At 41.6% G+C, this 144,179-nt stretch overlaps 2 long non-coding RNA genes and 1 pseudogene across 2 annotated transcripts; 2 read left to right on the top strand and 1 right to left on the bottom strand.

Annotated features, from left to right (window-relative positions):
• Positions 1-63,527: 63,527 nt before the first annotated feature.
• Positions 63,528-71,113, bottom strand: LOC143269651 (uncharacterized). Its single transcript, XR_013046229.1, has 4 exons — positions 70,852-71,113; positions 67,478-67,789; positions 63,940-64,047; positions 63,528-63,609 (listed from the first exon to the last, which is right to left on the bottom strand). It is a non-coding gene; the product is annotated as an uncharacterized LOC143269651 (long non-coding RNA).
• On the top strand, positions 71,096-73,957 carry LOC143269652 (uncharacterized). Its single transcript, XR_013046230.1, has 3 exons — positions 71,096-71,277; positions 71,864-72,071; positions 73,076-73,957. It is a non-coding gene; the product is annotated as an uncharacterized LOC143269652 (long non-coding RNA).
• A 27,102-nt stretch (positions 73,958-101,059) lies between these two features.
• On the top strand, positions 101,060-102,236 carry LOC102915710 (protein MIS12 homolog; annotated as a pseudogene).
• Positions 102,237-144,179: the final 41,943 nt, after the last annotated feature.

The following is a 144,179-nucleotide window of genomic DNA, read 5'->3' as shown; positions in this document are numbered from 1 at the left end:
ATCAATTTTAAAAAATTACTGTTCTTTAACAGTTTTCACAGTTCAGTTCCCCATCCCCCAAATCATCAAAAAGTGAAGAGCAACTTCTTCAAGCTGTAATTTAGTCTCATTGCCAACAGTGTGATTCTGGATAAGCCTATCAGATTCCCTGCCCTCTTTTTCAAAAGTGGAAGAGACAAGAGAAAATAAAAAGAGCTACCTCAAAGAGATATGGTGCTGACTTGATGAGTGAATATTTGTTGAGTTATTTGAGTTATATCTGGCACATACAAGAAATCTTGTAGACATAGCAGACCTTATCATCACTGCAGTTCTATTTGAATCACATCGGTTACATTGTGAAATAGTTCTAGAATCTACCACTGGGATGGGACATCATCAGCACTACAGTGAGGGTGTTGGAATGCAAGCAGGCAAATGAAACCAACTGTCTCACAACCAAGTGATAATGAGACTGGTCCATGGAAGGAACGCTGTAATCAAAGGTGAACTGGAGGATTTACAATGAAGTACAGAAAGAGAATTGAACAGTGTTCAATAGTTGTTTAAAATATTAGAGGCAAGAGTCCTAGACAATGTGAGAGTCAGACCTAGCCAATTACAGTAACAGTGATAAGTTAGTAGGACATGAAAGGCCTAACTGTTGTTACTATATTGCTCACAGCCAAGACCCTGCCACAAGGAACTTGGGATTCAAGCAGGGAAAAGAAGAAATGACAAAAATCAACAGCAGTGTTCAGTGTTGCTCTAAAAATATAACCTGAGGAGTGGGGGCAGGGAGGGTTGCACACACAAGAGTCCTCCATTCATATAGAGGTCTAGAAGCATCATAGAAAAAGTGGCAGCCTCCCACTCATTAATGTATGCCTTGCAGTATGCCCTGAAATGCTGTGACAACTCTTGTGCACCACCATGCTCTGCCTCATGGATTTTCCATCTCTTTCCAGTGCCTCCCTTTAAAGATTCTAATTTGAGACAGCATCCAATATTTGATATGCCTTTCTCTTTCTCCTCAGTCAGCCAGCCAGGAAGATATTGTTGGCCCCTTATAAACATCCTTAGTCCTTAAGGGAAAAAAAAGTGTCTGTTTCTATAGTAATAGCTCTCCACCATTCTTTTTGTTAATGGAAAATATGTTCTTCTATGCTATAAAGACAAAGAGATTTTGTGAGGAACCTTTTGCCCTTTACTTATCCTCTCACATGTAAGCATCTCATAGTAGATGAAAAAGAAATACAGAGACCCTAGGAGCACAGTGGGAGGACCACCATAAATACTTATAGGTAAAAAAGAAATTTATGGTACAGCAATAATGAGACCAGGTACCTTAAGAACGCCATTTCCCACTTCAGAACTGCTAATCACTACCAATCCTAATAAGCATTTGCTCTTGAATCAGACATTTGTCACTGTGATATCTCCTGCATGAAATCAGCCAGTCATAAAACTGCTCTCATGTTAAACCCAAGTGAATCAAGAGGAGGACATGTTCTAGAGAGGACTTTGGGAAAGTGTGGACCCAGACCTTGAGCTTAAATATTGATGTAAGGGGGTAGGAACTGTACTCTCTAGAAATATCAATTATTTTATCAAACAAGCCTTAACTTAACAAACTAGTATCTTTATCATTTCAGATTATTAGAGGACATGAAAATCCACTGTGGATAACAGGTTAAGATGCCATCTGCAGCCATGAGACACCATGAATGATTAAGACATTGTTGGGAAAAGACACGAAAAGCCAAAACATTCAGAATTCCTTGAAAGGCCCTTAATTTCAGAAATCTTTATAAGCGCATAGCTGGAAAAGAAGCACTCTTTGGGTGTTGAATTATTAGAGCACCATGAAGACCCACTTAATATAAAGAATCTGCTCTTGAAGGCTGCTGGTGCTTATAGTCAGTTCAGTGATTCTTTGCTGTAAGAAATGACTATATTCACAGGGTATTGAGTTGTATCCTTGGACTGTTTGAATGAGACACCACTGGCATTCTCATTGCTGTGACGAATCAGAAACCTCTCAGACACTATCAGAAGTACTCAGCGCCAAAGCTCTCCTTTTCAAAAGGAGATGATTCAAAAGAGTGAATGATGAGCTGAGTCTCAGAGAGATGGGTGACCTTCAGCTCTGTGTTGGGAGATTCTTTCTATACATTCATCTACTTATCTTACAGATGCTGAGCTTGCAAGAGGCCAGGGCTGACCAGGGGCTCTTGAAATCCTGTTGATGATAAACAAAGGGCTTCTCTTGAAAGTAGAAGTGGAGATATAGGAAGAGATGTGGAAAATACTTTAATGAGGAAATAGGCAAGATTTGGGACTGATTGAACTATGGAGAGAAAAAGACTCTAGAACATCCAGTATAAATTATAATTAACAACTTCAGCCTCTTTGACAAATCATCTAAATATCTTAGCAACTTGAAGTTTGATTCCTTACCCATGTCAGTCGAATCCGGTGTTTGGCTAGAGGATTTCAATAGGATGGGTGACTTGGGTGGTTGTGGTATCCCCATGCTTTACATAAGGGCTCAGTAAAATACTGCCTATGAGTCAAACCCAGACACAATCTGCTTTTGCAAATATATATATTTTTGGATGTGCTATGTGTTGGATTATTGTCACATCATCTTGGTGGTGTTTAACTACAATAGAGACTGCATCATCCACAAGACCTGAAACACTCCTGAATGAGTTCCTAAAGGAGTTTGGTGCCAATGCTCCATAGTCTCTGTTTTTCCTTGCAGCCTCATGCTGGGTTCTGTTTCTAGCAACCAATGAGTTGTAAGAAAAACTGTGAATACTCACACACACACAAAAAGGTTCTAATAGCCAAAGAAAGAAATGTTACATATCTTCCCTGTGGCCATTTCTTTTTCTCTGGCTAGAATTCAAGTAACATGGCCAGCTTTGCTTCAGAAAGGCCGGCAAACATGAAGAAACTGGTGGTCAACGGAAATACCTACCTCCATCCCATGTCCATGACTCCAGGCAGACTTACTTCCCTTTGATGATTATCATCCTGTGATTCTCTTAGAATAGAAAGTCCACACGTTCCTGCAAAATGCTGTAAACAACCATATGTCACTGAGCTGCATTGATGACCAATATAAACCCCTGAGCCCTGAGTTTAAACAAAGGCATTATGTAGTTGGTAATCACAGAATAAACATGATCCCAGTTAATAAATTTTCTCAGAGCTATATGCTCTTTATTCATTGAAGTGAGAGGAGTTAAGGTTTTTTTAAGACTGCAAGTGGAAATTCAGTTAAAGTTGATAAAACAGACTGTGTTCCTTACACTCAGTGTCACACCAAGCAGAAAGGAAAATAAAGACATACCGGATACCTGCAGGGGCTTCATGCTATGTATAAGATACATAAATACTGAGATAACAAAAGAAGCATTATGTCTAAGTTCAAAAAAGATGAAGTTTTATCTTTCTGTCAGTTCAAAGGGAAAAAAAATATCCCAAAAGGACTACACTAGTTGGAATCTGGAAGGGAGAGGGGAAGCCATTACAATTTATAACTCTTTTAAACAAAAATTAAACAGTGAAAGTTGAACAAATCCAAAAAAAACACTTTGCTACCTAGAAGTTTTCTTATTATCTGATCCTTTAATATTCAACAAAATCCTGTGAATCTGGGGTCATCAGGAATAAGCCATTTTCACAAGACCCACCATGAGACGTTGTGACCTGGGACACTGCAGGAGAGGAACAATGAGTCTGAGACAAAGGTCGGGCCTTTCTTTCCTCTTTCTTCCTCTCTCCCTTCCCTTTCCTGATTTCTAACCCAAGGCTCTTGATTCTCCCACAGTGTCACTGAAAATGAAAGTGCCCTTCAGGAGACACCCTGAAATTGCCACAGAGAGCTCCTGGTGTATTCCAAAAGCAAACAGCAGACAGGAAAACCCTTTCTTCACACAGACACTGAAATTTCCACCAGCTTGGTGATGGCTCCTCCAGGGCTGTGGGAAAACAAGGAAGACGCACATTGAACAATCTTCCTGAGGTTACTCCATCAGCTCTCAGGTGAAAAGCCGCTTTGGAGTTACAACACAGCCACACCAACAGGTAGAGGAAGCAGTCTTGGGAACACTGTTGGCTCCAACAAGCTTAAGAAATGAATTAGACACAGAAGAGCTGATCAAGAAAACAACAGTTCTTTGTGGGCAGCCCTGGAGAATGCTAGCTCCTCTCTGGGGTCACGTTCCCTGATACCTACAGTTTATGTCATTAGTCATTCTGACTCTTGGACAGATGGAACAGCCAGCCAGCTCCTGAAGGACAGACAACACTGGGACATACGATACACATATGGACACAGTATTCTGCCTACTCCAGCAGTAGGCTCCTGCAGGAGCTAGGACGTATGGTGGAGTACACATTTGCTATGCTTCATATGAGCCAAACATTTCTAAAAGGTGAAGGAAGGACAGCTGTCACAGCACGTTTGGCAAGGGGATTTCCTTTCAGGTGACAAGGCCCCTAATGGAAGTGGGGAAGCAAATGAGGTCCAATTTGCCTTGGCTCTAATGGATTATGTCCACACCCCTAACATGACATATCTGTGCCTGGTTTCTAGCCACTGAAACAAACTTTCCATATCCACCCCTCTTCTTTATATCCCACTAATAGGAGACTGTCAGTCTGCCTTTCACCGTGTGTCTGGGCTTGTTCATGATTCCAGCTTCTGCCTTTTGGTGGGCCTCACCCCCCCGCCCCAGTTCCACCCGACACTCTCCCATCCATCCATCTTCATGTTCAATTACTAATGCCATTCTGTGACAATTTCCCCCCATGTCAGGAGGCTGCATCCATTCCTTTGCAGCTGCAATACTCTGTATATGTTATTGTTGAGTACACATCACATTCTGTTGAAGTAATCTGTTTTTGTTACCCCAACTGGTCTTGGAAGTTGAGCGGACAGGAAACACACCTAATTCTTCTCCTTCCTTTGCAGGCAACTATTCCAGTGACTGAAAAGGGGGCAGACATTTAACAGATGCTTTTGGAGTTGCTAAATCTCAGCTGTAAATCTGAATTACAAGGAAAGAGGAAATAGAAGAAACCTAGAATGGCAGACCAAGTATCTTCAAGCCATTACTGTGTGCCCTTTGGACCCTAGACATCTTAAAACCATTGGGATGTTTTTGCTTTCTTATTTAGAAAGTGGACACACTTAGATACACATAAATAAAGTCATGATTAAATAATAGAAAATTTGGAGCTTAGAATATTTTTCAGTTACAGAATATTCGCATAGTACATGTGGGACCATAAATTTATTTCCCAACCACTAGCCTCCCCAAGACCCCTAATTTTTGTAACTATGTCAATAGTGAACCAATGAGAGCCTGAAAGAAATTTGTACTATATACTGATCCAATGCTGCATAGTGATAAGTCAAGAAAAAGAAAAGGCACTAGTAACTAATGGATGAGAGGAGGACCTTGGGTTCTCAGTCAGTGCACTAAGCAAGCATTAAACTCGGACTTATTGCCAAACCGTCGTCTGTTCCCAGAATGATAAAGACCATAAAAGCAGAAGGGCAGAAATCACTGAATGAAATGGCAATCTCTCTAGCTTGCTTTAAGGGTCCTGGTGGTGGTGTTTGTATTGATGAAAGTTTGCATTCATTCAAAGGTTCCCATCGCTTACTCTAAAGTCCAGCACCTCTACAGGAACTGCCCTGTGGTAGGTTTTCTCTTCTCAAACTAGCATTGCCCACGTGGCGTGAGTAAGCGCTCTGTCTGCCTTAGTTAATACCGGTAACTGTGGTGGTGATGGTGTGGGAAATGTGGGCAGCCATGTTATGGAAATGTACATTTACTGAAAGAGAAATGGACGCTTTATCCTGGCCAGAGATTTAACCGGTGGCCCATTAATCTTCAAAACCCACCTGCAAGTGACGTGCTACCTTTAATCCAAAAATATTTGATGAGCTCTTCTGTGTACTGCGATGGGGCAATAAAATCATGAGCATGATCACCAATCTCATGCCAATCACGACAGTTGGTGGGATAAGACAGAAAAAGATGCACATAAATAAGTAACAACTGTTTTTGATGGTAAATTTTCTAAGGGTGTATATCCAAAAAGCGACTGAAAGGCAACTTTATGAGCAGAGAAGTTATTCTTAATCTAAGTCTTCCAATGAGGCAATAGAGGCTCAGGGAAGTTAAGTAGCTTCAGATCATGGAGCCACACACTGAGAGGGCCAGGCTTAGACAGAAGTCTGCTTAAACAGAAAGCGTGAAACAGCCACATAGTAGAACAGAGCCAAAAATAAGCACATTGTACCCTAAGCCTTTGTTTATTAGCTTCTTAAGAATAGGACAAAAGCCAGCATTTGGTTGAAAAGGTTATAGAAATTTTCACATGGCTAGAAAAACTTGAGCTGATCTAGTGCTGTGATTAAGACCCAGAGAGGTAGGGAGGAAGAAGAGAGATGCAAGTAGGAAAAAAAACTGTAGTTTCAGTGGGCTTAAGTGGCAAGGATTAGGGAAGACATTTTCAGTGTCGTATTTGAGGAAATTCTTAACATTTTAAAATGAACAGATATAAAAGTAAATGTTCAAAGTTTTATTTTAAATGAGAAAACCGAGATTCAGGGTGATTAAGTGTGCACTTGAGGTGACACAGTTGGTAACCGATGACAAAGAACATTAGGCATGGCTACAAAGCTATTAGGCTACATGCAATAAAGTCTAACAAGGCTAGCCATTGATAGTGGAGAGTAGTGAGAAGTGCGATTGAATGGGGTAGAAAATGCATGAAAGATTTTTAAAAAACTACCAAAGAAGATGCAGAGAGTATCAGAATTGTTGTCGGAGACAATGAGGCTACAGAAGGTTCATAAGCAGGAAAACAAAACTCAGAGCCAAAACTGAAGCCATCTCTGTCCTTATTCTTCTCGTCTTCAACTCGTCTTCCCAAGTCTGACTCCCCAAGCACGTGCTCTATGCAACAGAAGAACAGCTGGCATCTCTTCTCTGCCACGCTGGCTGTTCAATAACACAAACTATGTCATTTGAATCTCTCTATCCTCTAGCCACTTGTCACAAGACCAGGCACAGAGGGCTCAGTTATAGCTGGAAGAAAATGACAATCATCAGACAGATTCTGACCCACCTAGAAGCAGGTGGATCTATTGAGCTCACTGGTCATCCAGTGTCACCTAATCAGCAAGTTCCAGGTCAATAAGAGATACGATCTCATAAAACAAGCTGGACAGCACCTGAGGAATGATATGTGAAGGTATCCTGTGATGTCCACATGCATGTATACATACATTATGCACACACAGAAAAGGTAAGGAGAGAGAAAGAACATAGGCTAGAATGTCAGGAAAGAAATTAAGAATAATGTAGAATACAGCATGAAAATAGATTTGGGGCAATGGTCTCAAAATTAAGAATAATCAATAATGAGATTCCAATGGATTTCTCTCTCTCTTTCTGTCTCTCTCTGTCTCTGTCTCTGTCTCTGTCTCTGTCTCTCTCTCTCTCTCTCTCTCTCTGTATGTGTGTGTGTGTGTGTGTGTGTGTGTGTGTGTGTGTGTATACATGTTTGTATGTGTTCGTGTAGAGGTCAGAAGTCAATAGTAGATGTCTTTCTCTATCATGTTCTACTTCCTTTTTTGAGACAGGTCTCTTTCTGAACCTAGAGTTCACCAATGTGGCTAAGATGGCTCGTCAGAATTTGCCAGGGACATTCCTGTCTCTGCATCTCCAGCTCTGAGATCACAGGCACACAGTGGTCTGAGGGAGCAAACTCAGGTCCTCACTCTTGAGCATCCACCACTTTCCTGCCTTGGCTGTCTCCCTGGGCCCTGCATTCAATTTTATATATTGCACAGAACCAGCAATATCAAGACATCTTGACTTAAGAATAGCCTGCAGGACTAGATACAGGCTGAGCATAATCAAAGGATAAGAAAGTAGCAAGGAAAGAAAATATAATGGAGGAACATGGAAGAGGGGAAGAATCTGAAGAACGAGGAGGAATAAGATAATGTCTACTGCCTTTATGCTTTCTCTACAACAGGTGGTCAAATTGTGATACTTGAATTAAATCCAAATCTCACATGTTTTTAAAATAAAGTAGTTTTCTTTTATAATTTCTTTTGACACTATAATATAATTACATCATTTCCCCTCCCATTTCTCCCCTCCAACCCCTCCTATATACCCCTCCTTTCTCTCTTCAAATTGATGGCTGTGTTTTTCATTAATTGTTACTGCATTATATAGGCATGTATATACACATATACTCCTAAAGGCATAAATATAACCACCTCAATATGTATAGAGTTACTTGTACATATATTTCCTGAACTGACCATTTGGTATTGGACAACCAGTTGGTGTACTCTTCCCTGGAGAAGACTGTTTACCCTGATCTTTGGATTCTTTAGTTGCCTATAGTTATTTGTATAGGGTTGAGGCCTTCTGGGAGTTCCCCATTCACTTTAGAAGTCTACTGTTATTGTTCCACTCATGTTTAGACAGTGTGTTGCTGGGACTTTAAGGATATATCTGCAGATATCACACAAGTTTCCAAAGGAAGGCAACAAACCACAGTCCTGCTCTACAATGACACCTATGAACTACATCTGCTCACAGCATGGCATGTTAATGTCTAAGAGTGCAGTATTGACACACATATATGGGTAGTAACCAACAGCTCTTTAATTGAACTTCAAGAAGCACTCAGGAGGCAGAGCCAGGTGGATCTTTGTGAGTTCAAGGCCAGCCTGATCTACAGAGCCAGATCCAGGACAGGCAAAAAGCTACACAGAGAAACCCTGTCTCGAAAAACCAAAAAAATAAGAAGAATGCAATCATGTCCAGTACAGGAAACCTAACCAAATTACCCAGGGCCAGTGAAGTAGTGAGTCTTGGAGAAGAGCCTATACCTGACACTCTTCTAAACTAGATAATCCCTAACTAGATACTAAATATTTGTCCTTATACCCACAGATAAGTATAATCTTTATCCCTCATTGAAGAAACTTTTTGCAACATACCAAGATCATTACAGAAAACCACAACCAATCAAAATGCACAGTTGTAGAGCTCAGACCTAACAGATACAAACTACTCAAGCAGCTAAGGCTTGGGAACATTTTGGAAGAGTGAGCAAGATTTGAAGAGCCAGATGAATAGGGAGTTTGCTGTGAGTATGTGTCTCCTAAGAAAATAATATGTTATTGAAACATGGCCACTCTGGACATTTAAGGGATGTCTTTGGCTGTCATCACATGATTATAGCAAGATTAAATGGAGCAAATTTTGCCTGGCATATAAAATTCAAATTATCAACAACCTAGCCCTTAACAGAAAAATGTTTTCCAGCAAAGGATATAGTGCTGCGGCCCCCAGCAGAGTACCTAGTGACAAACCTGGACCTCTAGACTGGGAACAAAGGCTTGAATTCCTTGATGTGGGGATTGAACTTTCTTCTACAGGCAATGAAGACTCACTCTAATATCCTCATGATAAAACCATTCTCTGTATACGTATAAAGGTAAAGACCCAAAGAATTCCTATCAACACAGCCCTTAAATAATATGATAAATATTTAATCAGCTATGTTCCATTCTGACTTCCACTCAGTATGAATAAGGAACCATACCCATGAGTCTACCTACCTGGAGTGTTGAGTCACCACTCTAGATGTTGGTGCTCTCATGTCCAAAGAAAAGGAACACAGCCTACCTATAGGTTTGTTTGTGAGCACAAAACAATCTGCTAAAAGACACAACACACCTCACAAATGCTAGAGCATCTGTTTATTCACATAGAAACACAAACAAAATTGGCCTGGGTGACAAGTATGTAGAAGGGAACTCAGAGATGAGTGAAACTGAGACATGTAATGTGGAAGCAAAGTTGGTAGCAAACAATGGCACCATGTCCACAGAGAAAACCAAGTAGAGAAACACTCATTCTGCTTGGAAATTATTGGAGGCATGAAGAAAACTTACACAGAAAACGGGGGTCTCCTACAAGAAGAAAAAATAAATAACCAGACTCAGATTATCAAGCTTTCCACACAGCATGTGAAAAGGCCCCAGTTTAGCTTGAGACCTCTATGGATGCAAACATCAATAGATAAATCAGGAGGGAAAATGAGCAGCCACTGAAACTGTTGGCTTCTAAGGAAAAGGCTACTGTGTGGCATAAATACTTCAGTCAAGCAGGCTGCTAACTGAGTTTCCAGGTTTTCTTCTTTCCATGACGGAGGGGATCGTGATGTGTAGTGGTGGGAGAACTTACCCTCATCTTCCCTTTCTAGGGCAGGGACGATTGTCCTTCAATCATCATCCTTCAGACCTCTGGGAAAAAAGAGCTGGACCAGAGACAAGAATGATAGCACATGAAAGACTCTGGGCTAATTCCCTAACTTGACCCTAACTCTGAGACACCTGTCAGAAAAGGGGCAGCACCTATGTCTGTGCCAAGTGTCACATTCCTCAAGCCTGGAGCTTCTCCAGGAATGATTTGGGCAGCTGATGTCTACACACCAGAACAAAGTAGACGAGTGATCCGCCAGAGGATGAAGAGAGATAGCTTCCTGGTTTGCACTGCAGCACAGCTTTCGTTGTTCTCTCATCTACACTTTTCAATGACATCGCCTCCCTTTTACAGATTAAATCACTATATATATATATATATATATATATATATATATTTAAATACATATATTTTAAAAAAAGATGTCACTGAGAGGATGGTCACATGACCTACTGTCAATGCTAATGGTGCCCCTTGACCAAAAGGAACAGTTTCTAACTTTTGCTCCTGAAATCTGGGATTGTCATAGGAAAAAAGAATAAATCCAGATTGAAGCTTGATCTGAATAGAAGTCCAAGATAGACACAATACCAATTGAAAGTGTTATTAGCTTAATAGAACAGTATGGCCCTCATAGACAGATAAAATACGGGTCTAAAACTAGACTCTAATTCCTACCTCCTCTGTGACCTTAGGTCATGTACTAAAACTTTCTGAGTCTCCTTTGCTCACCTACAAGAGGAATGACACATTCTAATTAAGAGGTAAAACATTTTGCTGATAATTGCAGTATTTACAACAAAATTTCTATTGATAAAGTTATGCATAGATTAAATTCACAAAATGAACTAACAGATAATTTATTTAACCAATTGAATTTCTTTAAAAAAAAAAAAAACAATCTTTAAGACCCACCCTGAGAAAATCCTAATATACTAAAAGAAATGCTTAGGAAAATGTCTATTTATATTATAATAAAATATTTATTAAAGATTTCCAAAACCTTTTTGATTGATACAGTAGTTTTTGGAAAATTTTGTTAAACATGGATATTAAGTATTTAATTGATTTGTTAATCAGGATGTGCAGGTCTAAAACTATAAATCTGCCTAAAACAAGGTCATTTCAATATCTGGGTCATTTATGCAGACCACAAGTGATGAGTGACATCATCAAAGGACTAGAAAACACCTCCTACAAAAGTATTTTGTCAAAGTTAACGTCTGTTTTAAAGATTATGCATGGGCACGTATGAGTCATTACAGGAAGCTGGGGGGAACAGTCAATGAAAACTAAACTGTTTTTCAGTTCTTACATGAGCCTTAATTGATTACAAAATGAAATTTAAAAAAAAAAAAAAAAAAGACGGACAAGCATCCCATTTTCTATCTGCCATCTCACCTACCATGAGCTTAAGGCAAAATCAACACCAGTTCATGGACTACCTAAGATACATAGCAAGATCCTCTGATAAAAGAATAAACAATGAAGTGGGAGGGAGTGAAGAAGGAAGGAAGGAAGGAAGGAAGGAAGGAAGGAAGGAAGGAAGGAAGGAAGGAAGGAAGGAAGGAAGGAAGGGAGGAAAGAAGGAAGGAAGGAAGGAAGGAAGGAAGGAAAGACTTACTTGATATTCCTTATGATTATCTGAACAAAGCAATATTGAAGCAATCTATAACTGTATAAACAAATAAGACTAAGTATAGATTAAATCACTAATTAGCAGAAAGTTGGAAAATACTTTTAAGCTAATATTATCTATGATCACATGAGTGTGGTAAAATGAAGCAATTCACAATTCTGCTCAAAATGTGCAGCTATTACCTTTCTGGAAAGCCTTCAAAGGTGCTGGAGATCCCTGGCCAGCATAAGGCTTGGGGTGGTAGCTCCTGTTACAGACACACACACACACACACACACACACACACACACACACACACACACACACACACACACACATTAAAAACACAAAACAATGAAAGTAACTATATATTTTAATATGTAATTCTTCCCCTATAGTTCAGAATCTTCAGAGCAGTGGACAAAGATTTCTCTGTAAGAAAAGAGGACTGTTTAACGATAGCAAAAAAAAAAAAAAAAGAAGAAGAAGGTAAAAGAACATGAGTATTTGATTTGATATTAAATTAAAGCATTGCAAGTGCATTAAGTATAGCTACTTAGCAATCACAGTTAAGTGTATATCTATTGGACAGGCATTGAAAAGCAAAAGAGCAAACCCAGATCCAAATTTTAAAAAGGAACAGAAATTCACCAATATTTTTCTGCAGAATCATTGTTACAAATTAATGAGAGTACTTACAAGACAATGGAAATTATTTTCCTGTTTAACTTCCAAGTATCTAAAAATTAGGAAAGCCAAGATTCAGCAAAACAATGCCATTAATATGTTAAGAGCCAACTGTGGTCACTCAGCCATCACTGGCACAGAAAGGTTAACTTTGGGGGAACCAGACATAGGAACAACATGGTTAAGATTCAGGGTATCAATAACAAAAAGAAAAGAAAGAAAGAAATGAAATAGTGAATGTCTGGGCAGACAGACACATTGCCTCTGACTCAATCGCTATCCAATATGTACCTAACTGTACTAAACATGCCACTAAACTGTTGCATGGCATCTGGGATGGCTAATCTTCATTGTCAGTTTGGTCACTACTGTATTTCAAACCACCATAAAAACATGCCTCTATGTAGGCCTGCGAGAGTCTTGAAAGTGGGTTTAACTGAAGTGGAAAGACCACAGCCCTGAATGTGGCTGTGCCGTTACATGGCCTGGGGTTGACAGATAAAGCTTTAAATAGAGACTGGAGCAGTAGCCTCACCATTCTCTGCTTTCAGACTGTAGGTGCAGCCTGACTAGGTACTTGATGTGGCAGCTGTGCCTTCCTCCCCACCCCCAGAATGTGCTGTGTCCCCTTGAGCTGTAAAACAATAAGCCTTTTTTTTTTTCCTTCAAGTTTCTTCCTGTGAGATGCTTGACCACAGCTGTAAGAGTGGCACTGAATTTAGCATGCCATAATAAAAATGAAAATGTTCATGTTTTACTGCATCAGCTAAAAATAAATATTGATTTGAAATATTAATCCCAAATATTCTTCTTGACCATCAAAAATATTGATAATAACAATGCAAGTATACTTGGATTCTAATGAAGACTTCCGTCCCGGCTGACAAGAGCTCTCCTGTTGACAGAGAGAACACATGGCCTTTCCTGGATCTGTGCACTGAGGTGCGCAGAAAGATAGGTGGTACTGAACAACAACAAAAAAGAATAACAATGAACCTGTGTTTGGAGTTTGGGGAGTGTTGCAGAGATATTCACTCCTGTCTCAATCTTATCATGTCTACAGTGCAAATGTGTCTTGTTTCGCTGAAGAAAAGCAGACATTGTAAGAGTAAAGACTTAATGTGTTTTTATTAGGGTTCTCTAAAGGAACAGAATTGATTGTGTGTGTGTGTGTGTGTGTGTGTGTGTGTGTGCGCGCGCGCGCGCGCGCGCGCGCTACAGGCTACAGGTCCACATAGTACAACAATGGTTGTCTCACAATGGATAGGCCAAGAATCCAGTAGTTGTTCAGTCTGTGATCCTGGATGTTTTAGCAGTCCAAATCTGTTCCTAGAATCCTGGAGGATTACTAGAGAGCTGCTTGTCATCAGACTACATTGGAATTCTGAAGGAATAGGTTCTGATATCAATGAAAGAATACTTATCAATAGGATAGATGAATTTGCCATTGGGAGTAAAATCAAGCAGACAAAAAACAAAAGCTTCCTTCTTCCTGGCCTTTTTCGTTTTTTTTTTGAGATTAATGTAATTACATTTCTCTCTCCCTTTCCTCCAGCCAAACCCTCCCATATACCCTCCCCACTCTCATTCAAATTCATGACCCCTTTTTCATTAATTGTTATTGGATGCATATATGAATATGTATATATATAAAACACTAAATATAAGCTGTTCAGTCTGTATAATGTTACTTGTATATATGTTTTCAGGGCTGACCATTTGACACTGGACAGTCAATTAGTATGTCCTTCCCTGGAAAGGACCACCTGTACCCTCCCAGTATTCATTTATGTACAATTTTTTTTATAGAGTTGAGGCTGCCAGAAGGTGTGGCCCAGATTTAGGGTGCATCTTCTTACCTCCCATAGTACAGTTAGGAAAACCCCTCCTCATGGTGCCATTTAGTTGACTCCAGATGTAGTCAAGTTAGCAACCAAGACTAGCCATCACAATGTTTGTAAAAATAGAATCTATCCCTTACATTTTTGTTACAATAATGGCATATCATGTCCCAGTTAGTCTGTTGGTCTAGGAAAGATGAAAGACATGAGCAATTGACATACATTTAATTTATAACTTGGGAAAAAATGAGAGTGGAAGCCAGCTTAGATCATCTAATCCCAGACAGCCCACTGTGTGGATCAGAAGGAGCCATGGGGTAGCAGCTCTCTCACAGCATGTCTAGTTATAGCTGATCTGTAGAGGATAGTTTTGTGTGCTCCTGTGTGCCAATCCTCAAAATACAAATATATGACTAAATCACTGAGAGATGAAGCATTAGATGATAGCTAAGTGATACTATAAATTAACTTCACTATGTTAAAAGCAGAAAAATAATATATTTACAAAAACTACAAAATAACATTCAAAAACAGAAAAATGGCAAAATGAGAACATAGGTAAATAGAAGAGATACTATGGTAATAAGATTAATCAAAAACAAAAATGAAGAAAGAAAAACTTTTAAGAACATAAGTGTAAATACAGACTGCAAATTGAAAAAAAAACAGGAAGAGAGAGATGCATAATTTTAAAAGAGCAAAGGTATGGGGTTGGGGAGAATGGTGTAATTGTGTTATTGTCTCAAAGGGATTTCTTTTAAAGAAAAATTAATGTTCCTAAAAAATCTCAGCAAATATGTAAAAAGTATAAGAGGAGAGGAGATTTAAGGTTCATATATGGCAAAATATCTAAGCTAATAAAGTCAAACCAATAGTAATGTAAACTCTCCTAACTAGACAAGAACCATTAGTTAAAACAAAAAACTGTAACTGCATTAAATTTTGAGAGAGGGTGTTGGAATCATTCATTTTGAGATAAAACAAGATAAAGGTAAAGACACCTCATAAAATTTCTGTTAAAACAAGACATAGTATAAATAAATATTTTAGATCTATTTACAACATATTGTGTATATTATATAGTATACACAACAGTTAATAAGTAAAAATACATAAATCACCCATGGGTGGCATAAAACTCAATAGAAATGTTAAAGAAAATCTGAATAAATGGCAAGCTCTATAGAATTCTAAGTCCAATCAATATCTGAAATATACTAATTTCCCCAACTACTCTATGCACTTAATGTAACAGCAATAAACATTTAACAGCACTCTTCCTAAAATGTCACCAACTGAATCTAAAATTCATGTAAGAACAAAAATCTAAGAATAACCAAGACCTGCCTCAGTTCATGTTTATGAAACATTCCCTGCTAGATGTCAAGACTTGTCCTAGAGTGCAGAAAGTTCATGCAGTGCTAGAGCAGAGGCAAATGGGGGGAAATAGAAATCCATAAACACACAGGGACCCAAAAACTAAAGGCTTTATTCTTACAGAGTGAGGATAAGCTAGTTGACAAACTGCACTGGAATAATGCTTATTTACCAGTTCTAAAATGATATGTGATCCAAACAAGACATCAGTTCAGAGGGAATCAAGATGTAAATTTAAAAGGCCTAGCTATAAAGTATGGTGATATTTTATTTGTACTGAAATGTGATTTTATTTGTATGTTAATAAATAAAGTTGCCTGGGGGTCAGAGCTAATAGTAAGCCATCGCAGAAGCTGGGCAGTAGTGGTGCACACCTTTAATCCCAGCTGTTGGGAGGCAGAGCTAGGCAATCTCTGTGTGTTTAAGGATACAGCCAACATGGAGATACGCGCCTTTAATCTCAATACCAACCATAGAAGACCTGGAGGTCTGTACAGACAGGCAGTGATGAGGCAGTCATGTGGTTGGGTTTACAACCAATGAGAAGGCAGAATAGAAAGTCTTTATAAAGACAAACACACAGAAAGTAGTTCTTTTGGCTGAAGAAAATAGTTGCAGAGTGAAGGGTAAGGCTCTTAGCTCTGACCTCTTGGGTTTTCATCTTTGCATTAGTTCTGTGTTTCTTATTGAATAAGATGGTTACTTCTATAATAAAGCCTCTAGAAGCCATTTAAGAGAGTATATTTATGGCTTTAGAATTTTTAAAAAAGCATAAAAAGCACATATCTTAAAAGAAAAGATTGACCTTTTCACTACATTCAACTTAAGACTTGTATTCATTTGAAGATACAACAAAGAATCAAAAAGATAAGCTAAATGAAGACTTTCAAAGCAGAATCGAGGATCTTATAAATTTATGACTATTTTTCACCAAGCTAATTTTTTACCAAGACAGTCTTGATAGAAACAGAAAAATGTATAGATAGGGACAAAGATGAGAACATAAAAATGGTCCAAACCCATGAGATGTTTGGACTGTTTAGTAATGAGAAATATGAAACCTAAAGATGTGAATATGAAAATATGCAACTCCCTGATGAGTTACCCTTTCAATCATAAAAGAGTGGCACAAATGTATCAATGAAACTATAAAGCAGTTAGAACTCTCATTCAGAGCTGTGGAGTCCACGGAGGATTCCTACAGATATATCACACAAGCGGATGAACTACCGTGGAGAAAATTGAAGTTCTTCCTAGATAGTGCATGATTCATCAGCAACCAGCCTGAGAGCCATCTGAGTGCTCATCATTAGTGAGTTGAGTTAGCATCATCTCCATCCTCTGGAATACACCAGTACAGTGACAAGGAATCAATACTGCTGTGTGTGTGCATTAATATAGAGAGGACCCTGACACCCAAAAATGAAAAAAAAAAAAGTCACAAAAAAATATGGGCAATGTGATCCTGTTCATTTAAAGATTCAACTAGACAAAACTGAGCATTTCACCAGGGAACTTCCATGTAGGTGGAAAAATGATAAAATTTATACCATGAAATGATTATGTTGAAAGGGAGCCGGGTGTATGGTCAGGAAGACATGTAAGTAGCCCCCTGAGGAAGAACTGATAATTCCCAAAGATCAATGTCAAGTAGCTAAATAGTGTTTGTTATTTAATTTTGTGTGAAATTAATTATACAATTCAATAAGCAATGAAATCAAAATGGGCTTTTATGTTTCCATGAAGTTGGTTGAGTCACAATGTGGCAAAAAAAGGTAAGAGAGGGTAGCATGGAGGAAACAACAGAGAGAGAGAGAGAGAGAGAGAGAGAGAGAGAGAGAGAGAGAGAGAGAGAGAGAGAGAGAGGAGAATGGATGGGCAGACTGAAGTCACTTATTTTTAGAATAAATTCCTTAATGTCTTCTTTACTGAGTTCTACATAAGCTCTAATCACCTTTGCCCTGGATTCTGGGAATTTCAATTTGCATGTTGATAAGAACTCCTCAAAGCTCACAGTTCTAAAGGGAAAATGCTAATCCAGAGGAATAAGCCTGTTACTAAAACCCACTCTATACCAAGCCATGTAAACACTCCCCTGTGTGAAGGATGGCTTTCAAATGGAACAGCCCTTAAAAGGTGAATTGGGTGAAGAAAAGAACCTCCAGGTGAGTGGAGAAAAGGCATTGTAATGTATAATTTACTCCACTCATGCTGGTGTACTTATCTACCTCTTTCCATTGCTCTGAATCTCCATGATGTCTACAGTCATAGCACCTTAGATGGCAGATATTAGATTGGAAGAAAGCTGTTAAATAAATGGGGCTTCAGTGAGTCTAATGAAATGTACTTTCCACACACAACAGGCCCTCGGAGGGAAGAACAGGCAATTTACAGGATGATTTATGTTCACCCTGAAGTTGGACCTATGCCAGATTTTTCAACACTGAGTAAATTCATTTAATATTATATTTATTAAGTGGAGGTTAATAATTTCCAACAGTTTTACATGACAGCTCTAGCATATGGCAGGAAAAAACAGAAGAAATTTGTGCTTAGAATAGCAAAACTATAGTGTTCCTTTGGACAACACTGGTCTTAGCTACTCCAGACATAATACAAACAATGCATGTCCCACTGGTTTAGGCTTTTGTATGCATGTCAGTTGTTTATTATAATATATGAGAACATGAATAAGTAGCAATAAAATCCATGATTAAATGAGCAATTGCATGCATGAATTCTGAAACTTCTAAGGCAGAGTTCTTTCCCTAAACAATACCCAAAGAGTAAGAATTAAAACTTTCGATAAACATTTTCTGTCATAATACAATAATATTCATATTCAGGCCAATCAATATTTTGAATTCTAATGAGGCCATATGCTTATCTTATAGAAAGAAAGGTGGTTACACTGAGGTAGATAGATAGATGACCCTCTAGATCCAAGACAAGACTGGGTAAAACCCGAAATACAGGATGAAATCATCTACTCATAGCTGCATTCCCTGCAGCATGATTTATAATGCAGTCAAGAGAAGTGAAAGCAAGTCCAATGTTGTGTGATGTGTGAGCAGAATACTTATTTTCCTAGACAGTTAAACACACACACACAGAAAGAGAGGGGAGAGAGAGAGAGATGTTTAAGAGATTAAATTCAGTACCAAATGCACGTTAGACAACCACTGAGCCGTACCTCTTGTCCCCTTGCATATTATTATACAATCTTTAGTTCTTCCTGAACCTATAAGATACTTGTGTCCATGCCCATTGTGTAGATAAGAAACTGGGGCCCTAAGCTAGTAACTCCCAAGCAGCTTATCTAAGAATGTAAGCCTAGACTGACCCCACAATGAATCCTTGCTATTATTTTCTGGATTGCAAACTCTGTGAAAGGCTGATAGGTGGGGTCACATGAAGTTACACAATATGTCGAGTGTGTTCTATATGCCCATTTACCTCCACTCTTGTCTTCTTCTCCGCCTGCTTGCAGGAGATTTTTTTTTTCACCCTTTACTTCCCCCAAACCATGAGGTGGTAATAAATGCTGTGAAAGATGGAGATAGTGGAGTTGGGATGTTTGGTTAGAGGCTCAACCCCAGATCTGACCTCCTGTGTGTTTATGTTCTCTCTCTAACATTCTGAGAGCATTCCTTCCCCCATTAAGGCCAAGGTATGGCACAGAACACGATGAAGCTCAGAATACTGCACTATCGATGTGCCTTCCCCTCATAGTTTCACATAATTAAATAGATACTCCTTTGCTGCAACTCTATTCAGTTGCAGAATTGGCATGTGTTATGTGACTGGTACTTGTTCAGACTCTGAGCATGACACGAAGAATGGGAAAATCCAAACATTAGGAGAGCAGAGCTCAGAATGAAGCCAGATCTGGGTGAAACTGCAGTTGGGTGAAGTCTTAAATAAGACCAATTAAGCCTTATGTCAGTCTTGCTCCACTAAGGCCATGTCATACAGATTTATTGCTCCTCTGTGTTCTGGTCTAAATAACTGTCACATATATTACCTTCATTCTAATACTTCACAGAGCAATAGACACACACTAGCAGGATTGAGATAGACATGATGATATCCATAAGTATCTATAGGAGAGGTAGAACCCAGCCTTGCATGCAACACCTTTCAATAAGAGATGACAATTGAGGCAGGAGTAGAATTCTATAGGCAGAGAGTGAAAAAATATCCAGCTAGTAGGCAACAACAAGAATCAATGTCACCTACGGGACTCTGTGCGTGTGTGCATGCGTAGTGCTGCATGGGTGCATGCGGGTGAGTTGGTGGGTACATACACCCATGCATGTACTTGTGGAGGTGAGAGCAGGTATTTTCCTACCCACCTTAATGTCTTGAAACAGCCTCTCACTAGACCAGAAGCTCATTATTTTCAGCTAAGCCATCTGACTAACATGTTCTGCATATCCTCCTGTTTCTGCACCCCAGTGCTGAGGTTACAGACACAAAAGCCATGTCTAAATATTTCTATGGGTACCAAAGGATAGAATCCAGGTTCTCTTGCTGGCAGACCAAATACTCTTACCCATCTCCCCCATCATCTAAAGTGTCCGTTTTAATCTCTCCTTCTCGTGGTCAATTGTGAGGTTGATTTCTCATCACCATGAGATTCGTACCCAGCTGGTGAGAATATCTCAGCAAATAGGCTTAATACAGTTTCATGCCTTGAAGATAAGTCCTGGGACTAAATCTCTATAGAATTCTCCCCGAATTAACAAGTGAACCCACTAATTGGTGTTCACACAAACTAAATACTCTGTCCAGTGAATGAGAAATGCCAGGTCAGTTCACTTTTCCAACACACTGAAATATCTTCCCACCTGACTTTTTCTTCACATAATGGCAGGCAGCTCACTGCACTTTAGAAGCACAAGATAAGCCAAAGGCAAGATGGTATAAGATTTCTTAAATAAATAAGAAGTTGAAATTCACTGGTGGATGAACATAGCCACATAGTGTGGCTTGTCTTGGTGTGATTTCGTTCCCAGGGTCTCTATTCCAGAAGCTTAATTAAAACTCTAGTCTTCTGACCTAGTTCCCAGAGAGACCATAACCTTTCCCTCACACTTATACAGATGCTATGATTTGAATGGACTTAATCCCTTAATTTTTACCTAGGAAATGGTAATATTGGTCTAATGAATGAGGCTGGCGTTTTGGACCAAGAACAGAATTGTGATGCAAGAGGTTGTAGTCTCAGGTCCCTGATTCACCAGCAGACCTGGGGCAAGCCACTTAACAAATCCGTTCCTCAGTTTCCCCAGCCATAAAACAGTGATAATCATAGTTCTCACCGGAGATACTCTTTGTCAGGACCTTTGATGTAAGTTTCCACAGACAAAGGGCTATTTTAATTATTCCGAGTGTAGTAATGAGGAAGGCACAGTGCCAGAATGACTTTTATAAGTCTTCTCAGGTACCAGTTTCCGGCTGCTGCCAATGAGTCATATTGGACCACAGACTTGCCTTGCTCACAAAGCACAGTGCAGGTCAATGGCAGGGAGCAGAGGGAGGCCAGTGGGGTAAATGTTATTAGTTGACAGACGTCACTATTGAGTGGAGATGAGCACAGATTTTAGTGCATGATCAGAGAGGACCCATGTCTCTATCTACTGACTTTTCTCTGTAACCTTGAAAGTGTTTCTTCAGCTTCCAGGGCTTGAGTGTTTCAATTAGCCACTAAAGAAACCAGATTTGAAGAAATGGGTAACCACACAAGTGAAATGCCTACCCAGCCCCAACCTCCTTTCTCTCTTTTTGAAATGGACTTTATACTTTGTGCAGGTTATTTTCACAGCAATACTAAACAGAAACTACCAGGTTTTCTATAACCCTGAAGCCTCCGCTACTATCTGTGTCTGGCCAGAGTGCTTCATTTGCTATAATTAAATCTACATTGACTTGTGGTTAGCACATTAAATCTATACAGTAAGATTCACCTAAAGCTGTCCATTCTCTGAGCTTGGGGAAGTTTATACAATCATGCATCCAGAATTATAATGTCATGAGTAGTTTCACTCTTCTAGAACAATCCTGTGTGTGTCAGGTATGTTCTTGATTATCCCCTTAGCCCCTGGAAACTTTTGATTTTTGTACTGTCTCTCCATTTTCCTTTGCCAGGGTGTCATTCAGGTGAAATTGTACAGGTTAGCTTCTCCACTTAATGATACATGTGGAAGGTGCTTCCATGTGTTTTTATGGCTTGATAGCTCATTTTATTTTAATATCAAATAGTTTTCCTTTGTCTGCAAGAACCATTATTGACACACTTACCAAGGGAAGGATATCTTGCTTTTAAATTATGAAAATTATAAGTAAGGATTCCTATGCATCCAAGGGTAAGTTTTCAAGTTGACATGCAACTCTAACTTATTTGAATAAATATTAAACAAAGAATGTGTGGTAACAATCTAGTTAGCTTTGGAAGAAACTGCAAAATGACCTTCTAAAGTATTCACACTGTTTTGCATTCCCACAGCCAATATATGAGAGTCCTTCTCATTCCATATCCTTATCAACATGTAATGATTTAAGAGTTTTAGATTACTGCAATTATAACAGAAGTTATACTTTGTGTATGAATTATAATCCTGAAACGTCCACCTGGCTAAATTCAAGCATGCTATGGCCTGAAATCGAAATGTAGGGTAGCAGTCACTCCAAACAGTAAAGCCCCAAATCCTACAGTTTGCAGAATATTTCTATCCATTATCTGCCATATTATCTGCTCCCAGCTCATATTCATCACATCTTCTGTCCAAGTAATTGTAATGTCATTATAAAGTAATGCTAACTAAATAATCTCTGTCCAAAATGGTGGACAGTCCCCAGAGACAAAAACCAAAAGTGAACAAGAATTTACAATAACAGTCATTTATTTTCCATCCATCCCAGCAACAAATATTTAACGTATATTCCATTAGATTCTCAACGGCTTTTCAAAAAGACAGTTCTACAGACAAGAGATCAGAGACCTTCAGAGTAAGATCTAGGTTGCGATTGGAAGCGAGTGGGAGAGCTTCTACTTTAAGAAACCCACATATGTCAAAATTCTAAGAAATGGCCTCTCTTGGGGGCAGAATGATGAGGATGGAGAGTGTCAGAAACTCTATCATGTCTAGACTAGATTTAGATCATAACTGGCACCACTGGCTGGTGATGGTAGGGTCCAAATGTATGAGTAAATGTGATGACAGAAGAGGACACCTGTCCTGTGGTCAATATACTGTGCATAAGGACACCTGCTGATGTCTCCAGAAGCGTACTTCAGTCTCTTTTGTTATGGTGCAACTGCCATTGTTGGCCTGTGACAAATCCATTTTGAAGTTCAATTAAATAAATCTATGCCATTTAGCCATATATCAAGTGGACTTACTTGGCATTCATGCTGGTGTTTTATTCTTTGTGTTATTTTTAATGTGTTCTTTGTGTCTCAAAATGGGGCTATTCAACAGACTAAGTTCTTAAGTCTTTGATACTCTGTGACATATGGAGTTTTTTTGGCCTATGACGAGGATAAAATAATTGTACTTTATTTCATTGCTCAGTATTTTAGGTGTCGTATGTCAGTTAAGATCAATATGCTCCTCAAGACCACAAAGACATATCTAGGACAAAAATCACAGGTCTCATGCTTCCTTGCTCTGTAGAATACCCCAGGCAAAAATGAACAGTAAATTATAATAGAAAAGGTAACTACTGATTTCTACTGACATGGAGGGAGGATGCAGGAAAGAAGAAGGGAGAGAGAGAGAGAGAGAGAGAGAGAGAGAGAGAGAGAGAGAGAGAACTGAAATCTATTTTACCCAGACCATGAGAGTAATTTGCCATGTTTTATTAATGGGTATTTTCACATCCTGAGCTAGCTTAATTGCTAATTAATTAAAAGATGATTGGATAAACAATGGATTGTACTATAGAATGAAGATAGCAAAATTTTCCTGTCATGGTGTGTAATGAACACTCTTTATCCTATTGCCCTACCAATCATTCAGTTCCTTAATTCCTGAAGAACCCCAGGAGCCATTTCTTGAAGATGAGAGTTAAATTGGATCAACATTAGAGGACTTTGGGGTCAAACTATATTAAAGGCCATAGGCAATTATAATTAATTAAATCAGAATAGAAGAAAAAACAGTCCATGTGAAAGAGTCTAAAATAGCAACAATAGCATTGGTATTAAATTCAAAATACTTACGTCTGAAGCATTTACAATTGTGGGCATGATTGACAGACACATCCCCTTTCTTCAGCCCTTTTCATCTTCTGTGAATGGAAATGACTGGTTTTGCTGCTATTAACAGAATCCCAAAAATAATAGTAGCCTAAGCAAGATAGATGATAAGTTTTCTAACTTGTAAAACATTTAAATGTAGCTATCCAAGAAGTTGTGGGAGCTCTACTTGGCAGAGATTTCAGAAACTGGGACATTTATATCTCACTTTTCTTTTATGCTATAGGCTTCTGTTCCCTAAAGATCATCTCATAATTAATCTAAGAGGACTGCACTGATATCTGCTTTCACATACCCATCTAAACCAACAGAACTAAATACATTTTCTTAAGAAAGAAAACAAAGTTTCAGTACAAAATTTATATCACATAAAGCATCTAAGAGCTTTTATGTAACACATCATCCTACATCTCAGTAGCCAGAATTTAGTCATATAGTCAAATACAGCTGCAAAGGAGGCTGGGAATTCTAGTACTGTTGTAGACTGCAAGGAGTCCAACATGCAAAATTCTATCAGTATTCAGGAAATAGGAGAGGGGGTAGAAATTTGAGGTACCTTTGATCCAAGATATAACACAAAAGTTTGTTATAAGAACACAAGGAAATCATCACGGGTGTGAAATAGATTGAAAGGCAGTTAGTTCATAAGTGGTGTTGAATAACTCTTGGCCAAGTCTGATATATAAAAAGAAGACTTTTTTTCTGAAAATTCAGAATCCTCTTCAACATAATGGCAGCATCCTCCCTCAGAATATTAATCTAGTCCAGGGTTCAAATGCTCCTAGGTACAAAGGCCAGAAAATGGCTGCAGTTCGAGCTTCTGTTTAAGATGGGCGTGAGTCTTAGTTAACCTTGCTAGGTCTGTGATAAAACACCACAGGCAAAAGCAATGTGAGGAGAAAGGGCTTTATTTTGCTTATTCTTCCCTATCACAGTTCACCACCAAAGGCAGTCAGAGCAGGAACCAGGAGGCACTAGCTGATACGGAGGTCATGGAAGAGAACTAGTTACTAACTTGCTCCTTTTGACTTCTCAGTCTGTTTTCTTTCCTACTTCAGGAGTAGCAGCCTACTTCTGAGTAGGCTCCACTCAGAATAAGCTGGGACCTCCCACATCAATAACTAATTAAGAAAATGTCATACAGGTTTGCCTATAGCTTGATCTTACAGAGGCCTTTTTTTTTCAAGTAAGGGTCTCCCTTCTCAGATGCCTCCAGCTTGCATCAAGTTGACATAAAAATGAGCCAGCATTGCATGTAATTGTCTTCAACATTCAATTCCTTGAGGGCTTTCATAAAATATGTCTCTGTCCCCCAGTATCTTGATCATTGTTTTTTCATTTTTCTCAGACTTAGTACAGATATCACTACTTTCTAGAATCTTCCCAGGCACTTGCAGCTTAATCAGATGCTTGTCTGCTGAGTTATGACAAAGCTGATGCTCACAGCCTTCATGTAAACTTATTATTGTTTTGAAGTTTGTCTATGTGTCTCCATCATTGCATTGTGAGCTCCTCAAGAGAAAAGATGCCCAGCATCATAAGCCCAAAGCAAAGCAAAGTCTCAGGCCTCACCCCCTTAATCCACAGAGAAGATTAGAATATTTGTTGAATAACATTTTATATATAACAATCTTGTTGATAAACGGCATAAAATTTTCTGTAGGACCCAGCAATAAAATACATATTTAATGGATATGGGCCAGCAAGATGTCTAAGCAGGTAAACATACTTGCTGTCAGGCTTGACAACTTAGGTTTGATCCCTGGACCCCCATGATAAAAGGAAATAATCTACTCCTATAAACTGTCCTCTGGCCTCCACACATACACACCACAGCAAGCACATGCCTCCATGCACAAATAAATGAATAAATAAATAAGCTTTTTCTAAAAAAAAAAAAATAGAGAGTCTGTGAACAGTATTTGGCATGTATTGATTGGGTCCTTAGCGAATGCTTATTCAACTAAATAACCAAAAGTCAATATTCATCAAGAAGCCTGTATTGGTGTCAAGTATGGGAATGATTATGTTCATATGCATTCATTTAAAGGGAAAATGGTAGCAGAGATTAAAAACAAAGGATAAATGATTTTCTTTTACCTCCTTGAACCATGAAGTAGCAACTCCTGTGACATAACACTAGAAAGACGACAAAAAGGTCGAAGTTGAGAGGCAGAGCGTTCTGTTGCCAGCAATGACAACTACGTCACCTGAGACGTTTGTGTAATTCCTACTGAGCATTTTGAAGTGCTGAGTGGCAGATGTTAACTCCTAAACACGATTCTTAACTTTGACGCTATTGACAGTTTGAGCCAGATGGCTTTGAGGTTTGAGGCATTCCTGTGTTCTCTACAGTGTGTAGCAACATCCATGGCCTCTACCCACAAATTGCTAATAGGAACCCCAATATAAATATAAATATTAGGAAACAAAATTCTCAGCATGCATCTCCAATAGTCTTCTAGAGACTAAGATTACTTACTACTGAGGAATAGAGTTGGGGGACAAAAAGAAGGAGAAACAAGAGGAGAAGGAATCAGTACCATAAAATTGCTGAAGACCATTCTATAGAGACTGATGATAGTGTAGTAAGTTACAGCCTCCTTTCAATGTAACATGTTTTATATCTCATTATCAATTTTCTCCCACCAAAAAAAGGAGAAAGAAAACAAAAGACATTATAATGACATCTAGAAACTACTCAAAAATTCTTACAGATTAATTAAGCACAAAACAGAGAGGGGCCAATAGCAAAGTACATGAAAAAAAAAGTCCTTAACTTTTTTAACTTGAGATATTGTCAATTAAAAATACCACATGATCAATCTAATATAAACGTTAATTTGACCTTAGGTTGGTTTAATTAAAGTGAACAATTCAGGAAGGAGGGGATGATCCTGCTACTTGGCTCTCTATTAACACATCACAATACAGTAGAAGTAACTGAATCCAGTTCTGGGACACTTCTTTCAAAAGTAACAGGAGGGGAAATGATCAGTCAAAGTTGAAGAGGGTCATCAAGGTTAGGTTGACCATTCTCCAATGATACAAGACATGTTATGGAATACTGCCTACAGTGAGCTATGGAGGCAGCTGGAAAGAATGCCCCTTGGAACTCATAGCCCAGGGGATAAAACAATGTCATGAAATATAATGAGAAGTAAAAGATGGAATGGAACAAGAGCACCATGTTGCACATCAAACTTTAAGCAATGACGGTGTGATGGTTAGAATAAGAATGGCCTCTATAGGCTAAAAAGTTTGAATGCTTAGTCGTCAGGGACTGGTACTACTTAGGAGAGATTAGGAGGTGTGGCCTTGTTGGAGGAAGTGTGTTGCTGGGGGTTGAGCTTTGAGAGTTCAAATGCCAAAGCCAGGCCCTCTACCTCTCTCTTTTCCTGCTGCCTGTGCACCCAGATGCAGAACTCTTAGCTGCTTCTCTAGCACCATAGCTGCCTGTGTGCTGCCATGTTCCCTGTCATGATGAAAACAGAAAACATCTGAAACTGCAAGCAAGCCCCAATTAAATGCTCTCTTTTATAAGAGTTGTCATGGTCATAGTGTCAATAAAACACTGACTAAGACAGGTTGTGTCCGAATTGGGGGTACCATCCCTCCACAGAGTTATTCTGAGAAAATAACTCAGAAGGCAAATTCAGTAAGACCAGAAACTGGTAGGGTAGGAATGGGGGTGGGTGGCAGAATCAGTGGGAACCTCTTGCAGTGGCCCCTGTGAAGAATATAAGGACAATGATCTCAAGCATTTACAATGGAAGCAGAATAAGAAATTTTCCAAGAGGTAGGAGAAGGCAAAATCATAAGAACTCCGGCATTGGATAAATATGGCTGATGGTAAGTTTGAAAGCTGTCCCAGATATCTCTAGCTTAAAAGATATGAAGTGACTTTTGAAAAACAGCTTCCAGAACACAAGGTGCTGCTCAGTGTTTGGGGAAATGGATGCTGAGCTTAGTTTGTGTGGTCTCAAGGGTTAAAATTAAAATAAGGTGACAGCAGCTCAGAAAAGTTTTACCCAAATAGCAAGAATAATTTTCTGAGACTCATTGCGTTCCAAAACCTGAACCAAACATTCTATGGGCTTAGTGGATGGTGAGCTCAAGAGGGTACCTAGTGAGAAAACAGAAACCTGCTGTGAAAGGTGTCTAGATTTTTACTGTTACCCCATCCCCTGAAACACACATACTTGTATACACACACACACACACACACACACACACACATACACACACACACACACACTACTGGCTTCTCCTAGTAATGGTGAAATTGTTGATAGAACCCACTTTCAAGGAACCAAACTGTCTCCTACTCAGTCTATCGATATGAGAGATCGGGCTCTATTCATCTGCACCAAGGGTTAGTCCTATAACTCCAGCCTTCACAACTCAGATACTTAGAAAATAACCTCAAGGGAGATATGTGGTCTGAGCTAAGGAAATAGTGTTCTCCATTAAAACTTTTATGGAATCATTAGAGAACTCAATCTCTATCTATCTATCTATCTATCTATCTATCTATCTATCTATCTATCTATCTATCTATCTATCATCTATCTATCATCTATCTATCTCTATCTATCAAGTGAAGGACTGAAAATCAAGAAAATCAAGAGGAGAGAAAGCACAAGAGAGCAAGAGAACAAGAGAGAGACTCCTTCAGGGGATATGACCAAGAAAGTCTTTGGAAAAGCTACCTCCACTGGTTGTCTCCAAAATCTCACTATCATACAAGAACTTTTAATTTTTTCTTTAGTCACTCAGGTTGAAAAGTTTATTGCCGCTTGCCTCAAAATAAATCCTTATCATGGATACTGTAAGGGAAATTCCAATGTAGCATGAAAAGTGACTCCCAGACAATATATCATTGCCAAAGACAGTTCAGATCAATGTTTTGAAAACAACTGGACATCTTTAAATTTAAGAGAGGACAATATAACATATCGGTAAATTTCCAACCCTGATATAGATAAATTGGGGAAAAACATTCAAAAACCACAAAGTTTAAACTTTAAATGCATTGACCATCACAAGAACCATGCTAGTGTGCATGCTGCATACCTAAGGTGCCTTTTAATACCTTCTTCTAAGATCAACAGCTTAGTAAAGTAGTAAAAAAGTAGTCCTTTATTGCAACACTGGATCATTCCTGTGATAGGGGGATATAATCTCATTACAAGCTCTGGTAGTCACCCAGATTACAATCTTAATTGCCAGCATAGGTAGAAGTGGTAATAATATATGCTTATCCTTTTTTGTAATTGCATAATTAAAGAAGAGCAGGAGTTCTATTTTTCAGTAAGCAAGCTTTCTTGCCTCCGGGCTACGCAGATTTTCACTCTTCTAAATGTGATATTTATGAAATGTCCATTTTGCATATTACTTTTTGCATTTTGGGTAATATATTAAATTATTTTCCCTTTAGCCTTTCAAAATATCTCCTTCCCTTCAGTTGTGTCCATGCAATCAGTATTTAAAGAAGGAGCTTTGGAAAGGAAACACCTGGATCCACGTGCTAAAAAGCACTGTGACTATCTAGTACTATTGACTTTGTGAAAACTAGCTAAGGTCTAAGGACTCTGTCTTTCTCTTCTAGGACATGGGACTGCAAATACTTAACATATATGAGAAACAAAACATTTTAAAGGTGTTCTACAACTGGAGAAATGCAAATTTATTAAGCGCTTGCTTTGACCAATGCTGTGAGGCTTTACTTACAATTTGTCCTTTGCTGTTTTCATGTAGAAGCCCAGAGGTGAACGGATCTTAAAGGCTAGAGTATCAGGCACTTCCCTTTGTTTTAAACTACCATCATCTTCTAGTTTTCAGAAGCCTGGATTTTAGATTTAGTTTTTGTTTTGAGGTAGGGTCTCATGTAACCAAGGTTGGCCTCAAGTCACTCACTTCCTGAATTGACCCTGAACTTCTGATGCACCTTCCTCAAGCCTCCCAATGCTAGATTACAGATGTAGAACACCATGACAGGTTTTGTGCAATGCTTGGGAATAAACCCAGAACTTTGTGCGTGCTGGACAAGCATTCTGTTCACTGAGTTACATCCCCAGGTAGGTAGCCAGGAGAAGAATGTGTCTAAGAATTGACTTTCCCCCATAGTGTGTCATACAGGCAAGTTTGGTAGGCATAGATGAAGCTGATAAGTGGAACCATGCACGCATGCTGATAACGACAGCTGCTACTCCAGGAGGAAGTAGAGGCTCATTTTGAAGTACTCATATTTATAACCATAGATCTATGCTGATCTCACATTGGTCACAGAATCTTCTTTCTGCAGTGAGCAGCAGTTACGACAGAGACACATAACTGGACACAGTACTGAGAAAACTGACTACGAGTGGTCAGCCCTAAATAGGACATCTATATGAGCCCCATACCCATGCCCAGGCTCAAGGAAGATCCAGGAAAAAGGAATAGAAGGAATCTAAGAGTTGAAGGCTGGGAGGATTCCTGTGAACTGCTGTCTTCTGAAAATGACCTAGCTCTGGCACCGATGGACTCTCAGCATCTGGGTACCCCACGAGATTAAGTCGGCCAAAATTCCAGTGAGTGCACTAGACTCCACCTTTAGCTAAAGAACTATCAGTGATTGATCTAGGCTGGGGGAGGGAGAATCAGCTTTCCTCCCTGATGTGGAGGAAAATAGCTTATCCATGCTACAGTGGGAGGCTCTGCACCCATGTGTCATGCACATACAGAGAGCAATAAGTATGTTCAATGGGATGAATGGAAGGTTGGACAGATGAATGGATAGATAGAGAACAGGACATGAAGCTGGGAGGGGAAGCTGGAAGGGAAAATAGAGGATGGATTTGATCAAAATACACTGTGTATATGATTATATTCTTTAAAAATAATTTTTTAATAATTTTGAAAAGATCTCGAGGGCTAAAATCATGGGTCAGGTTTTCTTTTCGAACTTGTGTGGGTTTTTGAGAGAGAGAGAATTTAAAATGTATGTAGGGAGCTGGGGAGGATCTGGAAGAAGTTGAGGGAGGGAAAAGAATATGATCAAATACTGTACGATTTTTTTAAATTATTTTCTTAAAAGAGGACATACTGCCCTTTCAAATGACCCAAATTCAATTCCTAGCACCCATGCTAGGCTGCTTAAAACTCCCAGTACCTTCTGCTATAGAGAATTCAATGCCTCTGGCCTGCACCGACACTCATACTCAATAAATGCATGTACCCACATACAGACACAGGCACACACAATTAAAATAATAAAAATCATCTTAAAAAATTAAAATCTCCATTCCAAAGAAACTAGTGTTTATTTTGTGGAGTGGATGAGTATGTGTGTTTTATATGTGTGTGCATATATGTGTGTAGGCATGCTTACCTGTATGTGAATGTGTTGGGGTCAGAGGTGTATATAGGCATCTTTTATCATTCTCCGTTGTTGACAGTTTAATAGATATATAATGAATTTTGCTCATTTTTACACCCATTGCTTTCTTTCATCCTTGTCTCTTTCCCACAAAAATGCTCTTCTTTCCCCAAAGTCCCCTCTGATTTTGATGTCTTTGGGGTTTTGCTGGGGTTTTTGTTTTGTTTGTAACTCTCTGTGTTATGGTTGCTTATATGAGCATTATCAGAGGGTTAATTGAGTGGAACACAGGCAACCTATTGGTGGCAACCCCACTGATAATAAGTGACACCCTTTCAACAACCTTGAATTGTTCATAGTTCCTCAGTGAGTGATATGGCTTCATGAGATCCTCCCTACTGCATGAGGAAATCCCACCTTAACTTTTCTGAGGTAGTGACTGTCACTGAACCTGAAGCTTGTCTGTTTAGGTAGACTGACTGGGCAGAAACCCTGTGGGATCTGCCTGTCTCAGTCTTCCCTGTGCCTGCTCTAGGGTTACAGCTGTACTCCACTGCACCTGCCTTTTCTGTGGATGCTGAGGATCTAAACTCAGGTCCTCACACTTGTACAACAAGCCCTTTATCCACTGAGCCATGTCTCCAGCCCCAAGAAGCAAAGAAGTCAATATTGAAAGGCAGAATAGAGTAGTGATATACAGTTCCCAGTCTTGAGGGCTGACTTATTCTTGCCCTACTCCTGACTCTCATTCCTTCTTAGAGAATTTCATGTCTGTGACCTTTCATCAGCCACCACTCATCGCACAGGTTTCAATCCACAAATCCATGCTTTTTCTTCTTTGCTCTAGCCTGCATTGGTCAGCCCCAATTTTTGCCATCTTGAATGTGTGTGAAAATTTCCAAGTACTAGCCTTATTTTAGCTTTATGTAAAGAATTTGAGCAAACTAGAGGACTTCCAAAGTGACAGTTCCTGCCTTTACATATTCACTTAAATCTGTTCTCAAATCCATCATTTCACCCCATATCTCACATTTATGCTCTGAGACATTCAATCCCCTGCTCTTAATGCCTAAACCATAGCATATACCAATACTAAAATGCTAACCCTTGCAAGTGCTTATTATGTGTCAGGCTGGTGTGCCATTGAATCCTCGCTACAACCCTTCAGGGAGATACTATTAGCATTTCTTTTTTCATGGATACAGAAATACAGATACAGAAAAATGAATAACTTGCCCACTTTTATACGGATACTGGTAGAACTAGAGTCAAAACAAATGTGTAAGTAAATAAATATAAAAAATGGGAGGGGGATGCTTAGGGAGAGCATATTTATCAATGGAGGGAAATATTCTCTGAGCAACATGAATTGTGCAGTTTTTAAACATAACATCTTACCAATCTTTCCAAGTTTTGTAAAGAAATTCTACCTGAGATATTAGCTATGAAAGAACCCAGGGTCACAAGACTAACCAGTGTCTGAATCAGAAATTAAAGTCTCTGGGGACATGAAGAACAAGAAAGGTCATTACTATTTTCTGTAGATTCTCAGCAAGGATTCAAGGAGCAGAACCAGGATGATTATGTGAACTTGGACATGAAATTTCTCTAATTTTAACTACTTTTCTCATCCTTTCTTCCTCTTATCTGTATTGGTCAGATTCATCATCTAGGTAGGAATGTGGATAGCCAGGACTAGCCCCAGCCCCCATTAATATGTTCAGATAATATAAAAATATGAATGAAATGTTTTATATTTCAGGCACTACAGGTGAATTCAGATCTAAAAAGGCATGTCTACCCTCAGGGATCTTAGAGTCTGTCCATAGAGACAGTTACCCTCAAATAATTCTTCAGAGTATTTCAACTGTCATTGGAAAGAAAGGACAATGAATAGAGATGTGGAGAACAATTTGCTGAAATCTGGCTCATAGACACAGATGCTTAAACTGAACAAAGTGCATGGTTAGAGCCCCATCCCTGAAGATTTGACCACATGGTGACCAGATTCCAATTTAGCCAGCAGATCTAGAAAGGGTCCTCTCAGGAAACATTATAACTCCAACTTCCAAAGAGTACAGAAGTGCCATGAATAGCTAGCTACACTGGTGTACAATGTAAAGCCCCAGTGTTCTCTATTCACCTAGATTCCACAAACTGTGACCAAGATATCAGGAGCTGCAGGTGAGAGTCAGGCTACCCAGGAGAAATTTTCTAAGGTGGGTTGTGGAGAGGACAACAGGATTCAGGTCCATCAAAGGTATAAGGGCATGGGTGTTGGATAGTTGTATACAAGAATCAGCAATGCTGCATGAATAATGTTTTCAAGACTCCTAGAATGTGCTCATATATATGTATTCATATGCATTATGTATATATACATCTTAGTGTAGTTATATATGATCTCAGTGTAGTTGACATATGTATGTGTGTTTAGAAAGAAATTTTTATAGCAGTACTATGAAATAGATGTTACTTTATTTGCACCTGGATAGGAAGAAAACTGAGAAGTGAGTTACCAAAGATCAAATAGGTAGAAAGAGGCTGGGCCACACATGAGGCAGTCTTTCTCAAAAGCCCATGAAAGCCTATGCAATGAGACAGTGGAGATGTATAATTACCAAGAACCTTCATGTTCTGGAAAAAGAGGCAAATGGAAGGATCTCCTTCCTAACAGGACCAGCACCTTTGGGAGCAGTTGTGGTCCCTACACGAGTAGCCACACCCTCAAAAGCTATGCAACAAAATATCTTACTCTAAATCCAGTAGGGCCATGCAGTTGTGGGTCTGCAGAATGAGAGAGCTCAGATAAACTTCATCTCAAGAGTTGTGAGGAATATAACTCATGAGATGAAGAAGTGCAGCAGGAATAAAGGCAGCTAGGAACTGACAAGGGTTCCAGTTATAATTCACATAAACAAGACTCCCCAGTAGAAAGCTATGTGAATCTAGCACTTGCTGGCTGTCTCAGAAACCAAATTTGGGACAAATTTTTCTAGCTTTTGAGCATTGCTTTTTGTGTTTCTAGATTGTAGACAACCTCTTTCCATCAGAGAATTAGTAATTGTACTAATGATTCCACAAACAACCATCATTATATTTCCTGGAGGTTCTCAGGCAGACAGATCTTTTGTGAGCTAGCTGATGGGGTGGTTGCTGTTACTTAAGTAGCAAAAAGGAAAATATCTTTCTTTCTACTATGTTCTTAGCATTTATGATACTCTTGTACTCTCTACTTTGAAGATACATCAGGATTTACAGCATGTAAGAGACAAATAAAAAACTAACTTTATCAACGCATTATTGCTTGTGTAAGTTTCTCATTTGTTCATTCATTTATCCAGTAAGTAATCCTTGAGCACTTACTATATGCCAGAGACTGTGCTGGGCTTTGAACACTTTGGAACAAAGCAAAGCCCCTGACCTCAAGCAGCTGATGTCAGGTCTTTAGAGGAGGGGTTATCCATCCTGGCTTCATATCTCAATAGATATTACTTCCTATCTCCATAGATGTTGCTTTATTTGCATCTAGATAGGAAGAAAACTGAGAAGTGAGTTATCAAAGATCACATAGGTAGAGAGAACTTGGGGGATGGGAAGATTTTAAATATGATGTTCATCAATCTAAATGCTTTTTAACACATGAATGGATAAAGAGAACATGGTATATTATATAATGTAATGTTATTTGGCCTTAGAAATGATTAAAATAATAAAATTTATAAGAAGATAAAATTGAAGTCCACTATGATAAGTGAAACAAACCACACTCAGAAGGAAAAATGGTATAAGTTTTCCTTAATATGAACCCAGAGGAAAAAATACATCACAAAAATAGAAGAGGGAAAGAGCTATTAGAAAAAAGACAGAGACATGGGGCGGCGGGGGGGGGGGGCGGTTTGGAGGCAGAGCTGGGAAAGTGGGGTCGTGAATATGATCACAGTACGTCATATGAATTACGAAAATGTCATAACAAATCCCATTATTTGGTAAATTAGTATGTCCCAAGATTACCATTCCCAGTTACCCCAAGCCAGAGTAAATCAACCTGTGAACCCTAAAGCTGATTTCACTTCTCCAAGAAGATCCTGATACCTAGAGAGGATTGAGAACCTCTGATCTAGGAAGAACACATGATCCCGCTTCTCTGCTCTTCATTCAGCCTTAGTAGGAATGGATCATTATAACTATAGGAAACCATTGTTACCTGCAGGAAAGACCCTCATCATTTTGTCTTTATAAGCCGGAGTTACTCATAGCTTCTTTGGCATGAATTGGAAGACTAGATGGAGAGCTGATCATGTGGTACCTGGATCTGGGTGGATATTTGGTGTCCATAACTACTCTTTTTTCTTTCAAGAGGGGACTAACATCAACATCTTCACTGTGTGTATATCAAGACATGAATAATGAACACGTGATTGATTTTGTAGTGCACCGCTCTTACTTCATTGACTTGGATTCCTTCTCTTGATCATCCCTTCATATCATTTACTGAATCACTCTTCTCTCTTCTCTCTACATACTTGTAGTCTGAGAAGAAGCACCCCAAAGATCTTAGTGTTCTAAGACGGCACCGAGCCAATGCAATGCCTCACCCATCTTGCCTGTGGCTTTGGACTGTCCAATCCATGCCCAGCTTCAGCATTTGCCTAATCAGACAGCCATCATTCTTGTCTGGCAATAGACTAGTTATTGCTCATCTTCTTAGCCACCGTCTGCTCAGAGCCTGAACCAACCCAGGTTTCTGAAGATTGAGTTTAAATGCATGGAGGCAGTAAACTGAAAATCTACCTTCAATCTTTTCAATACTTAGGCCTGCAGTTCCTCATTTGGGGTTCCAGCCACTTAAATCAGATTGCCTCTCTTAAAGTTACAGAACTGCCCACTAATACAGTGAATGAATGGGTAACTTGCTCTTCCCTTCTCTTCTCCCTTTAAGTTACTGGAAGTACTGAAAGAGATTAATAAGAATTTGGCAAGGAATTGTAAGTCCTGATTGTCTAATGCAACTTTTCCCAAAATGTGCTCCACAGAACACTGCATTTTCCCAGGCTGTTAAAAAGTGTCTCTAGTGCAAACTTTCTCAGGCTCTTCAATATCGGTGAGAACCACAAATCTCTCACAGAAACTGAGGTACACTACATTTTCCCAACTTATTTCAGTACAGAACGTTTTTGTCCTGTATCTCTTGGGACTAGAGATTTGGAAGAAATGTCATTCTAGATGAAACCTAAAGAATGTTCTTCCCTCTGCTTGGAGTACTGTTCCCACACCCTCATTCCCAAGCCTGACCAACTTCCATCCAATTGTCATACCCCAGCTCAAACATTGCTTTCTCCAAAAAGTCTTTTAAAGTGGCATTTTTGTCACCCTTATTCGTACTGTTGTTTATTCCTTAAACTCTCCACTTCTCTTCTTATGGATCATATTATTCAGAGTTACAATTCTCCTTATATTTTCCACTTAGAAAACAGAGAGGTCAGGCCCACAATGTAGTCTCCAGTAATCCTCACCACTGGTACTTAACTCTTTGTGTAGTTGCTTCCTGTCTGGATTTCTGGATGGTGCTAAGCAATAAAATATTACACCTGGGATGAGGATGTAGTTTAGTTAGTAGAGTAATTGCATAACATGCACAAAGCCTTGATTTCTATGTCCAGAGTGATATAAACCATGCCTTTAACTGCAGCACTAAGAAGAAGGAAACAGGATGATAAGTTTTAGGTCTTTCATAGATACAGAGAGAGTTCAAAGATAGTCTGGGATACATGAGACCCTGTATAAAAAAAAACACAGAAAACAAAAATAAAATGTGGAATGAGCAAGGAGACAAGACTCCCAAGATTGTATCTTAAAAGACATTGTAGCTCTGTCTTTAATTCGTGAATTGCTCATCCCAGGAAGTCAGTCAGCATTCTAGGATAATATCCAAATACTCTTACAGAGGAGAACCAATGATCTTGGCATACAGCCAGCATTGATTTGACAGCCCTGGGAAGCACACAACTTGGAAGTGGATCCTCCAGCTCCCATTCAATCTTCCAGAGAAGACAGATCTAGAAAACCACTGACTACTGTCCCAGGAGAGACTACAGATGAAATTTGTCCAGCTCAGTCCTTTCTGTGTTTCAGATACAAGAAGCTATGGGACTGTCAATTTCTTGAGAACTAAAGCTACAAAATTATTACTATTATGTTATATACCCTCTACACACACAGATAAATGTGTGTGCACATGCATATATGAACACAAAGCATATGCATCCTAATTACAGTACTTAAAATATATTATACTCTGTACGTATGAAATCGATAAACAATAACAAATAAAGTAAATTTATATAAATGTGTGTATCTATGTATATATGTAAACATTTATGCCTATATAAAAGTACATGTAAATTATAGAGGTATACATATTTTACAAAGCTTCCTGCAAATTTGAGTTATGAAATGAGAGGAGAAGCATTCCCTCTAAAATACTCAATATTTAATACTCCTTGTAAACTCTCATAACAAATTCAAATATTACCCCAAAAGAGGAAATATTGAACTGTCTTTAGCTTCAGAAGTGCATGAGTTTAAGGAAAATAAAATCTCCTCGCCAAACGAAAGGGTAAGGAGCAAGGTGTGCTCAAAGCCGGTTGCAGATCTACCTTCTAATGGCTCCAAGAAAGCTTGGTGAGGGTCTAGTCCCAGCATAACTGGGTGGAAATAAAACTTAGTGTGTCTAACACAGTGTCCTTTGGAATAGTCAAGGCAGAGAGGCCAAAGCCACCTGCTGCAATCCTAGTCTTGAACATTGAGCCCAGTTTATAGCTTTGGACTGGGCAGAGCTAAAGTGCCCCAGTCTGCCGGAAATGGCAAACACTCTGTCAGGTTCATCTCTGAAGCACGCTGTCTGGGCTTTGCACATGGAGAAGGTGTTGGTGTTGTCATCCCCTGTCTGCAGCCTGGAGGCTCAAGGTCGGTCCTCGAAGAACAGAGTCTGCCAATGATCTCACGTAGTCAACGCTTACCAGATGCCACAGCTGCTTTCTAAGAACACAGTGCAGCTTTTAGGCAGTCTGCCTAGAAATTCTTTTCTACTGAATTTCTGGAGGAGGATGCCTGATTTTCTGCACCCGAGACTTGGAGGCCAGGAAGATGAGAGCAGCCAGACACTGCACATGAGAAAATTGCACCTGCATGACCCAAGCTTATGCAGCAGGAAAGGCTGTCCACGAAGGGCTTTGTGGAGGTAGCAAGGGAAGAAGATGCTATGTAGGCAGGGATCAGAGTTGGGGACAGATCTACTACGTACCACCTGTCAGACAATTTACATAGACATTTCTTACAATATCAACAACAGTCCTGGAAGCTGAATGCATATTCTTCACTCATTTTATAATTCTTGGAACATTAGGTAAAGTATGTACAAAAGTGTAATGTTAGTTCAAACCCTTCTTAACCACTCTCTTACTTTCTAAAATCACAGTTCCTAAAGAATGCTAGTGTATATTTCTAAATGTATGACACAAAGGGTAGAAAAATACATTCTATTGCTAATCACTTTATTTTATAAGAAAAGCTTTATTGACACACTGTTATACTTATTTATCTACATATTGTTTATGGCTGCTTTCATACCATTGTACCATAGTTCAATAGTACTATCAAAGTAATGCAATCCAGAAGCATAAACTATTTACCATTTTGCCTTCAGAAAAAAAAAAGGTTTATCCACTTCCTTCTATAAGGCTAAATATATTATTATTTAACTCCAGATTATTGTAACTTCAGATCTGAAACTAAAAAGAGTTTTCTGGCTAGTCATGTTGAAAATAAATTTGAAAATGACCAAATTTATACTCAAATTATGCAACCATTTACAGGACAAATTAAATCAACACTGTTCTTTAATTCTAGAAGTTACTAATAAAACTAAAGCCGTTGTCAAAATGAAATCAGACATTGTGACTAAAACCATCTGAGAAAGTTTGCTGTCTGAGGGGTTTATCCCACATAATCCCCTAAACAATTCTGTGGCATACAGGTCTAAAAGAGCTGCCACTTGTGCATATTCATCAAGCATAACTGAACCAGTTCTGAATAAGAATGACCAGGACTCGGGCATAGTGGCACATACCTGTAACCCCAACACTTGGAAGACAAAGCAGAAAAAGGATGAGTACAATGTAAGTGTGGCATACATAGCAAGACTTTTTCAGAAGAGAAAAAGAATGCTGGTGAAGCTAAGGAAATGCTGTGCCGCCGGTTTGCATTTCCACTACAGCATGTGCAACTGGCCCTCAAGGGTTCAAGTTTGATTCCCACGTCTGGAAGTTCACAGTGGCCTCCAACTCTAGCACCAAGGTATCTGATACCACATTCTGGACTCTATACGCAATGCATACACACAAATTTAAAATAATAAAAAATAAATCTTTAAAAAAAATTGATAGGTCTCTGTTCCACACACACTGTCACTGACTTCATACATGTCACAGAATCATCTTAGATTAATTACAACACAAGAAAAACACATTACAGTGAATGGAAAAAGTATCAGTTTCCATAAATAGAAAATTCTGTGTAAATGTAGCAACTTATTAAATTCCAGGTAGAAAACACTGTTCACCCAAAGCTCTGCTCCAGTCTTCTTCTGCCTTTTTCTGACACTCTAAAGAAAGTACTGGGGAAGATTAGAGAGTAATTCCAGGCTGAGACTTTATCCCAAAGGCTAGAAGGAAAATTAAATAGATGTCTCACAACCTCAACCCATTGACATTCTGCTCCAACATTTGGAGACACTGGAATCAAATGAAGAATCTGATACCATGAAAATTCCACAACTAGTCAAAAATGTGGGGAGGGATAGAAGAATTAGTGCCTAAATTCATCCACTCTCTCTGGTTTCTTGGTTGGAATCTCATATACAATATACACTTGTTCAGTGTTTGTCTAACTCAATGGCAAGAACACAGACATCAGAGTCATGTATACATTCTGTCATTAGGCAGGTCAAAAGACCTCTCTGAGCCCATCTGTCTATTTAGAAGAATAGGCAGGTTAAGCTAATCATGTCCACTGTTAAAATTCAACAGAGGCGAATAGAAGTGTCCACGATGGGCTGGCCCCACAAGGGACAAGTTTCCCCCTCCTCCTTGGGTCCCCAACTCTAGCCAGAGCCAACTTGCCCCATTTCTAAGCTGCTTTAGTACCTCTGGTCTTTTCTTGTTCTTAGATCACTTATCAATAAGGTCTTGGTCAAATCCACAAGGCACTCTGCTTTTGTATAAGTCATGCAAAGACATTACACAATCTTCACCTCTGACAAATTCTCCCAAAATGTCCATCCATGACACTGAGCTTTTTAGTTAGGGGCTGAAAATTCCCAACTTTTGTCTGGCAGGACACAGTATACTCCTCTAACTCTGAGCCTCCCCGTTACTGGTTTCTCCAGCCTTCAGACTTTTCAGAATCCAGACCTGAAAGAATTAACCCTACTTTTTAAGCATTTTCCTTTCTTTTTCCCTCCTTTTCTCCATATTCCACCCCTCCTTCCCTCCCTCCTTCAATCTCTCCTTCCTGCCTGTCTTCCTTCTTCCCTCCCTCCCATGCTTCCTCCCTCATTCCCTTCCTTCCCTCCTTCCTTCTTTCTCATCCTGGCTTATATTACTCCCTCTTTCATTCTCTCTGTCTTGATAAGCTAAATTTTGGGATTATAGTCATGAGGCATCATGTCAGTTCACAGATAACTCTCCATGATATTTTCCATGGTAAGCTGAACCTCAACTAGATCAGAGAAGGAAAAGCTGCCACTGCTAAGTTCCCCCCTTATGATGACCTCCATGTGCATCAGAGAGCCAGGGCTTCTGGACAGAAGGATGCATGGCACCTGTCCTCTGCCGCATGCCCTGTCAAATATCTGCCTCAACCTCACCACCTGGCTGCTAAGGTCTTCTCTGTAGATCACACACCTGGCTTCTCAACTTCTTCCCAGGACTGCAGATCTGGCAAACTCACATCATCCTCAGTTTCCCCTCCTGTCAGCTGGTTCCACTTCCATTGTAGCCACTCTGAAGCATGGTACCCAGGCCAATGCATCTGTAGATCTGTAGGGACACTGAATCTCCATTAGCATTGAGCTGATTAACTACTTGGTGCATCACAAGCACATTTCTCACTGATCCTTAGGGGAGATGACAAATATTCAGACATCAAGAAGTGAAGAGAGAAACCCCCAATGAGGCCACAGTAAGAAAGCAGTGAAGTAGTCTGTCTATTCAGAGGTGTGAGAAGGTAATTCATATCTCTGAGATAAGAAGCATTGAACAATAGGGCTGAGGTGCAGCTCATACAGAGAGATTACCTCCATGTACAACGCTCTGAGTTTGAGTTTCAGAACAATAACTAATTAAATAAATAAATAAAAGCTGAACACCAATTTCGCATCTGACCCTGGGTATAAAGTATGAATGGTAGAGATGCAAATGCAATAAATATGTCTTTCCTTGAGGAAATCACTGTCCAATACTTCACTGTCCTGTGCAAGAGGCACCAATGCATGCATTCATTGAGTAATTGATATGCAATCTAGCCAAGCTGAGATATGCTGTAAGCATAAGACACACTGCATTTTAACATTTATTGTAATAAATACGTAAAATATTACTCTCTGTGTTGTCATATTGATTGCCGATTAAGCAAACTGTATTCTAATAAATTGTGAAAAATTAAACACTCTATTGAAATCAATTTCTTCTGTTTCTCTTTACATTTTTAAATAAGGCAGCTGGGAAGTCAAAGATGATGTAATGCACATTGTATTTCCATTGAATAGCACTGTCCTGTTTGGTACAGTTCACTGGGAGCCCATATACTAGACAAGTCAGAATAAAATATGTGTTTGACTAGTCCCACGAGTCTATGTTGAAGAGAAGATCTCCCAGGTAATAGAGACACTGACAAGTGCTTATTAATACAACTCACAGAATTTGCATAGCTCCCTACTGTGAACTTTTGAGAAACTCTGTTTTTATTATAGCCATTATGAGTACTGAGATCTAAGGATAAACTTTTCACATGCAAAATTAATCTCATTTTCATCTTACATCCCTTCATCTCCATAGTAAGTAAGTTACACCAGTTCTAGACCCGCTGAGAAAGGTCCTCGGAAATAAGCGCATCCAGCATACGTTTTTCTGGAGTTGTTTTCTCTATGATAAAGTATCCAGAGTAGGGAAAGGCTGCCGCTCAGCCTGTGTGAAAGAGATAAACAAAGGCACCATCAAACAGCTAAGGGGTACTTGCTGGCTGCCCACTCTGCACCAGACTCTCAGCTACGTTCTTTATCTATGACATCTGACACAAACCATCAACAACCCTATAAGAAAGCTAATCTGGTTGTATTTCACAAAGAAAGGCACTAAGGTCCCTGTGAGGTCACATGGCTGTCCTAACTTAATTATTAAATGGTGGCTCTGGGAGGAGAGGCCATGCCTATCTCCCTCTGAGGTTATAATCCCCTCAACTTCGTCTTTTAATAGCATTGCTAACTTTTTTCTTTTTTTGAGATCTGTTGATAAGGACTTGCATCCTTTGCATGGGAAGAGACTCCAGAGGGGCACAGGTGTCATGGCTGTCCCCTTCTGCTTCCAAATGTTGGGGGGAAGCCCCATATTGAACCTCCAAGTTGTGTCTCAGCCCTTAGGCTCACAGACTCCCAAACACATAACCTAAGCGTTGGAGTCATGCCAGTGAAGGAAGGAGGGAAAGAATGTTTTGCAATGGCGGCAGGAACTTTCCAAGAGCTATTCCTGGAACCGAGAGTGTTGACGTCAGGCTGTCAACGAGAGAACCAGGGAAGGGCTCTAATTTGGAAACATTTTCAACTGTGTGCTTGACAACGGTCTATGGGGTGGTAAGAGAAGTGACAGGGACTCAGATTGTACAGCAGAACGGAGGCTGGCTCACTGGTAGCTTTGTTACTAAAATAATGTCCTATAACAAAGGTGGTAGACGGTAGTAGTTGCTGGAGTTCAAGTCTCAGCTCATCCACTGAATATCGGAGGCAGTATGTATCTGAATTTCCTCATCTATAAAGTAAGTGAAATAGTAATTCCTGTCTCCTAGAATACTTAGGAAGGTTGATTCAAGTTCATACATACATCATGTGCTTTCAGCAATAGAAGTGGTAGCTATTATTATCATTATTTTAAATGGGCTACCCCACCTAATAGCTCTGTTCTAGCCACCTTAACAAAGATGGGGAAAATAAGGGTAATGTAGCTTTTCCCATTGAGGTGTCTATGCTTAACTGGAAAAGAAGTGTAACAGTTAGTAAAACACGAGAAAGACAAACTAAGGGACAAAGAGCTTTGAAATGAGAGAAATGAATGATTGTGTAAACTTTACATCATATGGGCTCTGACACTGTCTAATTTTCCTTGTCTCTACAACCTGTTAATTATGCTTCTCCATATACTATGCTTTGAAACGATACACGGAACACGTGCTTGATAAGTCACAAGTTTAAAGGCTTTAATTCCAGGTGTTATTTAGAAAAAAGGGGGGTAACTGCCAAACAGTCATGAAGCCATTTAAAGTGCCAAGCTCTCTCAAGTTGATAGAATTCTGCCTTGAAGGACAGTGTGGCAGTGTGAATTATACAAAATACTCAGTGTACTCATACACATTCTGAAGCCAATTAAATCCATCACGAATATCAAATTGAAGTCAAGTGTTAGCAACTGCCATTGAGCTATTTTTCTTCCCCTAATTTGTCAGGAACTGTTCAGACATAAAGCTCAAAGTAATAATTTCCAAGCCAGGCGACAGCATTCAGATTGCTAGTGCCTTACTTTAGGCTTTAGCTGTTTAACATGCAATATGTCCATTGAACAAGCTATTTCCCTTAGAGCCATTTTATATTATACCTCGCTTGCTTTTCTGTGCTTGGGAGAAAGGTAAACAGAGGAAGCAATAAAAGGAGGTTCTGTCTCATGGGAGTTACCTCCAAATATGTTCACATCTATCTGCATGATTAATGTTCAGGTAGGAATTCCCGAACTGAACCCCACAGATACCACGCATTGGTCTGGCCACAAGATGTTCAGTTCTACCATTCTGTACGTGGAACTAAAACCACTTATTCTTGCTGTGAGGTTTGTGGCTGAGGACTGCAGCCCCAATGGGGCTCATCCATCTCATCCCAGATGCAGACAAATACAAAATGCTACTGCAGAGGAGGGCATAGGAATTGCATTCAAACTCTGACATCTGGGTACCTTAACTCCGTGATCTCAGGAAAGGAATCTCTGAACTTCTGTTTGCTCATCTGTGAGGTAGTTCTCCTGCAAACATCTACCATGTAGAGAAGCTGTGAGAACATAGAAAACACTACCTGATAATTGACTGACACACTCTCCAACGAGCAGCCAGCCAGCTCCTGTCAGCTCCGCAATCATCTTATTTCCATGAATAAAGCCCTGACAGGGCCCATGTGTCTTTCATAGGCACCAGTGAAGAAAGGGAATTGAAGCATCACATCTTTGGTCTCCAGGAAGATGACCTAACAGGAAAGAAAACCCTTGCTATGAACTATGTTCCTGTTGGAAACCACAGGCCACAGGCTATGTGATTAAAGCACAGGAAAGCCAATGCCTTAACTTTTCTTTCTGGATTTTCCCTCACCCAGAGGAAACGGAAAAGGAAATCCTTCCTGGATCTGCCAAAGCATCTTCCTGAGCTAGTGGGAGATAGAAGGTTGCCTGACCTTGTCACTATCTCATTCCAGCCCCCTCCAGCATCATACTTCACAGTGAATTCTGCATACAACTTAGGAGGAAAGTTCATTATCTAATTAGGAAAGCCCCAAAATAGCACTGTTGAGAATTCACCACACTATCACAGAAGAACATCACTGATTTTCACAGGCCTGACACTGGGAAACCGTGGCACTCTGGTCTACTGTGAATAGGCCAAGTTTGATCCAGGTGTGAAGATGACCATGTATCTCATGCATTGTGAAGGGGAACCAGGTGAGTGTTGCTAAAGAGGCTTTGTCCACTTTTCTTGTGTCTTTTACTTCCTGATAACCCATATCCTTGCAGAGTAGAGTTAATTCAGAGAGTCCTTGACGGCTAGCTCACTACATCTCTCCATCTTATCCTTCCAGACGTAAGGAACATCAGACAATTGAATTTAAGATGCATGGACATGGAAAGCACTTCATCACATAGCTTTCTTTCCTTCATTTGCTCTATGTATATTTATTAGTTCTGTGTCAGTTTAACACATTGTAAAAGAAACCTTGATAAACTTGAGTAACCAAAAATCCTGATATTTTGTTTCCTGGTCCTGCAGATTGGTAATTTCCAAAATTACCTGTGTTTCACACACCTTTGCACCAGCAGGTAACACAGGGTACCTGTCAGCCCAAGACTGTGTCTCAAATCCAAGGTCACCTAGCTAGTTTACAGATGAAATCAAGGTCTGCATTATTCATCTAAAGTATTGTAGCCTCTGCCTCTTCCTGTTTGAAACCCTGGGAATGAGAAAACAAAGCAGAGCTGACGACGCATGCATCTTAAAGAGTGTCTATTGCACTTGGAAGATGGAGAAAAGAGTAAATAATTATAACCGAAGGTGTCGGTTACCTTCCAGAAGAGAAGCAGAAGCCATGAGCAAGAGTATTAAGAAAGGAATGTTGTGAAGAGAAGTTTATGAGCCTTAACCCTCCACAAAGAACTATAGTGAACTGAAGAAAGTTGGGACCATGAAAGGTGGTCCTCCCCAGGGAGGAGCACATCAATTGGTTGTCCAGTGACAAATGGTCAGCCCTGAAAACATACATGCAAGTGACATTGTACAGGCTGAGCAAGTTATATCCAGAAATGCATATGTATGTATGTATGTGTGTATGTGTATGTGTGTGTGTATATATATATGTGTGTGTGTGTGTGTGTGTGTGTGTGTGTGTGTGTGTGTGTGTGTATGCATTCAATAACAATGAAAGATGAAACAATGAATTTGGAAGAAGGAAAGGGAGGGAGAAATGTTGTAATTATATCATATTTTCTAAAAACATTTTAAGTAAAAGGTGGGGGCATATTAATATGCACAGGTTCCTAAAACTAGAGTCAGGGGAAAAGGCGGGAACTTTAAGAGAACACAAAAGAAAACAAAAGGCTAGGCATAAGGAACCTAAGGAACAGCATGAAACTCTCCAAGGACAAGGAGAAATGTGGAGATGGAGAACTTAAGAAAGTCCAAGGTGATGCAGCCTGCAGGTGCTCAGCCTCCCGCTGTGTGGGCCGCATTCTGTCCTGCAGGAAACCTATCAGAAGATGCTCTTGTACACAAACTCAAGGTGAGAGAACATATGTTCTGTCAAGACCAAGCTTTCAGCCCTGTGAGCTGAAATTGGAGAAGAGTCCCGGGTAAGAAGTCCTGGTCTCTGGAGCACAAAGGTAAATGTCAGGGCCTCCCATGGAAGCAGCTGTGGTGGAGGAAATCACAGCAGCACCTGACAGCCAACTGAGGAAGTACTGTTTGAAGGAGAGGGGCTTTTACTATTACACTGACTCTTGGGGGTGGGGGGTGGGGTAGCAGGGGAGACAGGAGCTGGTTTGGCAGGCAAAGAATGACTCACGAGTGAAATATTTTGGCTTTGAGCTGAACACACAGGAAATTGACATTAAACAGAGGGAATTTAGAGGGACTGGGAACAGGGCTTAATCGGGAGAGAGCTGCATAAACATGAGGACTTGAGTCTGATCCCTCAGGATGTACATGAAAAGCTGGGCATGCTGGTGTGTTTGTAATCCCAGTGCCACGGATGCAGAGACAGGTGGGGGGATTCCTGGGACTCATGGAACAGAAAGTCTTTCCAAATTCATGACCTGTAAGTTCACTGAGAGACCTTGTCTCAAAAATCAAGACAAAGGACAACGGAGAAAGCCACCCAAAATTTATCTTCTGACCTCTGTGTGCTTGAGAACATGTGTACACATACCCCCCCCACACACACACATATGTACACATACATACATAGACAAAGAGAAAATTAGAAAGACTGTGGTCACATGTAAGAAATATTGTGATTAGGCCTGGAGAGATGGCTCAGTGTTTAAGAGTACTTACTCTTGTAGAGGACACTGATTCTATTCCCAGCACCTACATGGAGCCTTACAACCTTCCATAATTTCGGTTACAAAAAAAATGTAATGCCCTCCATGGACACCAAACTGCACCTGCTGCACATACATATACATATGGGCAAAACACCTATACACATTATGCTGGCTAGTTTATGTCAATTTGATTCAAACTAGAGTCATTCTGGAAGAAGAAACTTCAATTAAGAAAAGTCCCTGCCTCCTCCACCCTCATCTTTGCTTCCCATCCCACCGCTAGATTGGCCTGTGGGCAAGCCTGTGATATGGTATACTGTCTTGATTGATGATTGAAGTGGAAGGGTCCAGCCAATTGTGGGTGGTGCAATCGCTGGGCTTGTGGTCCTGGGGACTATAATACGGCAAGTTGAATAAGCCATGAGGAGCAAGCAAAGAAGCAGCATTCCTCCATGGCCTCTCCCTCCAGGTTTCTGTCTTGAGTTCCTCCCTTGACTTTTCTCAGGGACTCAGTGATAGATTACAAGTGTAAACTGAAATAAACCCTTTCCTCTATAAGTTGCTTTTTGGGAAGTTGTTTTATCCCAACAATAGAAACTCTAAATAAGACTTATATACTATATGATATACATCTAAATAATTTTTTTAAAAGAAATATCATGATTGGGCCTCTACATTCTCAGATTGCACCTCTAAAAACTTGATCAACCATGAGTCAAAATTGGAGTTAGGACAAGTATGGTCTGTCAGTGCTGAAAACATGTAAGTCTTGTTCCCATCATTTTCTCTAGCAGTAAAGTGTAGCTACTGTTTAATGGCACTTACATTGTTGTGGGTGTTGATACCCTCCAGGGAAGACTGCAAATATGTAGGAGAAGGCCCATGGTTACGTGCAAACGCTGTACTATTCTATTCACAAATCCAAGTTTCATAGACTCGGGCATTGAGAGGGGTTCTGGAGCAAATCACTCAGATACTGAGGATTGATTCTAGCACACTTTCATGAGATGCTCTCAGTCTTCCACATACATGATTCCATCTCATTGTACTAATAACAACCCCTTGGTAAGAAGAATTGTGTCTTTCTGCCAAGTCTTCTGTACTTTCCAGGCAAGTCTTCTGTACCTTCCAGCCTTCTGCTTATCTTCTTCCTGTCCAAGATCTTATCCTGCTTCTGCCTTCTCCCCAACCTCCACCTTCCCCATATATCTACCTTCTCCACACCTCTGCCTTCCTCTTTCCTTTCTCATACACTCTCCTCTCTCTTAGGACCTAAGAAAAAAGAATCTGGGATTCAGATGTTGTATTAAGAAACGGCAGGTCCTTCTGAGTTGAGGAACACTGAGCTGATGGCACCTGCAAGTCTGATTGGATGAGTATGAACTGAAGACCTGCTTTGTGAAAGGTGTTGTTCTAGATGCTGAAGACCATTGTAGAGCAAAGAATAACTTGTTTTCATGGAATTTCCATTATTAGAAAAGGAGAAACAGAATAGAAGATGAGAAACAGAGTTAAGAAGGGAGAAGCCAACTCAGATTGAGTTTCGGGGAGCTGGTTTGAAGAGGGTAGATGAGAGGCATGGGGGAGGAGGAATCTGTGGTGTCCTGAAGTAACAGTACACACTTTGGCCCACTGGCAGGCCTCAGGAACTTTTCTTCCCAACCACTATTTCTCAAACCAGCTCTGTACTGTCACCCTCTTGGACCTGGGATAAACTCTCAAACAGTTTGCACAGGTTTCCTAGGCAATGCTGGAAAGGAAAATCTCCGTTTCTAGCCACCAAGACAGGCAGCACCTCTGTCCCCTCAATTTTATTGTGTATGAGTCAGGAAAAATGGTTCAAACTCTCCACCAGAAACTATCAAATACCTCCTCACAGGGACTATCTTTTTCCAAGGTCCATCCTAATTCCAACCCTTAGTTCTTACGCAGGTGGTCCACCTAACACAGACTTTCTGCTTGATGTCCTATTTCTCCTCCAGAAAGACCTTCTAGTCTTGGTTCCTTCCTGACAGCAAAGATGATGCTAAAATCAAAGAGGATGCTAGGACCCTTCTCAAACCCCCACGATGAGAGTTTCTTCCTTCTCAGTGTGGTCCTTACCCAGTATGGTGCAACCTAGTGAGGATGAACAATGGTGGATGTGTAGACTTCTCAGATAATTGTCCACTGGGTCTGTTAACCCCAAGAGCACATGCTCACAGGGTTTTTGTGAGTCCTATAGCCAAACAGGTGGTAGGAACAACATTGATTCAGTTCTCCAGGACCTTTGCCCATATCCTTTTTTTGTCAACTCAGCCATTTCAAATCACAAAGTAAGAGCCAGATGCTAAATAATTTAAAATACTCAGGAAAATAAAACAAACCTTTGTGAAACTCTTAACAAGGCCAGAGAAAAACATATTGGGAAAAAAGAAAAATAGAAAGAAACACCAAGGGAAAGGAGGAATAAAAGTGAATGAGATGGGAAGGAGGGAGGAGGGGGGAAGCTGGAATGGACACTACTTGTGTGAGAGAGTGGTACCTAAGCAAACCTGCAGGCTGTGAAGTCATCCAGGGGTCCTATCCTCAGTTAGGCATCTCCTCCATGCCCTAAAGACAGTGATGTTGAAGGTTATGTTTCGGCTTTGTCCACTGCCGTCATGCAAGGACGGCTCAGAACTCCCCTGGGAAACAATGGGTTTTTCCCATTCTCAATTCTTGATGAACTCAGACAGAGATGGTCACATCTTAACTTCCTATTACACACAGAAAAGGAGGGCAAGGGACAGAAACAGGCGAGACTGGAGCACGTGTTGGAAGAAAGCTTGCTTGTGTTGAGAAGGAGAGCCCCACTGGCACTTCTGAGGGCAGCATTCATGTGAGCGGGTGCACTTCTGACCATGACATGTGGAGTGCCCGGCTTCATCTGAACTACCACAGATTTCTCCTTTTTCATTGCTAAGGTCTAAAGAAACCGGTACTGCAGAGATTGCTCAACTTGCCTCCAGTCCCACGGCTAGTCAGAGAAAGAGTGGGGTTCGATTTCCCCATGAACCTCAGTATCCACATAGGTGATTGTGCTCATGTCCTATTGCTGCTGTAACAGTAACCACAAATTCAGTGTCACCAAGCCACACAGACTTACTCTCTGCCGGTTCAGGAGTCAGGAGCCCTGCTTGGCTCTACGGGGCTAAAAAGCAAAAGGTCAGGATGGTTTCACGCCTTCTCGGGGTTCTGGAAGAATACTGTTTGTGCTCTCAACAGCCAGATTTGGGGAGCCACCTGTGTCCCTGGTTTGTGACCTTTTCATCCCAATCCAAAACCAGCAGTGCAGCCATATTCTGATACCTCTTGCCTGCATATATGATCACATCATTCTCTTTGGCACTAAACCTCTTGCCTCTTTCTTATGTGAAATCTATGTGGCCTAACTAAGTAAAGCAAGACACTTTTGCTTGAAGATTCAAGAATTAGCTAAAACTTCAAAATCCTTTTACAATGTAAGTTAAAATACTCAGATTGTGGAGATTAAGATGGCGTGCTGTGAAGGGTAAAGGTGAGAAACAGTCGACATTACCTGAAGAAGGAGTAGGAAGGGTAAGACAAAAGGAGAGGGAAGAAGAGGGATAAATAACAGTGAGGATTCTGGGAAAGGGGAAGTGTAACACATATTATTTTAAAGCATACTTAAAATTTATAATATATATTATTTATATATTATATATTACACATATATGCTATATTATATTGTACATTATATATATACATATATCATATTTTATATATTATTTTATAAGCATACTTAAAATGTATAATATATATATATTTATATATATATAGTTAAGATGAAGTTACTCTATACCAGGTGATAATGTTCTTCCAAGCAGCCATAGACAATCTGACAAAGACCCCAATGCAAGGCAAGGGACAAGTTCCTTACAGTTGTTGGCCACAGGTTTCCAAGACATCCCCAAAACAACATAAGTTATTGCCATTGCCCTTGGTAGCCTCCTAAAGCTTGAATGCAAGACCGTGTTGCTGAAACACCACATACTTGGGTCATAGGACTTGAAGAATGTCTCTGGAACTCACCTGGAGCTTTCTCCCTGAGGACTGCTTCTTACAGTATGAGCAAGTGCAGTGCAGGCTTCCAAGAGTGAAAACATGCACAAAATCTGCACAATACCATACTTGTCAACATGCCAACAAAGAACGAAAGAAGATTTCACACACACACACACACACACACACACACACACACACACACACACACACACCCATAGATATGAAGCTACAGCCAGTCAATACTTGTTAAGGGAGGAAGAATCTGGTTTCTCCAGAGACAAGTCCCCTCATGGGTTTCTCAATGATAAGTAGTAACGCCCTGGAAATGTATCTAAAGGCAACACCAATAGACCCAATAGATTTTCATATATACATATGTGTGTATAATTATAGAAGTCAAAAATTTGAGGGGAACACAGGAGGGCTTGGAGGGGAAGGAGGTGGAAATGATGTAAATACAGCACCTCTATGTGTGAAATTATCAACAGGGGAAAAGGTCAAATACTCAGAATGTGGAAGAGGGTTTGAAGGGCACCATCTCAAGTGGGTGACCATTGATGACCTCAGCAAGGAGGGCATATAAGCACAGAGCAGCAGCAGTGTGACTGTGTCCCTACAGGGTCTGGCCAGACCAGGTCGTCTGTTCACAGGAACCTCTTAGCTCAACCATCCATCCATACTGCGAAGGTGGCTTCATAGACCATGAGGAATATTCAGCTGTCACTTGGATATAATTTGAAGAGTCAGGAGTATGTCTTTGGAAAAGCTGCTTCAGACAGCAAGAATATTTTAGTGCAGAGAGAAATATATCCATCTGATGAGAGGTGTGGGGAACGGGGTGGAAGGAAACTGTATTCCCCTGTAGCTCCAAGAGCCTCAGCATCCATTTTCTTTTATGTGGCATCACTGTCATTTTCTGGCACTAGCAGTGTGACTGTTCGATGAATATTTAATCATGGCGGGCTTCTCTTCACTCCTGCTCATTTAGTGCTCCTGGCTGAAGCCTTTCTGTAATAATAGCTCTAAGCATTAAATACCGGAACAGTGTCTCTTGCTCTCCATTGGGGAACTGAGGTGTAGGTTACGGTGTGGGCTCTGAGCGACAGGTGGTTGGTTAGGCAGCCTGGGACAGCTCTCAAGACACAGATTGATGGAGGCCATGACCACCGCAGGGAAGATCATTAAGCCCCAGACATTTGGCAGTTCCCATGGAGGAACCTGTACACTGAGCCTACTGCCAATATCCTCATCTCAATGAGGCTCATACACAGGGATAGTCCCTGCTGCATTCACTGATGTGCAAAAAGTATCAGAGAAGAGAAGGCATCCCCACAGTGATGGAGAAAGGAGGGGAGCAGATGATTGTTGGGGGGAATCTACCCTCCATTGCTGGAGGGGGTGGGGTGTAAAAAAGTATCAGGACTGTCCTCCCACAGAAAAGCCAGGATGATAACTAATGATACACAGCCAGCGCTGGCATAATCTTCACTGTGTATCGCTGTGACACTGAGCTACGTGGATGCCTTTTCTATGTATGTGAAAACTGAGGCTTAATTCGATTAGACGAGCCACTGAGGTTCCAGGCGTGATAAGCCGCATGGATGATGACGCCTCATCTCTCCGACTCCAGGGTCAGCAGGCATACTCCACAGAACCCGTGACTTCTTGCAGAGTAAGACAACAAGATCTTCAAGTGCAAGGACTCTGTCCTAGCCTTCTCTTCTTTTTATCTGCCCCACCTCCTGACCATCGTCCATGAGGCAAGCACAGCACCAGGCACAAGCTTATTCGCTACTGTTCAGGTACGAAGTGGGGGTGGGGGGGTCCACAACACAACTCTCTACACTCCAGTCAGCCTTCGTGAATGGGGCGTTTGTAAATTGAGCATGTACATGAACATGCTGTGTGTGCCAGGTAACAAGAAATATATAGGAGGATCAGAGGTGCTACAGGGTAGACTCAAAGCAGGAGCTGCTGACTCCTATACCATGCTCTTTCAATGCTTACCCCTGTGCCTATTGTTTTGTATGAATTAGCTCATTTAATAGGTGGGGTGGGATGCATTCGCAGCTGGCAGCAAGAGGAACCAAAGTGCTAACGTAGGAATGTGGCCTGTATGCAGAGGGGGCTGCATAAGTGCAGAACACTCTTCCAGTTGAGAGCCTCTATGTACAGGCACTGTGCTCTTGCTAGGCAGAGGAGAAACAGCGGGGAAACAGGTGAGGCCCAGGAGTGAGAGTGATGACGGGCACACATGGATACCATGCTGATGGTGGCAAAACTACAAATTAACATTCAGGTGTGCAAGATCCAAAGCTGTAAGTGCTAACCTTGACTGGGAGGAACGGAGCAGGTCTTCCATTCTAGCGTCCTTGAGAACAATGGAGAATAGAAAAGTGGAGTTACCTCTCTTGAAATCAAGGGAGATGCTAATCCAACAGAAAGTTCCTTGGGGATGTATATCTGGATATGATACTGCCAGGGCACTGGTGTGAAATTAAAATCCAGAATTAGTGTGTAGTTGCTTTGGGGGAGGGGCTGAAGATGCAGTTTTAGTGAAATGAGACTCAAAGCTAATCTGAGACTGCAGGACCTAGGTAGGTGCTGAGAACACAGGCTTGCCTGAAGAATTCCAGAAAATGGTTCTCACTGCAGCAGGTATTTAGCACAACATATACCTACCCAGCTGAGCCTCACAACAAATACATGGATGGGCGATGTCTGTAGATTCCACCTGACCCTAGAGTCTCTCTGATGTGGGACAGCCCCCTCTCAGCTACGACCCTCTGCCGGCTACCATGCAAGCACAGAGGAGACTCACCTGCGGCTGACTTCTCAGTGGTCAATGACCGTGTGAAGAACACTTGCAGAGTTTTTCCTTTCAGTCTTCAGAGCAGTTTCCGTTCTGTTAGTTCAGTGAAGCATCACAACAGCCCTGCTGAAAAGATGCAACCACACACAACAAGTGACAACACACCTCACAGTGTTCAGAGATCACTCCAGCCCAAAGCTGTGCAGGTAGAGAAGAAGAAACTGAAAGGGAGAAATGGCAGGTTCCTGTCTTTTTCCATAGAATCCCTTCTTGCCACACTGCACCATGTCCTCCAGCCAGCTATGTTCAGTGCGTGCTTGGTGGGTAACTAGCATTAGTCAGGGGCTATTTCAGGTAATGTGACTCCTTAAAAAAAATACACAATCTGGAGTGTGTATGTGTGTGATCACAGGTGCATGCACACATATGTGCCATGGTATGTCTGTGAAGTTAAGAGGACAATTTTAAAGACCTGGTTATTTCATTCCACCATGTGGCACCCAGGCATTGAACAGGTCATCAGGCTTGGCAGCAATCACCTTTACCTACTGAGCCATCTGACAGGCTCAGGAGACAGGCTTCTTCTGAGGAATTCATAAAGAACAAACAACCTGACACATTCCAGAACCTGCTGTGTGTGGTGATGGCCAGGGTGGAAGCCGAGCGCCATGGTAGGAAAACAGAGGGAGCCACGAAGGGCTCTGTGGTAGAAAATGGGCGCTCTCCCCAAGAGCTGCCCTTTGAACTGGGAAATGCTGATCGAGGAGAGATTTCCAGGCCAGTAGACCAGGGCCAATCCTAGAAAGATGGGCAGCAGCAACACAGCACAGCTATGATGGGGCCTAACTCTTTTGGAAAATATTGCTGAAGGGACACAGACGATGCGACAGATGTGGCTGCAAAGGAAAGAGGAGATTCGGCATTAGAAACCAAGGACAGCCAGAGAGGGGTCTTCAGCAAGGGGTGGGCATTTACGGTTTGGGGGAAGCAGCCACATGGCATTTTGAATAAGAAGTGGGGAAATAACTCAAGCCTGGAAAATCAGTCAGTTTTTCAAAATAAATACTGCATCTAAGAGAAATAGAAGTTCTAAGACTCACTAGATGAACACATGAGTGAAAGTAAAAGATTACAAGCCTTCTGCTTTGAAGCGCTGAGCAAATGACAGACATATACAAGGAATGTTTTTCCTTTTTTTTTTGTTTTTTTGTTTTTTTGTTTTTTTGTTTTTCGAGACAGGGTTTCTCTGTGTAGCTTTGCGCCTTTCCTGGAACTCGCTTTGGAAACCAGGCTGGCCTCGAACTCACAGAGATCCGCCTGCCTCTGCCTCCCGAGTGCTGGGATTAAAGGCGTGTGCCACCACCACCTGGAGGAATGTTTTTCTTGACACAAAGACAAACATACATGTGTATATAGGTATATGTGTATTTGTACATATGTATGTGTATATGTATATACAAGCTATTTCCCCAATATTCTGCATAAGTATTTTGTGTTGGCTCAGGAAAAGAAATTTATTATTATTATTATTATTATTATTATTATTATTATTGATTTTGAGGTAGGGTCTCAATTTGTAGCCCTGGCTAGCCTGGAACTCACTATGTAGACCAGCATGGATCTAAATAAACTCATAAAGATCCACCTGCCTCTTCCTCTCAAGTGCTTGGATTAAAAGAGAGTGCCACCATGCACAACAAGGAGATGGCATTTTTAAAATGTTTTAATTACTATTGATGATAATAACAAGATTTTTTCAAACAACAAACATATCCTTAGTTTTCTATAGGTAGAAACCCCATTATTTACATTTCCCAGAAGAGATAATGAGGGCCAGAGTAGCGAAAAGCCTTTCTCAGGAACCAACATCTATAAAGTGGAAAACTTACTAATAAAACTCAGATTTCTTTGGCTCCAGAAGCTGGGGAATGACTTAATACCTGATCCTCCATGACAGATGGGTGTAGATTTGAAGTACAGCAATTCCTTAAGCTCAGCTCCAAGTTCTAAGTCTGCAGCATTATGTATGGAGATACCTTGTGGAAGGTTACATTTTGACCTCTGTCTTAAGAGCTGCTCGTTTGAGAAATCAGCTGGGGAAAGGGGCACATTGGGAGATGGTCACTGAAGAAACAGTAATGGAGACCAGGTAGGAATGGTTATTCAACTGAGAATGGGGGACATTTCCAAGGACCAGTTGATAACTCAAGAGGAGGAGCAGGAGAGTACCCAGGAAAGGGAGAGAAGACTTCCACACCTCAGGGGATGCTCAAGTGGCCTTTTGGGAAAGTCCTATGATGTACTGACTCCACACGAGAATACCTGCCTGTTCAAGACAGAGGGAACTTGCTCAAGGTAATAATTACAAAATATCGATCCATTCAAGACTGGAGTTGCCCTAAATGGGACATCTATCCCCTTTCCTTCCGGGATCAGGGTTCTATGTGGAAAGGAAGCAGAAAGGTTTTAAGAGTCAGAGGTGGGGAAGGACTCCAAGGAAATCCCGTCTCCTAGACACAGCAGAACAGATGCACATAGGAACTCAGAGAGACTGTGACAGCGTGCACAAGACCTACACAAGCTCAAGTCAAACAAAATCTCAGCAAGAAGGAGGGGAAATGGTCATGAATTCCCATTCCTAGCCAAGAAGCTATTCACAGCTGATAGCTGCTGATAGACGAAAAGTCGATTTTCTTCAATGGAGTAGCACTAAGTTTGTCAAGCACACTGCAGGGCAGGCCCCGTGCACTGGAGTAGCTAACAAACACAAAATGGACTCCATTTTAGTTTTGTCCTTGTTTTTGCTGTATTTAAGAATAAGAAAGAACATGAAGTTAGGTGGATAGAGAGGCAGGGGACAATCTGAAAGGAGCTTGGGGAGGAAAAAGAATATGATCAAAATACATTGAAATTGTCAAAGAAAAATAAAAACGTTTTTCAAATAGAGTTGATGATTGGTGATAAGATTGGTGGTTCTCCAAAATGATGGAGAAAGGGCAAAGGATTTGTTTCCCTTAAAGAAGGCTTGGTTCTGTGTGTAAGCTGAATGGGAGTTGAAGAGAGAAGATATAAGATACAGAGAGAGAACCCAAAAATGATCATCGAGGAAGTGGGAAGGGAAGTACCACACGGTAAAAGGTGGCTTCAGATTCTCCTCAGGTATAATCACTGGATAGCCCCATTATAGATTCTAATGCTACGAAGTAGACTACCCCAACTGTAATATAAAGTACACTCTGCTTCCGTGGGTCAGACATCGGGCAGAGCACAGTGGAGATACCTTGCTTCTCTTCCACAATATCTGGGTTTTAACTCAGGAACACTTGAGTAGTGACTCAAATGGTGAGAATAGAATTGTCCAGGGGCTAGTCCACTCCTGCGGACTGATGCTGGGCTGCCCCAGGGTTGGTGTACATGGGCCTTCGCCATTCTCAAAGTAAGTTAGCATTTTAAGTGGAACAGTAACTATCTATAAGCAGTCCTGTTGTCCTGAAATGAAAATAGAATAAAGCTTAGGAATTCTGTACTACTTTCACTAGTATCCCTGGCTTCTACAAAGTGCTTTCAATTTTGTTTTTAAAAAAAAAAATCCAGCCAGGAATGATAAAGTGTACAACTGGAGACAGGAGGATAAGGATTCAAGCCCTGAATATGTAAGGCACACACACACACACACACACACACACACACACACACATACACACACACACACAAAAGCATGAGTTTGTGTGCAAACACACACACACACACACACACACACACACACACACACATGTGCATATGCACACACAAGCAAAAGTAGATAAGTCTGGGAGAAGGCACTCTAAAGCAAAGCTTACAAGTAGTTGTCTTTAAATAATACGGCCTTTTGGTAGAATGGACATCTTGATTTGAATTATTATTTCAATTATGCACTGCTCAGACAGTAAAAGGCACTTCTTTGTGTTGTGTATTGGCTGTTTGTTTATCTTCGATAAAGCATTCAAAAAGCAGCCTAGTAAGTCTTTGGACTTGCCTGCTTCCAGAGCAAGTCCAGGGTGTTTCCTACTGGGTGGAAACAGAATGCAAACACCTGCCAGGCACCTAGCAAGGGTTTGCTCTTGGCACCAGGCTGTCTGTGGGAAGGAACTCCCACACTGTGGGACTGAACCAGACATCACATCTCTCTAGCCAAAAAGAATCCCTGTGCCACAGATGGCCACATAATAGGCAGGGATGTGAAGATAGCCAGGACATTGCTGAGAATTCTACCCTGCACTTGACTGTAGCTTGATTTTTTCTGCCTAGCCCACAGTCAGGACAAATCTCTGTCACCCGCCAGTCCCACAGCCGCTCAGACCCAACCAAATAAACACAGACACTTATATTGCTTGCAAACTGTATGGCCGTGGCAGGCCTCTTGCCAACTGTCCTTATCTTGCTAACTGTGCTTTTATCTTAAATTGATCCATTTCCATACATCTATACCTTGCCATGTGGCTGGTGGCTTACTGGCGTCTTCACATGCTGCTGGTCATGGCAGCGGCTGCAGTGTCTCTGGTCATGGCGGCGGCTGCAGCCTCTCTGGTCATTGCGGCGGCTGCAGCGTCTCCTTCTGCCTTTCTGTCCTTTTATCCTGCCTAGCCACGGCCGATCAGGTTTTATTTATTAACCAATCAGAGCAACTTGACATACAGACCATCCCCCAGCACAGCCAAGTGCAGACCATCTCAAACACCTGCACTCAGGCCCATGGTCCTAATCATCCTCTATATGGACCTGCTGGGTAACGCCACAAAGAACCTGAGAATGGGCTCCCACAGGACCTACAGAACATCCCACAGCACTTCCCCTTTTTTTTTTTTTAAAAGGAAGGTTTTAACTTTTACACATCTCCAAAGTCAGCTTGGTATATTTGGGAATTTGGGCGTAGCTTCTCTTAACTACTTCCTGCTGGAGGGGGGCGCTGTATCTTATGGGGATGCAAAGAAAATTTTAGGATCATGGAGTAGTCCGTGAGACCGTATCGTCTGAGCCAGTTGCCCCGAAATGACTCTGGATGCTGGATCATCTGGGCCATGGTGTCATCGGAGACCTTTCAGGTGGTCTTGGCTGGTCAAACCTGATGTATCTTAATCTGGAACAAATCCATAGGCTCTGGATTTCTGTAGAGACAAAAGCAGAGTCTCCTTTCCAAAGTAACACATCCTTATATCCAAATTTTAAAGTCAAAATATCTTTAATATATACATATTGGTTTAACTCAACATCTCTTACGATCAAATGTTTTTCTGCAGTTAAAAATCCCAAAGACAATATAATCCAAACTCTCTGTGTGATATCCATCTTTACATGGCTTATTTTTTATATTACTTTTAACGACTTTATTTTTTTTAAACTTTCTATTTCTTTATATAACTGTCTATGTTCCTTTTCCTCTCTCTTCCAAGCCCCAGGAACCCGCCAGTAACTCAAACCGGCGGCTGCCGCTCATTTGAGAGAGAGAATTAGGAACTGTGGGGCGTTTACCGACGTCACCGTTCCTGGAGAACTTACCGACGTCACCGCTCCGTGTGTTGAGTTCTGAATCCTCTTTACCACCACGCGAGGATTCTTCTCAGATCACACTTTATTGGAGCGCCTCTTGGTTAAGGGACTTTGTCTTTAGTATTAATTTTTTTTTTCATAACACCGGCCTTTATCCCTGTTCATTTGTCCTTTTTCTTTAGTCCCTTTTTTTTTTTTTTCCTTTTTTTTCTTTAGCCCTTTTTTTCTTTAGCCCCACGTTGGGCGCCAAATGTAGCTTGATTTTTTCTGCCTAGCCCACAGTCAGGACAAATCTCTGTCACCCGCCAGTCCCACAGCCGCTCAGACCCAACCAAATAAACACAGACACTTATATTGCTTGCAAACTGTATGGCCGTGGCAGGCCTCTTGCCAACTGTCCTTATCTTGCTAACTGTGCTTTTATCTTAAATTGATCCATTTCCATACATCTATACCTTGCCATGTGGCTGGTGGCTTACTGGCGTCTTCACATGCTGCTGGTCATGGCAGCGGCTGCAGTGTCTCTGGTCATGGCGGCGGCTGCAGCCTCTCTGGTCATTGCGGCGGCTGCAGCGTCTCCTTCTGCCTTTCTGTCCTTTTATCCTGCCTAGCCACGGCCGATCAGGTTTTATTTATTAACCAATCAGAGCAACTTGACATACAGACCATCCCCCAGCACAGCCAAGTGCAGACCATCTCAAACACCTGCACTCAGGCCCATGGTCCTAATCATCCTCTATATGGACCTGCTGGGTAACGCCACAAAGAACCTGAGAATGGGCTCCCACAGGACCTACAGAACATCCCACAGCACTTGACATACAGAATTATCAGTCAGAACCCCAGGCCAAGAACCTGTGTACCTCTATCATCATAAATTTGACTCTGGACAGAGTCTTCTTGGATTTTTCTTAAACCAATCTACACTTTCAACATGTGAAAAGCATATTGAAACAGAAGGATGTCTTCTAAAGAACAAAGTAAATTGGAGTCTTTTGTTGATTTTAATGGAAATACGAGGATCTTAATATGATTTGAAACTTCTAAACCTAGAATTTGCTTCTGATTAAGCATAATCAGAATACAGGTTCTAATTAACTAGCCCTTTCTAAAGCTGTTCTTAGCACTGCACCTGAGCCTCATTCATAGGCATGGACTTCTGTCTTCTTTAAACTTCCTCTGCTGTTCCCAAGTCAGGTAGGGTCAGTGAGTGTTAACTCAACTCTGCGAAGTTCACCAGTTCACCCAGAGCTTACACGGCCTTATACTGAGGAACTTGTTGTTCCGATGAGGAATCTGGAGTCCAATTAGCTGAGTGCCTTGGATAAGTCCTCATTTAATCACTTGTCAATTGTGAAGAGGACAAAGAGTTGGCTAGACATCCTCAAGACTCTTCCAGCCCTGAAGCTTGTGTTTCTCAAGTCACAGAGGCAAAAAACGTCACCTGTTGCTTCACAGCAGTCCTTTGTCTACCATCAGACAGTCACACACCCACAAATGATCCATCAAGAGACACACAAACCCACCTCCATGCACATTCTGAGCCACACCCTGCACCAAATAGCTCCACGTCACCCTCCCGTCCCCCTCCCCAACCCCAGTTCACTACCTAAGGGAAACCATCTACAGTATCATCTGACCAGCATCCACCCCAGGCATTTACTTCCCTGGACCCTTAAAGGCAGGAAGAAAACTCATCTGTTCAAGAAAGCCCCTCTTATAAAGTGAGGGTTTAAAGTTTCTTCCGCTCTTGTCTCCCACTATCTGGAATTTAACCTTACTCAATGGAACTTCTTATTTATCTGTATGCATTTCCTCCCAGGCTGTAAATTCCACAAAGAAAAAAGCTGTGTGACATTTTATTGAGTGTTTGGGTTCAGCAACCAGCTTGCATATAGGTAGGGCTGGGTGTCTGTGCCTTTCCTCCAGGACCACTCTAGTAGTAGATTAAAGACAGTCACATGTTATCTGATACATTTCCCAATAAGAGGTGGATGACCATGTCCCCTCCTTCTAGGCAGCCAGATGCTGTTTGTATTGTTCTTAGTTTGTGTGAGAAAACCGAGGCTTAGAGATTTGGTGTTTCAAGTCACTCAGTGAACAGATGTCAAAAGAAGTCAAGTCAACCTTCAAAATTCAAGAACTCTTTCATCAAGGAGTTGTCTTTCTTCCTAAACAAAGTTACTAGAAGCATATAGATCTATGCATTTGAACCATGTAACTTCCATGTTCTTGGAATGTAAATGTTAGAAGTAAGATGGGTAACACAACTATACACTATCTATACTCTTTTTTCAGAACCATGAAACAGTATAGAATTAATGACCAACTCAAGGACCCCCAAATACCACAAACTATTGCCAAGGTTATTGGTTACCCTCTACAACCTGAAGATGAGGCACTATTGCTGAAGATGCATCTTACTTAAGCCACTGAACATGGAGCAATCAAGCTGCTGCCCAAATGGAAGTTTGCCTCCACAGTGACTTGCATTCATGGTACTGTGAGATGCTTTTCACACTACCAGAAAGAAAGAGTAATCATCAGTATCGCCCAGCTACAACCCCTGTGATCTACAACAGAGATTTGCCTGAAAGGTCTACTGGTACAATAGTTGCACAAATGTTATGGGAGTAACCACTGTTTTTTGATTGGTTTTAAGGCCCATTCCATAAAATGAAATCTATACCTGATACTGCTAAAGTGGCCAAGAACCTGAAACTAGATAGGTCATGGGTTCTAGAGGAAAATCTACTATTATTATTCTGCTGAATGAATATAGCAATAAAATGACTCCTAATAGCACATTGCTGTATCCACAGATCAGAATCCCTCATCATCATGCAATCCTTATCAGAGAAGCTTCTTCATACAGAATATGGCAATTTTCACACAGACCCACAATTGGACAATTTTCAGAGGGTTGAGAGACTTTGAGGGCATTTAGACCTAAATAAGATGTTTTTTATCAAACCCCTCTTCCCAAGGCTTGGGGATCTATGTGAAAGAGGAGGTAGAAAAATTATAAGAGACAGAGGTGGAAGATAACTCCAAGGAAAGTTTATTATCCAGACACAACAAGACTGATGCACATATGAACTCACAAAGACAGTGATGACATACACAGGACCTGCACAGATTCAAATCAGACAAAAGTCCCAATGCTGAGAAGGGTAAGTAGACATAGAGTCCCACCCCTAGCCAAGAAGTTATTTGCAATTGGCACCTGCTGGGAAAGAGATAATCAATTTTCTCCAATATAGTGTCAGTGGGTACCTCATCCACACTCTAAGGCAGACCCCATAACCAGAAGCAGTTCGCCAACACAAAACAGATGCCATGATTTTTGTGTGCCTTTTTTTTTTTTCTTGTTGGTTTATTGTTTGCTTGTTTTTTTTTTTTTTTTTTTTTTTTTGGTTTTTCGAGACAGGGTTTCTCTGTGTAGCTTTGCGCCTTTCCTGGAACTCACTTGGTAGCCCAGGTTGGCCTCGAACTCACAGAGATCCGCCTGCCTCTGCCTCCCAAGTGCTGGGATTAAAGGCGTGCGCCACCACCGCCCGGCTTGTTTGCTTGTTTTGACCTTTGTTTTTTGCTTGTTTTTTTGTTTGTTTCTTCTTTTGGGAGACACAGTGAGAAAGAGACAGATGCACCTAGAGACAGAGAGACAGAAAAAGAATATGAAGTTGGTTGGATAGGAAGGTCGGAAGGATCTGCAAGGACCTGGAGAAGGGAAAAGAATATAATCGAAATATATTGTATGAAAAAGAATTTTTAATTAAAAAAACTTAAGATATTTTAAGGGTTGTTACAGAAGAATAGAAGGACTGTGAAGGAGAGAGGAAACGAATACAGAGGGCTAGGATGGGAAAAGAGGTAAGTAACACTAAGAATGTTTGACAAAACCATAGGGTGGAGGAACAATAATCAATTCAAGAGTTCACTGCCTTAGAGATTTGTATCTCTTGATTTGCATCTCTTACCTTAGAGATTTGGGGCACTCAGTCCTCAATGGGATTTCTTAATCAAGCCCCTCTCCTCCAGGCTCAGGAATCAGTGCGGAAGAAGAGGAGGAAACATGAATAAGAGACCTACATAAATGAGATATATAAACAAGTCATTTGTTAACAACATTTCCTAAGAGGGTAACAAATAGTCTGGGTGTGAGCTGAGACTGATGGGAGGTACCACTCATGGGTACCTCTCCCTGTATCATTGGCCAACAGAGGCTGGAACTGCATGAATAGTAAAACCACCAATGCATTTAGCTCCCTTCCAGTCTCAATAAGATCTGAAGACAAGAGATTTGGAAGAGTAGATCATAATGGGAGAAAAAAACTAAAATAAGGTAAACAAGCTGCAGCCCAAGGTCAGATCTGGCCTGCTGCCCACTTTGGTAGCAACCACAAATAAGAATGATTATCATATAATCAAAGAGATGAAAAATTTAAAGAATGTGGTGTAGATGAATATATAACATTGAAATTTCAGGGCTCATCAGTCACATGTGTTTTGGAAAATGGCTGAGTTCATCTGTTTATTTTCTCTATGATTAATCTCCTTTTATACAGATAAGAAATTTAGGTTCAGAGAGATTAAATCAATCAATCATCTCAAAATGATAGTTTGGAAGGTTCAAACTCAGATCTACCTGCCAATAAGCCCTATAACTCTTCAAGGCACCACCTGGCTGGAGGCAACAGAGAGGACAGCATGGTTGTTCCACCCAGGAACTCACAGCAGCAGGGGCTACCTGCTGAGCCCATCAACAGTCCAGCCGTGGAGGCAGAGGCAGGCAGATCTCTATGAGTTCGAGACTAGCCTGGTCTACAGAGAGAGTTCCAGGACAGCCAGAACATTTACACAGAAAAACCCTGTCTGGAAGAGAGAGAGAGAGAGAGAGAGAGAGAGAGAGAGAGAGAGAGAGAGAGAGAGAGAGAGAGAGAGAGAGAGAGAACAATCCATGTGCCTAGAGAAGGAGCTTATGAGGATCAACCACTTCCTGAGGAGGGCTAGAAAGTTAATCATTGATGGAAGAAGAGGAGTCATATTCCCCAGTGCTGTGGCCCCTGGTAAGTTGTCCATGACCAAATAAATGACCTCCCACCAATGTTCATGAAAGACACCGTAACTAAGCTCAGTGAAGTGTACAGATAAAGACAGAGATGGAGAATGAGAGAGACTTGTTAGGAAAAAAAGTTTGAAGGAGTGGGGGAAGATAAGAGAGGGTAATGGGGAGATTATGATCAAAATATATTATATATAAGTAAAATTGTAAAAAAAAAACCCACATTTTAAAAAAAGAAATGGAAATTAATTCAATGATATTCAAATTTGCATATTCTTTTCATTAGTTAGTGTCTTTGACATTTAAAATGCTTTTGCAGTATATTTTGGTATTGAGAAGAAACTGTTGAGTATTTTTTACATAGATAAGCACCGAAATACCTCAGAATGTTTCACAATAGAGGATTTTTACTAAGATTTTGGAACAACTAAGGCTGACATAAATCAACCTATCTACCACCTGTCTGTTCATTGATCGATCACTTGGTACTTAACATTTATGATGTATTAGGTGAAATATTTAAGCACTAGGTCACAGTTTTCCTTACTTATTCATAAGTACTGAGACTCAGGTGTTCTTTGAAAAGGTAAATGACATTTTGTTTTTCTTCACAAGATGCCTGCTATTGTCAGCAACAACCGTTCTCACCCCACCAGAAACCTAAGAGGTAGAATAAATTTCAGTGATAACTTGGTAAAGAAAATGACCAAGCTTAAAGTTTCTTGGGCCAAGCATTGATTAGTTATTGGCTACTTTATTGTATTAAAAATACAATAAAAAAAATAAAGCAAGGTAAAGGCATGAGAGTCAGAGGCCATGTGCAGGCAAGCTGAGGACTGGCTATTGCAGTTCTCAGGGTGGCCTTGGACAAGTCTAGAGACCTTGGTTTGGATCAGAGGTCAAATCTAGGCTTATCATACCTAGATTTATTCCCCTAAGAAAGTGTCATAAATAAAATTGAATTATATTTCCACAATAGAATTAAAATTGTAAAATAAATTGCACATGTAAAAAAAATGTGATCTCCTTGGGGGAAAAACAACAATTAATGTCATTATGAAGGCCTAAATTTGAAACCTGATATTTGTGGTTAGAATCGGAGTCCTATTTATAAACTTCATCTATGCCAGTGACATCTAGATTTCCTTTTCCTTTTCTGACCAGAGGAAACATGGGAGCATTGGACAATGAACTATGTGTGCATGTCACCAGATTGGGATGTGCTATCCATTATGCGGTAGGATCTCTGCCTCAATATCATCCTGAAAGATAAGACAAAGCCATTCCCATTCCACTTACGGGTATGAAAGCTGTACGTTCTCACAGATGGAAAAAATAAGAGCCAGGGATCTGCCCATTTGGAAAAGAGTTGAATGCGGTAATTACAGAAGGACTCCTTTTTCCCAGACCTAGTGGCATCCCCTTAGCCTGGCTGATATGGCCAAATGCCTTGATCCCAGGCAGAATTTCTTCTCTCCAGCTCTTGTGGCTAAAAGCAGGTCATTGGTGGGAAGCTGCCACCTTGGGGAGTTTACAGATGCAGATAAACTTGCTGAAATAGCAATAGCAAATAGCAATGAGAGGGCCTGGATCCTTCAATAGTGTTAAATGCCTTTCCCCAATGGCTTTTTGATGCAGGCTCAAAAAGCTGATAATAGAAACCTTAACAACCTGGGCAGGGCCCTTTTCAGCTTCCTCACCACACTCATCCTGGGATGAAGTGGGCCGCGGGGAAGGGCTTGCAGGTCTATTCTCAACTCCAAAGCCTCCCCCGAAAGATAACCCCATGCCTTGTGCAAAGTTATGACAGGAAGCTCCGCCAGGCCAGTGTGATAAGCTCTCCAAGAACAGTGCCAGGGACTGACAATTGTTTGGCAAAGGGGTGGCGTCCACTGCTTTGAGTGTGACTTTGGACCAAAGAGCTGTAACAGACATCCAGGGCTTAGGCTCAGGAACACGCTCTATCTGGCGTTAGGACCTAGCTGAGATTTGTTTCAAGAAGGAAATCAATGCTTGCTAAACTGGGCAGGTGACAACTCTGGAAGCGTATCAAAGGGTGGAGAGGGGCGTGCTGAACTGGTTGCACTTCAGTTTTTTGTGGAGGAAAGTGTGGCATTAACACTACTTGTTTGGCCCTGTAGCTGGGCTTCTGCTGAGCTGCCTCCAGTCCTACAGACTCCGCAGAACCAAGGACTCCCCTCTACTTGCTACTTCCAGCCATCTGGGGTAGGAGGGAACATCGCACCATGCACTGCCCCCACAAGCTTAGGGAAGCCAATTTCATCCCTCTTGGAGAAGACATTACACTGGTCCCCCAGATCATTATCACAAAACTGTCTCAGGGATTATATAAATCTCCCAGGCCACTCCTACAAGGCTCCTTTGTTCTATACCCTAAGAATATTAAACTTCTAGGAGTTTCCACACCTGAATAGCATGTTCTTTTACTGTACCTAGACTGGTTTTCTCTTCAGAAGTCCATTTGGATGTTGCTTCTCTCCATCACTTGGCTCACACATCATCCTTAAACTGACTTTTGCCTGGAAACTTCTAGAATGAGTGATGATCCCTCTTCTCTGTTCTCACAGTGTCCTCTTCCAGCCCATCCAATTCCCTCTCTTTCTCCGACTCTCACCCCTACTCCCACATGTCTTTCACACTGAGCTGTCTCCAAGTCTTAGCTACCAGTCATCCAAGGGACGGCAGAAATGGTGGGAAAAAGGCAGGCCTGTCCCCTGCGCTCCAGATGTTGATCCTTGGAAATACTAAGCAAGAAATCATACACTTAGACCTTCTTAATAAATACATTTCATTATTTTAAAATCTTTAAGAATTTTTAATTGGCAAATAATACTTGTACATATGATATGTTTGTGGTGTACATTGTGCTACTCAATGCATATACTTCAGCTTTCACTCACTGGTTGGGAGAAGCTATCAAACGTGATGATTCTATTCAAGAAAAACAAAAATAAAGAAAAAATAGACACTGAAAATTGTTTTTTGAGCATGTACAGTCAAGTCAGGAGCATATGTTTTCTCTTTGGTTTTGTGTACCCATTTTGTTAAAAACAGCACAGGTCTTCATTTAAAATGTATGACTTTGTTCCTCATGTACATTTTGCACATTCATTTTTATACCTAAGAGTATTTCATTAATATACTCTATCTTAAATATTTAACAAGTTTTGAGGGGAGAGTCATTTAAATTTTGCACACAAAATGGAGATATTCTCTCTCTCTCTCTCTCTCTCTCTCTCTCTCTCTCTCTCTCTCTCTCTCTCGCTCTCTCTCTCTCTCTCTCCCTCTCTCTCTCTCTCATGCCCAACCTTCCCAAATAAGTCTCAGTCCTAAGCTAGGGGACCTGAAAAGTCCCCAGTGATGTGCACATGAGGTTTAGAACTTCAGAAAGGATTATCCTCAGAAAGTCAAAGGAATCTGGCTGAGGTGGAGTTTGTTCAGTCTTGGTAACATATACACAATGACTGATATATACAGGCTCTATGCTACACAAAGTACTCATGAAAATTCAGCCCAGCCTACTATACTACTACTATCAAAAATAAGGCTACAGAGAGGCTGATAGATATAGAGGGTATACAGGGGTTTGACTTGTTCAAAACCACTGTTAGAATAAGACATCATCTAGAGAGGCTAGACAATAGGGCATTGGTACTATGAAGGGGAAATGGGAAAAACAGGAGCTGGAGACTTTAGGGAGGAAGGAGATAGCAAAATACAGAGAAAGAGAGAAGAAAAGCAAAACAAACAAAAATATTATCTCTCACACCCAGGCTCTTCTAACAATTTTTGTGTCCTCACTCAGAAACAAGTGATTTTTGAGGCCACCAGAAGCCTCCCTGAGAGGGGAGTGGGATGCAGGGTCATAGCATCCAACAGTTTTTGGAAATCCCAGTGTAAATTCACAGCCTTGAAGGAAAGGTGCTGGCACTGTTAGAAAACCCTATTTACTTTGCCTCCTTGCTCCACTCCCATCTTTATGGGTGTCTTGCTTCAGACAATGAAATCTGGGTACATTCTGCTCAAGTAGTCCCTGCAAAGGAATAGGTCAAGGGCATTTTCTTAGTTTATTTTATAATTCAAATAAGGGATCCTCAGCCAACCTGGGTGAATTCCAACACATTGATTATGTCAAACCTCATCCATGAGGTTGTGGAGGTGCAGCAGCATCCCTAAATGGGAAGAAACCTCAACATTGCCTGCCAATAAACGCATTCAACACCTTGACTATGTGTGATGATGAGGACTTGCAGATAGGCTTATGTGCTCTGCATCAAGCCTATAGCATGGCTTTGTAACCTTGGCTGTGTTACTCCATAATCCTCTCTTTCTGGCACAGAGCCAAATGACAGTTATCTCTCAGCCTCACTTGTACTGGTTGGCTGGAATCAAGTATTGTCCAACCTAATGTGAGAAGAAGCCTTAGTACCACTTCCAGCCTGGCTCATGTAGCTTCTTTCACTACCTTCTCTTAATCTCTGGCCTGCTAGAAGAAGCCACGTTGAATCTAGAACTGGAATTTCGGAAGTCCATGAGCAGAGAGGTCTTGTCTTGAGCCTGGTTCTCTTCCAGAAGAGACTGACAAAAGAATTAGAGAGGGCATGAACTGATGAAGGGGACAAACGGCAATTGCAGACAGCGGAAGGCAGTTAGCAGTGGTGTGACCCCAGACTGTGGTTCGATTGATCAGGTGGGCATCCCTGAAGCAAGAAAACAGATCCAGCTGAGTGGGGTCAGTTAGCGTTTGTGTTTTCCTCAGTCACTGACTAAGGGTGACCAGCACAACCCTAGAAGACTTGGCAGTAAGATCTGGGAAATCCCCTAAAAGCATCTTGTGCTTTGGTTCTACAGTTTGAAGAAGGAGATGATGACACCAACCCTAGGACTTGAAAGCAAGATTCCATACAGCACTTGATAATACCCTGCCTGGCCTTAATTGTTGCTGTTAATGTTCCTTCCCCACATCCCTCTCTGGCACATCTAACCTCAGGACCCCCTTGGTGAAGAACAAAAGTTCCCAAATCCCAGCCTCCCCCACCACTTTTCTCCAAACTAGAGCCTGAGATACTAATATTCTCCATCAATAGCCCTTCTCTTCCCGCTCCTATCCCCTCTTCACAGCCAAGGCTTCTGTACCTCTCATTATTACTTAGGAGTCTGAGGAAGCATTTATGTGTCAGATACAAAGTGTGTTCCTGTCCTTTGATGGCTGGCCTTATTTTTAGCAGTCTTCCAGGCTCCTCATGCCTCTCCTGAGAACCTTGGCTGCAGTCCGTGTCGACAGGAGCAAAGACATGCCTGGATACAAATAATATACAAACACCGTGCCCCTTTCACATAAATATTTGCAGCTCCCAAGCAGCGAGCCCCAAAGTCCAGCCTTCTCCCTGTGAACCTGTTTCTTCTTCTACACTTCCCCAGCCCTTTCTTTTCTGGTTTTGATTCACTGCCAGGAACAATCATTTCCATTTCCTCGTAAACCAGCAGCAAGAAGCTGCCCTCTCCAAACACAGAGACACTGGGTGGAACCATATTAGGCAATCAGCTGCACTACTCTCCTGGAAAATAATAGAAAACTGGGAGAAGGAAAGAAAACATATACTTACACATACACACACACACACACTCATACACATGCACACATACACCCATACACACACACACAAAGAACCTCAGATATCAAGGCTAAAATTGTAACTAAGAACCTATAATTAGGTTATATAAGTCCCCTCAACTCCAGTAGGATGGCTGGAAATTGACACTGTTGAGCCCCAACCCACAGGCCCAACTCTACTGTCCTGCTTACGTGATGATTATCCAGCATAGGACATGGGTGACCATGCCAGACTTGGTATAAAACCCTCGGTCAAGTTATTCACTTTGTCAGGACTCATTTCCCTGTCTGCAAACTGGGTTGTGAATGATGACCTCTTCGTATGGAGACTTGAGTATTCATGGAGGTCTCCTGGGAAGGTGCTCCTCGCCTAGCCCCGCCTCACCTGCTGTTGACACACACGAGGAATTGTCGTTATTTTCGCTTCTCACATTCATCTGCACAGCAGCCCTACACACCCTCACTCCAGGAAACAGAAACTCTGAATTACAGGTGAGTTTCTTATTTCCAGGCAGCTGCTGTGCCCAGCACTGTAACATCCACACCCTGCTAACGGAAGATGAGATGGATGGACCATGCCTCCAGCATCAGTCAGGGGGGTCCAGCTCGGGGAAGAAGGTGAGGCCGCTCCATCATCTGTTCCAGACTTGCCCCTCTTCTCTAAGCCATGGGCTTCCTGTGCTGCCTTACTTATCAATTGCTTGGGAGAGATGAGCGGTGCCATACCAGATGCTTCACGTTTTAGCACAGGAGTAAAGCCACAGTAACGTCAGATCGTCTACACGTGGGAGGGGTCTTTATTTGACTGGCACATACTGATTGAGCGTAGTACTGAGCTTCATGAGGATAACTTCATAGTCAGTTAACGTATTTTGAGCGTGTTGCCTCTGACACATACCCATCGTTGCTCAACAGTCCTCCCGGTATTCCCCTTTACATTGCGCCGCTGTTTGTTTACAGTACTGGGGTGGAACCTGAGTCTTTGCACTTGCTGAACAAGCACTCTACCATTGAACCACATCCCATTCATCAAAGAGGCAGGCAGGAGAGACAAAGTATGAGAAGGCATAGCCTCTGCCCTCCTGAAACTCAAAGCCTCACTGGCCGCCGTGTCAATAAACCAAGTATAATGCATTGCTGAGTTTAAAGACTTGCCCATGGGTCAGCTGAAAGAAGTGGAACATGGTGCCTTTACTTCTTTCAGGGCAAGGAAAGACACTTCTTGCTGTGGCATGGTCCTTCGGTATGCTGTGACTATATGTTGCTACTATTGGTTAATAAAGAAGCTGTTTTGGCCTATGGCAACACAGGATACAGCCAGGCAGGAAATCCAAGAGAGATACAGGGCGAAGAAAGGCAGTGTTGGGGAGACGCTGGAAGCCGCCAGAGGACCGAGATGTAACAGAACACAGGTAAAGCCGAGAGACACCTGGTGATACATAGATTAATAGAAATGGGTTAATTAAAGATAAAAGAGCTAGTTAGCAATAAGCCTGAGCCATAGACCAAACAGTTGGCAATTGGTGTAAGACTCTGTTTTTATTTGGGACCCAGCAGCTGCAGGACATAGGAAAACTTGCAGCAACAACTTCTTCCAGAAGAAAACAAACAAACAAACCTAGACAGAGGGCCGGAGAAGCTACTGAGTTGGAAGCATTCAGATCACCAGGAATGGTGGATATAAGGGACCACAGAAGGGTTGAGAGCAATGGGCCAGAGAAGCCAGGAGAATCGGGTGGCAAGAACCTCCGGGGCCATTCATTGGGGATGGCGTGAATGCTGGGGTTTAAACAGAGGAGTGATGTGGTCAGATTTACATTGTAGGAGCAAGGTCAGCGCTGGTACACACACAAGCTTATGAGACACTCATACACTGTGTCACATGCCTTCCTTCTTGCTCCTACCACCACTTGTCATGGGGTTATCTCCCTTCTTCTGAATTCTGAGGTGAAGCAGGAGCTCAGGGCTCCTCTCTTCTCCCTAGCTGCCTCCTCACTAACCTCCCGAGGGGGTTTGTACACAATGGAGCCCCCAATGCTGCAACTCTGTCTAAGCGTTATTGCTCAACATTCTAAAGCCTGTGTGGAAGCCTCTGTAGCCATACTAGTCAGTGTAGCCAAATTCTGATTTGTGTTAAGATTATCACAGATGTGTCAGGCTATCAAACAGAGATATGGGTAGGAAGTGACGTGTAAGGGGCTGAAGATATAGCTATGTGGCCAAGGGCTTGCCTAAAAAGCACAAGATCTTAGGTTTACCCACAAAAAAAAAAAAGGAAATATATACACACACCATTTTGCAGGCCCTGAGTCTTAGCCCTTTTTAGCAGATGTTTACAGGGAGCCTTTGCAAGCCTGTGCTAGGCACCTCATCAAATGCACAGGTGTCATTTTCTACTTTCTCCTATTCTTCAAAGTTAACTACATCCCAGTAGAAACAGCAGAGGAGCAATGGGAGATTGTCCTCATGAAGAACCTAAGAGAACTGGCTTTGACTTGACCAACTTGCATTTGCATTCCTTCTCTTGATAAGCATATCTTAGGGAAGATATTCCATGCCACTTGATCTCTGTTGCTGTATCAGAGATAGAGAATGTAACACATTTCTCATAAATGGACTGAAGTGATTCAACTCAATAAAATCTTCTTGGTTGTTTGTTTCAAGACAGGTTTTCTCTGTGTGGCCTTGGCTGTCCTGAAACTGTGTAGACCAGGCTGACCTTGAACTCACAGAGATCTGCCTGCCTCTGCCTCCCAAGTGCTGGGATTAAAAGCATGCACCACCACTGCCCTGCTTCAGTAAAATCTTAAAGCACAGAGTCTGTCATACTGTGAGGATTAATTCCATGTAGGTAAAGAAATAAAATTAAAAAAAAAAATTCATCTGTGAGTGAAAGCTTGAAGTTCCTCAAAAAGATGAATAGTGTTGCAAATTATCAAGCAATCCAAAATGTCTGCTCCAGGATGCACAACCAGAGAAAGAAAAGCCTATGTGCATACAAAACACAGGTACATATGAGTTCACAAAGCACCTTTACAAACATCTAACGGTCACCTGAATTCACATCCGTGAATATTTCTGAGCCTTAAAAAAGGAGTGAAATACTTGCTGTGGATATCACTCTATATAAATAAAACACTGATGGCCAGTGACCAGGCAGGAAGTGTAGGCGGGACAAGGAGAGAGGAGAATTGGGGAAACGGGAAGAAGGAGGAGACACTGCAGCCACAGCCAGGACAAGCAGCATGTAGAGACTCTGGTAAGCCACCAGCCACGTGGCAAGGTATAGATTTATAGAAATGGGTTAATTTAAGATATAAGAACAGTTACCAAGAAGCCTGCCACAGCCATACAGTTTATAAGTGATATAAGTGTCTGAGTGATTATTTTATATGTGGATTGTGGGACTGTGGGGTTTGGTGGAACCTAGAGAGAAGCCCTCCAGCAACAAATACTGATATATGCTATTGTTGAGTCTTAAACAAGGGACAAGTGGCTAACTAGGGTGCCTATTAAGATATCACAGCTGACACCTGCTGTTAAGTTCTTCCAGCATCCCTTAGTCCCTACCTGTTATAGGGTCCTCCTGGCTGGAATACCCAGTCCCCTACCCTGAACTCTCTAGCCCAAGGTGGGGCTGCCCCTTCCCTCAGCTCCTCTGGCCCCTTTATAATTCAAGCCATTTTGGCTACACCAGTCTCTTGTCCCAGGCTGCCCCGCTCCTCTTGGTTTCCAGTTCCTCCCTTGCTCTGCCTCCCCATCTCTCCTCACACAGCCTTGCACAGTCCGGTCATGTTCATTCTGGACTCTTCCCCCATGCCTCTGCCTCTGCCTATTTTCTCCCTTATATCAAAAATGAAAACCTCGGGCTGGAGAGATGGCTCAGAGGTTAAGAGCACGGGCTGTTCTTCCAGAGGTCCTGAGTTCGATTCCCAGAAACCACATGGTGGCTCACAACCATCTGCAATGTGATCTGATGCCCTCTTCTGTCATGCAAGTACATATGCAGGCAGAGCACTGTATACATAATAAATAAATAAATAAATAAATAAATAAATAAATAAATAAATAAATGAATCTTTTAAAATATTTAAAAAAAAAAATAATGAAAATCTCCACCCCTTAGAAGCATCCATGCCCTCCTTTTTATTTATTTATTTTTTCCATTCAGCTACAGCACAGAGCAACCTGGCAACACAATGAAAGAAAAAAGCCAATTGCAAGGAGCCACAGACTGTACATTCCATTTTCATAAGTTGTCCAGAACAGGTCATAAATAGAGAAAAGGATACTGGGAAAATGAAAAAGGGAGAGAAAGAAAAGGGGAGGAGCCGCATTTTCATGAATACAAGGTTTTTTGTTGGAAAGATGAAAATATTCTAGATGGAGGTAGTGACTGCTTAGCTTTGCAAACACACAAAAGCCATGGAATTGATCACCATGAAATTGCTAATTTTTTACTTCATGAATTTACTTTCAGTGTCTTATATCAAGCTTCACCTTTGGACCATGCCTTTTCTGGTCCCAAACCAGTTGTGTGCATGGGGTCGGTTTGAAATTAGCCTTAGAAAACACAGTGCCAGGCAGGGGAGCAGGGGGAGCAGATAAAGAGCTTGTTGTGCAAGTGTGAGGATCAGAGTTCTGAGCCCCAGAACCCATGAAGAAACAGATGCTGTGGTGCACATCTGTCATCCCAGCAATCTAGGACAAGATAGGGGATAAAAACAGGAGAACCCCTGGAAGCTCACCGCCGGCAGCTAGCCTGGCTTACTGAGTGGTAAACTGCAAGAAACCTGCCCTAAACACGGGGGAAGGTAAGACTGACATCCAATGTTGTTCTTCAACAACCACATACATACAACAGCATGTGCACTTCCCCAACTCACGCAAAAGCACCGCCAACACAAACACACATGCTACACACATATCACACACACACACACACACACACACACACACACACACACACACACACACGAGAGAGAGAGAGAGAGAGAGAGAGAGAGAGAGAGAGAGAGAGAGAGAGAGAGAGAGAGAGAGTTAATTTCAGAAACAGAAAACACAGTGCCAGGCTGGGCCCTTGGGTCTGTACAGTCTTCAGGTTCCTGTAGAAATGCAGTGGACAATGCCTGTCCCTGTGGCGCTCAGGGACAGTCAGCAGTGAATCCCTGTTGTGCAATCCCCTGAGCCTCAGTCTCCTCAGCAATGAACTCAAAGGAACAGATTCAGCCTTGGAGTGAGGTTGAGGATAAAAGGGGGTGAATTCCTTTCCTAAGACAAATTATCAAAAACTGGGTGCCCCCTCCACAGAAACAGAATGTATTCTCTCACAAACCCAGAAGCCAACTATCTAAGCACAAAGTAAAGCAGGGCATGCCCCTTCCTTCAATACCTTGAGATAAAGAGGGATCCCTCAGGGCTTCCTCCTCCTCCAGTCTCTGAGGACTTGGGCTTTCACTGGCTCCAGTCTTTGTATCTGTGCTCATGTGGCTTCTCTTGTCTGCCTAAATCTCCCTCTCCTTTTCTTCTGAAAGCCCATTTGTCATTGCATTCCAGTACACCTGAGTAATCTCATCACTGCATCTTCAAAGACCTCGTCCAGCATAAGGTCACATCACAAGCTCCAGAGATCGCCATTGTGTTCATGATAATAAGGCCATGCCTCAGCCCCTCTCTGGAGTGCAGGGTCACTTTGGTTTCCCTGGCTTTAGGAGTTCCTTCTCACCACAGCAATGAGTGTGCTCTTCTTCAAGAGAAAGAAGAGGTTTCTCCTAGTGTTCCTGTTCTCTGGTCCTCAGCCTCAGCTGGATTCTCATCACCATAGTGTAGCTCACCTTTCTCAACACTATACCAGCTTCTTGAAGCCTCTTTTTCTGAGACTTACACATTATCCCGAAACAAGCTCTGGGATCTCAAGTCGACTTTAGCCCTTGGATGCCTTCTCCAAGATTAGACCACCCAGACACCCTTCTAGATTGGATGCTCTTCAGTGATGTCCATACTTAGTTCCTTGTTTCTGCCTGGTTAGAGTTGGGAGACCAGCACTCATCCATCCTCACCTGGGAAGTATGCATAGATAAAAGATGAGACACCATCTTCTTAGGAATTAAGTCTGAATTGATGGGGAGTGGAACTTAGGCATTAATAATTTTTCTAAACGTTTCAAATGATTCCAATGAACAGCCAAGTCAGCTATTATCACTGTAGGAACAAGTACTAAAGAATGACATCACCCCACCACAAAATACCTGAAATCAGAACGATTACCTATGGGGCCCAGTTGCCCTAGCAGACATTGTAATTCATGCTTAGTGGAGAATCCAAGAACAAAAAAAAAAATTCCAGAAAAGGAGCTGGGTGTAGTGGTGCAGGGTTTAATTCCAGCACTTGGGAAGCAAAAACAGGTGGACCTCTATGAGCTCAAGGCCAGTCTGGCTACATATGTAGTCAGCAAAGGCTATATAAAATTCCAGAAAAAGCCTAAGTTTGAGTGACAGGCTTGGAATCAAATCCTGCCACTTAACAAACCGTGTGTCCTTGATTGTATCCCTTCGCCTCTCTGAAGCTCTGTTTCTTGTGTTGGGAATGCTCTAGTAATAATACTGCTCTCACAGTACCAACATAAAGAAGTGAACGTTAGCATCTGACAGGGTCTGTCCTAGATCAAAGTCTCCTCTCTCCTTCCTGGAATTTACAAAACATTTAAATCTAGTTCCAGATGCCAGAATTATGACTCTTCAGTCCCAGAGAAGGATTGATTGTTCCATTCCAAGTCTTTACTGTGTGTTCACTAGATTAGAGGCAATTCTAGAACTCCACTCCCAGGTGATTAAAATGAGGCGGGAGAGCCTTGGGCCTGGTGGCTGTGGCTTCAGGCCAGTTGGTGGTAATTTGACTAGGTGAGCCCAGGCTGCAGCACATAGTAATCTGGCCATGTGACAATCTGCAAAGGCTTGGAGTTATAGGCAATGAGCTGCATGGTAGAAAAACTCCCTGCTTTCTTGCCAAAGTTAGGAGCCAAGAGGCCTGGCATCCAGGCTGCAGGATCTTCCTGACAAATTAAGGTCTACTCTGCTGTCCTTATGGAACCAGGGGCAAAGTTCTTCTGTATCACTGGAAGCCAGAACCCAGCAAGCTGGAAAGCAAAGAACTCCGATTTTGCAAATTGGTCTCGGTGTTCTCTGCCCTCCAGAATGCTCTATGGAATCCTTTACCCAAACTCACACGCAAAGCCTTTATACTCACAAGTCTGACCCTCTCTTTGCTTTTTTAATTGGTTAATATTTTTGTGGGGGTGCCGGGATTTGAACCCAGCGCCTCACTTACTCTGGGCAAGTGCTTCTTTGGACCTGCAGTCCAACTTTCTTTTTAGTTTTCCTTCTGAGAACCAGTCTCACTAAGGTGCTCACACTGGCCTTGCAACCTTCCTGTTTGCTGAGTATCTGGGGGGACAGGCATGCATCACCAAGCTCCACTTCTCCCTTCCTTTCTCATGGCACCTTGCAAATATCGTAGTCACCCCGACTCCTGGGAGACTATAAAGCTGGCAACCCTTACCTACGTCTTCTTACACATCTCTTTTCTGCCACCCAGTAGAACGCTTGCCATATTCATTTGTTTGTTTATTCGGTTATTTATAGAGTGTCTACTATTAGCCAGATGAGGCACTTCACCCTCCATGCATTGTGTATTCTTGCAGCCTTGCACATGGAAGACAATCCATCAAATTCACTGAAGTGAATTAAACTTACCCACCATTCCTCTAATAAACTGGTGTGTGAATAACACATTAGCAGAATCCCAATGGCCAGCATAGCCTCGGATGCATAACCCTATGGGGAAGCTCACCATGAAATCTTTGCCACTGAAGGAATTTTTGAACTTACTTGGATAACTGGATCCCCGGTATGTCCCTAGGGCATGCTGATCTACTCACAAGGGTTAAAAACACTCTTCTGAGGGCCAGCAAGATTGTCCAGCAAGTCAAGGCCCTTGCTGCCACACCTGAAGACTTGACTGGGATTCCCAGGATCAGCATGGTGGAAAGAGAGGGCTACTGCAAGTTGTCCATTCACACCATGGCTCTCTCAAGTATGTGCACATGCATGCATATACACATACACAGACACACATGTAATTTTTAAAAATGTAGTTCAGTCTGTTAGTTCAATGTTCCACTCAGAAAATACGGCCCTGCTGTGTGCTCCTCACTGCCCCTTACTCAATCCCCAAGTGTCTCATCATAACCAGTAAAAGCCTTCATGACCTTCTGCCCCAACCTGCTGTTCCCTGTGCCCCACTGGCCATACCTCTAGTTCTGGGTGTACAAGCTAGTTCCAACCTGTACACCGTTATCTTTGCTGACCCTTCTGGTCACAGACCTTGCCCCAAAAGTTGTCTCCTCAGGAATGCTTACTCTAACCATCCAGTAAAGTACAATTGATCTATTTGCACAGACATATGCTTGCATGTATATGCAAACACACAGAAACATGCATACGGGCATGCATACATAAATGCACACAGTTGCTGTGGCTGTCATGTTCCTTACTTATATGGTGTTTATATCAATCACACCTTGTTCCTATCTTTATGTCTTTGTTCAGCTGTTTATTGTCTTTTGTGATGTAGCACCCATATTTCTGCCATAGAGCCATAGTTTAATAAGTACAAGTAAAGGAATCAGTCATCAAAAGCACTGATTGCCCTGGTAGAAGGTGATCTTTGCCTCCTCCCATGCATACTTCTAATGGTGAAAGGAGGCATCTCATCACCACTGAAGGCCACCCCATGCCATCCCTGGCCAGTTGAGATTGCTGGAATGTTCTAGCCAGACACCAAAGCTGCACCTGCCTCTCTCTCATTTCCTACTACTGGTCTTGTTGCCCCTCCCTGTAGCCACCCCCAACCAGGCTGGTCCTCTTACCACATGACAGTCCTTCAAATATTTGAAGACTGTGAAATTTCCTCTTGGCCTTCTGTTGTGCAGGTAAATGGCTTCCGGTAGATACTGTCCAGAACCCTGTCTTTGTTTGCTTTTGATGACTGTATTCATGAAACACTTCAGCTTCCTGAATGTGTAAATGGCCTGTGTTGTTATTTTCCCGGGCAGCAGCCAACATACTACCAGGGTGAGGCTGCCCCTACATTTACCCAGTAACTGAGCTAGCCCTGGGAGGGGTCCAAGTGTCATTTCCCAGCCCTAAGAAATCGTCTTCTGACCATATCATGTAAGAGAGTCCAGGAAGCCCAACGACAACTGAAAATTCAGAAATGAGGAAAGCAGACCACGTACCAGCCTCCTGTAGTGGGCTTGGCATGCAAAGAACATGGAGCTTGCATTTCTCCTTACATTCCATCTCTGTTTCTTCCTCTATCTCTCACCAGTCACTCTTTAAAGGGCATGGACCTAAGACTGGGAGTGTAGTTCTGTGGTAGAGTGCTTGCTTAGTACTCATGAAATCCCAGCACTGAAAATGCAAACACTGGGGGGGAAATAGTGTCATAGACACCCAAGGACAGTAACAGAGCTCTATCCATTGTCCATGCAGCACAACTCTTTCCTTTCTTGGTAGCTCATACTGCTACCTGATCACTGTTTTTTCTTTCAATTTTTTTCTTGAGAATTATGTGTGTGTGTGTGTGTGTGTGTGTATTTCTTATATATATAATCTTTATTTCCCTCTCCAATTCTCACTATATTCCCTCAACACAATCCCCTTCCCACTTTCATGTCTTTTCATTTATTTTTATAATCCAGTAAGTGCAGTTAATGGGGCCCAGATTTGTAAGGATGTGGGGTTGGGGTTCCCATGGAAGATGTGAGATCGTGAGGACAGGATCTTATTTATTCTAGATAGCACTTGCATCACCAACACTGAAGTGAGTTCTGAATAGTGACAGTATTTAGTAACAACGAGAGAGTGAATGAAACAACGAATGAATGGGTTTCCACACAAAACCTTTGACCTTTGACCTTTCAGAACTTCAGTTTCCTCTTGTGTAGAATGGAGAAGGGAAGGGGGAGAAAATATATATATATATATATATTCCTCGCCAGTCTGTTGTGCAGATCAACTCAGATATCACCCACCATGACTCCATCAAACATTCCTAGTCCTTGTGTGGCATGGTTACACAGGCTGGTTCATGAGCAAAAAAGGTCAGGGGCTATCCTTCATGTATGGTTTGAGAGGACTTATCCCCCCCATACACGTCTGAAAATGCTTACCACTTTACTATCTGAAAATCCCATCATTCGACATTCCTTTCCTTTAAGAAAGCAAAGCCCCTCTGAGGTGTTTCGCCAGTGTAAACAGCAGAGGGTGGAGATAATGGAAGGTGGAGCACTTCTGTGAGAGCCAAAGTTATATTCTAGGTTTTAATTACTATGCCTTAGAGATCCATGAAAGAAAAATGCCTCTGGTCTGCAAGCCCCTTGCACAAGGACAGATAGCTCCCGAAATGCTGGAGGCTATTGTTTATGGGAGATAACAAGCCACATGTTTTCACTCCCCTAAACAAGTTTGTTTGACCCATCTGCACTGATGTGCTTGATCACATGTGGGCGGGAGATTCACAGGCAGGAAATACGTCAGGATGCATGCTTGCCCCTGATTGGATGTAGGATGGAGGTACATCAGGATGTTTGCTTGGCCCTGATTGGACCTGATGGGAAATACTTAAGTGGCTGCAAAACTTGATGGGGGACATTTTTCTAGGGAACAAGAGATGGACTCAGCCAAAGCCCATTCACCTGGCCAGTGTTTAGTTAAAGCTTTCTTCAAATTTGACTTTAAATTGTGGCTGTGGTATTATTCTCAAGTGGTAGGATTAACATTTTCTCTGTATCCCAGCTGCTTATCTCTTACCACCCAAGTCTCCCTGTGATTAACGACACTTCAGATGAATGAGCCTGGATTGTTGCATGCAAAATTACAGCCAACAAGTTTTGAATGGAGGGATGGAGACCTACCTTTCCAGCGTGATCCAGTACTTTGGAGGCATTTTCCTTAGGCTGTGTCCTAACACCCATCCTGTGGCAGAGGAAATCCACCATGCAAGTATTTCCTGCTTTCATCATGCCAAAAGAAAACCAGACTCCAAAGATGAAACCTCAGGGCAAGGCGTTGGCTCAGATGGGCCCAGCAGGATTATCACTGTCTGGAAGCAAGGGTGAGGTGTCCCTCACACCTTCAGAAGGGACAGGAAGAAGTAAATGTGGGGGATGCATTATACTGCTACCCATGATGATGCAGAATGCCATCTCCCCCAATTGCCTGCTGCTCTCCACACCTTCCCCATCTCTCTCACCTTCAGACATTGATACAGTTTGCCCCCCCTCCCCAAACCTAGACACTTCTTGAGCAAGCATGGAATCAGTTCCAGTGGAGAACTAGAATCATATATGGTCATTGTCTTCTGAGGTTGATAGTCAAGTGAAAGAAACAAGGAAACAGTAAACAGAATACAGTGTGACATACGTGAACAGAGACATCAATGTCTACACCCTGAGGGACTCAGAGGAGAAAAGTGGATGATAAATTAGCAAAGTTCTAGGCATTTCTGGTAAAACTGACTATAAAAAGTATCATTAGGCACCATGGCATGTGCCTGCAATCCCTAGGACGTGGGAAATTCAAGCAGGAGGATCTTGAGTTCAAGGCCACCTTGTGTTCCTTATAAAACCTTATTTCTAAAAAACGAAGAAGGAAGAGAAAATGGAGGAGAGGGGATGAGGAGGAGAAGAATGGAAGAACATAGGGAAGAGAACGGAAGAAGAAAAATGAAATGATGGAAGGAGAGGGAGTATGGTGGCACATGCCTTTAAATCCAGCACCTGAGAGGCAGAGGCAGGTGAATGTCTATGAATTTGAGGCATAGCGAGTCCCAGGACACCCAGGACTACATAGAGAGAACCTGTCCCCCCCCAAAAAAAAAGAAAGAAAGAGAAAGAAAGGAAGGAAGGAAGAGAGAAAGAAAGAAAGAGAGAGAAAGAAAGAAAGAAAGAAAGAAAGAAAGAAAGAAAGAAAGGAAGGAAGGAAGGAAGGAAGGAAGGAAGGAAGGAAGGAAGGAAGGAAGGAAGGAAGAAAGAAAGAAAGAAAGAAAGAAAGAAAGAAAGAAAGAAAGAAAGAAAGAAAGAAAGAAAGGAGGAAGAGGAGGAGGGGGGGAGGGAGGGAGGGAGGGAGGGAGGGAGGGAGGGAGGGAGGGAGGGAGGGAGGGAGAAAAAGAATCCCAGAATATGGGAGAGGCACATCGGATAAGCTCCAGGGAATAGAACATGTGGAGAGAAATGTGAGTACCATCACATAGAACATGGCGGTTTTGCTTGGGCTGGAAGGACAGTTCAGTGAGAGGCAACAGCTGGAAATACACAGAAGGGGTCAGATGATGGACGCCTGGGGTTGTAGGCTTTCACATTACAACACCATGTCCTATATCACACAAAGAGGGAGCCTCTCAAGAAGGCCAAAGTGATCGAGGCTCTTTTGAATTCTGAAGAAGGCGGTTTAAAGGGAGAACATGGAAGAATCAATGCCAAACCCCCTCCAAAATGGCACTACTATCTAAAGTTATGAAGAACCAGTCAAGGGGATGAGGAGAAGCCCAGTCTAAGATGTATTGCGCTCTAGGGCTTTGGAGTCATGGCTGGCTGAAAGCTATGTGGGTGGCTCCTGTGTCTAATAGGACGGTCCTTGTTAAGGCCACACACATTCATCCCAGTTGGTATATCTGAAAAAAGATAATAATGTCCATCTTTGCAGGGTTTAAGGACTCTAGCTATAAACATCAGCTGTCTAGTATATAGAGGCAGCACATAGTAAGTTCTTAGTGTTTATCACTACTACTGAGAAAGAAAGATCCACAATGCAACATCTGCAGCCATCTGCACGAGCAATGTCAAGTGTGGGGAAGACTGGGAACACACTATCTCCTCTCCTCTAGGTGTGGACAAACATACAAATAAAATTCCTGTCTTAACAAAGAGGAAAAACAAAACAAAACAAGAGCCTCAACCACAAAAGCAAAGGTAGTTGTCTTCTGTGCTCTCAGCCCTTAATTAGAAATTGTCTGTATCCTAGCATGGCACTGGAGGCAGCACTTGACCTCAAGAAGTTTCCCATCTTGTTGAGGAAATTAACAGAAGCACCAGGCCACTGAAGAACAATGCCTTTTTCAAGTCTTATCTCCAGGAGCTTCTTTATGGCTTTCTCCCCAGTGACCTTGCCCTCCTTTCTGAACCTGACTTACCTTCAATTCCCAGAGCACCACCCTCTGGGAGGGTGGATTTCTCTTTCACTCTCTTTGTCTCCGTTCCTTTCATCTGTCCCTAACTGTTGGTGTCCCTGGGCCCTTTGTCCCTCCTGGCTTCCCACTGCATGCCTCTTCCTGAGTACACATCCAAGGCAGCAGTTTCAGCTACCTAGGCTGATCTGAGTCCAGATACATTACAGACATAACATCCCCTAAGCCAAACCCATTGCTTTACTGGAAAGCTCATCCTCTTTCCATCCATACCCAGGTTAATGGTCTTATTATCCATTAAGCTGCTAGGGGTCTGTTTGCTAAGCAACTATAGCCTGGTGACTCAAAGCAAACTTTCATAACCAAGTGGGCTGGGTCTCAGTCCCAGTTCTTATTTGCTCGGTAACCTTAAAGACACTAAATATCTCTGCCTCATTTGCAAAATGGGTACATTTATGATCCATATCTTACAGAGCTGTTGGAAGGGTAGAGAGTCAATATGCATGCATGCAAACTACATCAGACTAGCCCATTATGAATGATCTATAAGTGTCAGCAATTATTTTCCCACCTCCTTAAACCCTGACAAATAATTTGCTCTCAAGCTTAAGAAACTCAACTCATTTCGGTTTTCATTTCTCTTCTTTCAGTTACTACCATCTGGGCTCAGGCCTTTGTTATCTTTGGCAAAATTATCAAAGTGACTGCACCTCATTCCGCCTACCTAGCGGATACCCCTGGTGCCATAAACAAGGAGTCATTGACGTGAATTAGAATGGTCCGAACTGTAACAATAAACTGCAGCAGCTAGAGTGTGGAGGACAGAGTCTAATGAAGTGGGTTAAGTGGAAGAATGAAGAATAAACTATCATAACGCCCAGAAAATGATAATGGTACCAAAAATATGCAAATGACACTTGTCAACGGAAGATATGATGATTAAAGCCCATGGTCATCTAGCAAGTGTCCATTCAACCAAGACTAACACTGTCACATTCTCAAGCCCCAGAACCCTGGGATCCACTGGAGTCAGCACAGGATGGCTGAGGTCTGGATAGGTTGCCCTCTCCACATTTTCTCACTCTCGTCCAGAACCTCACAGACATGCTGCCTACTTTGTTACTCTTAATTCCTTGTCCCTTTTCTGTCTCAAGAAAGGTAGACAGAGATAGCAGACTGGCCTTTGACTCCTCCCTTGTTCTCTCAAGGTCCCCCCCCACACTCTGAAATGATAATGGTGAGAACATTTAAGCCACAGATAAGACCTCTGCTCCCAGCTCCTGTCCCTCCACTCCTTTCGGCTTGACTTTGAAGTTCCCAAACCCCTGCCTCTGCAGCCTGATTGTGTTATCTTCACAGCCAAGGTGAGAGAGCAGGGAATGGCTTTATGGCTTCCTGTAAGAGCCTTCTCCAAATCCAGGCTTTCTTATAATTGAGTGGAAGACCTGGGCTTTCCCAGAAATGAGAACACTGTTAGGCAACTAATAGGAACACTATACTGATTGCTGGCTTCGAGCTGTTTCCCAAGGAGGATGTCCTTGTCCCCCAGGAAATGTTTGACAATGTCTGGAGATGTTTCTGATCACTACAACTTGAGGATAGATATTGCTGGAAAATGGTGAGCAGAGGCTAGGGGGATGCTCCAAGATACCCTACAGTACGTACTGTAGCCCAAACAATATAGAGCACCCCAGTCACCAACTCAACAACACAGATGCTCTGAACCCCTGGGTTCTCTAACCTGGGTTAGAGAATGGAAATAAAGAGAACAATACTTCTAATATAAACTATAGGAACAATGGCTCCTTTGTCCTAGTAAATATTAGATCTTCAAGTGTCTGCACTCCTAAGAAATCTCAAAGCCCACCCTGGATACAAACAGTATACAAGAAAAGTAAGATCTACAGATGTTCATTTGAGAGAGGCACAGGGCTTTTTTTAGGAAATACCAAAATCTTTCATTCCACAGCAAGTGGGAGCTGGAGAAATTCAGAGAGTGCAAGCCAGGGGTGGGAGGCAGGCTGGTCTGTGTAAAGATGTCAAGAGTTAGGCCCAGAAAAGGAAGTGTTAGGCACACAAGTGGACTTCAGAAAGAGAAATGAAGTGTGCATACACTGTAGTTGTTTAAAGAGGCTGACTCCTTCCTCTAGAGCAGTAGTTCTCAACCTTCCTAATGCTGCAACTCTTTAATACAGTTCCTCATGCTGTGGAGACTCCCCTCCCAACCATAAAATTATTCTCGTTGCTACTTCATAACTGTAATTTTTCTACCGTTATGAACCACAATGTAAATATCTGATATTTATATTATGTACTACATTGTATACAGAATATCTGATGTGCAAGTGCTTTTTTTCAACCCGTGAGAAACTTGAGAACCACTACAAAAAAAAAACCCAGGTAAGTTGAGGAAGCTAACCATAGATAATCCTGGTCAATTCACCTGCCATCCTTCAGTAACTTCAGACAGAACCTTGAAGGCCTAAGATGAGAGCTAGGAGAGATCTATAAGAGTCTACTTGAGCAGTCTACCATAGACCAGCTATGAAAACTCTTTTCCATAATGATTTCCTCATAGCATGACTCATATTTATATTATCAGTTTATTAGGGACATGGATAATGGCAATTGGTTATGGAGAACACCTGTCAGGCAAGAGGGAGTGTGGCTTAGTCCTCAGAAAATATTCCTGGGCACTTCTCTTCTTTTAATGACGTTGTTATTTCGCAGTTTGAGATTCACAGTAAAACTGGATTGAACGTGGAGGGATTTCACTCCCATGTGGTTGCTGCACACAAACAGCCTCCGATGTTATCAATCTTTCTCATCAGAATGTTACATTGATAACAATTGAGTCTCTTTTGGCATGCTATCACCCTGCGGGTATGGTTTACATTAGGACTTACTCTTGGCATTATCCATTCCACGGGTTCAGACAGATACATAACAGAGTACAGCCCCCATTAAGAACTGGAGAATAGTGTCCCTGTGCAAAAAAAAAAAAAAAATGCCCTTCATTCTCTTCCTCCATAAACCTCTGGCAAGCAGTGGTTTTTGTTTCTTGACTTTCTTACCAATAGCTTTGCTTTTCCCAGAATGCCAAGTAGTTGGGGTAGAGGGGACCAAACAATCTACATCTTTTTCTGATTCCTTCCTTCACCTAGTAGTATTCATTTAAATGACTTGTGTGTTTTCTCATGGCTAATAGCACATTTATGTGTTGTGAACAATATCTCATTTTCTGAATGTGTCAAAATCTAAGTGTCAATTGAAGTACATCTTGGTTGTTACCAAGTTTGGATAATTATTAATAAAGCTGCTATTGAAATGCATGTGTAGATATTTAGGGACTGAAAAAAAAAGGACCATTTACATGTATGGCATTGTGTGCTATGATCCGTGAGCAATGTTCAGAAGAAGAAGAGAGGGTTAGGGTTGCTGGAGAGACCCCACAGTTTCTGTAGATTCATTAATCTTAGAAAACAACATGTTGCAGATCATGCAAACCAGGTGTTGAGTGGGAAAAGTAGCCCAAAAGGAGACCCGGTTCAAGTCAGTCTTCTCTCCTACAAGATGTGGAGCAGGGCCAGCAGGAATAGATGATGGAGAACAGAAAAGGCCAGACAAGCTTGGAAGGATTAATTCTTGGTGTCTACCTCCCTTCTGGCTGCCACCATCCTTCACTACTGTCAGATAATCTTACCTGAAAGTCCCATTCCCCATGACAAGCATGTGGCACCCAGACAGAATTAACCGTCAGTGCAACTCATTCTATTTTAAACTGTAGTGTGTGTTTAAAAGAGTGAGACTTGTCTCCAAACAGCCACGTCCTCAGAAGGATATCCTGCCAACTCTGAGTCAGAGCAGCACAGTGTCTGTTGGCCCTGAAGTCCAAATCTCTCACTTAAGGCAAACTTCTGAAACTTGTCTGTTTCCAACATCATTCTTGGAGCTGGCACCGCAAACATGGTAGTTTCGGGACGTCAAGTTCCTGGTTGCCACTTCCTGGCTGAAATGCAGGCCTTGAAATATGGTTCAATATCTCTGAGTTTCTCTTTCTTCGCCTGTAAAATGGAATTTAAAAAAAGTATGTGGGTGGGTAGAAAAATGGGGAGGTTCTGGGAAGCACTGAAGGTGGGAAAAGCATATGATCAAAATATATTTCATGAAAAAATTAATGTAAAATAAATTCATTAAAATATTCTTAGAGTATATACCTGGAGGAGTGAAGGGAGGGGAGGGGAAACTGTGGTCAGAATGTGTTGTATGAGAGAAGAATCTATTTTCAATAAAAATAAAAATAGGGCCAGGGTTAAAGTGACCCTGGCATTCAACAGAAAGAAAGAAAGAAAGAAAGAAAGAAAGAAAGAAAGAAAGAAAGAAAGAAAGAAAGAAAGAAAGAAAGAAAGAAAGAAAGAAAGGAAGAAAGAAAGAAAAAGAGAGAAAGGAAGGAAGAAGGAAGGAAGGAAGGAAAGAAGGGAGGAAGGAAGGAAGGGAGGAAGGAAGGAAGGAAGGAGGAAAGGAAGAACATACCATTTTACTAAGCAAAAAAAAATAATTAAGGTAATATATGTATATCAGATGAATGCTTGGCACACGGTGAGCAGGGGAGACACGTTGCTCGCTAATATCAACAGGCAAAAAGAGAGTCCTAGGATGGATGAGTTGCAAGGCCTCCCCCACTCGCTGATGCCAAGAGTAAAAGCATGTGCATTGATGCTTGTCTGCTAACAGATAAGCTCAGAGGAAATCTAGAAATGCATCCTTCTCCATGACAGCTGGTCCCTCCTTTGCTTATTGAACATTCTTCAGTCTTATGTGACCTCTCTGTGCTTCAGAACCTACTCATCCCTAGCAGTGTTACAGGTACCAGGATATCTGATCACCCTTCGGTACCATACAGAATTTTTGACCCTCCTTAGCAACAACCTCTGACTTAGCACTTACTGACAAGCCTAAAAAAGAAGCTAGATGTAGCCTGACACCTTCGACCTTTGCAATCGTTTTAAAGCTAGGTATTTTTTCCAAGAAAAATAGATCCCTCCAATTGTTTTAACAGCAGCTCTCTAAGGCCTCCTATAAGGGAGCACTTGGTTAGAATGACGAAGCCTCTTCCTGATAGAGATTTTGGGTCCATAAAGAAGTGTATACATTAACAGATGGTAATGGTTAGAAGAAGAATCAATGACATTGAGAGCCTCTGGGCTCCCTTGTCTTGGTAGTAAGGACCCTTGACAATGAAGCTTTATTTTCACCAAGAATTTAGTTGCTCCTGAGGCCAAAGTCTCAATCTCCATAGACATCTGGTCTGAAGGCCTCAGAAAGCCATTGGTGAGACCTTGCAGATGCTTGGATAGTAGCACCCTTAATGACAACTAGCACTTAGGGCTCTGAGCATAATTGCCCGAGAATAAGAGGAAGCCGGCTCTGTATTTAGAGAGGTTTCATTGCCCCCTCTGCATCTCCCAAAAGGAAAGTTCCAGGAGGGAACAATGTAGGGCTTTGAGGATGACCTTGGAACCACCTAAAATCCTCTGCTTCCCAACACACAGAGAGGACAGATGGAAGCCAAACAATCCTGCAGGCAAGTGATTTGAACAACCAATCTTCAAGGTTCCCATGCCTCCATTATCCTTAATATTTCTCCTTTACCCCCAGGGCAAAACCAAATTTCCCAGCCTGGCCTGCAAAATCAGTCACAATCTGCCCCCATTCTAGAGAACATACTGTAATGGGAAAAATTGAGACCCAATGTTACTGCACACACTGGCGGAGGAGCCAAGTTTAAGGGCCAGGCCAGCATTCAGGCAAATTAGGTTTCGAAACCCTGGAAAAAAGGCACTTGTTTGACAAAGAAGGAAGTGGAAGCCCAGGGCACTGGTTCTCACAGTTTGTGAGATGCAAAATTAAGACTGAGATGCAGATCAGCTTCCAGAATACAAACTGAGTTCTGTGTTCCTGCTACCGAGCCACACTGTAAGCAGAGTTTCTGTGTCTCTGCAGCCACTTCCAAGTAACCACACTGAGACTTATAATTAATTATAAATGCTCAGCCAATGGCTCAGGCTTATTACTAGCCTTACATTTTAACTCTTACATTTTAAATTAATCCATATTTCTCATCTATTCTCTGCCATGTGGCTCAATACTTTTTCTTAGTATGGCAAGTTCATCCATCTCCTTCTCTCCAAATCTCCTCCCAATTATGAGGTTCCTCCTCTTCCTCTTCACATTCTCGTTTTGCCTGCAAGTCTTCCCTCACCTCTACCTATCCAGCCATTGGCCAATCACCTTATTAACCCAATCACAATGACATATATTCACAAGGTATAAATGAATATTCCACACCACACTCACCTCCCCATTCCTTAAAATAACCTTAAAACATACTCTAACACAGTCTGGAGACTGAAAATATAGTCAGCTAGTAGAGTGCTCGCCTTACCTGTCCAAGGCCCTGGGTTCAATTCCTCAGACCCACATAAACAGGATATAGGACTTATGCTTATAATCCCAGTACTAGGGAGGTAAAGACAAGAAACAGGAGTATTAGAAGTTCAAAGTCATTCTTGGCTATATAGCAAGTTAGAAGCCAGCATGGCCTACAGGGGACCCTGCCTCAAAACAAAAACAAAAACAGAAAAGAAGAGGAAGGAAACGGCCTATTTGTATTATGTTTGAATGTTTGAAAGCATCTTCCAGTTGAAGTCTCCAGGTTTTTTTTACCCCCTACTTCCATGCTACCCCTCTTTGCTTTGCTCTTCCCTAAGTGCATTGCTTACTGAACACTGACCTGGAAGACCCCACAGAAATTGCTTTCATCGGTGACCTTCCCTTCTGTCTCCCTGCAGAGAATCCTTATTCCGATCCAGTTCACTCTTTTCCCTCTCCCCAATCACAAATGGAACTTCACCTTACAAAAGACGGGAAATTTTTAGCATGTAGTTATATAACTGCCAAATGAAGCTAAAGGGGGGGGAGTACGAATACAGGGAAGGGAGAGGACAGAGAGAGGGAATGAGAGAGAGGAGAGGGAGGAAGAATATAGTAAGTAATAAGGCTTTCAACATGACCCCGGCCCCTTAGCAGAAAGTCAACTCCAGCCTGGCACCTCGAGACAGAGGTAGGGAGGCTCCATTCTTCAAAACCAACAAGCAAACTGAGAGGGGAATTTAGCTCTCCTCCTTTTTTGGCTCAGACTTCTTGGGCAATTATATCCACTTGTTCAAACACCCCTCAAATGGCATGAACAATAGAATTTTTTTCTTAATGTAACAGTCCTCAACTCAAGGATTCAGCAGCTAGTTTCTCTACACTGTAATTCAGGGACCCAGGCAATTTTTGTGTAGTGGATGTTTCTCTAGGGCCTTCAAGTCCCCTGCACTCAGACTTCAGACAGGAACACAGAGAGTAGCAAAGATGGTTATTCTGTACCAAGCCCCAGGCACATACAAACTTTGTACTTACATTTCATCATTTAGATTCAGGCACCTATCTGACAGAGATATGAGACCTGGCTGTGTGTTCTTAAGGAGGGAGAAATGCACTTCCATGAACTTACATATTATCTGCCACAGAACTGGTGTCCCACAAGGGGTCCTTGAGGCCCCTGTCTAACTCTCAAAGCAGCTTCAAGCAGAGGCAAGACTGCCAGCCTGGATTCTGGCAACATTGGGATTAGATTCCATAAGCCTGGAGCAAGAACAAGTCTAAAGCCCCAAGAGCCAAAGGAAAAGCTTAGCCAAAGGCTACTGGTTGAAGAAAGCTGACATTTCAATACCCAAAAGACTGGAGTGCAAATCAGGAATACAAATTGAATTGCAATGCCAAAAAGTTAAGAAGGGAAGAAAAGGAAATTTAGGGAGAAAATTAAGCATTTCCAATGGGAATAAAGGGTACCCAACCACAATTGGCCCAGGTTCTAGAGGGGGTTATTTTGAGAGGTCAGGGGGTGAACAGTGTGCACATGGGTCAGAGTGTCTTAAAGAGCTAGAAGCAAGTACATCCTAGAAGAGTTAGAAAAGCTTGCAGATGATTTTCATGGGCTTATTTTTTTTTGTGGATGCCCACCCCAACCCCAAATTCATATGCTGAAGTTGTAATCCCTAGAATGTGAGAGTATATGGACATGAAGATATTGTAAATATAATTAGTTAATTTAAGTTGAAGAGTGCATCCCTAGTGTAACACAAATTGTATTCTTACAGAGAAAAAAATTAGAAGTGCAAGTGCATACAGGAGAGAATCCATGGGAAGATAAAGGCAGAGATTGGAATGGTGCACATAAATCAAGGATTTAGCCCATAGATGACCAGAATTTAGGCAAGACTTACGGGGCAGATTCATCTTCAGTTTTTAAAAGAACCAAGTCTTTCAATGTCTTTATATTAGTCTTCTGTCCTCTAGAAGTGCACAAAAATAAATTTCTGCTGTCCACACCTCCCAGTCTGCAGTATAATTAATTCTCTGTAATACTGTGAAAACCAGGAGTGAAACTACAGGAGTTGAGCACTATACGGCCGGGTACCAAGGTTGCCCATCCTGAAATGAGAACAGCCATAGGAAAGGAGCCAAGTCAGCATGATATAATGCCCCATGTTCTCTACATATTCTTCCTGACAAGCTTCGTAAACAAGGTAAGGTGGCTGTGATAGAAAGAGCACTACCAGGTTTTTAATGTAATAAACTAGCAAGTCTTAATGCAGGGAGACAATGCATATTCATGAATGTTGTAATCTTGTTTTCTGACTGATCAATGAGAGGACATAGGAAAAAACAGTGAAGGAAGAAACTACTCTGAAAATCCACAGAAAACTCAATGTAGTCAGAATGGGAAGAAATGGAAATAGACATGTCTCTTGAAGGATGTGTCCACCTCTGGAATACAAAAAATATAGAGATAAATGTTCAAGCAGTAGAAATAATGCTGTACAAAGATATCAAAGTACTCTTTAAGAGTCTCAGCACCCACTGAACAAGGCCCATTCAGGTCCCCTGTATAACTAATAATATGGATACATGAGATGAGGAGAAAGCAACTTTACTGTGTTCCCTATAAAATCACAGAGGACGATTATTCCCTACACTTGGATGAAAACTCACAATCAAGTGAGTTTTTATAATCTCTTAGTTAATAAAAGTTAATGTCCTTTGGATCACCAAGCATCATCTACATGCAAATCTTAGATGCCCTTTATACATCACTCTACACTTCAATCTTGACTTCAAAGTCAGCCTCCTCTTCCATAGATGAGGTTGATGCTAGATAAGAATCCTGGAGCTGAGAATTTTCCATCACTTACAGAGTGAGTTCTGTTGCTCTGGACTTAGAGAAGAGGAGGCATGTTATTGCTTGACTAGTATTTTTGAAACTGACTTTGTGCTTTGTGAGCATGGAAGTGTTTGAAGCTCACTCGTTTTTTTCTGTGGATCCTTCATAGACCATTCCCAGTTGCTGAGGATGGCTGATCATAGCTCTCTTGGTGCAGAGCATGGGCACTTCTATTTCAACAGATGGCTTACACCCTCAACATATCCCAGAAACATGCCCACAGTTCCATCTGAGACCTGTGTCCAGCCTAGGCCACCTGCTGGAGCAAAGCCACGCTGGCTCTCTTATGCATATATCCATGTCAGAATCATAAAAGCAGTCAAAATTCTGAAAACAATCTGGTCAATTCATCCATCTCTCTTGTGGACCATTCCTCATACAATGTCTTGAGTGAACACCAGTCTAAAACCTACTGCAGCTTGCAACTTTCAGCTTCAAATGATACTCTCTGATAGGCCTTGATAAATAGACTAACGTGGGGTGCAGGTGCTCCTTAGCCCTTCGGGATGGAATTCAATATACAAGCTATAAAATCTATGCAAAACTTGGTTGGGAAAAATCCAGCACACTGTGATATTTCTTAATCAAGAATTTGCATTTGGCATTGCCCCCTTGGAAAACTCTCAGACAAGATTCACATAGAGGGTAACACACACACACACACACACACACACACACACACAAAAAAAAAAAAAAAAAAAAAAAAAAAAAAAAAAAAAAGGTGGATTAAGGCTAGGTGCTAGCACTCTGGAGTCAGACCAGATATAGCTCTGTGGGAATTCTCCCCACACTCCCCAAATCATCTCCTCTCTCAGTGTTTCCATATCTTGATGTACATGAGACACTTGGGTTGCTAAGTGCTCTTAACCACCAACTCTTCATACATTTTTTCCTGTGTGGTCCATCTCATTTCAGAGTATGGTTATCTATTATCTTGGGGTTTCAGCCAAACCTTCTATGTGAACATATTTTCATAGAACTCTACAGTGTTCTATGACTTCTCTAAGATCAAAGTCCCTGGTAGCTCATCTCTATAGCCCAGCTTCAGACACAGTGGTTGAGTGATTGGACTGAAAGGTACCAACAGCCATGCACATAGGCTGTTGCTTAGCATTAAAGACATCAGCTTGGATTTTAAAAATTTTAAGGAATGACCAACTAAAAACTCAAAAATACTTAGAATAGGGAAAATCTGAAGACTAGGGAGAAGAGAAGGAAAGACAATAGTTTCAGGAGCGGATGAATCCAAGTAGATGTTTTACTTTACTCTTTATGATTAGTTGGGCCTGGGCCAAGTTATTCAAAATCTATCACAGAGCTCTTGCAGCACATCTGGAAAAATTCATGTGAAGTTGAATTGAAATGATAGATGTGCAGCAACTGGTACAAGGATGATTCTACCATGGGTAAGAATAATCATTTTAAAACCATCGTTTAATGCATCTTTATGGGTCAGAGACTGTGCTAAATGCTTTATTTTATCTAATACCTGCATCAAGCTCATGAGACAGTGAAAGGTGGCCTGATTTTAGCAGAAGGAATTAGCAAAGTGCCTGACTCAAAATCATACAGCTGGGAAGAGACAGACCTGGACTCTGGTCAAATCTCTGTTTCTGCAGCGTCTGCTTTGCTAGCATCCTCATGCATCTTTAATGAAGGATTATTGCATATCTCCCATTAAGAGACTACATGAGAAAAAAATGGTACCAGTTATCAAGAAGCAAACATGCTTTAGTCTCATGCTAAAAGCAATTATGATTTTCTTTTCTTGATTAAAAACAATCCAGTGATTTAGTGAACAAGATGTTTGCTGAAAACCTCCAAGGAAATGAGAATATGTTAGGGTAATGGCAACACATCTTGTGGATAGTGGTGGCCTGTGAGGAGATCAGAGCAGACTATGTATAAAAATACTTGGAAATCTGGGGCTTGAGTCCACTTACACTGTAAGGAAATTCCTCTGATTAGAAGTAGAACAGGAATGATAAGCAGATACCTAAAAAAAAAAAAAAAAAAAAAAAAAAAGAAGCAAGGGCATTGTGAGAGAACAACTTGATGATTTTGAAAAACTCAAACTCCAGAGTTATCATTCAGAAAGAAAATCAGAAAAGCCTAGGGAAAGTGTTAGGGGGACATGAAGCTTATCACTGGGAGACATTAGCACCAAAATGAAGAATGATCTGAATATTAAATTCCAAATTCCAGAACATGCAATTAATGAGTGGACTATGGATACTCAGGAAGATGAATGTCTCATTAAATGGTGCAGGACCAATTTATAAGGCTAGCATTTGGTTGGGAAGCCTCTTAGATAGCTAGAAGGAAAGTTCCCTGAGTTGCAATAGAGTCAATGAGGTGATAACTTCAAGCCACTCCATGAGAGCCTTGGAACTTTGAATAGAGAGTCACACCCACCTTATGTAATAACAATCATTTCAATATTGTGGTAACAACAACATCATCTGTTTTGTGACTATCTCCAAAGTGTGCCACACCCTGTCCAGAGAATGCTTCACAACTAATCCTTATGACAATGCTAGAGTGGATATTACAACCATCAACCTAATAAAGATATGGAAAGCATGGCTCAGAAGTACGAAGAGTCTTGTCTAAGACCACACAGCTAGCAGTGGTGAAACTTCAGTTTGAGTTCAGGTCTATCTAATTCCTAAGTTCATATCTGCTATCATTGCACTGTATTACTCATAGGAGATAGATGAGAAGTGACCAAAAGGAACATGATGGAGAGGTGTGAACAACAGCATAAAAAAGGGAAAGTGTTAAAGCTCTAAAAGTAATGAGTGCCTGAGCTCCACTCCTCAGTAATTAAGCAGTCTAAGAAAATGACTTCACATCCCTATGACTCAGTTTTATCATACACAAAATAGGAATGATAATATTAACTAACTCTACTTGTTTAATGAGTTGATACTGAGCACACAGGAAGTCCTCTTTTAGCCAAATGGACAGATATGTGCATCTTCCTGACATGGCTGTATGTTGTCACTTCAGGCTTTTAAGAAGACATAATGAGCTAGAAGAAGCTAATATCGATTTATTCATAGCAATTCTTGGCAAATGCAAATGCAAATGCAAATACAAATGCATGCATTTTCCAGTCTTACTAAGGATTCAAACTGGAAAATTTCTAAGCATTGTGAGCAGTGTTACCAGCAAAGCTCTAGAGATCTCTTATGGTATTATAGGACACAAAGGAAGACTATGATATGGACAAGGGCTTATGGTAGATTCTCATCAAGTCATAGTTTATGCCTCAAGGATGGTCCATGGAGTCATGTGTTCATGACCACCTCCTGGCAAGTGCCTTAAAGTAACCATCAGTGTATTAACTAAGAAAAGATAGCACCTCTGAACACCCACTTATATGCTTACCTAGTATATGCAAGATGAAAGCATAAAGACTTAAAACATGACTTTAAAACATGGCAGACTAAGCAGATATGTAGGAGAATTGAGAAACGAAGTTTCAAAGTGTTATAACTTCAAAGACACTAAGAGGGGACTGGGGAGTACATGGGAAATGTCCAGGGATCAAAGTGAAGTTCTACTCAACGATTTCAATTTTTTCTCAAAATCAGGCTTATGGAGATCTGGACAGAACAACTTAATAATAACTTTCATTGATGAAAGGTAATAGTAAAAGTATAGATTTTCAAAGGAGGAATAACAGGAGGGGAAGGGGTACTAAGAACATGCAGAACTAGTTTAAATACATGTCCACTCTGTGATTACAACAAATACTCCAAGATGAAACAAATGCCATGTTTCTTAAACACACAAGCCCTTAAGAAGAATGGCAGAGACCAGTGCCAGGATCATCATCATCAGAGAAGCTTCCTCTTGAAGCAGATGGGAACTAACACAGAGACCCACAACTGGACAGTTTGCATAGCCTGAGAGATTTTGGAACACTTGGTCCTAAATGTCTAGTCTTCTTCAAATTCCACCCTTCAGGGCCGCAGGAACTTTGTGGTAGGAGAGGTGGAAAGATTCTAAGAGCCAGAGCAGTTGGAGGACACCAAAGAAACAGTGACTTAAGACACATATGAACTCACGGAGACTGTGGCAGTATGCACAGGGACTGCACAGGTTTAAGTCAGACAGGATCACTGAGAGAGGGATCCCATCCCTAACCAAGATGCTATCTCCAATTAAAATCCTCTTGCAAAAGAAAAATTAGTTTTCTCCAACAGAGTCTCACTGTGTTACCCACAGTTAAGTGTAGGTCCCATGCCCAGCTGTAGATGGTCAACCAAAAAACAAACTCAATGATATTTTTGTAGACTTTTTGTGTCATCTTACCTTGGTGGGACATTTTTTTCTTACTGGTCTTTTGCTTCTATATTATGGTGTCTGATTTTATGTTTTTATACAATGTATGTGTACATGTATGTTTCTTTATTATGCTGATTTGTTTGGGTTTTTAATTGATGTTTACTAATTTGCCTATTTTTTTTCTAAAGACAGAAAAAAAGGGCACAGAGTTTGGGAGGGTGGAGAATTAGGGAAGATCTGGAAGGAGGTGGGAAAGAAGATCAGAATATATTATATGAAAAAATTTTCAATAAAAAATGGATTTAAAAAAAGAAGAAAAGAGACAGAGACATGAGCTCTAAAGCAATGTGACTGTGGCTAGAGTGCTGGGTCCACTTTGGGTAGCGATTGCATAAAAAAAACAGCAACAAACTTAAAAGCATTCAGAGGAGTAATGGAGGGAGGTCTCAAAATCATGGTGCATACAGAGCAATTGAAATAATGACAGGTGTTCTTCAGTCTGGAAAACTAAGCCAGAAAGGAACCAGGCCAGCTGTCTGCCACAGTTGAAGGGCTGTCATGAGGATAATCCATTCAACTAGTACTCCGTGACTCTGGATCAAAAAGGAGAAATGACAGATTTCAATCCAAAATGCAAGGTCAGAAGATGGGTTTCTTGGCAGTTGTGAAATGGTTGAGACATTTTTGGAATATACAAGAGCAACATAAAGACATGTATTAAATGACCTCCCTGATTGGTTTCAAAGCTAAGACTCCATCATTCTTTGATACTGTGACATGAGCTCATCCAAAAGGCAGTAACGGGAGCTAGCAGGATTTTCAGATATTATTGCAGCTATGGTATATATAATTTAAAGAACTCTCTGGAAGTGTGAACTACTGCAAAGGGAAGCCCTTTTCTTGGTAATTTTATTTACTCATCCATCATATTCCTCGTGCCTGCCATATTCTGGTGTACTATTCTAAGTGTGGAGGCTTTAAATGTTTAAAATTTTAAATTTAAAAAGTAATCTCTGATTCAGGAGGTTTATAATGCAGAGGCTGGAGGTATGTAATAAATACATATGTCACACTCTGCTGGTGCCTGCAAAAGAAATAACACAGCAGGAAAAGAAAATGGACCATAGCAGATAAGAAGGATGTTTCACTTGGGTCTGATTGAGAAGTCTCTAAAAGGAAGACAATTGAATGGAAATATGAATAGAATTCTGGATAGGCTGCCAAGCAAAATATCACTCCAGGCAGATGGAACAGTTGTTTTGATTATCAGCAAGAGTCATATGACTGGAGCAGACTATTCCATGGAAAGAGCCATAAGTGATGTAGTCTGATGTATAGGTACATGTCAACCTTGTAGACCACTCTAACAGTTAGAGGCTCACAGCGGGATAAAAGGGTCCAACAAGAATCGGAGCTAAGGAATGAAACAATCCAATGCTTGAGAGATGCCCCCCCAACTCCATCAATGCCTGAGGCAGATAGGAGAACTGCTCCTGCCTCCCACCAGCTGCAACACTCAGGAGAGCAGGCCCTGAACCTTGCCTGAGCAGTACAATAGAGCCAGACCTGTTGGCAGAGATGTCAGTAAGCCAGCCCCAAGGTTGTGAGCATGGGAGAGCTGTCCCCACTACTCATCTGTCTTGTGTCTGCATGGGTTGGGGAGAGATACCCTCTCTTGCCCATCCATCAACACCTGAGGCAGGTGGGAGAGCTGGCCCTGAGGGCATAAGAACAGGATAGCTGTCCCTGTCCCCAACCAGCTGCATCACTTGAGAGAGTGGGCCCTACACTTTGCCTGCACAACACATTAGAGCTAGCCCTGAAGGTGTAGGTGTGGGAGAATACACCCTGAAGACATGAAAGCAGAAGAAATTGCCCCACCCCTTGCTCATTGCTGCAATGAGTGAGCTAGCCAGGGCAATGCTGGTGAGCTCACCCTGGTGGCAAAGATGGGAAGGGGGGTGTACTGTGGGGGGGCACAGAGTTGGGGAGGGAAGCTGGGCAGCTGACCAAATCTGCAACTACCCAGGCCCAGAACCAGGGTTATTTGTTGGCCCACGCCCAACATCCACCCCATCTGTGATCTGCTGGAGCATGAGGTTGGTGGTGATGGGGTTTGGATGGGGGTGGGTGGGGGTGGGAGGTGGATCCTACGTACCCAGAGCTGCAGGAATTCCAGGACACACAGCAGGAAGAGATGTCCAGGAAGAGTCCCGGTGAGGGCCCAGCATCATGATGCAGCAAAGACCAGGAACTTCAAACCAGACCAATGATTCTTCGCCATAAATGCCCAAATGTAAAAATGTATGGATAAAGGAGTTTACTGAGTGACTCACTGCGTCACACCGCAGCTTCCATGTTGACTGAGATTTTTTCCCCTTCCTTTTTGTTTTTGTTTTTTCCTCTTAAATTTTATTTTGTTTTATTTAGGGGACAGGGACGGAGACGGGTAGGATTGGGAGGCATGATGTGAAAGACACGAAGAATAAATATAAAAAAAATTAGAAAAAAAATATTCAGGGAGCAGACGAGAAAGAAATATACATGCAATCAGGGGCAGCATCATAAGGCCATTGTAATAAATGAGATAAGACCTGAGGGTGGCTGAGAATAGGATAGTAGTGATGGTGGAGAGGAGAAGTGTCCAGATTCAAAACTTATTTTGAAAATATTTTGAAGGTAAATGCATGAGAGTCTATGAATGGATTTGACAGAGAGGGGGAAAGATTTGAGGGGATTCTAGGTCCCCAAAATGATCTGTTGAGGGAAAGGAAGAGGCATTTACTGAGAAAGGAGGATCAGGTCAGAGCAGTTTGAAAGAAACCTCGAGTTCTCCTTTGATCGTGTCAAGTCTGAAGTGTCTGGTCAACAGGTGGTTCGGTAGAAGGGTCTAGCACCTGGTAGAAAGATTTGGTTTAGAGATACTTTGATGGACATTGGCATATAGAGGAAAAACTTGACCAAGCGAGATGGAGTATCTCTGGTGAGGTGCAGAAGGGTCCAAAGAGAGGCAGTTCTTGTAGTGTGGTGAAGGAACAATTCCATAAGGAGGAGGGTGATCAGCCATGTCAGATGAGCTGCATGGGGTACCTTGAAGAGAGAGGATGGAAGGTGGACTGAGGCCAAGCCTTCTGAGACAGTGACAAACTCAACAGTGTGGACGCCACTGGCGATCTCCACAGAACAGTGTGGATCTGGCTCTGCTTCAAATGAGAGGGAGAGAAGGATGAGAGGAAGTCGTGAGAGCAAGTCTGCACAGCATTTGACAGCCCTGTGAGTGTTTAGAGAGAAATGGGATGGTTGCTTGGGGGCATCTGGAGTCAAGGACAACCTTGAGGTTTCTATTTTTTCAAAGACATTTAGCTGTAAAAAAAAAAAAAGAAGAAGAAGCATTAATTGCTGAGGTGCAGAAATGACCTATCGATTGATCCATGCTGGCTATTTAATTATCTAAGAGTCTATACTAATAAGACACTTCCTTGGATGTGACACCCTCAACCACTCATGATTACAAAGACCCAAGGGGCCATGTTGAAAGTGTCCCATGCTGAGGTACACACAACACCAATTATCTATAATATTTTAAAGCAAGAAGACATAGGCCACTGATTTCTTTTAATACAGCAAATATATAGGATAAGGAGAATACAAAGATTGAAAATATCTTATCAAGCCATTTTAAAAGATCATTTCTCTAGCCATTGCTTCTCTCAAAATAGACAAGGTTTAGGTGATTGAATTTAAAAAAATGTTTTTCAAGCTGTGGTTTCTGGGTCTCGTCCGTGGTGGTCATAAACTCTAAAGGTCATTCCACTCATTGAGATGGCTTGAGAACTTCCCATGTTTCATCTCAGCCATGGGAACTCTTATCTAGCAGAAAAGACACAGTAGATGAGTTAATAGCACTGAGGGGAATTTGAAGAAGGGAGTAATCTATTTTTCAGGGACTTGTACTCAAATTGGCACTTGAAGGGTCTGCACCCAAGGTGTGCCTACTTAAAGAAAAGAAAACAGAATTCAGTGGGGTTGGGCAAAAACTATCCTGACTGTGGCAGAAGTATCCAGTTTTTACAAATGAGGGCAGCAAAGCAAAACACGATGTCTGGGGATCTGATGAGGCCCAGTTCTTTGGCTTCACATCACAGACTTGCCTACATCATAGCACTTTAAGGCCACCTGTTAGAAATGATGCAGGCTATTGAACAGGGTATTCTAAAGAAGACAGGGGCATTCCAGACTGTGAGATTATCGCTGTGTAGATTTGTAAATACACAGAGAAGTGTCTTTGCTTCATGAAAGGACATTTCGATAACCTTTTTGGCAAAATGCACAGCTGGTTTTGCAATTGACTTCGTGTATTCCCCCAAACATTCTGATTCCCGAAGGTAAGTGTCAGGAGATGTATCCTTTTAGTGAAAAAGAATTCTAGCTTCTCAAAAAGGAAATCGAAGACTTAGAGAAGTATAAGGTTGAATTACACACTGAGCAGGCCCTTCTTGCAGAATTAGAGGAGCAAAGAACTATTCCAGCCAAATTCAGAAAGATCTTGACTTTCTTTGATGAGCTTGACAATATTGACAGAGGTCACAGAACTAGTAACTTTAGAGAGGGTTTGGTGTCCCTAGTCCAGAATGGCAGAACACTCCAGAATATGAGAGACAATGTGGGGAGGAGGGGAAAAAGTAAAAGACTAGAAACATGTTAATTTCTCAATAGTGAAAAGAGAGACCCTGTCAATGGGTGGCTTTTCTTTGTTTGCTCTTAATTTTAGGTTTTCTTTTGGGGGAACACTTCACCTTCCTTTCCCAGTTTCTTCCAAGCAGATCAGCAGATCTTCTAGAACTGCAGGCTCCAGCTCAGACTGCTGAAGCAAAGTCTATACTCATCTGCTTCCCTCTTCTGGAATTTGGATCAGCCTCCCTCATGTCAGGTAATGTCTCCAGGTCTTCTTTCAGGATTGCACCAGTCTGCTCTTAGCGGTGTTTGAGTATGACTTCAGGAAGGAGCAGAATCCTCATGCAGTTGGGTGTTTCTGCTCATTGGCACTCTGTAAATCAGGCAGACATATTCACCCATTGAATGACATATGGCGTGCAGCCATGAGCAGGACACATGAGCTCCATTGGTGACTTGAACAAAATCAAGCAAAAAAAAAAAAGCTAGGGTGGAGTTGTAACTCAGTGGTACATATTTTCAGTATGGGTGCGGCTTGGAGTTTAAACATGCCACACTGTGGAGAAAAGCAGAAGGGGGATAACCAAAAAGGAAAAACAAAAAGGGAAAAAGTAGAGGGGGTCAGGAGTATGAGGTGAAGGGTATTGCAAGATTAGAAGGGGTCTGCCTGATTGATAATGTAAGGTTTCAGTCCAGCTTGAAAAAGAAGGCGTTAGATGCACAGCTATGGGATCATCCAAGGCAGAGAAAACAGTCAGCAGAAAACCCCTGAGGCTGCATATATTAAGAACCTCACACAGCTGGAGTAGATGGACAGGGTGGGTATCAGGGCTTACACCTGTCATGTTCCCTTCTATTTTTATAAGACAGGCAGGCAATTGATGAGACAGGTCAGCTGGTAAAAGTGCCTGTCGTACAAGCCTGGTGACCTGAGTCAGATCCCAAGACCCAAATAAGGGTGAAAAGAAAGACTTGACTCCACGAAATTGTCCTTTGACTTCCACAAGTGCATTATGACATATACACACCCTGCCTCCCACATCTCTCTCTCTCTCTCTCTCTCTCTCTCTCTCTCTCTCTCTCTCTCACACACACACACACACACACACACACACACACACACACACACTAAAAATAATAATGTTTTTAGAGACAAGCAAAACCCTTGTGTAGGGGTAAGTGTGTGTCATTAAAAACTGATTCATAAATCAGGCAGTGGAAGCACATGCCTTTAATTCCAGCACTTGGGAGGCAAAGGCAATTGGATCTCTGAGTTCAAGGCCAGTCTGGTCTACAAACTGAGTTCCAGGATGGCCAGGGCTACACAGAGAAACCCTGTCTTGAAAAATTAAAAACAAAAACTGATTCATACTTGTGTGTAGTGGTGTAGACCTTTGATCCCAACACTTGGGAGGCAGAGACAGGTGGATCTTCTATGAGTTCAAAGTCAATTTGGCAGATGTACAGTTCCAGGACAGCCAGGGCTACATGGAGAGACACTATCCCTCCCACCCCCACATTTTGTGTGGTTCTTCTAATTTTATTATGTTTTCTTGTACCTGTGTCACCCTTACTGACTCCTTGTAGTTCGCCTGGTGCACACTAAACATATCTATATAAGGTCCTAATCTCTGGGACCTATCAACATCACTTTTATATGGCATGGGTTATGCAGAAATACTTAAATTAAGAACATTGGGATAAATCAATAGTTTTACATTATCTGGGTAGGCTCTGATACCTTTACAAGAAAGGGCTCTGTCCTTACAAAAAAGGGCCAATGAAGACAAGACACACAGAGAACAGGAGACAATGAGAACACAGAAGCAGAAATGAGATGGGTGCATCTAAGAGTCAATGTTGTCTCGGGCAGCAAAGACAAAGCATATCCACCACCACAGCCTGCAGAAGTACCATGGGAAATAACCTTGACTTCCACTCTGTGGGATTAGTTTTGAGCTCTGACTTCCATAACAATAAAATTCTATTTTTTTGTTGTTTTGTGACTTCACATTTGGGCTAGTTTATTACAGTGGCCATTGGACACTATAACATTTTCAACAGAATCATCACAACAGTCAAGGAGCATGAAAACTAACTTACTGAAGAATGCATCCAAAAGGCTAAGAAGCATGTGGCGGGTGTTCACAATTCAATAGAATTCACAGAAGAGAGACGGAATGAGACAGCATCTAAGTTGTAAACCACTATGCAGTGGGTCCCTGGGCTTCCAGAAAGCCAGATTAGAGGTCCATGCACCATAGGACACAGCCCTCCCACTCTTAGATATGTTTCCCCAAGTATTCCTCCCACAGGCCTATCCATCAGATAAGGATTCCTTTGTCTTTCTCAGTGCATAGAAGAGAATGGAAACTCCCATCCCCTTGGGCACCATTGTAAGAACAAACAGAACTATGTAGGAGATATTCCTCAGAGTACCCAGCAGTACTTTGACGTTGTAATCCATATGTCCATACAGTATGGTGAATCTTAAAACCCCGGGCTATCTCCAACAGGAAGAAGGACAATGAGATCATTGTGACAGTATCATTTATGTAATTTGACTTGGTGCATTACAAGCATTGTATGTCATACTAGAACACCTACAAACAGAAAGGTGCATGTCAGTACACTAGGATATTGTCTGTACAGAGAGGGTAATAGAAGAAATATAAATACAGATGCAAAAATATTATAGGTGCTTTTTGAGAACCAGCAGTATTGGGGTGACAGCATACAATCAACTGAAGAGTTTACTTCAACCACCTGCTTCTGAAGAACAGGATTATGAAACCACCCTTAGACATGCTCTATAGAGATTTTGGAAGAAAGAGGACTTCAATTTGATTGACAGTTCTTCCATCAGTATATCCTAAGGGATGCTGTAGGACTTCAGAGGTGGGCCATGAAGGAAATGTTTCTCCCTGCACATTCCCATTCACAACCAACTGCTGTGGCACACTGAGAGCTGAACAGAAGAGCTCTGGTGACCATACTAGCTGAGCCAAACACTGGGGTTCTGATGCATGCTCACTTCCCAGCAAGGCTATGCCTGCTTCTCAGCTCAGCCCCAGATATCAGATAACAGCTGCCTCTCCAAGTCATCTTTGAATCTCTCACCTACAAAGTCTATGAAAAATGATCAAATGCCCTTTGTGTTACTTCATCATGGGCTGAGTTTAATCACAGTTGTAATGGTCATGTATGACTTGTCTAGAAAAGCTACTTCTGCTTAGTTACTGATATCATCCCATCCAAAGAGGTGCCTAAGCTAAAGGTTCTGATATCTTAAGGGATGTGGGGACATCTATATTTTTTCTCCTGGTTTTTAAATGTTAACAGCTATCTTTATTAATGTCTGACATACAATAAGAAAAAGGCAGATCCTATTTGCATTTCTCATTTGGTCCATGAGTCACTGGTTCATGAACCATAATTAATTATTGCTTGTCTTTCCCCAGAAGTTTGTGAGATCACCCTTGTTTATCTCTGTTCCTCTCACACCTTCAGAGCCTACACCCATTTCAGGTCAAGAGATTTCCTGACCTTGAGCTTCATCTCACTTCACTTCACTGCCAAATGGGGCCACCGATAGCCACCATGGCTGCTGCATGGGCTGATGCGAGATTCATTCCAAACAGTGTGCATCTCAAGAAGCAATATACAAAGGATGCGTAGCTGAACAGATGCAATGGTAAGATGGAAGCCTCAGAAAGATATGACTATGTCCTGATCCCCAGAACCTGTGTATGTGACCTGATCTGGGGGAAGGGACCTCACCTTTGCAGAGGATTGGATAGGATTTAAATGCAAAAGCATCTATCCATGGCAGAGAGACACGGGGGGAGACACACAGGGAAATACCATGAGAAAAATGAAGGCAGAGACTGAAATGTAGCCACAAGCCAAGGAACAACAGAAACTACAAGAAGATGGAAGAAACAAGGAACAGCTTGTATCTTGTACTGATTCCTCACCATCCATTTCTTTGAGCAGTGTCTTGTGGAGCTTTGTAACCCTTGACCAACAGGCTAGACAGTCTAACTTAGAACCTCCTTCCTGAAATTAGCTGTCTGACCATTAATCAACAATGAATCCCCATGAGATCCTCACTATCCTAGGAAAGGTCCTCCAGTCCTTCCTGACCGATTCAGAGTCTTATCTCTCTGAATCAATTTGAGCATTATAATAGATACCTGTTGTCCCATCACTGTGGAGGCTGAGACAGGAAACTCAGATTCCGTGACAATCTAGGCTACAAGACTGAGACTCTTCTCAAAGACAATTCTGAAAAAATTGATGTTGAATATGAGATATTATATTTAGTAATTCCACACCAGGGGTGGGAAGGGTAGAAATTGATAAGAATGAATTTTTTTTAGGCAAGGCCCAGGTGTCTGCTATGTACATAAAGTTAAAAACCATTAACACCGTGGCTGGGCAGATGACTCAGTGGATGAAGTGTTTGTTGTGCAAGTGTTATGGCTGGAATTTGAATTCCTAGAACCCATTAAAGGTGAGGTGGGCATGGGAACCTGCCTATAATTTCTACCCTGCACTTGGAGAAGAGAGGAAGAAGAGCCCTGGAGCAATCTGGCTAGCTAGGCTAACTCCTATCAGCAAACTGTGAGTTCATTAGGGGACCCTAACTCATTGGTCAAAGTTGAGAACAATCTCAGACATACACGCACACACATACAAGAGTCAGGGGCTCATGCATACAACAAAACTAAAACCATTAATATAGGAAGGGCTATGTACTGAGTGGATCAAGGTCATCATCAACATTTTTATTGTCATCACACAACATGCAGATGATGTTGAGCAAATGGACCAGGTAACTTGCATGCATGATCTCATATAGACTCTCTCACCACACCCCTTTAAAGGGCTGTTGTTTTCAGAAGGAAGCTGACAAAGAGTTAAAATCCAGAATGTTCTGCCTTTCTGCATGTGGTCTCTTGACTCCATGCACACTTCCTTTTCCCTGTTCTATGCCCATGTCTCTGAGGCACTCCTATTCATTCTGCAAGACCCAGGTAATCATCACATCTTCTAGAACAGTCCTTTATGCCATCCTCTATGGCACCCTCTCTACAATGCAAATCTTCTGCAGGATTCAAAGTCAAACTACATGTGTTTGCATCCCAGGCCTATGGCTTGCTAGTGGTATGACCTAATCTCTGTGGACCTCAGTTCCTACAATATATGAATTGTTGTAAATACTAAGTGAAAAAAAAAATACCAAGGTTCTTAGTATATATTGAACATGGCTTCTGGCATATAGTGCACATGTGAAAATATTCACCACTACTATTATTTCAGAATGGTCTAAAACTTCTTAACCTCCTCATTTTGCTCTATAGATACTGACAAAAGCTACAAAGGTAATCAGTATCAAAATATATGAATTATAGGAACTCAGGCTTCACAGAAAACTAGACGAACTCACTTTAACCCAGCTAGCATATTGTAATTGTGACAGTGGAGGAAGCTAGGGAACCCTTTGACTGAGGGACCCAGACAAAATGAAGCACTTTGCAAAGTCCACCTTTTTAACTTCCTTGAGAAAAAGGTTGAAGACAAGAACCCAGAGCCCCAGTTTTTAAATGAAAAAAAAAAAAAACCCGAGTCACAAGGGCTGTGTGACCAACCAGAAGTCACGAAGCATCAAGGAGGCTCAGTCTTAATGGTCATGCCATCTCCCTGTTCATATTATCAGTTGATAACCTCAGACCAGGAAGTTGTTTGGGTCACAAAAATGTGTTCTTGTGGGAAATGAACATGAGGTAAATAAACATGAGGTTATGAGAACTTTGGTGATGAAGTAATACATAGGGTTTTGTGGTGTTCCCACTGAACACTGTCTGGATGTGCATTTGTTTACTTCAATTCCAATAAAAAGCCTTGCAATGAAGACAAGCAATTAAATATCTAAAGAAGCAGCATGGCTTCCTAGCAAACAAGGAGACTGAAATGAACAGACAATGTTTAAATCCCCTCATGGTGTGTTATTAGTTAGCAGGACAGGTTTTACAAGGTCTAGGAGCTTCGTCTTCATCTGTAAGTTGTGGGTCATAGTCATGCGTACCATATCATCAGGATCCTAGATGGTGTATGCAGAGACCTTGACATAGAATAGACACTACACTAATCTCCACTATGCTATAATTAGAACTATTTGGGGTAAACTATAAGAGCAAATCTCTACCAAAATAATGAAAAGTTCTTTCAGAGACTAGATTGAGAGGTTTAGTGGTAGAATAGTTGTCTAGCACACATGAGTCCTAGATTCTACTCCAGAAAGAAAGTGAGGAATGGTACCCAAAGGAAACACCTACCTTGTGCTCTCTTCTTTATAACCACCACAGAAGAAACTTCATATTGAGAAGATTGGTGGTGGTGGTGGTAGTAGCCGTGTGTGTGTGTGTGTGTGTGTGTGTGTGTGTGTGTGTGTGTGTGTAAATTAACCCTCACAAAATTGCCCAAAAAATACCATTTTTGCATGATAGACACAAAGAATAAAAGCTTTAGATAGAGAGATCACTTCTCCAAAGTTGTATGCCAAATCAGGAATCTGGACTAGGCTAAAGCTTCTTTTCAAAAAAGTTTTATAGAATTGAGATATAGCTCCATGGTAGAATACTTGCCTAGCGTAGGAGGCTCTGGATCTCTCTCTAGCACCACAGGAGAGAAAATGGTAGCAAGGTATTTTCAGCTAAAGTTCAAACGATGAGCTAAGAAAAGAGCCCAAGGAAGGAAATTAGAGAAAGATGAAACAGTTCATTTGAAGAGCATGAAATGAGGTAGGGACTGGAGTGGTGAGGGGGCAGAGAGAAGACCAGTGTAGGCTGAGCATAAAGACAATGATCTAAGATGATCTGGGACTCAGGTCAGTAGACTGTGGGGCTCAATAAGGACTTTGGATTCTGTTCAAGGTACAGTGGGAAGGCTTAAAACACTTTAAGCAGAGAAGGGACATATTTCAAACTAAATTGTGATCTTGTAGAGAGTGGCCAAAGGAAAGCAAGCAGGTCCAAAACTGCAAAGACTATCAAAGCAGAAGCCCAGCCAGAACTGATAGGCTATGGCTGCGTGCTAAAGAAATGGAGATGGAGTCAAGAGGTCTGTCTGAAGAAAGCTGTGATCAGTAGAGCCAGCAGACCACGTCATCAGTGCACTGGTGTGGTGGGTTAAGGATGAGTCAAAAATGAATCTCTGCCTTCTTACATAGCCTTGTTCCCTGGGCTCAAAACAGATCAAAAACAGACACAGGAAAGCAAAAGTTGCGGAGGGGGCATTTTTAGGCTTACTGTCTTGTGAGACCTCCAAAGATGTCTAGATGACATAAGAAGGATGGCTGAGTGTTGTGTTGGAATGTTCTTCTTATGAGGTGAGATTTCAAGCCATGGAGAATATATCTCATAGCTACAGCATCACATGGAAAGTGGAGAAGGCATGGCAAAAATGGCATGAAAAAGTGAACGATGTCTGAGGGAATATTTACAGTCTACATGAAGAAGAAGAAGCCAGTAACCAAGGCTGGAAAATGAATTTTCCATGTCTCAGAAATCAGTGAACATAGGCCTATTGACTCAAAGGACTTAGAAGTCTAGAATTTAAAGGTCAGGTCAATTTACTTCACTGCTTTATTTTCATATGAGAATCTGTGGCCCAGATAGAGGAAGTGGCTTGTCTAAGATCACATAACTTCATAACCTCAGAAGAACTTTCTAGCAATGAGAACTCTCATCTGTCAGTGAAGTAACAGTCCTCCAGGTTAAGAATTCCTTGCATGCAAGGGCACAGAAGTTAGATGGCACAGTGGATGTTAGAGGAGAATGTTGTTGAAGTCTACGGATGCAGTTCATGGGTAGAGAATTTGCCTGGAATGGATGAAGCTGTGGGTTTAATCTCTAGTACCGTGGGGGTCAAATGGTCCAAAGTGTTTGGTGAGATGGGTGAGTATAAGAGGAAAGGAAAATTCAGTCCCCCTGCATGCCTGTAAGGTTTCAGAACAGATGACTCTGAGGGTACAGAGTCAGGATTTCTGAGAGCTTAGCTATAAAGCTATAGAATAGACTGCCAGTCATGGCTTGAATGCTTTGCATCTCAGGATCGCTAAGAAACATTCATGACTAGAAAATTAAAAGCCTATAGATGAATATAGTGGTGAAAATTAGTATATTTAAATATGCTAATTTGCAAAAGTGCAAAAACAGGGATATACTCTTCCTGAAGTACTCCTAACAATGCCAAGAAAGAGAGAAAATATATGAGCGGGGTTCCACTTGGTTCACTCTCTCTGAGGGTCCACCACAACTCAAAGATGAAAGATTTTATATTTCTAATAGTCTATAGATCCAAGATTTGATTCCACATCCCCAGTGTAGAGAACACAGACTTACTTTGTCCCCACCAGAATCTGTAGGCTAGAGCTTCTGGGTATGCATTTGCAGGACAGAGTTCAAAATCTTCTGTAAATATTGCATTCATAACTTCCCCAGGAGACCAAAGGGTGAAGCAATCGCCCTCAACTTTTGGAAGGAAGCAGAACAAGATAAGGCCCTGAGAGAACACTTAGAGCAGACCAGAGAGCCCCTCCCAGCACTGGAGAAAGAGCTGTGGTTTTCTTCCATTATTATCTGTTGCCAGTTCTCTGACTTCCATGCTGGATAGTTTTCCCTTCCCTCGTATCCTTCTCCAAAGTCTGCCAGCCCAAGCTACTTGTCATTCTTTCTGGCCCAATGTGCCATACTGTGATTGCCATGGTGACTGATATAATGTGTATCAAATGGTGCTTCATTCATCTGAAGGAAGTACATACAAGTAGATGAAGATAAATTATATAAAGGCGTGCAAACACCAGAGAGAATCATACTAGGGGCAGTGACTGTAGTTTCTTCAAAAAGCAACAGCGTAGGATGTGGAGCATAAGGAAATCCAAGAACAGCAGCAAAGTAAACCAATAGAACAAGATGGGCAACATCAGGTAGCCCAGGGGCCTGACAAAGGAAAGGCACTATAAAGCTGACCCCTCTAGTCTCTACAGCTGTGTGATTGCTGCCGCACTGCTCCGAAGGCAGAGCATAGGGACACTGGCTGAAGGACTGGCCAGAGTTAGATTTAATTTTTTAGTGATGTAAGCGTATCCATAAGAACTCATAAGAAACAAGAGCACTTGCTGGTAAGAGGATATCAACTAAGCAACATAGGTTAATAGGAACCACCAAAGCTTGGGCTACTGCGTGATGAGGAGAAAGGTGGCAATTCAGGCAGCTAAGATCAAAGTAGGTGACCGCTGAGATAAAGTTCTTGGAGATGGAACCACTAAGCAAGGTCATCAGCCAGAACAGGACTAGAGGGTTGAGCACCTGAGCTGAAGCCAAGAAGGTCAACCTTTACAAGGTCAAATAAAGAAGTAGCAATGCTCTGTACAGTGCTTCCAAGACAGAGAAGTCATTCAGGATAATGAGAAAATGAGTAAAGCAAAGAGTGCTGAGCCAAGATAAAAGTTTCTAACATATGATGGGGAGTGAACAACACAAGCTAGAAAGTTTAGATATGTTCACTACATGGCAAGTAGCTCATGGGAGAAGGCAGCATTTCATAAGGAAGAATCCACAACACCCTGAAGCTAGCTGGACAAGAGGCATCCAGTCACTGTGAATTGTTTACTGTGGTCAGAGCTGTGAAATGTGTGTGGTACTGGTGAGCAAGGCCTTGAGAGAGTCTGGGTCTCTTCAAGGTGAGAACAATATTTTTAATGCATATTATAATACAGAAGAGGGAACAAAGATGAAAGATTTGTGAAAGACCCAGGGAGAGGTAGAAACTGAAGATGAGAGAAATACAGATGTACCAAATACATAAATATCTACACCTACTGTTTAGAAATTGAATTGTAAAATCAAGATTCACATGACTTTAGCAAGATTTGCATCACACATCCTTTGTAAAAGACAGAAATTTCATACTTGGTATATTCTTACCAAAAAGTTTGAAATCACAATCTAAAAGTCTATCAACAAGTAAATGGATAAACAAAATTGGTACAGTCATACCAGGGAATTCCTGTACCTACCACAATGTGGGTGAACTTTGAAAGTTTTAGGAGACGTGAAATAAGCCAAGAGGAGAAAAGGGGAGGTAAGGAAAAAGAATAAGTAATATTCTTTTATTGATGCAAAGTACCTAGGATAGACAAACTCAGTGCCAGAAATTATAATATAGTCTTCCTGTACTGATCCAAGTTTTTTATTTCTGCAGTTTCCATTAATTTTCATCAACCACAGTCTTAAAATACTAAATTGAAAATTATAGAAATAATTAATGAATAAGGTTTAAATAAGTTTTTTTATATTGTTATAATTATTCTACTTCATTGTTGGTTATTAAAATCTTACTGTGCCTAATGTATTAATTAAATTTATCATAGCTATCTAGCCTTGAGGGAAAAGGGTGGTAGGTAGGATTTGGTACTAAGCCTTTGTGATTTCAGCCATTCATTGTGTAACTTAGAATATATTCCCTGGCAGAGAGAGCTACTGTCAGGGGCTTCAAGGGAGACAGAGGAAGGATTTACTCAACACAGAATTTCTTTGAGATAATGTTTAGGGCAATGATTACAAACACTGTAAATGTAGTCATTGCAACTTAATGCGTGCAATGGTAAGGTTTGTACTACATATATTTTATCACACACACACACACACACACACACACACACACACACACACACACAAATCAACATTAAGTTAAAATCAAATCTGATTAAGGTCCTGCCTGACAAATTCTAGGAAAAACAAGAAACAATAATGTCTTCATTAACACTATTAGAGATGAAATCATTTCACAATTTAAGAAACTCAGATTCCAACCAATCTGGTTCCTTCAACAATAAAAATCTATGGGAGAAAAAGGAAGGTAAACAGGAAACTTACAATCAAAAAGACTCCATGGTTTTTTGTTTTGTTTTTGGCAGGGGGGAAATGTTTTGTTTGGGTAATATTTTTTTGTCTTATTGGTTGATTAGTTTGTTTTGATTTTCCTTTTCATTATGTTTTGTTTTGATTTTTATAGACAGAGAGAAAGAATGCGAAATTGAGTGGGTAGAAAGGTGGGGAGGATCTGGGAGGAGTTGGAGATAGGGAAAGACTATAATCAAAATATATGAATTTTTAAATAAAAAAACTTTAAAAATACATATTATACAAAAGGCTAATTTGAACAGCAGCAAAAAATAAATAATGAAAGTAATATGAATACTGGCTCTATCTTTGATAATATTAAAAATGCAGTATTGTTAATTTAATTTGGTTTGTACTGTTCATGAAAATGTTTTAATGAAGAATCTTTGTTGGTCAAGTAAATGATGAGCAACTAAGAACAAAGCATAATAAAATATATGTTCAAAAATGTAATGATGATGCTCATTTCTTTGAATGCTGACAAAAGTATTAATACGTTTTTATTGTTTCAATAATAATCTTTTAGCAATGGAAATTTTACCTTCACATTCTGGGAGACAACCAAGAGCATCAGCAATTGCTGGAGACCACACAGTTTGCTAACAGCACTTGGAGGAACCAAGCTGGAACTGGCCTGGAAGCCTCCTCCCTGAGGACTAGCTCTTACAGTACCTGAAGATGCTACACAAACTGCCAAAGAAGAAGAGTAATCAGTAGTTCTACCCAGCTGTGGTGCCTATCCACTACAAGGATCAGCCTGGCAATATTTCCCCAAGGGTGCAATAGTGGCAATTATATCTCAGGTGCAACCTATCGCCATTTACTTGGACTAAGGGAACACATGCCCATTGTTGTAAACCTAGCCAACTACTCACGGCTGGTAAGGTCACAGAACCTAGAGGAGAACCTACTGTATCCTTTTTCCTAAACCAGTATAATTTCTAGGCATTCTATATACTTACCCTTGTATCCACAGAGAAATACAGCTCTCATTCCTCACCAAAGAAGCTTCTTTGTGCAGTAGATGGCAACCATTACAGAAATTCACAACTGACCAGAAAACAGAGAACAGCTGATGGTAAGGTGCTAAACCCAACTGATACACTCACCCCATCATGAAAAGGGGAGCATAAATATTTGTAAGAGCCGGGAGACCTGGACTTCTGCTGTGAGATTGTGTCTTCTGTAAACAAAAGGAAAGCTGCATCCAGGCAATCTCAACAATATGGCTACCTAAAGAAGACCTAAGCAATACCACCAGTTGACATGCCAACATGGATGAGGAAAATCTCACAAGCCACAGTCTCAGATAAAAAGCTCCAGGCAATTAATGACTACTAAGAAAAGGAGAAGAAGTCGTCTCCAGATCTGAACGCCCCTGATATGTTACCCGACTCTGAGTGGTCAGCCCTACACACACACACACACACACACACACACACACACACACACACACACACACATACTAGCAATGCTAAATGAACTCAGAACACTGTATTCATGTGTGCACATTCATGTATGTAAAGCAATTAAAGAAAAAGAGATCATAAATTTGAGAGGAAGTGGGAGATAGGAAGAGCTAGAATCAGAAAAAGAAGTGGTGAAAATATTGTAAGCACAGTACTCATATATGAAATTCACAAAGAAATTTGAAATTAAATTTTAAAAAGGACCACTTCAGATAATGGAATTTTATATGTATTGTTTCTTTGAAAACAATGGGCTTATGAAAGCTCGAGGTCCTGAGTAAATAAGAACTTCACAATGTAAGATTGACCATGATGTGATCATTGATGAGGTTCACGAAGCTAATAAGCTTAATACAAGTTTACAGTATTCTCTCTGTATGATAAGTCAGACTACTTCTGTAGGAAAAAGTTGGGGAGACATGCTCTTTGTAACCACAAATAAACATTCAATGTTTGAACTGAGGAGGGGGAAGACACAGCCAAGTGACAAGAAGGATGTGGTCATGTGGAAAGTGTCTGGGGACAAAGTAAGGCAACTGCCACAAGGGTTAATACTAGCTGAAGCCAGTGCCCAAAGGATCCTCCTGGCCTGTGTCTTCTAAGCATCTCTGAGGTGATGCACTCAATTCTGCACCCCAGAACAGTCTATAAGCTACTACCTGACATGTTCAGTCTGGAGCCTTAGTTGATGGCACCTAAGGACACAGTGGTGCACATCCTAGGAGGCAGCTGTTTTAGCTCCATAAGGAATTTGCTTCCTGTCAACAAGTAGCATGAGGCATCACAACACTTTCAATGTTTTCTTCTCCTCTTTCTAGGCAAGGAGGAGAAGGATTCATACATCAAAGGAAGTAGCAACAGAGTGGAACGTCTTGCAGATTTGTCTGGCCTTTGAAAACCATGTAAATTTGTGTTCCAGGCAAAAACAAGCTGGTAAAGATTTTGGACTGAGGCAGCAGTCAGTTGTCTGTGGCTGCCGCTGTCAAAATAATATTGCACTGTATGGAGGTGTAAGAAGAAACTTACCCCAGAAAAAGAATTGCAAAAGAATAGATAGTGGTCCTGCTCCTTCCTAATGCTGTGTCCTTGAGTGAGTAATTCAACCACTCTGAGCCTCAGTTTTACTCATCTGTAAAATAGGATTATTTGCACTTAGCTCATGGAATTAACACATGGTGGTAGGTTTTCTTTGAAACAATTACAGCTACCCTTTCTTGCTCATTTACCGTGAATCCTGTACATTCACTTCTGCTGTATGATTTATTTTGAAACATGAAGTTGTTCTGGCACAATTGATGTAGTGCCATCACAATCTGAGCATAATGTAAACTCCATGTTTGCTTATGCCATATGTCAATCTGCTCCAAACACAAGGTGCATCCAGCCACAACGAGTTGTGTAAGAACACAGAGAGCACACATCAAATATCTCTGAGCTCCTTCATCTGTAAACAATGGTGTGTGCTATGTGCCACACCCATGCACATCTGGTGGAACAACCTCCCATCTGATTTCAAGTAAATCTTCTGTGACCAGGTGCAATACCTCACAAAGTACAGCCCATTGGACTTCTACAGACATATGTCAATAATATGTATAAGTGCTTCAGAGAAGCCCACTAATATGGTTCATAATTATGATACAAATAAAACAATAACAAAGTAACATGTTTTAGTGTTTACACATCTCCAATCCTTTAGTAGGTAGAACTGCTACTACTTCATCTTCTACTTTTGTCGTAGATGGGGGTCAATACAGATGCTATGGTTATATCATTGATGGAGTTTCTGGACAATATTCCTTTTTTAAAAGTGTGTGTGTGTGTGTGTGTGTGTGTGTGTGTGTGTGTGTGTGTGTGTGTGTGTTTCTATTTGTGTGGGGGTATGTGCCTTTTAAAGGAGTGCCTGAAGATGCCAGAAGAGGGCATTGGATCCCTGGAGGTAGAATTATAGGCAGTTGTGAGCTGCCTGATGTGAATGCTGAGAATCAAGCTCCAGTTCTCTGCAAGAGCAGTATGTTTTCTTAACTGACAAGCTACCTCTCTAGTCTCCGAATGATTTTTCTTCAACCTCATTCTCCCATAAGCCCTATGGCTTTTATTGTGTGATCTTGCACAACACAATGAACTTTAGGAATACATATGTCATGCTTTTCTGGAACCGGCTACAGTAAGAAATTTATAGGCTTTCAATTTTCTCAGAACCTCGGTGAAATGAATGTATATTATCCTCCCATTACAGGTACTCAGAAAGTGACAGCTGCTATTATTACTAATAATGACAATTAAATAAGTCCAGGATTATAAAAAGGGCCTTGTCTGCTACTATGACACTTTTCCTTATTGGCATCCAAGCAGTTGACTTTTCAATGATGGCTTTTGGACCCTCTAGGGACATCAGAAGCGTCAATGAACCAGCACTCTAGTGCATCCATCTGTCTGTCAGGTCCAGCAGCCTAGGGCTGGCCTTTCTCTCATGATGAGTTCTGGGAGGTGCCTCTTAATCCTCCTTTCTCTCTATGACTCAGGACCTTCATTACAAGATCAATTGATTGGTGAGCTAAGTAATTCTATTATAGGTCAGCCAAATACCTTCCATGAAATCTGATTGCTCAAACTAAGTCACTAGAAACTTTTTGCTGTGGATGAAGCCCCGCCCTGGATATTCTTGCAGGTATCTGTAGCTCTGTGTCTTTAGTTCAGTAGAACTTCTCTACTGTAAAGTATTTAAAAAGCAGAGCTTTCTTGGGCTGAGAAGCTAGGAAGTGAGAGATTCATCTACTCAAAAATTGCACAGTGGGTAAAGAACATCCCCCATGTTGTCTGCAGTGCTAGGAGGTGGAGATGAAGACAGAGGCAGCACACACAACCAGCCATCCAGACACATGAAGTGTATAGTTTAATAGGCTTACAGAAATAAATTACCATGACCAGCATACTAAGACATGTCTTCAAATTAAACTTGGGGAAAGATGTCCACAATTTATCTCTTCACTTGGATGTCTAAAGTGGAAAATGAGTAAATGAAATCTCCTATCCCCCCTTTGTAGATTCATCACCTAGAATCATTTTTTTACCTTCTTAAAACCTGTTTTCTCTCTGCAAATCAAAACAACTCTGAGATATCACCTTACACCTGTCAGAATGGCTAACATCAAAAACACTTGAAGATAGCTTATGTTGGAGAGGGTGTGGAGCAAGGGGAACACTCCTCCACTGTTGGTGAGTAGAGCCACTCTGGAAATCAATATAGTGGTTTCACAGAAAATTGAGAATAATTCTTCCTCAAGACCCAGCTGTACCACTCTTGAGCATATACCCAAGGAATGCTCAATCTTACCACAAGGACACATGCTCAACTATGTTTATATCAGCATTATTTATTCATAATAGCAAGAACCTCAACTGAAGAATGGATAAAGAAACTGTGGCACATATACACAATGGAGTACTACTCAGCAGTAAAAAAAAATGACATCATGAAATGTGCAAGCAAATGGATGGAACTAGAAAATACCATCCTGAGTGAGGTAACCCAGACTCAGAAGGACTAACATAGTATGTACTCACTTATAAGTGGATACTAGATGTGAGGGAAGGGATGGCCAGATAGCAACCCACAGTTCCAGAGAGCCTAGCTAACAGGGAAAGACTCTAGGAGGGACACATGGATGGCCCAGTGAAGGAGAAGTAGATGAGATCTACATGAGCTGATTGGGAGTGGGGGCGGAGTGATAGAGGTTGAAGAGTGGGGCATGAGTACATAGAGAAATGGGAAGGTTGAGTTGGAACAGGGACAGAGTGGGAGGACAGGGAGGGAGATACCATGATAGATGAGGACATCATGGAAATAGGAAGAGGCAGGGTGCTGGGGAGGCTCTCAGAAATCCACAAGGATGACCCCACCTTGGACTGCTGGCAGCGATCTAGAGGGTGCTTGGACTGGTCTACTCTGGTGACCATTCTACTGAATACCCTAACCATCATCACAGAGCCTTTGTCCAATGACTGATGGAGGCAGATGCAGAGATCCACTGCCAGGCACCAGGCTGAGCTCTGGGAATCCAGTTGATGAGAGAGAGGAGGGATTCATGATGGGAAGGCATGCAGAGATGACAGGCCACACTAGTGGAAGCCCATGAACTGTAGACTAGTGTCTGTGGAGCCCCAATGGGACTGGACTAGGTCCTCTGGATATGGAAGATGGTTGGGTGGCTCGAACTGTTTGGGGGGTACCCAGGCAGGGGGATCAGGATCCATCCCTGGTGCATGAGCAAGCTTTTGGAAGCCCGGTGCCTGTGGTGTGACGCTTTGCACACCCTTGGTGCAGTGGGGAGGGCCTTGGACCTGCCTCAGCTCAGTGTGTCAGGCTCTGCTGACTCCCCATGGGAGACCTTGATTTGGGGGATATGGGGATGTGGAGCGGCTTGGGAGGGAGTGCTGGAGGATGGGAGGAGGGAGGAGAAGGAATCTGTGGGTGGTGTGTAGAGCAAGTAGAAACTTTCTCAATAAAGAAAAATGAAGAAAAAAACAAAATACAAAAAAATGTTCTCTCATCTCTACATGAGGATCATATTGAAGGGTTGCTGTGCAAATCACTGAACACATAAGCATTTGGTACAGTGACTTCTGACTCAAAAAGCACAGTGATGCCTCCCCAGGATCCACCCAGTTAGCCCCACATTCACGGTTACAACCCATAAATGTGATCGTCTATGAAGACCTCCTGTTACACCAAAGAACCTTACTATAGTGCCAGCCCCAGCGGATTGGAGTTCAGACCACAGGGAGGCAGCTCTCCCTGAGTATACTCGAGGGTCTTGCTATAAAAAAAATCTTGACCATTCTGCAGGCTATGAGGCCTTGGGAAGTCTCTGGGCTCTGGATAAGATGAAAATGATCTACTCACCTCCATGTACATAGGAACAGCTCAGGCACCTGCCCTTCTTTTCAACTGCACTGCCATTAACCCTATTGCATAGTCATTTTAATCCATTAATCTCTTTCCTGGTCATGCAACATAAGCGCTTGGTTGCTGGCTTCATTGTGCCAAGGACAAAGGAAGAAATAATGCTGATATCAAGAAAATTCAAATAGATTTTTTTTTGAAATGAGGGTCTTATGTAGTCCAGACAAGTCTTGAACTTGTTCTATAGCAAAGGATGACATTGAATTTCTGACTTTCCTGCTTCTATTTCCTAAGTTCTAAGGTCAACAGCATGAACCACTGTGCCCAGTTTAAGTAGAGTTAGGGAGCAAATCCCAGTAATTTGTAGATGGTGGGCATGCATTCTACCAACCTTGCTATATTGTTATTAAATATAATATATTTAACTTTCAGCATTGTCAAGAAATTAATTGTAAACAGTCAATGAAACTTAAGATAAAAACTTAAAGCAGTGACCACAGCTTTAAGTTTTGATCTTGGCAAATCAAATGTCAGACAGTGTCAGGATATAGTGTATGGCTGTGTCCCAAGCCATGTTTTATAAAGAAAGTCAATGGTTTATGGAATGTATCTAGTAGCCAAGTGTTTGCCTAGTGTGCAAAAGGCCCTGGGTTCTATCTCTAGGATTGCATGAAAACAAATGAACAAAATAAAAAGGTATGAGTATGAAAATACTTGCTTATTTCTAACCTCAACACTCATTGGAAAAAAGTATTGCTGTCATTTCCAGCTCCTCCTGTCACCACTGAGATCATACCCAGCCTTCATCAGAGAAGTTTCTTGCTGCAGCAGGAGACAGTTAGTAAAGAAACCTCAAACTAGGCTAAATTTGGAGAATAAGTGATAGTGGAGTGCTCAGCCCTAAATGTTACAACTACATCATCCCCTCCAAGTCAAAGGGAACATTGAAAAATAAGGGGCAAAAAGAATGTGAGAGCCAGAGTATAAGAATACATGATACATGGAGTAAAAAGGTGTCTTCTGGGTATGACATAGCCATTGCATTCATGAACTCATTGCAGCTGTGCTTATTTGCAAAAGACCTACAAATGTTGAACCTGTCAGCATTTCATCATGGATAAGGAAGGGGTCCTGAGGTCCTACCTCACTCTAAGGGACTATTGGCAATTAATACTAGTTACCGGGGAGGGATGTCATTTTCTTCAGTGGTGTAACCACTAATAAGTTGATCTTGCTCTAGTAAGTAACCTCCCACCCATGCTCCAGCAAGAAACCCAATAGTTCCCATACAAAACAGAAATGAAAGAAGGATGGGTTTCAGCAGGAACAGGATAAGATAGGAGAATTGAATGTGAAAATGACTAAAATTCATTATATAAATGCATGAAATTATCAAACTAGAATTTTTTTGAAGAGTTATGATTATCAGCTTCCTTACGAGCAAAGATGCTAAGGCTCAAAAATGTGTAAACCAAAAAGGACTAATTCTGTCCCTTTCCTAAGATACTCTTCTGCAACTCATGGATATAATTCAAAATGTTGATAAATTGTATTCATCAAAATAGTACTGAGTAAATGTTTTGTGTTTTACTAAGTGCCTATTTCCCTCTCTTCCACTCATAATAACATAGAAAAACAAGATATTGTTCACCTTGATAGTCTTTTCTTTTTTTTGTTCTCTCATATATTACACCCTGACCCCAGTTTCCCCTCCCTCCTTTGCTCCCAGTTCCTTCCTCTACATCCTCTCTCCCCCCAGATCCACTCATCCTCCATTTCCTTTGAGTAAAGAGCAGGCCTCTCTGAAATATCAACCTAACACAATATAACAAGTTACAATAAGAATAGGCACATACCCTCATATCAAGGCTAGATGGGGCAACCTAGTAGGATGAAAAGGGTTTCAAGAGTAAGCAAAAGAGTCAGAGACAGCCCCCTCTGCCACTGTTAGGAGTCCCACAAGCACACCAAGCTATACAACTATAACATACACAGAGGACCTATCTCAGACCTCACTCCATTGACTATGAGCCCTGCTTAGTTAATTCTGTGGGCCCTATTCTTGTGGTGTCCTCCACCCCTGTGTCTCCTACAATTCTTCCTCCCCCTCTTCCACCAGGTTTCTTGAGATTCACCTAACATTTGCCTGTGGGTCTCTTCATCTGTTGCCATCAGTTGCTAATGAAGCCTCTCAGATAATGATTAGGCTTGATTCCAGTCTACGAGTATAGCAGAACGTCATTAGGAATCACTCATTGTCTTTTCTTTTTTTTATTTATTTATTTTTGCCAGTCATGTTTGTTCCTATCCTAGGTCTCTAGGGTATCCAATATCAGGTTCCTGGCCATCCAGGCAGTGTCAGGTGTGGGTTTCCTCTCATGATGTGGGCCTCAAGTTGGAACAGTCATTGATTGGTCACTCCCACAAGTACTGTGCCACCGTTACCTCAGCACATCTTGCAGGCAGGTGGTTTGTGACTGGGTTGATATCCCAGCCCCAACATTGGAAGCCTTGCCTGGTTACGGAAGATGGCCAATTCAGGCTCCATATCCCCTACTACTAGCAATCTTTTCTAGGGTTACTTTCATAGATTCTACGGAGTTTCCATTACACTAGTTTCCACATTGCCTCCAAAATGTCCCCCAATTCCAGTCATCTCTCCCAATGCTCTCTCTCCATCCTCCTACATTCTTCCTGTCCCCATCTCCTCCAGCCTTCATTCCACCCTTGAAATCTACTCTATTTCCCCTTCCCAGGGAGATCTAAGCATTCCCCCCTTGATCCCTCCTTGTTACTTAGCCTCTCTGGGTCTGTGGATTGTAGCATGGTTATCCTTTACTTTACAGCTACTATCTACTTATAAATGAGTATATACCATGTTTATCTTTCTGTGTCTGGGTCACCTCACTCAGGTATTGAATACTGAAATATTGCTCAGCTGTTAAAAGTGACATCATGTAATTTGCAGGCATCATGTAATTGATGGAACTAGAAAAAAATCACCTTGAAATTTTTTCAACAAACATGAATTCCCGGGGTGAAAAGACACAGCCTACTTTCTGAAATCTCACTGATGGCCATGATGGCTTCAGGCCTTCAGGAGATTAAAGTCCAATGTAGCTAGAGTTTTCCTGCCTTGCCCACAGTCAGGACAAATCTCTGTCACCCGCCAGTCCCACAGCCGCTCAGACCCAACCAAGTAAACACAGAGACTTATATTGCTTACAAACTGTATGGCCGTGGCAGGCTTCTTGCTAACTGTTCTTTTATCTTAAATTAATCCATCTCCATAAATCTATACCTTGCCACGTGGCTGGTGGCTTACCGGCATCTTCACATGCTGCTGGTCATGGCGGCGGCTGCAGTCAGTCCTTCTGCCTTCTTGTCCTTTTATTTCTCCTCTCTGTTAGTCCCGCCTATCCTTCCTGCCTAGCCACAGCCAATCAGGTTTTATTTATTGATCAATCAGAACAACTTGACATACAGACCATCCCCCAGCACAGCCAAGTGCAGACCATCTCAGACACCTGCACTCAGGCCCATGGTCCTAATCATCCTCTATGCGGACCTGCTGGGTAACGCCACAAAGAACCCAAGAAGGGCTCCCACAGGACACACAGAACATCCCACAGCAGTCCAACACTCAAAGCTGCCACTTGAACCTGAACTAGGTGACAAGCACAGAAGAAAAATTCAGTAAATAACTACATAGACTGACTTGGTGTGTGAAACGCATATCTGCTTCTCATAAATTCTCCTGTGTCCCTACTACAGTGCCCCTTCATAAGGACTTCACAGGGTCCTTCCTGATCTACTTATCTACTTCCTCCTACTTCATTCCCACCGGTTCATCTGTCCCCATTACAAGCCACTTGTGCCAAATCAAACAAATCTTAATCACACACGGCTCAGATCTCCCTGCCTTTGAACTCACCAACCTGAGGGTAAGGCCCATCTGATTTAAAACTCCACCCAAGAAGCCACCTCCTCTCTGACAGTTTCCCGCCCAACCAGTGTAACCCAGGCACACTCCCCTGTGTCACCCCAAAGCACAGGAGTATGCCTGCTTTTACGCATGACTCATACTACCACTGGTGATTTCCCTGCTGCCTTCGCAAGCAGGCTGTGAGATCTCTGAGGACAAGGACCATGCAACACTCACCTTTGCATCATCTTGTATCTGATAGGAAGCTTCAGCTGCAAGTAATAGAATATGCAACTAGGGGCTTGTGTAATTGAGCTGTTCGTTTTCTCATAAGAGGGCTCTGGGAGTATTGACCCCAGGACTGCTTAATTCAACACCACAATCCACCTCCAGGTCCCATTGTTTCACTCTGTCCCCCCCCTCATTTCTTTTCCTGGGGTTGCAACTCTGCAAGACCCCACATGTAGACTCAATGCCATCGAAGGAAATATGTGGAAAATGGGGAAGTGCCCTCCCCAATGTTTCTCTTTGTTCCTGAAGAATACTTTTCCAGACATTCAAGCTGGTTTCCCCTCATACCATCTGGAAGTGTACCCAATACCCAGACATCCAATGTTGACTGGCAAGGAGAATGAAACTCTTGACACCTGAGACTAATTCTTTCTCTTTCACTGACAGACAAGGCTTCAGAACAGGGTGAATGTAATCTGGGCTCTGCATATGGGAAAGAGAAGAGCAGCCATGAGTAGAGTTACAAAGATGGACCCTGCAATCAAACTGTCTTAAACTTGAATCCAGGACAGCTAGTCATTAGCTGAGGAGGTTTTGGAGTGTTCCATTTAATCTCACATCTCTTCACCTGCAAAATGGGAATAACTACGTCTACTTCATAGGGCTGCAGTGGATGAAATGAGATAAAGCTTTATTCCCATGAGCTTGTACAATAAGGTACTTAATGAATGTCAAATAGAATCATGCTAACCTTCTCATCGACTTCCAATTGGTAGTCTTCAAATTAGACCCATGACAGCCCATAAGTCTCACCACTGCTCATGGTATTCGAACATTCCCTCAAGTTGGCAGCATCTCACAGCCTAGAAAAGGCCCGTGGCTCCACCGTGACATAGAGGAAGAAAAACAAAGGAAAAGATAACAAGTGACAGCTTTGACAAGCTGCTCCTTTAGAAGGTACTTAATCATAGACAAGTCAAACTGAGTGACAGATGTAAATGTCATGTTTGGGACAAGTAAATATACCTTGGCCTCCTGATATCCAAATCTGCCTTCGGAAGAAGAAATAGTACTCAGGAGTAAAAAAAAAAAAAAAAAAATGGTTAAGTGAAGGTCATCAAACAATGCAGACATCTCTTTCAGCTCTTGTGTGCAACCAAGGTTACTGGGAGGAGAGGTTGCCCTCTCTACATAGAAGAAAAGCAACCCTGTTTCTACAAGTTCTGAACCGAAAGGCACCAAGTCATGTGTGTCTCCTTCTCCTTTGATAAAGGAGACTGGTTTTAGCAACATGACCCTGTACCCTCTGCACACTATATTAAAGTCCTTGGCAGTGAAGAAGCTGCCTCATCACTCTTAGCAATCATCACTGTGTTCTGGAAGTAGCAGCTCATTGGTACCTAAGCAATAGAGAGAATGTGGGTCTCAGAGTAGCTCTCCCACTTCTCTCTCAAATATCTTCCAAAGAAGAGGCTGAGCTGAAGAGAGCCTCACTCTGTTCCCATAGCTACTGTAGAGTGGTTTGCATCTGCCAACCTGACTCAAATCCTACTCATGTGATTTTAGGCAAATTATAAAACATATTTGAGCATCATCAACAATAGAGATCTTAACGTAAGTTATTTTCATCTTTTTGTCGCTTAGCTATCCTTATACTTCTCATGATCACTCTCAAATGGGAGACTAATACAGTGATAGCAGAATGGAGTCTTGACCTACTGAGGACTTTAATATAGTGTGCAGAGAGCACAGAGTCATGTTGCTAAAAATAATCTCCCATATCAAAGGGGAAGGAGACACATGTGACCTGAGTGCTTTTTGGGTCATAACTTGTGGGGACAAGTTTGCTTTTCTTCCATGAAAATGAAGAAGAATGTATAGTATGGTTTGGAATGAGGAAAGGGAAGGGGAAAATGTTGTAACTATATTATAATCTCAAAAATATTTCAAAAAGGTAAATTTGTCTCAGTGACCTAGCTCTGATTAGAAAATTTGAATGGAAATCACCCTTACTGCCTGAAGTGATTACTTACTCTACCATTGCCCATAAATCAGACACTACATAAGGATCTGCAACTTCAAAATCTGATCTGGACAGCTTTGCCATCGTCATCTGAGTAAGGCGCATCCCTAACCTGTGTCTACATCTTCTTGCCTACACATTTCTCCTCACCTCATATACTGCGTGACAAGTGCAACCCTCCAGCCCTCTGCCTAATCCAGGGACCCAGCAATTATTCACATTCTTCCTCACACCCGAACCCTAGTTATTCACCAAGGCCAACTGACATAGATGACCTCTCTTCTCCTTTCTGCTTCTTTGACTTGGGTTCCAAACATCAAACTTCACCTGAACTCCAGCAGGTAGCTACCCCAGAATTCTCTCCATCCCCACACCCTGGCCTCCCTTAACACTTTACATATTGCTGCTGTGTGGGTTGGAAAGGGTTTTTAAAGTAAGCAAACCACAAAAGCATAAATACATACACACCCAAATAAACAAACATGTCACCTTCTTGCTTTGAAAGGTGGAGAACAACTGATGTTATCTGGCTCAGTGTTTCTTGAACTTGTGTAGTTACAAAAATCACCTCTGGGTACTTGTTAAAGATACAGGTCCTGGACACTACCCTCATCCTACTTACTAGGAATCTTTTAGTGAGGGGCCTGGGAATCTCTTCTACATATCATCATCAGATGGTGTTATCATTAGACACATTCAGAAAATAGTTAATATATTAAAAAGACATTGAGCTATGAGTAGTTAAAAAAAAAACCTCTAAAATAAGACATAATAGCATTTCAACCTGCCAAGGAATTGGGCTCCATGTTGTACAGCGTCTTTGGCCATTACATCATTACCCAAGATGGCAACCTAAACATTCCTGTCTTGGGATAGAAGGATAAAGTTTGCATGGGGTCTGAATCTTCCCAAGAGTTCCCAGAACTGCTACATGATTCATCTGATGAGAGCAAAGTACATAGGCCCAAAGTTGGTCCCACAGCCACAAACATCTGCTGGAGAGACTGAGATATTAAGTGTTCATGTTCCTATCAGACAAAGTAGACAGAATTGGCATTGAGGGATAACTACTAAGCTCAGCACTTCCATTATCAGAAAAATAATCTGAGGACCAATAAAGTTAAGTAGTTCACCCAAGATCACAGGGCTAATTAACATACCCAAACACATGCTACAATTTATTTACCTTCACTCTCTTAAAAAGAAGACATTGCTGGACAGATATTGGTGCTGGCAGCTCACACAGGGTTGTTGATATGTCCCCCAGAGGAGCGACAGAACTGTATTGGCTTTTCTAGCTGTGGTTTGAGGTTTCCTAGACATATCTGTGAACTAAGAAAATCAACTGCTGCAAGGTGGTGATGGGACAATACCTGCATGAAAGAAAGGTGGTAACCCAAAGCAGGAGGAGTTCTGAGCTCTGAGACCTTCAGTTCATTTCCTCCACATTCCTGTTAAACAAGACCATCAGATGCCTATTGATGGCTTCAGTTCTCCTGGTCATGAATCCTGTTCATTCAGACCAAACTGCTCCAAACAGTTCACTATAGAGGCCAAATCGTCCTGAAAGATCCCAGGACTGCCACATGACTCATCTGATGAGAACACACTGGCTCCCTTTCTCAGTGTCTCTGCTGCTTTATATTGTCATTGTTCCTTCCTTCATGGCCACAACTAATCCTTCAACTGTTCAACAAACTCCTCCGGTACCTCCTTTGTGCCCGACACCATAGGGTTAGGGTTAGGGTTAGGGTTAGGGTTAGGGTTAGGGTTAGGGTAGGGTTAGGTTTAAGGTAGGTGAGGAAGACAATTATAATAAAATTCCAACTATCCTGCACTGAGGAGTCTCTCAGACCTGAAGCCAAGGCTCAGCTCTATTAGTGATGGCATGATTGTGGGAAGACCCACCACCACTGCATTTCTGCATTCATTGGTAAAATAAGGAGAGTGACCCCTTTTGGTGGGTAATTGGTGGTGATAGCAGGGCTATTCATGTGCACATAGTGAGACATAGAATATGACAGCCAACCTTCCTGGAAGTGCCCCGTAAACTTGTGCATGAAGCACATAAGCAGGTGAGCACAGTGAAATGTGTCTCAGACTTGAAGAAGATAAAGAAAAAAAAAGGGAGGCTTAAAGTAACAAAACCAATGGCCAAACTGTAAGGACATCCTTTTCAGGAGCAGCATGACCACAAGTAGAAAACACAGGCTGTTTCCATGGCTACCAGCACTTGATGTGACTAGCACAGAGGTCCATGCCAATGGTACTGAAGCTTAACCTACAGAGGATGAACTAATATTTACAGATGATTTTCTCACATCACAGCAAGTGTGAAGGTAAGTCATTCCAGCTGTGCTTGAGCAACACCATTTTATCACGGCTTTAAATCAGCATTTTGTAACTTCCTTCATCTTTCCTTCATGGTTACAGAATGGCTGCCACAGCTCTGAGTACAACATTTTCATATAACTGTGTCATGGGCCAGAAAAACCAGATGAACAAAAGGGCAGAAGAATTTTTCTTTCTGGCATTTTATCTCGGAGAGATATCTTTTCTTTCTCTAGAAGTTTGCAAGCAGTCTGCTGGCTAAAAGTGAGTCACCGGCTCACTTCTAGCTTAGGCTAGTCACTATAGTAACCAACTAGGTTTAAATATGTCTTTATTTTTTTTCCTATTTTTTATTATTGTTGCATATAAACATACATGTAAATATAACTGCAGAGTCCATTTAGTGTTACTTGTGTGTATATGTTTTTAGAGCAGATCAAGTGATACTGGATCACCAATTAAGTGGCTCATCCCTGGAGAAGACTGAGTCCCCCTTTCTCAGCAACCATTAATTTCCTTTAGCTCTTCATCTAGAGGGAGGACCTTGTGACAGTTTTCCCCATTCACACTGGCATATCGACTGGTGTTGTCATTGTGTGGGTTTTTGTAGGCAACTCTATTACTGAGATTTCATGGCTATATCTTCCTTGTCATACATAGAATAATTATCTTGCAACAAACATCATAGTCCTCTGATGCTTACAATATTTTCCCCCTCCTCGGGCAGCGTTCCCTGAGCAATAAGTGTAGAGGTGGTGTTGCAGGTGAATCCGTTTGTTCTGGGCACCTATTTTCTATAACCATTTAATTATTGACAAATGTACCAATAACAAACAACAAATACCTTTGGGGAAAGCTGGATATCTGTATGTAGAAGAATGAAATTGGCTCTTGTCACATGTCACTTACAAAAGCTAAAGTGGATCAATGACACCATTGTACTGTCTAATGCTACAGAACTCATAGAAGAGAGCACAGGAGCCACACTCAGTGGCAGTGGTCTATACAATGACTCTCTGCCTATGACCCTGAAGGCACAGGTTACCTTAAAAAGTGAGCAAAAGCCAGAGAGATGGCTCAGAGTTGAAGAGCACTAGCTCCTCTTTCAGAGGACCCAAATTTGATTTCCAGTATCCCCATGGTGTCAAACAACTATCTGTAACTCTAGTCCCAAAAGATCAAATGCCCTCTTCTGGCCTCCACAGGTGCCAGGTATATACAAAAGCATACATGCAGGTAAATCACCTATTACATAAAAATAAATATTTTTAAATATGTATTTTATTTATTGAGATTATAATATAATTTCATAATTTCCCCTTCCCATTCCTCCTTTCAAACCCTTCTATATACCCTTTCTTGTTCTCTTTCAAATTTGTTGCCTCTTTTTTCATTAATTGTTGTCATATACATGCATGTATATTCCTAAATACATACATGCAACCTGCTCAGTTTGTATAATGTTACTTACATGTATGCTTTCTGTTTGGCCCTGGGAAAAACTATTTCTCCCATTCTCGGTATTCTTCAGTTGCCTGTAGTGTAGGGTTGAAGCTTCTTAGGCTAATAAAGCAGAGGGAAAAGTCATCCCAGAATGCTAGGAAACATTTACCGCCCCCTGGTACCTAAAAATGGTTGCTAACCACAACATCAAGAGCTAAGCTTGCTCCTTTTCTTTATAGATCTACATAAGAGTAACCATGAATAACCACAAGATAGAGTTAATACTAGGATGTCTTAAAATCTTCTCTACCAATGCCATGAATCCAAAAATTCTTCAACTTAGCTTCAGGCAAATTCTTTAGACAAGGGCAGAAAGAAGCCACATTCTTTGCTAAAATATCATAAGAATGGTCTGTAGGTCATGTACTAATATTCACTCTTCCTCTCTGAAACTTCTTGAGCAAAGCCTCAACAGTTCAAATTACCCTCATCACTGTCTTCCATGTTCCTACTAAGATGATCCATTAAGCTCCAGTTAAAGTGTCCAATTGCTTTCATAGTCCAAAATCCCAAAGTCTTAACATATCTCTCCAACAAACAACATGGTCAAGCCTATCACAGCAATACCCAATTCCCTGGTACCAACTTCTATCTTGGTCATTGTTCTACTGCTGTAAAGTGACACCATGACCACAGCAACTCTTACAAAAGAAAATATTTAATTGGTGTTTGCTTACAATTATAAAGCTTTAATCCATTATCATCATAGGGGCGGTATATGGCAGCATGTAGAAAGTCTCAATGCTGGAGTAGTTGAGAGCTTTACATCTGGATCCATACACATCAGGAAGAGAGCCAGAGGGCCTGGCTTGAGCTTTTGAAAACCTTAAAGCCCACCTCTAGTGACATACTTTATCCAACAAGGCGACACTTCCCAATCCTTTCAAATAGTGCCATTCCCTGGTGGACCAAGCATTCAAATTTATGAGCATGTGGAACCCATTCTCATTCAAACCACCAGAGTATTGAATGTGTTAATTAACTTAATTTAACCATTTCACATGTTGTGTATATTAAAGCATCACCCTGTGCTCATATATGAATACAAAGATGAATGTCAATAAAAAATATTGTTATTAAAATGATATTTTTAAAAGAAACAGCCAATTCTAGATTTGCCATGTGCCCATCTTCAGCCTTCAAGTTCATGAACACTGTGTTCAAATGGACCATCTCTCAGCTGACTCTCTGAATGACCAAACAGCTAGAGCATCCCCCCACAATCCTCACTGGACAAGTCTCATGGGTGAGAAACAAATTGTACACCTGGAAAAAAGCATTCCTAGGCCACAGAAGCACCTGCAGGAGAATGTGGTCTGTAGCAGCTGGTGTGACAGCGAGAACATCTCTTCCTCACTTCACTCCTTATTTAAAAAAAAAAAAAAAAAATGAAGTGAATTTCTCTCTATGTGGTAGCCAGAGAGAAAGATGGTGCATTTTCCTTTCCCTCCCCTACCAATTTCCTCAAGATCCAGACAACAAGGATTGACACACATTTGCTAAGTGTTTCTTGTGTGCAGGAGGCCAGTGCTAATGAACATGGTCCATTGCCCACCTACCAACTCCAGGAGATTCTTGCTCTTGTTTCTCCAGTTTTCCAAACAAGAAAAAGCTTGAGGAACTGACTGTAAGCTACATAGCGCGTGAGAGCGCAGGCTCAGGGACCAAGTGAATGGGCAATCCGAAAAATGTCTTATCCCAGCACCCAGTTCATCCCTGGGCACCATGTCACCAACAGAAAAGATAGATGGAGGACACATACCCTCTCTGTCTCCTCGGCTTCATCTCGGCCCCTTAACAACACCCACATGGAGATGTTGCATTACAGATGATGAAAACATGCCTTTGAATTTTGTACTTCCTAACAAGTCTGCAAATTAATAAGATTTCATTCTTTTGTGTGGAAGAGAACGCAAGCCCCGAAGACCTCAGATAACTTGCCTGAGAACATCAGTGGGTAGTCAGCCAGAAACTAGAGCATGTTAAACTCACAGTAAGAGTACAAAATCATACTTCATAGGGAGACACAATGATAGCTAGTGGGACAGGGATAGGGGGAGAGGGAGAGGGAGAGGGAGTGGGAGAGAGAGAGAAAGAGACACATACAGAGACAGAGACAGAGAGAGAAAGAGAGAGAGAGAGAGAGAGAGAGAGAGAGAGAGAGAGAGAGAGAGAGAGAGAGAGAGAGAAACAAAATTTGGATCAACACTAATTTAATGGTCTGTCCTTCTGCCCATGATAATTTGCCAAGAGGAGCCATGAGGGGCTGAATCAATGATTGTTTGTACAGCCTGAGATAAGTGGACACATTTTCATGTTGATGAATTATCAAACTGCAATTTTACTAATGCTGTTAGACTGTAATAGAGATAGAATGCAATTTAGATATGCACATCCCCTCTCTAATCATTGTTCAGCCATCAGCCTTGGAGGTCAAGTTGAGGTTAATCTTCCTCAAAGACCATACTTTTGGTTTTAGTCTCCCCGTGCCCAGCCTCCCTCCAGTGACTGCCATTCAGTACATAATGGGACAGGCATGTGCTCAGACACTGGGTAATAGGGTTATTCTTCTTTTGACAAATACAGTAAGACATGTTGTAACACTCCTTTGCCTCAGATGCCCCACTTTGTCCACATTTTCCACAGACACACCTGCTTGAATTCACTGTTAGATATGCCCAGAAAGTCCTGAGGGGTCTGAAGGTGAAAAAAATGCCTGTGCTTGGAGATTTTCAGCAGCTACAGCAGCCTGGTTCCTGAGTCTTTGGATCATCTATTTTTTATGTATAAATAAACAGTGGGAGGAAAGGAAAAGGCATCCATACAACTTTAATGAGTAAGATTCCCATTGGTCAACAAGAGAAAACAAAAGGTAGCTTAATGGGCACCGACGGGGAAGATATTTTTCTAGTGATTTCTCTGCTAGGCTCTCCTGGGAAGAGGAGTGACTTCTAAATTAAAAAGAAAACATGATGCTCAGAGTATTTTTTTCCTGTCATTTCATTGTCTTTGAGCCTGAGTTTCCAGAGAATGAAGCACTCAGCTTCATGACACATTGATGCTGGAAAGGCATGCTTTGTCTCTAGAGGACTGACACTGTGAATAGGCGCAATCTGTTTCTTTACATTAACCTAAAAAGACTCAAACAACTGATTGCATTCACATAACCAACGTGATTCAAAACTTTGGCTGAATCCAGACATATAACTGGTTTCCTTCATCAACTATAAGCGAATGTTTTTGGAATAGCAATTATTTTCCAGATCAAAGTTACTTAACTAAATTGAAAGAGCCATGACATTGTAAAACTGGTATAGACAGGGGCACTATGTAGATCTTCCCTGAGTAGAAATGGCAAAAATCACTAAGTTCTCCAGAAAGGAGGTGAAAGGCCACTCTACTGCACAGGCATCACAAATCTGTTTGGCTTCCCTTTTCAAGTGAGCGAAGTGTATTATGTTGCCAGGAGGACACTCCATCATCCATAATAAATATTCATCTGCATGTATCATGCACTTGAGCTGCATGACTGATGAACTCCAGCTCTGGAAATGAATGGGGGACTCACCAAGACAAATGTCACCTTTCAGCACTGTTCCTTCAGATAAATTGCAGTTAGATTTAAACAAAGTCAGTAATTTCATGCTTTCCAACTGGGGCCACATTCGATTCAGCCAGCCTCTACTGCCTGTACAAGGGTGCTAATACCCAAGTGGATTAGTCTGGACTTGGCACTCTCTACCAGGAAATAATCAACCGGTTTTTCTTTTCCTCAGTCAGTTTATTACCAAGAAACAATTAAGCTAAACACACTTCCCCAGGTATTTACACAGTTTGACTAATTTGAAATTTGGGCCAATTCATTCATAGAAGATGGAAGTTTGCACAGGGCGGATCTTTTGAAAACCAGCGTGGCACCATGCCAAAACGCAGTTTGGGGCCAGATGTGGCTCATCTAATCCCAGCAGTTAGGAGGCAGGAGCGTGTAGATCTCTTTGGGTTCAAGGCCAGCCTGATCAACATAGAGGGTTTCTGGCCCACTAGGACTACAGAGTGAGACCTTGTCTCAGATAGATAGATAGATAAATAGATAGATAGATAGATAGATAGATAGATAGATAGATAGATAGATAGATAGATAGATAGATAGATAGATAGATAGATATAGGTAGGTAGATAGAATGTATTCCCTTTTTAATTTAGGAAGCTCATTCCTAAGGAATAATCCAAAAGTTTTATAATGAGAATGATTATCTCCAAGTTCTTTTCACAGGGGCCAGAGGTGGGGGTTGGTGATTAAATAGGTCATACAGAATCTCTCTTCTGCTCCTACAGCGGGTACAGAAGGGCTCACCTGCTGGGAGATTTGAGAAAAGGAGCCAAACATGAGTATTTATGCATACATTAAACTCCATTTCTCCGTGCTAACTCTGGAGATCCTTGACTTTTTTTCTGTCCTGAGCAAAAGGAGAATGTTTTTAATTAATTAATTTATTTATTTTACAACCCAACCACAGTTTCCCTTCCCTCGTCTCCTCCCACTCCCTCCCTCCTCCTCCCCTCACACCCCCTTCAACCTACCCCTCCTCCATAATCACTCAGAAAAAAGTAGTCCTCCTATGTTTGGCTGTGGGTCTCTGAATCTGCCTCCATCAGTCACTGGATGAAGGCTTTCCAGTGACAACCAATCTAATCACAGAGGATGACTAGTTCAGGCTATGCAACCACTGCTGCCAGGAATCTTAGCTGGAATCATCCTTGTAGACTGATGGAAGTTTCCCTTGCATCGGGCTTCTACCCGACTCTACAAAGCCTGCCTTTCCAGGCATCACTCTCAGCATTGTCCCGTTCTTTCTGCTCCCCCCAACCTGATCCCTCAAGTTCCCATTCCCACCTACCTGCAGTCCAACCAGGAGGTCTCCTCTATTTCCCCTTCCCAGGGAGATCTATGCATCCCCCCTTGGGCCCTAAAAGGAGAGGTTTATATGGCTGTGCTCTCTAGTACTATAATAAAATGCCCGAGACTGGGTAAGTAGTAAAGAGTTTTGTTTAGTGCACAGTTCTACCAGCCTCCACTTAGCTCTGGTAAGGATCTCCAAGTCAACACTACCACAGTAGCAGGAATGTGTGCAAAAGTAAGAAATGACATGGCAAGACAGATAGCTAAAGACAGAAAAAAGGTGACAATGAAAAGACATAAACAAGAGAAGGTCAAGAAAGAGGACAAGAGTTCACAGGATATCTCTCTCTTTCTCTCTCTCTCTCTCTCTCTCTCTTTCTCTCTCTCTCTCTTTCTCTCTCTCTCTCTCTCTCTCTCTCTCTCTCTCTCTCTCTCTCTCTCTCTCTCTCTCTCTCTCTCGAACTACCTTTAGAATAATATCAGTTGCATTTGAGGGCACCACCCCAATGACCTAACTACCTTCCACTAGATTTCATCTCTAAAGACCTCACCTCTCACATCATGAAAATAGGACCCAAGCTTCCAAAGCATGAATCTTTGGGGTTCATACTCAAACTGTACCCAAACCAGAACAGATTTGATACTTAATTAGGAGAAAATTATTAAGAGATAGGAAGAGCTTATACCTTATTCTCCATCAGTCTCTTCCAAACACCGCCCCCCTCCAGTTGTATTGGATCTTAGGAAAGGAAGGAAGAGGAAGCTGTGACACACTTTTCATTGAGCACCGACAAGCTTCAGACTCATGGATATGCACTGTGAAGTCAACCATTAGCCCACAGCAGAAAACATCCATGAGTATAATTCTCTCAGAGTTACATGTAATAATGAGCAGCAATTGTGAATAGCAGAAATCTGATAAGTGAGAGTATTCCTGAAAATATCTAAGTAAAATATAGAAGAATAATGTCTTAGTTTGCTTCTCTGTTACTGTGATCAACACCATGACCAAAAGTAACTCTATGGAGGAAAAGATTTATTTAAGCTTACAGTTCATTAAGGGAGGCCAGGGCAGGAATCGAAGCAGCAATACTGTCAGGAACAAGGGATAAAGGATGCTTACTGGCTTCCTCAATAGTTTCTTCTTATCCGGCTTTCTGACACAGCTCAGAACCCCCTGCCTAGGGATGATACCACCCACAGCGAGCTGGACTCCCCTACATCAATTAGCAATCAGCACAATGCCCCACAGATTACTCACAGGCCAGTCTGATTGAGGCAGTATCTCAACTGAGATTTTCTCAAATAACTCAAGTTTATAGCTGAAGCTAACTAGGAGAGAGATGGATATTTTTAAATTCTGGCAAAACATTGATGGTTGCTAAAGGCAAATGATGAAAATATTGATTGTGTTCTTCTCTCTAAAATTAACCAAAAACTATGACAAACGAGCCACACGTATTTAAGTTCTATATGAGCCACTTGAAGGCTTATGAATTGTCATTTGTTTTTCATATATAATAAAGGTTCACCTTTATCTATAGAGTAAGTTTGAGGCAGGCTATGTTAACAGGCAAAGCTCATTGATATGACCTGGTCCCAGGCAGTATGTACAGGAGTAGTCAGGACAGGAAAGCCATGCAGCAGTGCATGCAGAATGGCCTCCTTCTTTACTTCTTCAGAGACACAGGAGTTAACCCACCCAGCCCTGGCACTGCCCGCCCATGCTCACTGCCTTTCGACTTTTCTGAGACAGCATGCATTGTGGAGAGATGAATTTGAACTCACAGCTCTTGCTCCCATCTCCCAAGAGCTAGAATTACGATATGCACCACGATACCCAACTAACTTCCCGTTCTCCTTTGAAGTATTCTAGGTACAACTGGGAACCTTAAAAGAAAATATTAAGCTCGTGAGAGAGCTCAGTGGATAAAAGCGATTGCCACACAAGCCGGATGACCGGAGTTCAATCCTTAGAAGTTACTGAGGAAGAAGAGAATCGAGTTTTGGAAGTTATCCTCTGATTTACACACACACACACACACACACACACACACATACACACACACACACACACACACACACACACACACACACACACACACACACACACACCAAAATAAGCTTTTAAAATAAGTAATGTCTCCGGGCAGTAGTGGCGCACACCTTTAATCCCAGCACTCGGGAGGCAGAGGCAGGCGGATCTCTGTGAGTTCGAGGCCAGCCTGGTCTACCAAGTGAGTTCCAGGAAAGGCGCAAAGTTACACAGAAAAACCCTGCCTCGGAAAAAAAAAAAAAAAAAAAAAAAAAAGTAATGTCTATTGGATGGCCATGGTGCCTCGTGCCTGTATTCTGAACACTTGGAAGATGGGAACAGAAGGATTGCTAATGAGTTCAAGGCCAGCGTGAGTTTTAAGTTCCATGAAAACCTGGGCTACAGAGTGAGACTCTGTTTCAATATATATATATATATATAGCTTTATCTAATCATTTTTGGAGAAAAAAACATGAAAAAGCAAAAATTTCAACATGTAATCCAGGAATCACGTTTGATATTCATTAAGTTGAAAACTTAATCTACACATGACACCTCTACACATGGGCTCACAGCAGCTTTATTCATAATTTGCAAGGGCATAGAAGCAACTGAGATGTCAGTAGGTTAATATATAAGTCAACTGTGGTTGAGCTGTACAATGAGGTGTTATTCGACAATAAAGTAAATGAGCTACGAACCGTGGAGGATCCTTACATGCAGACTTGTAGAGGAAAGAAAGAAGCTTATCTAAAAGGGCTATGTACCTTATGATTCATACTATCACCCATTCTGAGAAGACAGCAATGTAAAGATGGTAAAAAGATCAATGGTCTTTGCTCAGGAGAGGAGAGGGGTGAATGGACAGGAGATGGAGATGAATGAGCACATCACAAAGGAATATTTTTTTCTCCATATCCCACTTGATTATTTATCTAATTTTTAAGATTATAGTATAATTACATCATTTCCTCCTCCCTTTTCCTCTCTCCAAACCTATCCATATACCCCTCCTTGCTCTCTTTCAAATCGATGGTCTCTTTTTTCACTGATTGCTGTTACACTAATATATACATGTATATCCCTATGTACATTTACATACAATCCCTAAGTATAGTCTGCTTAGTCTGTATAGTGCTACTTGTATATGTTTTCAGAGCTGGGTAACCAATTGGTGAGTACAGAGGAATTTTAAGGGAGTGAAACTATTCTGTGTGGTTCTAAGGTGATAAACACATGTCAACATAACTTTGTCAAGAGATGTAGAATGTATAAGGCTAGGACTAGACCACCTTAACACAAACTATTGAGTTCAGTTAATAATATCAATATAGATCATCAAGTATGACAAATTCACCACACCACCAATGCACAGTCTTAACAGAGGAAACCTTGGTGAAACCTTGGTACTGGGACCTTGTTAGAAACTCTGCTTTGAGACACACAGCCAAACATTAGACAGAGCTCTGAACTTCTGCTGAGGAAGTGGGGGAAGGATTGTGGAGCCAGAGAGGTCAACGACATTACATGAAAACCCACAGGGCCAACAACCAGGGAGCCTGAATGAGACTGACCTAAGCCCTCTGCATATGTGTGACAGTTGTGTAGTTGGAGTCTATTTGTGGGACTTCTAACAATGGAAACAGGGGCTGTCCCTAATGTTTTTGATTGGCTCATAGGAACCTATTCCTCATACTGGATTGCCTCGTGCCACCTTAATACAAGGGGAGGTGGTTAGTATTACCAAAACTTGATAAGTCGTGCTTTGTTGATACCATGGGAGGCCTGCCCCTTTCTGAACAGAAACAGAGGAGGGGTGGATTGAGGGTGGTGTTGGAGGGGACATGAGGGGAGGTAATGGGAAGAGAGGAGGGAGGGGAAACTGTGGATAGGGTGTAAAATAAATTAAATAAATAAAAAACTACTTTCTGCTCAATTACTCTGTCAATCTAAAACTACTTTCTGCTCAATTACTCTGTCAATCAAAATAGTCTATTTTTCAAGAATAATTCTAAAAGAGGGTCACAGTATCCTCTCTACCACTGGGTACACAAAAGTGACATCTAAAGTGGTAAAAAAGTCAGCTGTGATAGCCAATCCTATCAGAAATGGGCAGAGCAATGGTGTGATCCAAGCCCTATTTGGAGGAAGTTACCAGATTCTCTCTTCTCCAATGTGTGTGTGTGTGTGTGTGTGTGTGTGTGTGTGTGTGTGTGTGTGTGTGTGTGTGTGTGTGTGTGTGTTCCCATGGCTCTGACTAATAGTGGTAGTGTGCATTCCCTACCCATGCCCATAAAAGTTCAGAGGGTCAGAAATAAGTGGAAGTCTAAAGCATATAACCGAATAAAAACCCGACGGCTCGTTCATACATTCAACAACAATGATGATTCCAAAAGCATCTATTAAAAACAAGTAGCAGTTCTGTAGCATAGAATTTGAAGTGGTGAACACAAGGACACAACGCCCTGTGGGCACGGGACGACAATGAGAATGTGGTCTGGGATGATATTATGATTAATATCTGATTCTACACACATGTGGTCATAAATTATGTGGAATTTGATTGGCATCACAGTTAAAATTGCCCTTGAAAACATGACGGGTAGGGAAAAAATGGCAGAAACAAGCACACATAAAGCATTAGAGTTGTAATGTTAAAATGCTAGGGGCTGTGTTTGATTGTAGCATGCTATACGACTTTCATCACTTAAATGTATGTTTTGAATGTCAGACACCACCCACTGCTTTGCCAAGTACTGTATTATTCTTTGTAAAGGCTATGCAGTCTTAGGGAGTGGGACCCTGGGTGTGGCATATATTGTTTTTATCTTAGACTCAGTATTAGGGTTCTGTATTAGAACTGATAGAATGAATATATGCTACAGAAGGAAATTCATTAAATTGGTTTATACAGTTAGGACTGGACCATTCAACCAATGGCCACTTACACACTAGAAAGGCTGACAGCCTAGTATCCACTTAGTCCAAGAAGCTGGATGCCTCAGCAGTCGCAATCTCGAAAACTCTGGAAGATTCTTAGAAAGTTATTGACCTTCAGTCCATGCTAGAACCCAAAGGAGCTGGGGTATGATAAACCCCAAAGAATGGGGCACTATGACCAAACAGACACACTCAACAGCCAGAAATGGAGACAGATAAGTGGACTGCACTGCTTTTACCTCAGACCTCCTTATATCTGAGCAGATTTGGAAGGGTGCAGTCCATTCTAGGAAAGGACTTTCCTGCCTCAGTTAATCCTCCCTGGAAGTGCCCTCATGCACCCTCCCAGAGGAGTGCCTCTTAGTGGATTCCATGCCCAGCCAAGTCTTGGCAGTCAAGACTAATCTTCACAGATGCAAACACAAAAGAAGAAATTAGGTCCTGAACATGTGTTGAACTTGTATTACAAGCAGAACCATGACAAAAATCCATAGCTCAGATTTTTACCCTTTTTGTGGAGACCTTTAGTATTGACTCTGTGCCTCCTCACTGAAGTACTTATCTGCAGACTCCCTAGATGCTGAGCAGGGTTTGAGTTCTTTCTCTCTCCCCATCACCCACCCTATTCCTCAGTACACAGTAGGTGCACAACAAATGAATAATGAGTTGTTCTAAACAGTGCCTGGAGTTTTCCTGGGGTTGTGTTCTAGGACGTTGACTTGATTCCTTATCTAAGAATTAAAAATTCTTTGATAGAAAGGATGGCTTGCATTCTTTCAGCGTTTTCCCTAAGTTTAACATATATGAAGCTTAGAATGTGTGCAGTGCCTGCCTAGCATGCACAATGCCCTGGGGTTCCTGCTCAGTGCCACATAAACTGATGCAGGGATGAACATTTATAATCCTAACACTCAGGAGGTAGACGCAGGGGCATCAGAAGTTTAAGGTCATGCTGGGCATGGTGACTCATGCCTTTCCTCTGAGCACTTGGGAGGCAGATGCAAGCAGATCTCTATGAGTTTGAGACCAGCTTTATCTACATAGTGCTTTTCAGGCCAGCCAGGGCTACATAGTGAGATTCTATATCAAAAGAAAAAAATGCAAGGTTATCTTCTATTACAAGGTGAGTATGGAGCTAACTTGGGATACGTAAATTCTGTTTCAAAAACAATTCAAGGCTAGGCAAACTGCTAATGAATTAATTGATGGCTGTGAAGATAATTAAAGGCTGATAAATCTTTCAATACAGTTGGCCTTGATGTGAGTCATCACACTTGAGCATTTTAAACTTTCCTTATGGAGTTACCAGAATGCCCAACACCCATCAAAGCTTCTCACTTGCCAGACATTCCCCCGAGTATTTTATGTACCATGTCTTATTTAGCCTTCAGGATTTTTCACAGAGAACACTGCTGATGTCTCTACTTCCTACATGAGTAAAATGAGGCACAGGAGAGCTAACTGTAAAATTAACAGCTACTGAAAAGTAAAGATGGGACTCAAACTCAGTCTTATCTCACAGCCCAAGTTCATCAAGGGCATCCATTTGTCATTCTCTCACAAGCAAGGTCTTCCCTCTGGGAGAATTTTCATAGCATGGATGAGGATTTTACCTGGGGAGGGACCTGGGGACCATCAACGTCACAGGGCTATCTGTAACTGGCAGCATAGCCTGGCTCGCACTATTTTCTATGGAGTATAACATCTGCCAAAGTACCATTGTCCCATCTAACTGAACATTGACATAAGGACGGGTAATACTCTTCATTCTCAAGCTTCAGCACTCTGACAAACAATACATTCTGCCATTCAACACTGACTCTCAATCCAAAAATTCTGGAGCTCTCAGGAAAATGGCAGAAGCAGAATGCAAATGCTGTCGACACTTGTAACAAATGATAGTTAATAAAACTTGAAAAGATTATAGTTCAGAAATTGACTTCCTGTGTTTCCCATTATTTAATAATTTACTATATGAAATCTATTGACCTTTCCACAGGCGTCTATCTTTTTTTTCCCCTTCCTGAAAGGAAGCTGGAGCGTTAATTATGGTTTAGCTGTTTTATTGAGCAGCATTAGCATACAAATAGGACATCAATAACCAATTACAATCTTCATCTTGGAAAAGCAGGTCTCTTTCAGTGCCTCTCTGACTGCTAACTCAGCCACTTAAAGGTCCTGAGCATTTAATGATGATGGCGTTCAAGGCTCTTCTCAATCAACCCCCAGGGGTTCTCCAGTGTGACACCTGCTCCTACCTTCTGCACACCCTGCTTTCCTGCCCAGCTGGGGCACTTTATTCACTGTGAGTATTCCCTGTGCACATCTACTTATGTCTCTTGTCTCCAGTTGACCCTATCCATTCAATTTGTGGCCCATTGACTTCTGTGCTTTGTACAATGCCTCCTGTTCCTTATTCATTTGTAGATGCAGATTGGATTCTAGCTAAATATCCAATCATGGGTTGGTCATGGGAGACACTAGGAGCAGGTGGGCATAGTCTCATCCTACCTGAGATTCAGAGACTAGTGCAGGAGATAGTAAGCTTTGTGAAAGGCCAAGATAGTGAGTGTTTGGGGCTGACAAGCCATGTACTGTCTATTAGAAGGAGTCAGTTCTTCCTTTGTGTAGGAAAGCAGTCACACAATACAGGAACAGACAAACACAGAATGTACCTCTCCCAATGGCATTCCATGTTTAAAAAGCAGAAAGGAGGCTTGAGTTGGCCCTTTGGTCATGGTTTGCTGACCCCTGGCTTAGAACATTGGCTTTAGAAGTTGAAGCTACTCTGCTACCTAACTGTGTATGGCCCTTGGGAGGTCCTACTATTTCTCTGTATCTCAGTTTCTGCATCTGGAAAATGGGAATGATAAAACACATATCCATTTCTCTTAAAGCTTTTCTGTGGTTTTCTGTTATTCACAGTCAACCCTGCACCATGACCCATAGGGAAGTATGGAACAATGTCACATGTTTCTTTCTTGCCCCTTCCTGACCAGGTTCAACTGGCCTACATCATCTCTGCTCTGCAAGTCTTTCAAGCCCAGGACCTTGCTGTACAAAGGACTCGCTGTGTAGGACTCCCTTCCCCTTACTTGTGATATGCTCAGCTCCATCCTGCAATTCAATTTCAGATTTGGTCTGTACTTCTTATTTTTCTCATTGTTGTGACCAAATTACTGACAGGAGGCAACTGAAAGACCACGTGCTTATTTTGGTTCATGGTGTGTGGGTGTAACTCATCATGGAAGGGAAGGCATTTTAGCCAGAGTGTGAAACTCCTTGTTCATATCTGGGATGACTGTGAAGCAGAAATGGGACAAGAATTGGGGACTGATTACAAACCATAAGGCCTGTCCACTCACTCCAGCTAGGTCTCACGCCAAAAAGTTCCACAACCTCCAAAAACAATGCCACTAGTTTGGAACTGACTGTTCAAACACACAAGCCTACAAGATACATTTTACAGCCACATCATAACATAGCCTCCTCCTCTTGGACCATCCCATCTACACACATGTCCATACATGGACTGGGGAACAGGGGGCAGCCGCCAATCTTCCTCCATCTCTTCTCATTGTTTCTTATGTAGCACATATCCCAACTTTTATCTGTTTGTTTAACAATTCATTGCTGTGGAATAATCCTCTTGTACACTGTAAAGATTTGTCACTCAAACTGGTTAAATAAAACACTGATGGGACAGTAGCCAGGCAGGAAGTATAGGTGGGGCGGCCAAACTAAGGATGTTGGGATGAAGAAGGGTGGAGTAAGAGAGTTGCCAGCCAGACACAGAGGAAGCAGGAGATGAACATGCCATGTTAAAAAAAGGTACCACCATGTGGCAAAGCATAGATAAGAAATATGGGTTAACATAAATGTAGGAGTTAGCTACTAACAAGTCCAAGCTATTGACCGAGCATTTGTAATTAATATTAAGTCTACATGTCAGTTATTTGGAAACAGGTAGGCAGGAAAGAAATGTCCACTTCCAATTCATTTCACAGCTCCCTACTAAAACGCTAGTGCCATATGAGTGCAAGAACTCTCCCACAATGTCTCTGGCACTTGGCCCTATGTCTGGCATAAACCAATTAGTCAGTTGATAAGTATGTATCATTAATAAATAAATGAATACATTCTAGTAGATGAATGTGTCTCAGTCAAGAAGCTACCCTGGCACTTTCTTCCTCCCACTGTTTCAACAAGAACAGTAGAACAATGACTCACATGCCTTCCTGACAGTGTTTTGACTTCTAGACTATTAAGTCAAAGACTTGCATGATCTGCAGCATTGTCCTCTTATTTCTAGCAAAATGTCTTCTATTAGAGACCTTCTTCAGACTAAAAGGATGCATTTGTGATTTTCTTCATTGATGGGACAAAATGTCTTAAAGATGAAAAGTTTGTGTTGACTTGTGATTTCAGAGAGATTTCGATCTTTCATGGTGGAAAAGCATGACCATAGGATTGGCTCACTTATGGCAGAAGGGATGTGAGGTGGCAGCCATTTACATGGCATAAACCAGGACACAGAGAGAATGAGACCTGAAATAGTGGCTCACTCACTCCTAGTGAAGCACCTCTACCAGTGAGGCCCTACTTCCTTAAAGCTCCCCAGCCTTCAAAATAGCACCATGAGTTGGGGACCAAGTATAGTGTTTAACCTTGACTTTCACCTTCGCCTCTGTCTTTGTTACCTTTCCAAGGCTATAACAAAGCACCATGACCGAGGCAACTT

This window comes from Peromyscus maniculatus, chromosome 20 (assembly GCF_049852395.1).
Source record: "Peromyscus maniculatus bairdii isolate BWxNUB_F1_BW_parent chromosome 20, HU_Pman_BW_mat_3.1, whole genome shotgun sequence".
NCBI classification, from domain to species: Eukaryota; Metazoa; Chordata; class Mammalia; order Rodentia; family Cricetidae; genus Peromyscus; species Peromyscus maniculatus.
The sequence above is the reverse complement of the archived record's forward strand: the minus strand, read 5'-3'. Positions and strand labels throughout refer to the sequence as shown.